The sequence below is a fragment of the Vanessa tameamea genome, chromosome 17 (assembly GCF_037043105.1).
Source record: "Vanessa tameamea isolate UH-Manoa-2023 chromosome 17, ilVanTame1 primary haplotype, whole genome shotgun sequence".
Taxonomy (NCBI): Eukaryota; Metazoa; Arthropoda; class Insecta; order Lepidoptera; family Nymphalidae; genus Vanessa; species Vanessa tameamea.
The window spans coordinates 4,049,838-4,155,764 of record NC_087325.1 but is presented as its reverse complement, the minus strand read 5'-3'; the positions used below and the strand labels follow the sequence as shown (position 1 = coordinate 4,155,764).

Here is a 105,927-nt window from a genome sequence, read left to right as displayed (position 1 = left end):
TTTTAGATTTGCAAATTAATTTTATGCTAGTTAATTATTATTTAATAATATAACTTATTATTATAACTTATATATATTAATTAATAAATTAACAAATCATTCGCCCGCAGTTTCGTTCGTATAGTGGTTGGTCATCAAGATGATTTGCAGAGTTTCTAATGTCCAATATAAACAAACGTACAACTGTATGATATGATATAATATCATACTATATCGAAGTAGGCTTTTTAACAATCACTTTTTAATCGACATTTTACAGAATTAAATTAAATATAAAGTTTCACTGTGGGTACGAAATGAAGATTCTACCTAGGATAAAAGACATTTAACTTGGTAGTCACAATTTTCCATCAGATTTAGACATAGACAATTATACTACTTAATTGATTTATATTCCTCGTGTTTAGTTATAAAGTTATGTCAATCATTGCAATTAAATTTATACATATCGTTAATCAGTGCCTTGTCGGCACAACTAAAAGTCATTAGGAATTGAATTGTATATGTATCCTGCCAAAAGTTATAAGGTATGTAGGTACTAAGCCTGTGCTTTTTAATTTTGTAATGAATGATATCTATGCCTTATTTGTTAATGTTTTTGACAAACGATTTAAATCGAATTAATTCGTTTTTTTTTTTTTGGCTTATATTTGTGCCGACGGGCCACCGATTATTTCGCCAATGTCGAGATTACAGGCATAATTTAATTTTGAAGACATAATAGTAATAGACTCTTTGTTAAGCCATAACCTAAAACAACACAATAATAAATAATAAGATAAACATAAATTATTTTTAAGATATATAAGAACAATCACAAAAATATTTATAACTTAATTTGATTACGTTAATGTATTTACATAAAAATTTACAAAGTGGAGTAAACACAAACATTCAGCATTAGTAGGGCGAGGAAGTTTAGGAGGGACAACGTCATATATGGAATGGAGGAGTTTGCGCTAAGAAAACAGTATATGGGAAAAGGAACCTTCGTCTAGGTCACATTCAGAATTAATTAATGTTTTATGAACGATGTTGGTTAACTTGATAAAAGTTACAAAAAGTAATTTACATTTAATTAATAGAAAATACACTAGGAAAAGTTTTCTCGAAAAGCATTTAATCACAAAATAGAAAAAGGTATTTATTATTTACATTTTAAATACTTTAAATATCACATAGGCACATCACTGGTGAGAACACACGCAAGTGTATAAAAAATAATTACCTTATATATTAAATAAGATGAGTCCTAAAACATTTGTCAATAGCAAATATAACAAAATAAAATAAAAGCTCAGACCTCTATTGGATGTAGGTAGTTCTTTTTAACATAAATTCACGATATGATATTAATAAAATAAACAAGGAAAACAACGTACCTAAATAACAATAAATAATGTAATATATTTGATCCATTACGAAAAAAAGAAATATACAGACGCGGGCGATAACAGCCAATTGCTGACCGAGGGTGCCAGCAATACGTTAAGGTGGATCCACATGCTTGGCAAATAACGACAAACAGCGAAATCGAACATGTAGAATGTAGGTGGGTGTTTGTCTGTTTTCTGTGCAAATTATCATTTTGATACCTATTTTTGTTTGTTTGGCAAGTATTCGGTGTTTACAGCATGATTGCCGCAAACTCCACCTTCAAGCCTATGGAGCCGTATTTGTGTTGGGTATTGTTGTCGGTGTTTGGCATTGTTGGGTGTTTGCGACAAACACATGATAATGTGGAGCCGCCGCAAGGCGAAAGAATCACGGGCTACTTAATTCAAAATATTAAAAACAAAAACCGTTCGTTAATTAATTGGTATCAATATTTATTATTTATATATTTAATTAACACCTATAACTATCACACATCATCACATCTCACATAACACATGAGACCGATATATCAAACACAAATCGTTTCGTATCGATTTCTCAAACTGCAAAACCGATTTCAAAAATCAACTTATCCACCAAAACGATTCTGAATCGGCAAATCCGATGCCAGTAAAAATTTGCTTTTTTATTATAATAAAATAATAATAACGAACAAAGAAAACGCTGCTGATCGCATCGTATAGAAACCTTTAGTTTTTTTGATGTGCCTTTTTAATTTAAATGTTATCAAGAAAATATTATATCTGTTTAATGAAAAAAATATTATATAGAGTTTCATAGGAAATTGAAACTTCTAGTACTAGTTCTCTTATTTTTAGCCAATAAGTAATTATATGCAGTTTTTTAATTTATCATGAAAATAAGATGCTTCAAAATAAACTAATAAATGTAAAAACAGAATTTTTTTTTTAGCATAAATAACATTTACGAGGGCACTAAAACGAGCTCTCATAAGTTGGTGGAGAGAAATCAATTTTTTAATGATGTAGATAATATTAAATGGTGTTGCCTGCTGTATTGTTGACCTGTTACTTGTTAGTTGTTTGGTAGTGACAACACCAGTGCAATCTGACTACGTGATAAGATGGCGTCTATTAAATAGGAATAGCTTACATTCTAAATAATATATCTATAGTGATCGTTAAAGTGTATTTATTTACCTAATAAGTATAGTTTTATATTGTTTTATTGTATAACAACACATTAAACATGTAAGTATTGCGTATTTCTTGTTATTTATGTGCTAGCTGCGTCATTGTTGCAGGTCTCTGAAAACGGCGGGTGACAGCAAACAAATGATATACCTCGATTTAATCGTGATTATTTATTTTCAGTTGAAAGAGCCTCTTAACATATTAGTGAGAAGGCAATGTCCGAAGAGTCGGAACGTCACGGGGAGTCGGCGAGTGACGGCGTCTCCGGCAGCGGCGTCACAAACGTGGCGCGCGTGTTGTTGACCTCGCTCCAGCTCGACACCGCTACCGCGGAGTCACTGCGTGCCTCGTGGAGAACCCAGGACTTGTACATTGATCACCTCGAAACATTGAACAAACAGTTGGAAGGTATTTACGAAAACGTTACATCGGCTTGGTAGTGGTCACGGTCGGCGATCTCCGACCCGCGTGCTGATTACGTGCAAACACTCTTTAGTTACTCTATATCGACAATGCTTTAACTAAAATTAGTGATACTGTTATGATAAAATGTTCAATAAAATGATGCTGTGAAATTGAAATGTTAGTAATAAAATTTGTGGTACGGGGTGTATTTAGGTGTTTAATTATGATGAATAAAGAAGAATGGTGTAATGCTGTGTAAGAGCGGTGCCAGTGGAAGTGATCTGTGGAAGTGCTTACATCATGTCAAGGCAGCAAGTAAAGTGATTCTCCAACTTGTCTTGGAGCTGTGTTAAAGTTCAGTGTAAAAAATATAACTAATAATGACAGAGTCACGAGGTGATGCCAGTACATCGTCATTTTGTCTACATAAAAAAGTAAATATGCCTATTTCTTACTTATGCTGTTATAAACATAAAAAAAAAATTTATACATGCTTTCCTATGTTATGCTTCACTGTGTAGTTGAATGACACATGTGATAAAGTTATGTGAAAGTATGTATTAATAACATTACAGTGGAATCCTTTTATAATGACTCATTATTATAACAACTGTAATCACAAACAATTTTTTTATCACAAACTTTTTGTAAAAGTAACTAATAAACTACAGTTTAAGTATATGATATAAATAAAGCTAATATAAATTTATTTCAAAGAATTGTAACTAATAATGTATCTACCGAACCTCAGTTGTAAATGCATTTGGAATAAAATAAGTGTCTTTTACATTAATCTTAATACAATTTTTTTTGTTATAACAAATATTAAAAAATTATTTGTTAAAAATGTACTTACCTTTTTGCATTTTTCAAATTAAGTGCCATGTATAATTATTTATTGGTTTCGTTTCTTAGATGAAAAACTGAATTATATGCAATAAGCATAATAATTTATAAATACTTTCCGATCAAGCATATTTTATAAAATAAAGAAACATTCCCTAATGTACTCCTGTAAATGGCATTAACTCTGAAATGAAAATTTATAAACAAAGTTTATTTATACTATATGAAGTAATATTTGTGTTTGGATTTTCAAATCAGTATTTCCTATTTACTGCAGTAATATGTTGTTACTAAAAAAAATGTCATTATAAATGAACTCCACTGTATCATAGTACATATATATATATTTTATTAATATCTGCTAATTACTCTAGCCTATCCCAACTACAGGAGTAAAGATAGATAAACAACTGACATTGAATTGAGGCAATACCATTGGTACGGATTTCAAATAATATCACATTAATTATGCAAAAAAAAGTCATTTTTTAATATTGAAGATGTTCCAATTACAAATTTGAAAGTAAAATTGAATTGGATATAAGTATACTCTATTCCATCCATAACAGGAGATAAGTCAAATAAACATTTGACAGCAAATTGATGCAATATCATTGTTTGAGAACCTGATTAATCTATGTTATTCACTATGGATTTGTGACTAGCTTATGGGTTTTCAATTCCGCCTACTACTATTATGCCTTCAAAATTAAATTGAGCCTGTAATATTGACCGCACCGATCAATCTCCATCGTGTCTTCTCCAACGCATGTGACATTGGCGAAAAAATCTGTGCCCTTTTGGCACAAATAAAAGCCAAAAAAATGATTTGTGACAAAATGGCATTTAGAATGTTGACGAAACTGTTATTGGAATTTTGGAAGTAAAATTAAAGTGGAAATAAGTAGTTAAGTGTAATAGTGTTGTATTATAAATAAAGATATATTAATCATAAACTCTTAGTGCACAAAATACCTGAGATATTAGCAAATTCCATATGTAAATCTAAAGTTTGTTTATCTTTTTTACTATTTCCACTGGAATAGGCTATATTTGTATTATAAATAAAGATATATATTTTACAAACTGTTTGTAGTGCAAAATATATCTAAGGTTTGTTTATCTTTACGCCTTCATCGTGGAATAGGGTATAGGTATTAACAGTTGTGTATGAGCAATGTTGAAAAATATTTTTATTTAATTTTATGCTTTTTTTAATCATATTGCATGGTATATCTACAACTAATCATTTAGCTTCACACATGAGTTTATATTATTTATAAATACCAATTTGGCTTATTCTGGCTAGAGAGTTAAAAAAATAGCAAGTAATGTACATTTTCTTAGAGTTCTTTAATATTTTGATATTCAGATAACTTGGCATTTCATGAATGGTATAAACTTCATGTGTCTAGCTATGATATGTTCAGCTGCTAATTGAATACATTGCAAATATTATTATAGCTTTTATTATTTAAAACATTAACTTTTTATTACCATTGCTAGCTGATTTTGTTATTTGTTATAATTTTTTAATCTTTCTTTGCAATAATAAAAACAATGGTAACACAATCTTTATTGTACTAAATATAATATAAATATTTTCCTCAAATGTGTGTTAATGCATTTAACGCTTTAAACAGGAGAAAATGATTTTATAAAAAATATTTTCTAATCGACATATTTCCCTGATTTTTTTTTTATTATGTTACTATTTCTTATGTGTTGGTATAAGAAGGATAGCAATACATGAAATTTAAAAAAATTAGCTTAGAGAACTTTATACTTCAGATTCAGCACATATTTATGATTTATGCAGCACTCTCTGCTGCTTAATTAGTGAACTAACATAAGTTCAAATTGTATACATGATCAATTTTATTCCTATTGACTCCTTAACTCCATGATGCACTAACATATTTGATCCAAACAGTGATAACTGTGGTTGAATGTGTTTGTCATAACACACACAGCCATTATTCTTCAAAATTATTGTATTGATTTGAAAATAACCTTATATTTAATTTTTTTTTTACTAATTTGAACATACATTATATTTTAATGTACCACTGATGTTGAATATTTGCAGTTTGAAGATATTTTACATTTAGAAATATGCAAACTATTGCAAATATGCAAAATATTCATAGTGTCATATGATTGTTTTGTCAAAAATAACAGGCAATAATAGAAGATATTCTATGTAATAATGAATTCAGGACTTCTAGTGATAATAGGGCACTACTCTGAAGCTCCTCATTCTAAGTGTTTATCTGAACTATACTTTGAATAATGTTTGAACACAATACAGAGTATTTTAGAAAACATGCACAACATATATATTTGATGTATCAATTAGGCTTGCAACGAATATTCGGTTACAATTCGGTATTCGGCCTATTCGGCTGCTTTTATTATATTCGGCCGAAAACCGAGTAATTAAGTAATATATTTGGTTTTAGGGAGTTAATTGGTAAAATGATAACAAATAAAAAAGATTCATTACGTATATTCATCTTTTCATTTCTTTTATAATCATTAAGGCAGTCATTGGTACATAATCATCTTCTATATTAGAAAAGTTAAAATAAATTCTAAGTCTGTACAAGTTTTGTCGCTAAAATCCGACCGAATACTTTTGCCTAATATTCGGCTATTCGGTCAGGGGGCTCACCGAATATTCGGTATACTACCGAATATACTATTCGTTGCAAGCTTATTAACAATATTATTGCCTAATTAATAAAAAAATGTTTCCAACTAAATTTAAAGTCTAAATAATTGAATATTTATAAACAACTATACTAGTTATAAAATAAGGGAAATGACTAAAAAATAATTTCAAATAATGTATATTTTATTGTTATTAATTCTTAGTTAAGGTATTGTCGATTAAAACAATTATTGTATATTAGAATATAAGAGAAATACTGTTGATTTTATAGACATTTGTCACAATGATATCATCATAGATTATAATGAAAATCATGGCCAGGATATTTCATTATTCTACAATTATATGAGGTTTGAAACAACATATTTGTACATCATAAAAATAATAATTGTTAATTTATCTGTGTAGGAAGCTTGGAAAAGGCGAAAGAGGTAGAAGATAGGATAAAACAACAGTATGCTGAATCACAACATAGAGAAAAAATTCTTGTCAGAAGGCTTGCAGCTAAAGAACAAGAAATTCAAGACTATGTAGTAAGTTGGATGTTTTGTAATATAAGTAGAGATATTATTGTTTATTAAGAGTGGTTTTAAAATAGATTGTATGATAACAACTGTTATAAGTACTCACAACTATTGAGTTATGTTTACAATTCTGTATGTACTGTAAATTAATTTTAAGATGCATATTAAATTAAACTTTATGCTGTATAATTACTAATATTAACTTGTATTGATTAGTAAAAAAGGTTTACATATTTTTTTATTTGCATTTCAGAGTCAAATTACTGAATTAAAATCATCACATGCAAGTCTCAACGGTAGACCATCACTCTTAGATCCAGCTGTAAATATGCTCATATTGAGATTAAAGCAGGAGTTAACATCAACAAAAGCAAGACTTGAGGAAACACAAAACGAACTGTCAGCGTGGAAGTTCACACCTGACTCAAATACAGGAAAAAAGCTTATGGCAAAATGCAGGTTACTACATCAAGAGAATGAGGACTTAGGACGAATGACATCAAGTGGTCGGATAGCAAAGTTAGAGGGTGATCTAGCATTACAAAAGAGTTTTAGTGAGGAAGTTAAGAAATCACAATCAGGTTTGTTACTTAATATCGACATTCATTAAAGTAATCAAAAAGTATTAGATAAATAAAAATTATGTGTGGTATTAAATTTTTTTCCCAAATGTAACTTAAACAATATTAAATTTTGCTTCCTCCTAACAACTGCATGTATATCTACAGCCTAATTTGAAATTGTTTTAAATGTTAAAACTATAATTTTCCATTCATTTTGGCTTTATTGTAGATTTTACTTTACATTATTAAATGTATAACAAAGTACCTGTATAGGTTACGATTTTTCAATTTTTCAGATCTTGTTACTTTGGGCAGTGAATGAGATGATTTATATCTCATTGCACTACCAATGTCTACAATGGTGGTGACCACATGGTGGTACCATATGCCGCATTTGCTTGTCTGTCTTCCTATATTTAATATTAAAAAAATACTATAGTTTTGGTTATACAAGCTTGTCTTATAGCAGCATTTTAAAACGTTTTTGACTTTCACTCAATAAATTGACGTGTGTGTGTCTGTGTTTTAAATTTATTTTCACTATTTCAAACAACATTACGAAATTTGTTTTTATCATTTCAGAGTTGGACGAGTTCCTACAGGAATTAGATGAAGACGTAGAGGGCATGCAGAGTACAGTGCTATTCTTGCAACAGGAGTTACGTGCGACACACGCCACTGTGAATGGCAATAGGCCGTCGACACCCGCTGACAAACGGACTTATTCGGGCAGTGAGTGTAGCGACACGCCAGTTGGCAAGCGGAGACGGGCCTCGGTCCTGTCCCTGGACTACAACGAGGACGAGGAACCGCTCACAGTGACCAACGGTGAGGCTGAATAGCCCAGGACGCGAGTGTTCTACAGAACACGCTTCTTAAATATGAACTAGTGAAATTTTGTGAACCATTATCGTTATCTGTTTAGCCACTTCGGCCCGTATTTCGTTGACTCGAAATTCTTTTTTAATGAATCCTTATGTGAGTGATTATCGGCAATGTCAATAATATAAAAAAACGCTATTTCGGTGTCACTCATTACGAACATACAGAATGCTTCTGTATTAGGACATATTGAAGTGTATTCTATAAAACCTATGTACTTTGTTAGAAGAAAAAATTATATAGACGAATCTGTGTCATTCCCATTGACAATGAATTGGTGATGATTGTGTCAAAGGTGAAAATGAGATAAAAAACATTTGGGTTTAAAACTATAGTTTGCGTTTTATGCACAAGAGTGGACCATGTGATCAGATTTAATAGTGAATCGTTTTTGACATTGTTTTATACTTATGATGAATATTAAGACAAACACTCAGTTGACAATTTTATAATTTATTTATGTAAAGTGCATTACTTAATTGTGATATATTAGAGAAATCCAATGATATATATATGAGGAATAATATTGTGTTTTGTTGCCAAGTTTCATTGTTTTATGGCATTTGTTTTTTTTATGTGCCACAGTTGATGAAATGACAATGAGTCCATGATGTGTAAGAAATAACGTCAACATCAGCCTAATATATTATTATATGCCACATTTTTATTGAATTTGTGATTTTCTACATAAAATGTTTCTATTTTCAAATTACAATTAATGTATATATAGAGCTATGTTAATAAACATATTACAGGCATCTATTTATTTGTATCATTTGTGAATTCTTGTTGTGAAAAGAAAGAAAACAATCCCGAAAAATATAAAACAAAATTCCAGCTAAATATGGACTGTGTATTGTAATTTAATATTTTTTTTATCATAGGATTCAAACAATAACATTAACAATGTAGAACCTCAGACAAAGATCAAAATAATACTAACAAGAATAAAAAATAATAATTATTGATTTACTACATTATTTGTAAGGATCTTAAGTAGATTTTGTCCAGGCTCAAGAGTACAATTGTAATGGAAGTTCTGATATATGAAATCAAATGCTTATTATATCTTGAAGTGCAGATTTTTTATAGTCATCAGTCAACAAACTGGAACTAAACATTTGAATCAAATTTATTTATCATAAAATTATTTTCTTTAGAAGTGTTTACATGCGTATTCCTAGGCATACATGTATCCTCTAAATAACTGCCAGGCAAGATTCCTCGATTATTTGACGAAACTTAAAGAGTTCATAACAAGAACTACATAATCTACTATAAAGACTGTTACAGCTACTTCTAATGCTAAATTGCCCCGTGTGGGGCAATATTAACTTTGTATATAGCAGTTTAGGTAGGCAATTCGTTTTATTAGATGAAATTATCTTGTATTAATTTAAAATACTTGAGAGTATTGATGAGACGAAAAATATAAATAATAGCTTTATCTATGAAAATTGATCTATAAATTAATTTTCTCAGTATGCCACAACTGTTGATATTTTTTTATTTGGTCTGGAGAATTGAGCTATTTTAATTATCTCTTAATTCTAACTTATTGTCCGACTCAAGAGAATATCTAAATTATTAATTACAAATAAATATTTTCATTTAATCGCAATTTTAGCTAAAAAACATTTTATATACGAGTTCTTATGTTATTATATTCGTTATTTTTTGGCATTAACAACTTTAGTCTGAATCTTCATAATATTTAAATATAGTTGCCTGACTGTGGTAAGTCGTGATTAAATTATTAATAACCAATTCAAACAATCACAACAAATCATATTTTAGGTTTTCTAGGCCCATTAAAAGTACCTGTGTTTCTTAACCCAGAAATTATGTGTGATAAAAATATTCGCGATTTCGTCGAAAGATTTATCAAATTAATTAGTAAATAGTTACCATTCTCAAGAGGCACATGTCAACTAGATAGGAGATACGAATGTGCTCAATTGATTTCGATAATCCAAGTGAACTCTAACTAGAAGAGTTCCGTCAAGTCCAGTCTATACGTGCTCTCCGATGCATATGGATACAAAAACTGCCCTTCAAAAATGAGCTGTAACAGAATTTCTTGACAAATTCTCACATGAGATGAACATCTATCACATTGCAAGCTAGCCACTACACCAAAAAGTCACATATGTTTGCCAATGCCAATCTTATCGCAGTGACGGCAACGCAATAGCAAGTAGAGATAATTTGATAGTTGATAACAATTTTTGTATCAGTCAGCCAGTCCGTCAAGTTCACTCTCACCTGCGGTGATTCAAAAAATGAATAATATAGCAGATGATTCCGCGTCGATTGGTCAGTTTCATACCGATACGTGCAGTAGTTTTCACATGATTGACGCATAAGGAAAAAAGTCATTATTTAAATCTAAAGACCACAAATATAACAACAATTATTCGAATTATGTAAATAATGTAATGGTAGGCAAACTTAAACGAAATGTACAAATTGAATCATGAAAATGTGAATTTCAATACAATTTCCTAATAATGAGCATTATACTATATTAATTAATAAAATACATGTCATTTTGTCTGTATAATATTGTACAGTCAATCTTTTATTTATCATACTAACGGGTTTAATCCATTAACCAAGCGACCGGTTGCCACATGCCCACTGCGGATGATGACCCTTCAAATCTAACCCGCGCAACTGGTATATACTTAACAAAATATATACAATATTGACACATTTGAAGGTAAAATGACTCGAGAGTTTAACCCTTCGAGCAATGACCTCGCTTTAGGCGGATATAATAATTAGCGTTTTATTACCAACAACAAATAAAAAACCTTAATTGCACAAAAAACTTATTTTATTAAGGCTTTGAAGGCACCCAGTTTAGGTTGAAATCGTTGGATCGATTTGACTTATCAAATATATATTTAATATTCACTAAAAATATATGACTAGACACAATAAATTTCTTATAGACATTATTCCTAAACTCCACAAGAGTGAAGTATTAAGAATAAGTATATATTATTTCAAATATTATTACATAACAATCACAGTTTGTATCGAACAACGCTTTAATGTTACGAAATATTTACTAGATATAGCCTTAAGAAGCCTCTGCCCGGTTTCTGAAATATTTTTTTGACGGTTTATCGATTCTGAAACTTAGGAAAGAATGTTTCCAAACAACGCAATGTAAAAACTCAGGAAAATAACAATCTAAAGAAACTTCCATACTTTTTTGCACTTACATTTAGTGTTACCCCAAGGCCCACATCAAGTTTTAATTAAGTCATTTTACAGTATATAAATTATTAATAAAAACATAATTAAAGAAAAACCGAAGAATTATCATATATGAGAAACTCTTTAAAGTAAAATTCGAAAGTATATGTACATATAAACAAAATATGCTTTCGAAATATCCTCGAATGAAGTAATTAAATCGAGATAACTGAGAATATCACTTTTATAACAAAAGTAACACCACTTGCGAAACAAAACTAAGTAATTATTTGAAACGTTTTGTTTTTGTAAATATTTGAGTTAAATATACAATTTGACTATATAGTACCTTTAAAAACAATATTAGTAAACAGATAACGCATTTTTTTCCGAATTAACTTACACAACAAATATTTAAAACTCGATGTCGGAAAATTAACTACATTTCTAATGTTAGGTATATTAATGATCCGGATATCAGTTCCATAGTTATTATAGATAATTATAAATTTAACTGCACCCTTCAGAGACCGGACATAGGCTAACTTTATAACATGTCACACATCTTACACAAGTAGATACATCTAGTCACATCAGACTTAGGCCCGAATACAGAGATGTGCAAAAAAACGGTCGCCGCGAGTTGAGCGGCGTGTCGCCAATTGTCAAGTCTTGAACCATTGATCACCCTAAAAGGTATCTTTAAAATTGCACTTGCACCCGGGCGCTTATTGTGCTAGACTGCACAGACTTCACGCGCAACCAACACAAGAGTTCCGCGCTGCTACTTGCATTTATAATTAATATAAATAATATTTAAATGATAGAATTTCTGCAACGCTTACTGAAAACAGGTTTGTGCAAGAGACTAAGTTTAGTCCCATAGATTTTTAGTTAGTCCGGCTTAGACGAACTAAGTAGTACCTAGTTATACAGATATTGTCATACAATTTCCTACATCTTATCAATTTAGACCTTAACATAAAACACCCTAATGAAGTATACATATCAGTACGCCACATAATTAAGATTGAATAATCAATTAATAAGTAATAATATTCTTAAATAATTACGTGCTTAATAAAATTATTATTAAACATAAAGTGTTCGTCTTACACACTTTAAAAGTATTTCTCAATACCAAGTTTGTATTTATAAATAAAAATTATTACATGATACAAACATTTACCATTATTGTGGATTACATTTGCAATTTTTTTTAAAACATTCAAATAATACTATGAAATCTACGCCGGCAAAACATCGACATGACGAATTACTTTAGAGTATCTAAATACAAAGGATTTTAATCATCTTCACGACACTCGAATCATTTAAAAATGGTAAGTATTGTTCAAAGAAATTAGCCACGTGGTGGTACGTAGCCACCAAAACCCAAAACCCACATGGCCGCTCTAATATATATTTAACGTCCCCTACATCGCCAACTAAAATATTCCTCTGGTGCCTATTACTCTCGACTGACTCAAATTTCAAACCAAAACACAACTATACGAAGTACTATTGCATTACATTTTACATTAACAGCCTGTAAATTTCCCCCTGCTGGGCTAAGGCCTCCTCTTGAAGAGAAGGTTTGGAGCATATTCCACCGCGCTGCTCCAATGCGGGTTGGTGAATAAGTACTATTAAGCGGTAGATAAGTGATGAGCGGTATATACTCAAACATACTTGCACAAAGTCCTAACACCAAGTTATATGTTTAATATAGTACTATAATGCTTTTAAAGTAACTATTTTAATCTTTATATCAAGCACAACCGCTTACAACTTTAACAGATTACACATTGTGATTTGAAGAAGCTTTACTTTTAATCATACTCAGTAGGTAAAAATAACGGTACCTACTGAATAAGGATAACGGGATATATCATACTACATATTACATATATAAATGGCAATTACGGCGACTTAATTCATAACAACTATTGCAAAAGTTATAGTTACCGACATAAAATTGCTCTTAACAGTAATCAATTCCGTTTTATAAACACGTTTGTTAATAAGGCACGTATAACGTTTCGGTTATAATGGTAACAAAATCCATTAATCCTTACGTTTAAGTTTCTTCCACGTCATAAATGGGTACTTCAACGATCATCATGGAATTTTACATACAGGATGTCATAGGTACAGAAAAGGGCAAAGTATAGGATAGGGAAGTATAGGAAAGCCGAACTAACAAGACCCCCCCCACAAACTATACGCAAACCGTGGGTGGAAACTAGATTACAATATAACAATATAAATTCCCAAGGTCATATAAAATTTCTAATATTCCCATGAATCATAACATACTTATAATGCCTATCAGTGGCCAATTTTAGCCACGATATTCATTCTCAATTGAGTTTAGCCAATTTGAACTCAAGCCCGTGATTTGCAGCCTTATGAGTTAGCCATTAAATCATTGAGGCACTTTACAGGCATAATGTAAAAACTATCACGTAGGTCAGTAAGTATTCTTATAATGACATGCATAAAACAGTCGAGGATTATTAGAAACAGATCAATTATATTTATATATCACTAGAAGAAATATCTTCACGCTGACGTTAATATTTATTTATGGCTTTGCCTTATTATTAAAAAAATTAACATTAAAAAAATAACCCAATATTATACTTATTATAAATTGAAATCATTACAAGCACTTTTAATGGGTTAACATCTTCCCATCGATATAAATACATTTTTTATCATACGAAAGGAAATAAAAATATTTATAGCATAGCTCATGAAACTAGTGGTTTAAAAGTGCGAAATTAGACGTCAATTTAAGTTTAGAATAATTTGAATGTATGCGTCAAATATTCAGAAACATTGTTTAAGTATAACAATTAATTTAAAGTGAACTTATGTAAAATATATATTTTACACAAGTTCACTTCACAAGATATAGGTACCGAAATCACATTATTTCTACGTTTTTATGTAAAAATTCTATTGGAGGTACCTGGGTAGCAGGTACTCTATGCCGTGACTGCAAACAGCATGACGCTCACGTATGTCGTCATGCCTCCTCTCATGACGCATATAGCATATACTCTATACATCATTTCTTATATAGCATAAATTATTATAAAAATATATTTTTTAATTAACGAAATACTATTATATTAATTATTCTACCATCAATTTCGATGTTTAGAGGGATCAAAATAAGGCCAGGAGAATCCATCCCACGAGGAGCACATTTTTTATTAAACATAACGCTGTCTCGATATTATTCGCTATAATAATATGCATATGTCACACGAGATATAGGTAAATATCATGTATTACTCATGCTTATAACCATAGGCTAAAATTAATGATAAAACCATTACCAAATATAATATAATATGCCGGTTAATAATAATTACCTAAACAAACCTTACCTCTATGGTAACATATCTAAACCATAAAATAATTAATTACAAAATGAACCGAATTATTCTGGGCGATAATTTATTTATTACTAATGTCGTTATACTTAGTATAAAACTGTCGTCATTCTTATATAGATCTATTAAATCACGAAGGTGCGCTTCCACGTTAAATTTTATTAGCAGCCTGCATTAGTCTGAGTGAGTGACGCTCGCGCTTATTGTACACGAAGTATTACACTGTGTCCATGCTGTGTGTGCGTGCTGAACTTAGAATTATACCATATGTTATTGCCCCAACATTCATTAATAATGCATTAAAATTTTAGCTAAAATATACAATCTCTGCTAACGGTCAACATTCCAGCTAAATGGAAACGTGCTTCAGGTCCGTCTTAACCCAGGGTACATTAAATTGCACCTCGCCGATAATAGTCAAGCCTGAGACCATCAGTAAGGCGACCCAAAAATTCTCTTAAGTTTTTTTTTTTTGGGGGGGGGGGGTCAAATCTCCAGATCAGTGCTTGCACTAAGACGCTTGTCGTGCTTAATACGGAGCAGACGTGCATATAACTAGCTTCATAAATTCGCTAATAATATATTACAAACTATCAGCCTGCATCGGTTTCATGTTTGGGAAAAAAATTTAGAAAGCACGAACCAAAAACAAAATCCATACCGTAAATTTTCACACACAAATCAAAACGATCAACGATTATTACTCTTACTCAGCGGGTTATCTCCACCGGCCTGAGGGTCGCCTCTGTCACTTTGATACCTAAGCACTTTATCTTCAGCGGCCCTCACTCGTTCCTGGAGTATTTCAACAGTTCGATTGAGTAGCTTTATTTCTTCTTGCAACGGATACAATTGCATATTCATCTGCATCAGTTCCTTTTCATGTGCCAATTGGAGAGTATGGAGCTGGGAAATTAAAAATACAGCAGTAAATTCTATTTTCTTAAACGAGTAATGCTATATCATAATAGCAAAATGGCCGGAAAAACAACATAATTAAAGAACATTGGCGAAAGATGCAAACTAATTATTAATAAGAATAACATTTACGTAATTATATAATTATTAGATGTACAACGTACATATACCATAACACGTTGCGAAATAAAACAAAAAACACTGTATATGTGGCACGGACAATAAATTTGAAATTATAAAAAAAAATATCTTTTTTAACGAATCAAAAAACAATTATGATAACTTGGAACTTCGCCTCGAAATGCCTTTTTTTACTATATATACGACCATTTTATACTGAAACACAGTCTGTCGAAAATCACATAAAAATTTCAAAATTTAATTTGGACCTTCATTTTAGTATGAAAAGTATATATATTATATATTCGTAAATCATTGTTTAACAAAAGTTCTATCCCTCAACATCACAACTATCTAAAGGTCTTCCACTGCGAGTACGATGCTGCTTCACTAAACATATTCTTATGTGACCGGAAATCGTCTATAGCCTATTCCAATGGAAGTAGGAAAAAGGATAAACAAACCTTAAAATTACGTATTTCATTCCATTTGATAACTCAACTCAGCTACATTGATGTTATGCAATACAACACTATTATTACTATTTACAGCCCTTAAACACTTATTTTCACTTTTATTTTACTTCCAAAATTCCTATAAGAGTTTCGTCGACGTTCAAAACGCCATATTTTCGCAAATCCATAGTGAATATCATAGATTAATCAAACTCTCGACCAATGGTATCTCGCGTCAATATGCTTTCAAATGTTATTTATTTGGCATTTTTCCTATTATGGTTGGAATAGAGTATAGAGCCATGCAGGTTTCATTATGTTATACGAAAAATTAATAGTGACAAATCACGTAGACACTAGAAAATTTACATTAAGACAACTCTATTTATGAGTTTCTTAGAATTCCGCTCATACAATAATATCAAGTCTGAAGTTATTTTCCAAATTATACCTCTCGCACTTCACTATACGCACTATAAGTACGTAAGTATAGGAATAAAATAAGGTTTATAAATAATGCTAGCAATTATTTATTTTCAATCAATCTTGGTTCCTAAAATGTACTATAATTGAAAATATAATTATATAGTGTTACCAGTAATTAAAAACATTTTTTTTTCTATTCTCAATTTTCTTTTCTTGTATAAATTACCGATATACGAACGAACCAACGAAAACAAAATGTCGAGTATTTTATGTACAACTAGCTTACTAGACATTACGATATTGGTTCATTAATGTTTTTGTAAGCCTAGCCTTATTGTATCTACATTAGTCATACTACGTCTAAATGCTTCACGTAAATTCAAACTACTGAGTTCTAATCGAAATAAAAAAATATTGAACAATAAAATACAACCAAAACCAATCAATGTTTTTTGTACGTTAAATACATGATGAAAACTCACATCTTGAATCCTCTTCTTTTTCAGCAATATCAAATCTTCATTTGTGCGTTTAAGCGATGCAAATAATCCCGCTCTTTCTTGCATTAAGTTTTCTTTCTGCTTCCTAATCTCACCTAATTCCGTTTCCATTTCACTGTTCACTCTTGCCAATATATTTTCTGCTGACTTCGCTGGCTTACAAACTATTTTCTTTTGTGGGTTCAAGTTCATTAAAACTGTAACAAATATATTAACCATAAAATGTAACACAAATTTAATAAAGAAAATTAGAATTTTAATTTCAAATAAATATATCACCTTCTCTTTCCTTTTGTGAATTCCGTAAATTCTTTTTAAGCTCTTCTGTTTCTCGATTAATCTTAGAAATAGTTCGTTGTTTGACAGTCAGTTCAGCTTGAAGGCCCTTTATTGTAGCTACCAAATAACTATCCTCTTTTAATTTATTAAATATTAGTGCAGAATTTTGTGTTAATCGGCTCACTGCTGAAGCAGCTCGATCTGATTTAATGAATGTTTGCGTAGCGACCGTGTGTTGAAATCGAGGTATAGTTTGAATGGCGGCATCAGTTAAATTATTTTTATTTATTTTTATCTTTAAGTCATTATTCACTTTACGATCTTCCATCAGCTGCCGTTCTACATCTATGATGTGACTTTCATATTTTTGCTTCATGTCCCCAAATTTTTCTTGTAAAGTTAATAGAATGCTCTGAAAATGATTCTCCTTGTCTTTAAGTTCCTGTTCTAATCTTGAAATACGTTCTTCCAATAATTTCTTCTTATTATCTTCAATCGACGATGTTTTTGAAGCAACTAAATACATTAATTAAAATTGATTAATAGGTAAGGTCTTTTACAAAGGGCCGAGATGGCCCAGTGGTTAGTACGCGTGCATCGTAACCGATGATATCGGGTTCAAACCCAGGCAAGCACCACTGAATTTTCATGTGCTTAATTTGTGTTTATAGTTCATCCCGTGCTCGGCGGTGAAGGAAAACATCGTAAGGAAACCTGCATGTGTCTAATTTCAAAGAAATTCTGCCACATGTGTATTCCACCAACCCGCATTGGAGCAGCGTGGTAGAATATGCTCCAAAGCGTCTCCTCAAAAGGAGAGGATGCCTTAGCCCAGCAGTGGGAAATTTACAGGCAATGTAATGCTAAGGTAAACATTTCGAAAAGAAAATGAAAAGTGACAAGTTATTTACTCGTATACTGGTTTACCAATTAGCACCAAGAATTTCTTTTACTCTCAATTTACAACTATTAAAATGGGCACAAAATGATAACTCTACCTATCAAAGCCGAGACTGAATCGGGATGTTTTCTTTTCAATATCATTTCCATCTCCTTCACTTGTCTTTGAAGATCTTGAATAGTATGTGCATCTTTATCACGCTGTATTGCTATGTTTTTTCTTTCATTCCTTTCTTTATTTAGTTCACTCATTAAATTTGTCTCATTTCGCTTACAATTCTGAAGTTCTGAATTTCTATTTTCGTATTCTCTTGATAATCGATGAACAAATTTTTCGCATTCAGCAACTTTTAATGAAGCTACATATTTCTCTTCATTCACCTGGTCTAATTTCTTACGTAATATTTTATTGTCATCTGTTAGTTGTACATTAAGTAACTCTAAACTTTTAATTCTTTCATTTGTGTCCTTTAATTCTTCTACTAAGGATTCGTGTTTACAATTCGTGTTTTTTTTCGGTGTATTCGTTGTAAATTTCGCTACTTTCGCCGCCTCTTTTTTCTTTGAATCGATGACGCCAGCAGAGAAAGGCCTCAGCTTAGGCTTACGTCGAATTTCGTTTACCTCCTTATTACCCTGCTTTGTACTTTGGTAATTCTAAAAACGTTTTATTAAGATAAGCACATATTTATTTATAATACCAGGCAATATTTCTAGTTGAACGATTTTCATTTTTATAAATGTCAATGACTTCAGGAAACAAATCGGAATTATCGGACATTAAAGACTTCACAATTAAAGTAACTGTAAATGAAGCTACGTAACTAATCGCTATAAAATGTACTAAGCGAAGAAAACTTGTTTACAGTAAACACAGTTTGTCTTTATTATTAAATAACTGCAACTTAGAGGCAATGACCGGGCATGGCGCCTCTGCTACAAGCAGGTTGTCATACTGGTTCCAAAATAAATATAACTGCCTTGGTGACATTAACTATTCAAATACTGGACAACATTCTCTGACCCTAATCTGTTACTTAATATATTATTATTTTTCAAATCGCAACTCATTTGTTCATATAATTACTTATAAATAGTACTTCGCTCTATTAACAATAGTTGCCAAATATAAACTGAAATAGAAGCTAAATACCACAAATCGACTCAACACAAAATCTTTCGGATAACAACTGGTTTACACAGGTTTTACCTAACATTGACTTATAGGAAAACACTTTAAAAAATTAGACGGCGGAAAGGTGTGATTATATATTATATAATGTGTAGCTAGCAAGGTATTGGCAACGAATAGGCTTTAGGTATTGTTAAATATTTGTCAAATACCTCTTTTCTTAGCCTTGCTTGTTTTTGTATTTTAAATATTTTCGATTTTCTGCATGAAGTTATTGATTTATTTACATTGTGTATATATGAATAAGAGCTTTTAAAAGTGGCTTGGAGTTGCGAGCAGATCGTGTAGTGCATAGATGCGGTTTGTTTTATGCGTGGGTCACTAACGGTCGACATCAGTAACCATGAAGATGTGGTTGTGGACGGTTGTGCTTCTAGCTGTCACCACACTGACGTTCTGCACGCCGCTTATAAATGAACTTGAACCGGGAAAAGGTAATATATTTATTTATAAGTTTATCTAATATCATTGTGATAAATACATCTCTACATATCGTATGATTTAAAAACACTATCTCGCGCTTAAAGATTTTTATATTTGTTGTGATTTTAACTAAGACCATATATATAATAATTATAAACGAATGGTAACATTACAATATATAACTATTAAAAAAATATAATTTTGTATTAAATTATTTTTATATATTGGTGTTAAAATATATTAGTAATTAATGATTATTTGTTAACTTCGAAAACAAATTGTAGAGAACAGTAAAAAGTTAGAACATTACCCTTTATTCGCATTCATAGATCGTATAATAAAAGATACCGGACACAAAGAAAATTTGGATACATGACATATAGTCACCTTCGACACTGCGTGAGCAAAATCATAGATTTAGACTTGCGGAAAAGCGCTAAACAAATCGAGAAACACAATACAATAGCAATCAATAATGTATAAATGTCTATACTCTTCGTCATTAGCAAATTATAAATTTAAGAAATGTTATTTATTGTATAGTATTTGCAGCTGGATTTTGAAGCCTTATTTATTTTTTATTATATATATATTTTTATTATTTATAAAACAAATCAAATTGTTAACCATCATTTAAGTGAGTTATTCTTCCAACAGCAAATATGTAGCAATGAAAACAGGGCTCGAGCAGAGAAAGTAAATTTAAAGTGTCACCGATGTACAGGGACCGCATTCTAATCAACGTATTCCTTTTAAAAATGCGTCATGTGTATTCCTTTTAAAAATGCGTATGGTCGAAACTATAACACCAACCGAGCGAACTTACCGTAGGCTATAAATCAATCAAATGACGACCCAGGGTTTCTTATAATTCTATGCATTCTTCTGATAAGATAGATTTAAAATAATACTACTTTATAACCATGAGACCATAACGTATATAAATTAAAATAATAAATATTTGTTGCTTTTTTTTGCCTTTACACACAATTGTAATTAATTGTGTAAAACATTAGTTAGAACAATAGTTAGATTTCTATCGTTAAAATTTATGTATTCGGAATTCAGAGCGCACGTCCTCTTATACAAATAAACAAAGGACAACGCACCAGTAGGACCATATTATGGTAAATAACAATAATAATGATAATTACTCACGTTTATTACAAGGCTGAACATTACATAGCTAACACACAATCGAATATTATGATAGCACTTATACATAATAAAAATAGGTATTTCTTTAATAAAAAAAAATAACCGAAATAATTTTAGATTGGCCAAAGCGTGGTTCAGTGAAACAGCCACAAGACGAACCGGAAATTACAGAGATCTCAACAGAAGTACCATCAAATACCGATTTTAAAGAAAGAACTCCGGTTGAATTTGGAGATGAAATTGAAGAAGAAATTGCAATACTTGCGAAAGCGGCTGAGGTCGCCGATACTAAAGTAGACTATTCGGGCGCACAGGTGTGGAAAGTTTCTACGGAGAAAACTGGTGTTCGAGCAACTCTAGGAAGACTGCGTCGTAGAAACCGTGAAAATTTTTTTTTGTATTTTATTCTAAAACAATATTAAAGACTTGACAATAAAAAAATTCTTCTTGAACTCAAAAATTATAAAACTTTTAATATTATCACTGAAATGCAGGTGTCAGTGAAATGCAGAGGTCAATAATGACTGAATTTTTTTTTTTATAATTATAGTATTTTGTTCAAAATCCTTAAACTCAAAATCTATCGTTACTGCTTAATGTTTTTTTTTAAACATTAAACATCATCAACACAATCAACAATTTATAATAAATAATGGTTATTATATCTATACATACAGTTATATCTACTTGGGCCGGTAACCAGACCTATTTGGACGTTTTCGTAAAATCAAATGCTTTACAAAATGTAACAAGAATCATGAAAAGAGAAAACATTACATTTCATATAGTAATTGACGATTTACAAAAGAGAATAAACGAAGAAAATCCACCACTCGATGAGAATGAAATCGAGCTTCAGGACAGACGAGGTTTGTTATTTAAAATAAGTATTCATTCAATAGCCTTGCGTATAGAACCCACAACAATATTCCAAGGGTTGATGTCATTTTGTTACAGCAAGAACTTACAATTTTTGGCGTTACAGGGCCAGCCAGCTACGGTTAGGTTTGATAAGTGCCTACATGGGTTACAATTCCGTAAAAATGCCCATGGAGTATTGGCCGTATGCGAATTGGGGTTCGTTGTTGTTTAGGCATTAGATAAATTGCACGTTTATGTTTTAACTTGTGTTGGGTTTACAAAATTTGTTGTCTTCTTAGGGTAAAGGAATCGTCGCATGTTCATTTCAAATTGAACTGTGACTTTGTTGTGTGACTAACGTTTTTATACGTTTTGTTTATGTAATGGTACCAAAAATCCGTGATTCATAAAGCAGTACATTGACCGGATTGTGAATAATACTAAACTAAACCTCAATGTTGAAGGCGTAATGTAATCATGAAAGTAATTTAATACTAAATAATGTCAATTCTTTAAATATTTACTAAACGAGTTTCAAAAATGTCTTAATAAAATGTTTTCCTAATAAAAATGTTCTCATTCCAACTTCTGACTATATATTTTATAACAAATTATTTTTTATCAGGTCATCGTATGACGTGGAAACAATATCATAGGCTCGAAGATATTCATGGTTTTATGGACTACCTAGCTAAAACATACCCAAAAATTATTAGCGTTAATACTATCGGGAAGTCTTATGAAGGAAGAGATCTTAAGGTTTGTGTAACATATCCTGAAACGCACATAGAATAACTAAATATTTCCAGTAGTAAACTTACGCTTATAAGTTATAACAATATATAACTTATGCTTATAAGTTATAATGTTTATAAAAAATATTTTACCTGTCTTTTATTTTAAGGTGTTGCGTATATCTGATGGGAAACCGACTAACAAAGCGGTGTTTATTGATGGAGGGATACACGCGCGTGAATGGATAAGTCCAGCGACCGTCACGTATTTAATTAATCAAATTGCTGAGAACTTTGATGAAGAATCCGATGACATTAAAAACATTGATTGGTAAACTATTAACTTGCAAATACACATAGATATATAAAACCCCCACCTAATACATATATTCCTAACAATTATTGATATTCAGGTATATACTTCCGGTCGTCAACCCAGATGGATATGAATACACGCATGTTAAAGATCGCTTATGGCGGAAAAATAGAAAACCAACTATAGGAACAAGGGCATGTGTCGGTGCTGACCTCAACAGAAACTTCGGGTAAAAAATATATATTGGATTATTCAAAATTAGAATTTTATTAATAACTTAAAACCCAATTGTATGACAGTTATATTTTTTGATATAAAATTCGGATTATATTAGCCATTACAATTTATTTTTTATTTTATTCCTTTTATGAGATGCAAATGACAGGGAGTATAATTTAAGGTGTGGATGTTTTTATAATTATTTGTCAATTTCTAGTTATCGCTGGGGCGGAAAAGGGGCATCTAGTAATCCTTGCAGTGATATTTATCGGGGTGCCAGAGCTTTCTCAGAACCTGAATCCAAAGCTGTCTCAGTAAGTATAAAAAATATATTTAAATATGTAAAAAACTCTTCTCACAAACAAGCACACATTTGGAATAAATTATGAATAATAAACAAACAAAAAAGTGTTATATATATGAATCACTTTGAAAGTATATTTGTTATTTAGAGAAGCGAGAATATTAAAAGAAATACCACATTGTAAATATTAAGAATATTATTCTGAGAACTTACAACAACAATTAATTTACAATAACAAACAACAAATAACAACAGTATTTTTTTAGGAATTCATCAAAAACAGTGCTGCCAATTTCTCAGCTTATTTGACATACCACAGTTATGGACAATATCTACTTTATCCATGGGGCTATGACACTGCTGTCCCCCCAGATCACAAAGACTTAGACATTGTAGGAAAAAGCATAGCCGCAGTAAGTAAATCAATAATGCAAAGTATTATAATGACATACTACTATGTCACTCTTTTAAATGTTATGAAAATAATATGGATTAATTTAAATGTTATTTAAACCCACAAATAACTTTTTTCAGGCTATTGAAAATACAGGAGGGTCAAAATACTCAGTAGGTTCATCAAGTGGACTTCTCTACCCTGCATCGGGGGGCTCTGATGATTGGGCTAAGGCACAAGGAATAAAATATGCATTTACAATTGAACTAAGTGACACAGGACGATACGGTTTCATCTTGCCTACATCCTTCATTGAGCCTGTTGCCAGAGAGTCCCTGGCTGGAGTCAGAGTACTTGCCAGTCAAATTCATAAGCTCTAAATATTACATTTAATCCTATGGATGTATTTATTTTAACATAAGATGTGATATCATGTTTGATAACGTGTTGTAAAACATTAATTTATTATTTAAAAAATGTACTTAAGTATTTTAATATAGATTTTTTGACAATCTTACCTTTTCATTAAATAGTGTTTTATACTCTCCTATGCGAATTTCTTTATCACTGGGCTTAGTAACTTTTATTTGTGGTATGTTACCGGAATCGATATATGGACGAATACCATTCACAACCGTCGCTACGGGGCTACTTTTTAAAATATTTTCAGTCTCATTGGCAATATCCTCCGCTCTTTTTAAAATTAAGTCCACATCATCAACATCCTCGCCTATTTCTGTATCTTTATTTTTAGAAACCGAGAGCTTTTTAATTTCCTTAAATATCATTTTAATCTCTTCGTCACTATCCTTATATGCTTCGCAAGTTTTCTCGTGTAACAAAAACTCTTTTGTACTGTTATCGTTACAAATTAACTCATGAGTATGCATATCTGATTCTGCCATAACACTATCTTAGTAAAGATAATTAGTTGCAGACTATTAATTTTTAATTTATTAACAATTGAGTTCTAAATTATTTCAATTTAATTTAAGTTGTTATTATTCAATCTAAATGATACGTTGCTAAGCAACCATTCCATTATTCAAACTTTATCTACAATCTGTTTCTTCTGTCAGACGCATAGATAATATATATTTAACTATTTACCTAAATTACATATTATATTCTAAGTGCATTTTACATATCTATTTACATATGAGACAAAATACTACACACAGTTATAAAATAAAAGAGACTAAAATCACTACGAATTAGCACGGTATGCTTAATACTTTAAAAAATTATACTTCTTCATACATTTTTCCTGCATTTAATAATTAATTCACAATAATTTTCAAAGCACAAAAAATAAATCAAATCAGATTACTCTTTCTTGTACACCAATAAACATATACATAAATCACATTCAAGAAAGATGCACGAGATATTCGGCTTTATTGCTAAAATAGCAATTTCCTTCAGACAACCTTAAGCATAAAAAAACAACGGTAAGAAATATAGGTGTGTACATAGCATAGTATACATAATGTATAAATACATTAGAATGAAATAATAATGACTAAGATAAATTAATGTACACTAATTAATACAATAAGATACAATTTGTGTATCAAATTTAATTATCTTCTGGTGAAACATACACTAATATAGTGCAAGATAGTATTGTTCTAAAACGACGAAAATTTAAATGAAACATACATCCTGCCTGGAAGTCAATAAGTATTAGCTCCACGCTTTTTTATCTATACTTCTATACTGCTATATAAATATATAGGGTCTGTCTACCTGGCCCGTCGAAAACTTGGCGTTATTAGCTTATCCTTACGTCTCGTGCACATACAATGATTATCATTGATTCTATCAAATGCTCCTTTAATGAGGACGATAAAGAGCGATGAATTTTTTGCTCAAGTTACTTATCGGCAGTTCCCACGATAAGTGTTGATCATAAATGAAAAATGAATTATAAATATTTATCACAATTAACTAGAAAATAAAATAAGTAAATATATCAATGAACCCTTATATATGGAAGTTGATAGTAATGATCGATAAATAATTTGTTTTATCTGTTCATGAAAATGTAGTGAATTTTTACTCTTTATTAAGCATTTAGAAAAGAACAATCTTACTACAATAACACAATTATTATTTATTTTCTAAAATGAATTATATCAAGAAAATTACAGAATTCATATTTATCTTGTACATTTCAATTGTAAAATTTGTAGTTAATATAATTGTATCCAAACGAAAAATCGATAACTTAAATGAAACTTAATTGTTATCATTGATTAAACTAATTTGAGAGGGCAGCATTTTGAAACGTTCTCTGTATATATCAATATTGTCAAATGAGAACTGTCTAATGTCAATATCAATGTATAATGTAGCAAGATTTATTCAATGGATTTATTAGATTCGTTTTATAATATTTATCAACTATAAGTGTATGTGCCTTTGGTGGCTTATTATTATTAAACATAAATAATCATTTTATTTTAGTTAACGTGTACAAAAAGTACATAATATGTCTGTCCCGCCTCAAGCTTTTGTCAACAAAAATAAAAAACATTTCCTAGGGATTCCGGCTCCCTTAGGTTATGTTGCTGGTGTTGGTAGAGGGTATGTTTGATTCTATTTGTATAAATATTTATCGTATAAGAAACCAATAAATAATTGTTAATTTTATATTACAGTGCTACTGGCTTCACAACTCGGTCTGATATTGGTCCAGCGAGAGATGCTAACGATATATCGTAAGTAGCTTTTAATTATCTAAGTAACTATATTTTTATTTTATTTAACAATTACTTAATTAAAAATTTGGTTTTAATATTGTAGTGATGATCGACATGCACCACCAGCTGCTAAACGCAAAAAAACTGAGGAAGAAGATGACGACGAAGACTTAAATGACTCCAATTATGACGAGTTTTCAGGTTACAGTGGCTCATTATTTTCGAAGGTATTTAAAATCAATCATATTTAATATATATTTTTTTTTATTAATAGATAGTAATTTAGTAAATAATTGTATTATTTGTAGGATCCTTATGACAAAGATGATGCAGAGGCTGATGCTATTTATGAATCAATTGACAAAAGGATGGATGAAAAAAGAAAGGAATACAGAGAAAAACGCCTTAAAGAAGATTTAGAGAGATATCGTCAAGAAAGGTAATAAGTTAATAAATTTATTAATAATTTAAAATAGATTTATTTTTATTCATTAAGGGGCAGTCAATATTAATGAATTTTAATAAATTTATTCAACCATAACTACTTTAATTATAATCTTATCATGAAAATATATCAACCATAGTACTTAACAGAAACATTTGATTTTAGTTGCTACAATTGCAACAGAAAATATTGAAAGTATGATTCAGGCTCCTAATATGTCAGCATATTAAATGATGTGTAACAAAAATTGTAAACAAGATGTTATTAGTTAATAATTATTAATAATGTTTTTCTTGGTATGTTCAAGTAACTTTGTTTTATTGCAATTAAGGTCATGTAGAATAAAAAAGTTATGTCAAGTTAACATGATCATGAAAATCTATAATAAGACTCAATGGTGGGGCTTTGTGCAAATCCATTTGGATAAATACTTTTTATTGTTGTGTTCTGGTTTGAATGGTGAGTTTACTAGTGTAACTGAAGGCATAAGAGACATGATATCCTCTCTTTCGAGGTTGGTCGAGCCTTAGTGTGATGTAAATATATAGTATACTATTAATATTTCTTACAGCACCAATATCCACTGCCAAAGGCAGTGGTGAACACTTACCATCAGGTGGCCCATTTGTCAGTCCCACTAATTATAACCCAAAAAAAAAATTACTAAACATAAATATTATATAAATACTTGTAGTTAATGTTATTGTTAGTTTTGACCAATTAATAAAAGTCATTGTATAAATAGTATACTATATATATATATATTACTATATAATATAGGCTTAATCAGTGTAACACTTACTATAAATATTATGAAATAAGATTTTAAAATGTCACAAAAACATTTTGAATAACTTAAATTTCAATGCAGTGTTTATTGTTCTGTAAATATAGACAGTCACAATAATACCATATTATTATTTACTATTAATGTAAGTAGATTTAATTTTAAAGAGCTTAACAATCACATCTTGCAATAAAAGTCCACCACAAAGTTATTGAAATAAACAAACATCAAATCAGGCAAAGAAATATAAGTATTGCTACAGATATTTAAATATGTTTAAATGTAACATACCATATATTTATTCATAGGCCAAAGATTCAGCAGCAATTCTCAGATCTGAAACGTGAATTGAAAATGGTATCCGAAGATGAATGGGCAGCTATACCAGAAGTAGGCGATGCAAGAAATAGAAAGCAACGTAATCCCAGAGCTGAGAGGTTTACACCTCTACCTGATAGTGTATTGTCTCGCAATCTTGGTGGTGAATCCTCATCAACGATTGATCCTAGCTCTGGTTTAGCATCTATGATGCCTGGTGTAATGACACCTGGAATGTTGACTCCTTCAGGTAGTAACAATTAAATTTTTCCCTTTTCATAGATACTGATTATGTATATAATTTAAAAATAAGTATGACACACAGTAAAAATATGAACTATTTACTTTAAAACAGTAGTACCTTTTTTGACGGAGTTTTGTATAGTATGGCTCATAATTCGTTTTAAGATTTGTACAACACAAAAATAATGTGTGTGGAGTCAAAATCTGTGATAGTCATAGTAAAATTACAAGGATTGCTGTACAAGATATTCTAGACGAAAAGTATAAAGTATATTATTAGTACTTATAGTATAATTAATTATTATTTGAATAAGTCGTTCACCTAATTTTTGACTAATAAGACTCATTAATTTATCTTTAAAACTACTTTTTAAATTTATTAATGACAGAATCACTAATGTTGTTCTTTATTTCACAGGTGATTTAGATCTCAGGAAAATAGGTCAAGCTAGGAACACACTTATGACGGTAAAGCTATCCCAAGTATCTGATTCAGTGACGGGCCAAACCGTCGTGGATCCAAAAGGTTATCTTACCGATTTACAATCAATGATCCCGACTTATGGAGGTGACATAAATGATATAAAAAAAGCTAGGCTGCTATTGAAGTCTGTGCGAGAGACAAATCCTAACCACCCTCCTGCATGGATAGCTAGTGCAAGATTAGAAGAAGTCACAGGTAAATAAACTGAGACATTATGCTTTTAAAAGGAGCTAAATTGAGTTATCTTACTATTATTTTGTTTTTAAATTTGTTTCTTTTTAATTTTCTTATAATATCGTGACATACATTAAGAGAGTTGTTGGTCTAGTGGTTAGCATATAAGGTAGCAGAGTCTCCAAAGTACTGGGCTTAAATGCTGGGTCGTGACAAAAAAGTTATTGTGTTTTTATATGGATCAATTCTCAGTAGCAGCCATAAGTCTGGGAATTAGCAGTGTTTAAACTTCTGTGTCTAAGAAAGCATGTAAAGAACCTGGTCCTGGCGTCTGAATTCTTTCCGGTCCGGCAGAATAGAGCATGTACTTGTTTCGTCATTTACACGATTGTGCATTATAATATGGCCCGCGCGGTTGACTATCCTGCCTTAAAAGTAGCTATGACCTAAATCGGTCAGCAAGACATTAGCACATAAAGTTTATAAATAATAAGACGTCCAATAAATTTAAGTTTTTCACGTTCAAATAAAATTTCAGGTAAAATTCAATCGGCACGAAATCTAATCATGAAAGGCTGTGAAGTGAATCCAAGCAGTGAAGAACTTTGGCTCGAGGCGGCGCGCCTGCAGCCGCCGGACACCGCGCGAGCCGTGATCGCGCACGCGGCGAGGAATTTGCCTCACAGCGTTCGTGTTTGGGTGAAAGCAGCTGATTTGGAACAGGAAACAAAGGTAGAGCTGACCTTTAGTAATTCGTTATAAAACTATATCGCAATCTCTGAATTATTTAAATAGAAACTTGAAATAAACTCTGTAGCATTAAAAAAAATACATTAACACACAGCTACATATAATAATTACTGTTCTACATTACATTAATACATTTTATCCTATTAAGTACAGTTTCCGTTTACCAGTCATTTCTTAATAACGTCAAATTGTAATTTATATTTAACTTTTTTATGAAGTATTTTGATTGTACTATATTTTGCTAATGTTCTATGTGTTACATACATAACAAATTATCTTTAGATAAATGACATGAAATATATTATTATTATAATCTCTTGCAATGATTGCTTTTAAAATATTTTGGCTATATCTACATATTTTTTCCATATTATCGAAACCAGGCGAAACGCCGAGTATATCGCAAGGCACTAGAACATATACCCAACTCTGTGCGTCTTTGGAAAGCAGCGGTCGAATTGGAAAATCCGGAAGATGCACGAATATTGCTATCAAGAGCTGTCGAGTGTTGTCCCACCAGTGTTGAACTTTGGCTAGCATTGGCCAGATTGGAGAGTTATGAAAATGCGAGGAAGGTGTTGAATAAAGCTCGTGAAAATATACCCACTGATCGACAGATTTGGGTTACAGCTGCCAAACTGGAAGAAGCTCATGGTAAGTATTTTTTATTTTATTTATGTAATTTAAACCCACTTAAGCATGTTCTGATATTATTATATTTAGAACGAAAACATTTTTTAATGCTACAATTACATTAAAAAAATTGTAAATTCATTCTCAGAAATATTTATTCAAAGTAAAAGAGGTTTAGAATAAAATCAACCAATTTATTTAAAAATAAAACACTTGCTAGTAGAGAGAAAACGTATTTTGACTTGCTTGGTTACTTATCACTATAAGTAAGTATTTAGTAAGTGTACTAAATACAGAATATATAGTTAATCGTAGTAATATGTCGAGTATGTTACCGTACATATACATATGGCCACGTCATAAACAATCCGTGCTACTGTTTTTAATAATACACAAATAAAATGCTGATTCACAATCCTTCACCGTTAATTGGCAGTGGACTCTTTATGATTTGAAAAAGTTTTGTCTGTAACATTTAAATTTGCCTCTCGTAATAATGTAATTACAAGTATTACCTATCTTATAGGCCTACGTCTTTGTGCCTCATTGAAAATACCATTCTCAAAAAAAATATTACAATTACAATTTTATTGCACACAGGCAACACTCACATGGTAGAGAAGATCATAGACCGTGCTATAACTTCTCTTAGCGCGAATGGTGTCGAAATCAACAGGGAGCATTGGTTTAAAGAAGCAATGGAAGCTGAGAAATCGGGGGCAGTTCACACGTGTCAGGTAAAACTAGTAATAAATAGTTTATGTTATTAATCACGTAAAAAATATATTTACTTACGTTTTAATTTATCTTTTTAGGCAATCATTCGCGCGGTGATAGGTACCGGGATCGAAACGGAAGATCAAAAGCATACTTGGATGGAAGATGCTGAAGCGGTAAGTTGAAAAGTTTTTTTTAATGTCCTATAATCTGTAGTAACTTCCATTTATTAATTTATTCCTGTTTTTCAACGACATTTTACATTTTTAAAGTAGTAACAGTTTTATTTAATTACAGTGTGCGAACGACGGCGCATATGAATGCGCACGCGCGGTGTACGGCTACGCACTGTCCGTGTTCCCGTCTAAAAAGTCAATATGGCTAAGAGCTGCATATCTCGAAAAACAGCATGGTACTCGGGCTAGTCTTGAAGCGTTGCTACAACGAGCGGTGGCTCATTGCCCGAAGAGCGAGGTACTTTGGCTCATGGGAGCCAAATCCAAATGGTTAGCAGGTACGAAACAGAGTATATATTTTTTCTTATTTAATAAAAAAAGCGATGTGTTTACTCTAGTTTTGTCATTTCACCGGCAATCTACTGTCATGATGAAAAAAATGTTTTAAAATATTTTAAATTTCATATGGAGAAGTCTATTAATAAACTATATAACTATAAATTCACTATTCGATTTATTAAAACATCTCGTCAAAATATATACTTGTATTTGTGAATGTATACATTTGTTTTGTATTTAAAAAAGAATTAGAAACTTCTGTTAGACTAAGAATATATAATGAGAAATATTTTCAGGCGACGTACCAGCCGCCCGAGGTATTCTTTCACTGGCTTTCCAAGCAAATCCCAACTCTGAGGAGATTTGGCTGGCTGCTGTTAAATTGGAAAGTGAGAACAAAGAGTACGATAGAGCTAGGCGTCTCTTGGCCAAGGCTAGGGCTTCTGCTCCTACTCCACGGGTAATATTATACATTTCATAAAGACTAAACTGTTATATTTCATTTGCTGGACTTATATAGAGGGCCAAGATGACCAAGTAGTAAGAACGAGTGTATCTTAACCGATGATTGCGGGTTCAAACCCAGGCAAGAGCTATAGAATTTCTATGTTCATAATTTGTGTTTATAATTCATCTCATGCTCGGCGATGAAGGAAAAAGTCCTGATAAATCCGGCGTGTGTCTAATTTAAAAAAAAACTGCCATATGTGTTCCACCCAAACCGCGTTGGAGCAGTATGGTGGAATTGCCTCCAATTCTTCTACTCTAAGGGAGAGGCTTTAGTGGGACGTGACAATCTGAAACTTAATCTATTTTTACTTATATAGATCGAAAACAGTTGCATGAAACATATCTAACTTTATTAAACTAACTAATATTATAAATGTGAAAATGAGTTCATTTGTTTATTTCTTTGTTACGCTTTTACGCTTAAACTACTCAACCGATCATGAAACACGTTTCTAAAGCTACACAAAATAGCAAGCGGTACCTAACAACTGACCACGCTGCTTTACCTCATACATATGCGAAGCCGCGATTAGAAATAAGTATATAAAAACATCATCTTCATCCTCCTGCCATTATCCCAATTTTATTTGGCGTCAGCGAAGCATGACTTCTTCCATACATTATCTCCAGCTATACCGTCTTTCACACAATCCATCCATCGTTTCTTTGGTCCCCTTATTCTATATCCATCCACGTCTATGCTCGAGACCTCCAAGATATATATAAAAACATATATAAAAAAAAATAACAATTTACAGGTAATGATAAAATCAGCTAAACTGGAATGGGCATTAAACAACCTCGACGTTGCTTTGAATCTATTGGAAGAAGCAATCAAAGTATTCAGCGATTATGCTAAACTGTACATGATGAAGGGTCAAATAGAAGAACAAATGGCGAAAGACGATGACGCACATAACACCTACTCCCAGGGCGTAAGTACAGTTGTTTCTATTATCTATGATTTAAAACTATTTTAGCAATAGACAACAGACTCATATGATGTTACAAAAAATAATATGGACACACAAATGTCTTTCTAACATTTCTTAAGATTTATATCTACAATTTTATATTATAATTTATGTTCATGTCGTAAGAACATTATTAAAAATATGTTTTTATTTTTTGAAGTGATATCTTCTTATGAGGGTAAACCGCATCGTTACGTGACGCGTTACGGTTCCGTCTGTCTGGCTTCCCTTTCTCTTACGCATACGGCAGCGGTAGGCAGGCTCCTCCTATCTCACTCTAACCCACAGCGCTAGCCGTATTTCGGACAGTTTAAGTTATCACTTATGTCGGTCATCCCGAGACGCACAATTTTGTTTTATATGTTCTGTACGTTTTTAGTTGAAAAAATGCGCAACGTGTGTACCGATGTGGATCTTATTGTCAAGATTAGAAGAGAAATTAAAACACGTCACAAAAGCCAGATCTGTTTTAGAGAAAGCGAGGCTTAGAAATCCTAAGAATCCAGACTTATGGTATGTATTCTACTTATATAATTTTTATCGATGTAATTGTGGCCATATCGTATATCAAGTAAAAGAAATAGAGTAATAAGAAGCATATAGGATATATATATTCAAAATTAAATTATTTTTCTTAAAACTCACCGCAGTTTTGTATCTGAGGAACTCTAACATTGTCTTAAACAGTACATACTCAATTATTATAAAAAATACTTATAAAATTTGTTAGGTACTTAGAAAATTAAAGTATTTAAACCGAATAGCGTTGAATTATAAAAAAATACAATAATAAATATCTGTTTGTAGCGTTTGGCTAGCGAATCGCATGGAATATGAAAATCTAAGATTTGTTTATCTTTAATCCGTCGATTGAAATGGTCTACGATTACCTAATAATAATATCGGTGGGTGCTATAACTTGTAGGATGGGTTAGGGCGGCAGCGTCTAAGTAGTTTAGTTTCGGACGTTGGTGCAATAGTGGTCTGTGCGCAGGCTGGAGAGCGTGCGGCTGGAGCGGCGCGCGGGCTGCGCGGAGGTGGCGGGCTCGCTGCTGGCCAAGGCCCTGCAGGACTGCCCCACCGCCGGCCGCCTGTGGGCCGACGCCATCTTCATGGAGGCGCGTCCGCAGCGCAAGACCAAGAGTGTGAGTACTTGAGAGTTAAGTAGGTTGTGGGGGAAGGTCGTTTCTTGAGATAGGTTATTGAATAGAATCTTTCTACCTTTTTTCTGAAATACTCGCAAAACCTGGAAGATGTGGTTCTGTTTGTATATATTTAGAGCCATAACATATAGACTCGTCAGTGTTTTTTTTACAGCTTTTTTAGCTCTTCTACAGGTTTTTAACTCATACCGTTGTGACAGCGTTCATAAGAAACCGATTCGGTTGATCGTTTATCCACGCCAAAGATTGCCATCCAACGCGCGAAGTACTGCATAATAAATCTAAACTTATATATAAACCTCAAGAGTTTTGGTCTATGGTTTATTTGAACAGCTAAATCTCCGGATCTAGCAGATCAATTACAAATGAACGTTTTGCCTTAGATAGTCCATAATCGAGATAGGTTACAGACTTTAAAACATTCCGTCGTTGTGTTAGGGCGTTGTAGCAAGTGAGTATACTAGTAACGCGTCCGTGTGCAGGTGGACGCGCTGAAGAAGTGCGAGCACGACGCGCACGTGCTGCTGGCCGTGTCGCAGCTGTTCTGGACGGAGAGGAAGCTCAACAAGTGTCGCGAGTGGTTCAACCGCACTGTGAGTGTATTGTCACAAAACTTTTTAATTAAACTATTCTTATCTTATTGGAACGAAGTTCCTATACGCGGTATACAATAGAGTGAACTGGCAAAAAAACGTAGTGACCCCCCTCCCCCCTCCAAGCGCCCTTGCCTCTCTTTCTCTTGTATATTTATTGTTGTTTTAATTTAGACGGAATTTTCATTTCATAATAATTGAAAAGGTACCTATATGTGTTTACATAATCTACGATGAAGCGCGGATAGTTCCCAAGGGCATGTAATAATATTTTTGTTTCCGTGACTTGAGTGATTCATTTTATATCGTTTATAATTTATTAATTACATTCGCGCTGGTTTAATTGCCTATTATAAAGCTTCAAATTTCGAGGGCCTGGGTTCGAAGCCCGGGTCGGTCCGATATCGTTTTATTCTTGTTCTCATAATAATCATAAGCACATCAACATTGTGACGTCATAAATATTCGTGGTACGTTTCGACCATTCAAAAATCCAATTTACAAAGTATAACGTCAGAATATAAACTTTCCACTTCATTTAAAACCATCACAGCATCAGTTTCCATTTAATAAAACTTTCAAATTATCACGAAGATTAATAATACAATTTCTAATATTTTTCTTAATTTATAAATAGGTTAAAATCGACCCTGACTTAGGCGACGCCTGGGCATTCTTCTATAAATTCGAGTTGCTGCACGGCAACGAGCAGCAACAAGAGGACGTCAAGACTCGGTGCAAAGCTGCGGAACCGCACCACGGCGAGCACTGGTGCAAGGTCTCCAAGGATATCGTCAACTGGTGCTTCAGTACTGAACAAATACTTCTGCTAGTTGCGAAAAATCTACCCGTTCCGACATAGATTATTTAAACAGGTATAAGATAATATTTTATCTGTAGCTATCGTGTAAAATACAGCACAGAGTATCTAGATGTTTGATGTACTCACATAAACTCTATAAAATTGGTGTTGTTATTACTACAAAAGAAATCTTACAAGTGTTTAAAAAAAATTGACATTTACAGTTTTATCGTTATTAAGCGTTTTAAATAAAATTGATTGTCACCCAATCCTATCTTTGTTTTTTTAGTTGAAAATAATTGTCACATTTATTACTCTAAAAGAAATTTAGTTTCAGAGTTGTAGATCAAAATACTGTACATATCCTTTAACTATCTATGAGTTTAAAAATAATAATTACTGCATTTATTAAATACCTGTATTAAATACATATATACTAGCAAATAGTTTAACAGTACAAACATTTTACCTTTCATATAATACTTCTAAGTATTTCTCTTTATGTATCATAAAAAATATCTTCTTCATAAGATTTTGCTAATATGTTGTCATGGATACAGAAAATGACATGAGATACCTAACATCTAGCAATCCCCTCCCCCTCCTTACGCAAGCCTATCTAATATGATATGATTGTTAGTAAAAGTTTGTTGATTCCGTGTAGTCGAATAATCGTAGCTTTATCTTTGGAAAATTTTCCAAAACTATCAAATTAAACTTACTACATATTTCCATACCATCAGTTAGTCAGTTTGGTTTCTATTGTCTGTACCTCTAATACGGCAAAGGCAAATAAGCAAATGTATTTTTTTATAAACGTCGTTTTTTTTTAACTTCTATTAGCATTCATTTCGATATTCACATAGGTCCCCAAAATTAAATGATGAAAATATTTTCTAGATAAGTAATTTTTATGATCATTTAAAAGGTAAGATAAGTATTATACGTTAAAAATAGATTTGTTTTCATTGTCATAAACAAATTGCATAAAAAAAGTCTATGTTATCGTTTAAACATTAATTGTAAATTAATGTATTCCATAATACAATATAAACTAGAGTCTAGATTGTGTTTTTCTTTTTTAATTTAGAAGGATAAACAAAACCGTATACATTCTAATAGATATATTACATAAAAATATTCTAGTAAGATTTTTATGTCAACCGTACATATACATTTGCATGAATAAAAGTTTTATCTATTAGTATACTTGCGCGAAGTTCAATAAATGACTTGTATGATTTGTATTTCGATATTACTAAATTAGATTGTCTATTATGTACAGTGTAAGCTGTAAACACGTTTTGCATATAAAAGTTCTATAAATAAAGGTAGGGTTTGTGTGAGTTTGAATTATATAGTGTTGGCGCGCTGCCAACGGCGGGATGCGCGTGCGCTAAATAGCTTCACGAATTTTTCATTTCTTTCTGTTCTGAAAATCGAAAGTCGAAACACTATATTGTAATGCTTTTAATATAATTGAAAAAGTAGTGGGGTTTAATTTAAAAGTGAAAGTGATATTGTAGTTGATAAATAAACAAAGTGAAGTGAAAATGTCGCCGAAGTGTCCTGTTGCGCCGTTGCAAGAAATAACTTTATCATTAGTAGCTAGACAATTAATCCACACTTTGACGCAAGTGACTGCCGATGAAGATGTAGCCCTACCGTTTGCGATGGTGTCATCTTACTACGAGAGTATGGGAGCGACGAGTGATATTTTTCAAGATCTTCTCAATTTAATTCTAGGCTCCGAATATCTGGATCCGTCTATCAGATATTATACGATGAAATTGCTCCTAAAAGAGAATGTAAAGAGCTTAGCCACGGGCATGTTCCCCTGTCACTATTACAGAAAAGTTCTTGAACTGATTGCAGAACAAGGTCGCCACCTGACAACTCTCAATTTAAAAGGTGTCTGGGTAAAAGATGAGCAGCTTTCGCTTTTATACGACATAATAAGAAACCTGGTCAATTTAACTGCTTTAAATATACCCTACATAGCGAACGACGAAGTGCTCAAGTTTATAGGTGAAAATAATAAAGTTTTAAAGTTACTCGATGTATCAGGTGAAACCGATATTACAGAAATCGGTATTGATGCTATGCTGACTGGGAATCCACAGCTGACTCAGAGTTTAACGGTTGTAAATATAGGAATGTACGGAGAGGAAAACATAGATCACACAGACGTTGCTCTTTTAATACGTAAACTACCTAATCTAACGAATCTCGGAAGCTACTCGTTCGTGGGAAAGGCGTTGTATTACTTACACAACAATGAATGTCCGCCGGGATTTAAGACAAAATTACAATACATACACGACTATCAAACCAACACGAGAACAATGAAAGCTATAATTGCATTGTGTCCGATTGTAGAAACAATTTACTTAGAAGAACCCGATCAAGGAGTACTACAAATGGTTAAAGATTTAAGTACTATAAATAAAATTAAATTAAATAAGTTTCAGTGTCATGAACTACACCAATTACTCGATAAGATAGGTTATAAAATTGTGACACTTATGCTGTCCGGTTCCCTCGGTTCGTTTAATTTTACGAGAATAGCGGAAACATGTCAAAATTTACAAAGTCTTGAATTCTACTCGATTCAGACTGCGACGCACGAGGAAGAAGTTCCCTTTAATAAACTTGAACATATTGAGATCATACAGGGTAATTTGTCAGCGTCTTGTTTGAAATATCTTATGACAGGAAGTCCGAAACTTAAAAAATTAATCATTGGAGATGAGATTAAATTAGACGACCAAGATATGGCGCGGTAAGTTTTGCGTCGTTTACTTGTTTTATTTATAGATCTTAGTTAGTATTTATAATAAGGTTTAATAAAATTTGTCGAGATGGACTAATGGCTAACTCTTAACTTACTCGAAGATTGCAGGTAAGGAGAGAAGCATTACTGAATTTTAATGGGTTTTATTTTTATTTGTAATTTATCTCGGGTTCCGCTGTGAAGGAAAACATCGTGGTGTAATAAAAACCTTCTACTAAAAAAGACGAGTGGGTCGTTACATATAGGCTATGACTTGACTTCTACTTTATTATATTTAAAAAAAAAACGTATTTAAATAATGCTTAAGAATTTTGTCCGGAATTAAAAATACAATTTTTTATAGGTATAAATTCTGAGAAGTTCAGCAACATGTCGAAGAGTGTGATTATATTTTAAAGTTAAACCGTTATTAATATTAATTTCAGGATGCTTCGGCGGTATAGGTTCGATAACTTGGAGGCAATTTGGTTCCCTAACGCGCCTCGTTTAACCCAAGACACGGTTGAACTATTGATGGAAACATGTCCAAATTTAAAAAGCCTGGGTCAACTCAGTGGTTGGAGATATACCCCAGATGACATGATGCTGATGAGAGCCATCATCGCCAGCACCAACACGGATTTGATTCTCTTACCCCTTGGCATCTTCCAACAAGGAAATTAATAACCACTCTATTGTTACTCAATTTAAATTATTATTTATACTATAATATTACATTTTTGTAACTTAATATATTTGTTCATTTTTTTATGAAGCTCTTTATTAAAAAACAATTAAATCAAAGAATTTACAAATATTTAATTTTATACTTTTTTCACAGTAACAGGTGTACGTTAGAAATTGAAAACTTAAAATTAGTAAAAATTTACAATTCATTCATCAAGGGTAAACCATAATAATAATGAGTATTAATGGTACAATGGTAGTCAATAAAATTAACTTAACTTATATATTAATATAATACCAAAGAATTGGCAATGTTAAATAATCGTAAAAAAAAATATTACAGGTTAGTTGAAGTAATGTTACTGCTGACGCTAATTATTAAAATATCCTTTGGTCATTCATAAAAACATATCAACTAGATGTTATCCCTTCTTAGATTCTGCTTTGAGTTTTTGTGGTTGTTCCTTGAGTCCCTTTAGTTGAATATTTTTATTTCTTAATCTCATCTTGTACATTTTACACTCATCGGCGCATTTCGTTGTTATTATTCCCCTGAAATATTTATTTGTTCATTGTCTAGTAAGTTTAATCTGTGCTCTCTTGGCACAAATAAAAGCCAAAACAAAAAAAAAATAGTAAGTATGTATTTATGGTATATTAATTGACATATTTAACATTTGTAATTTTGTATGTTTAATTAATAATAATACGATTCAATTGGAGAGATTACATTTTCTTGTAATCTATCCTGTCTTTGAAGTTACGTTTACTGAATATAGACAATTTTTCGTAGATAATCTTACAAAGTTTTTATGTCTCATAGATAAAGAAAAAATTATCACTTACCTGACTAAATTTTCCTTAACTTTGAATTTAGATGTGATTTCAATGATGATGTCCGAAACTATCTTCGGATCGAGACACATTTTTGGTGGTTTATTAAGAAAAGCCGGTGACCGCTTGCCTGTTAAGGAGTGCGTCGCTAATATCCTAGAAGTAAAATATTCGATATTAATATGATCGGAAGAATTATGAAAATATATACAGATTATGAAACTGTTATAAGTGTGTGAGTGCGTGCCTTTACAAATAAATGTTTTTGGGTAATTTTATAGTTCTTCAAATAACCCATAAGGAAAGTGAAGCAATAAAATTGACTGTTGTTCTTTGCAGTTATGAAGAATCTGGATACATACAAAATATGTTTTGTACCAAAGAAAAGAAAAATTACAATGAGTTATAAAAATCTATCTTAAAAAAGTAATCAATGAAGACGTCACACAGCTTTCATTTTATCAATGAATAGACCCAACGCGATTGTAAAAGTTTTTAGAAACCCAGATTCGAAAACTATAGAAATCTTAATGACACCCGTAAAACAAAATACCAAGGAACTCTGACTAACAACAAATCTCTACCTGGACTTCAAACAGGAAAATAGATCCCTACCAAAGGGCTCACTTAAATGGTAATTATATTATTATCAAAAGAAAGTTTAAAAATATCGAAGTAGTAATTTTTTATTTTATTTAACTGCTAGATTTAATAAAATTAACTATATTATATTAATTAGTATAATAATACTGATTATTGCTACAAAATCCTCCGGCATAGAGCCTACCTACTAAGTGTATTATATATACTAAGACGTATTACATCGTAAACATATTATGTAATCAAAGACAGTAGGATTTAGACATAGACAAAATTACTAATATTTACCAATATGATAAATATGTCTAAGAAGTATAAGCTACTTTTGTAAAATGTATCGCACCATTCGATAAAAAAGTTATAATACCACGAGTCTAAAGTCGCGGATCAGACAGTATTACATAATATTATTCCCATTTAAAGTCTAAAAAGAGTCATTACATACCTTCTCGGAAATGTGGCTAGTAACAATGACCGCGTTGCGATTGTGTATGATTTCCAGTTAACTTTTCTGTATTTGTCTTTATGTATTAATGTTTTCCCACTTCCAATTGGTACCTGAAATTATATCCTAATTGAAATACAACTTAAAGGCTGTGAAATATTAACTACTAGTTATCGCTCGCATTACCGTCTTTACCATAGGGCACCTGGGGCACGTGCCCAGGGCCCCCTTTCTGTAAGGGCCCCGAAGAACCAACAATTTCCTTCACGCGTTTGTGCTCACTTTGACTGAGCTATGTATATTTTCGAAAGCGATATATTTGTAAGAAATAACTAACATATTTATCAAAAAAGCCTACTGACGACAGTCGATATTAAAAGTAGAAAGACGTGCTCTTCATGATAGAAATAGATATACTATAAAATAGCCATAAGATTGTACAATCAATTACATTCCTACGAATTTACGAAATTTACCGCACCGTTCATTTGAAACTATACTTAAGGCCTGACTATAAGCAAATTATTTGTACATAATGTTGGTAGTGAATATCTACCAAAAGGGCCCCAAATTCATGAGTGCCCAAGGGCTCCAATATAGCTTGAGACGGCTCTGATCGCTCGCGGCTTCGCTTGCATCAAATCCAAGTAGCCTATTTCCTTTCTTGGAGTTCAAGCTTAATCCTATCAAATTTTATCATTTTCGGTTTTATGGTTTGGCTGTGAATGATCAATTACAGACAGACAGAGTTTTTGAATTTATAATATTAGTATAGATTATAATTAATTACTTACCCATTCACTTTCTTTGTGAGAATCGGTTTTCTGTTGGTTCTCTGGTGACATTCGTGCTTTGTGATATTTATTGGTAATTAAGACGTTATCATCTGAACGATTCGATTCTTCGCTTTGGCTTCTATCGCTATGTTCAACGTAGCTCGCATTACCCACTACTTCGTTTTCATCGAGGATTTTACTTTTACTGACGTGCACCACTTCATCCCTATTATGACTGCCAGTGTAGTTTTGATCTTTCGACTGCGGTTTCATATCATTGAGCATTTGAAATAATTCTTCGAAACTTGCCTTTATCTTAAATATTTCGATCTTATTAATATTTATGGTTTCGCCGGCATCTTTTGGCGGCGATACATTTTTTCGTGTAGAGTCAGGTAGTGATTTGTTATTAGTTAGAATTTCTCGGTATTTCCTCTTACGGGTGTCGCTAAGACTTCTATTGTTTTTGTTAATCTGACGTTCCTGTAAAACTTTTACAACTGCGTTGGGTCGATGCATTGGCGTTGGAACTTTTTTACTGTTTCTTCTTTTAGCGAATTGACGAATGTATTGTTCCATTTTTAAAGTCTTCGATTGTGCCACCTCCTAAATAATAATGTCATTAATATTAACATATAATTGGATACATTAAAGTTAATATTTCCATGGTAACTGAATCACACTTAATATAATGAAATAATATTAATTCTTATTTAAGAAAGAGAAACATTAACGAACATCGTAAAAATAATCTATTAAAAGTCATTTTAATAAATGAAACGTTCATACCATATCTGAATCTTCCGATGACGAACTACCGTCAGTTGGTTCCCAGGATGAAGTACTCGGTGAAAAATCGTCACCGTCTTGGATTTTTTTATTTTCTGTTTCCGAAGCAATTTCATTTGCATTCGAATTTCTATTTTCTGTCCTAACTATAAATATACCAAAAAATTGATTATTTAGTTATTTATATGTAACTGCCTCATATTTAATAAGAATATCGATGTTTATTTTGATTACAATCTGAGACTTCTTATGAAAGCTTCTGAATATTACACTATTAAAATAAGAATCGCTGATTTAATAATAATCGAATCGTGCCTAAACTTAATGTTCTGTGACATGATATTTAGGCGCGTATCGATGTAAATGTACAAATCGCGTCTAAAGAAACTGAAGAGCACAAAAAAACACCGGGTTTACCTTCCGCTTCCACTATTTTTTCTTCGTTCTTCCGGTCAGATTTTGCAATGACTACATCACTAATTTTTAACACTTCATGATTATTGTGCCCAGAGCTCCAGTCCGACAATAACCATTTCTCAATTTTCCCTCTTGAACTCATCAGGAAATTTAACCGTCACACCGAACACCGAGAGTCACCACATGAAACTACGACCCTCGTTGCATTACTCGAATCTCAGGTAAAACTTTCATTGCACCCTTACTGCAGTCATTATTCCAGGCCCCGCCCTATTCCGTCCGGAACAATACAGTATTCGCTAACCGCCTGCACGCCGACAAAAAATGATACCTTTTTGCAACCTATTTCTAAGTAAGGGATATTCTTCTAAATAGAATACCGATGCTTCGATCTTCGTAAGTTTTAAACGTATGAAATAAAACTTATTCGTTATTATTAACGTTAGAAATATTGAAACTCTTGAGTTAGAATCTATTTCTTATCAGTCGTATAAGATATTTGTATAAATCGACAATTTATTGACTATTATATTTTGTAAGGACTGTAAAATATGTACCATGCATAAGTTAGCAATGGACGAGCTTTATGAATATAATTACATGCAAGGCAAAGTAATTGCTTTGTTATCATTATTAAAATACGAAATGCATTTTTCGCACTTATTTTAAATACGAAGTACAAAATATTTACATATTGAGTACATAATACAGTATTTTGCGTTTTAGAAATTCAGAATTGTTTGACGTGATTGCTCTTATCTAGATAAATACTTACGGAAACTTGCACTCATAATGTATCAATTTAATTATGGATTACGGTACAAGTAATACTACAGCCCTATCCAAATAGCGATAATTAGAAGCGTACAAATTAACAAAATTGACAACTCTTTTATGCGAGGTTGTATAATTTTATCTAATTGTAAAATTTCGTCTATAGCCTTCGAGTCATTGTTAATAATAATGCTGATTTTTTAAAAATGTATTTTCCAGTCTATAATACGATATGATTAACTAAATACCTCACGAGTCGGATATTTAAAACACTTATTACATTTTAAGGAAGTGATTGAAATACCAAATAATATGAACTTGTAAATATTACCTTACAAGTATTAGGTACTATTTAAGATTAAAAATTAGTGTTTTGTAGTAATATAGTTTGTCATTACATATTGTTTACCGATATAATACGTATTTATATAAGTCAAAATATAATAATGAGAAAGTGTATGTTTGTACGATATGTGCATTTCAATATCGAAAAAGCGTATAAAAATTATAAACGTACGATATAAGTTATCTATACTTTTAATGGGACAATTAGTCTGTCTGACCGTCTGTCTGTTGCTTTTTCACCGCCAAAGCACTGAACGGAAATTAATGAAATTTGGTATGAAGTAAGATTGAACAGGAAAAGAAAGAGAATAGAGAAAGATTGAAAGGAAGGACATAGAAGATCTGAAGACCAACTGCTAAAACGTAAACGAAGCCGCGGGCAACAACTAGTATAAAACATAGCACTGTCACATATTTACATTTATGTACATAAATTATTTTATCTTTCAAGTTCTTGTTGAATCTGCTGGCTGCTACAAATGAAGAGTATCACCGTATATAATCTTATATTATATTTGTTATGCCAAAACTTAAAGAGAACTTTTTGTGTTTAATTTGTTATACATTATTCTAAAAATTATAAATTATTAATGTGTCATAAGTAAGACTTAAATTTATTTGAAGTGAATTTGAAAATTAAATGTGGGTAGGCTAAAAATTATGAAAGCTAAGTTACTCGCTAATGTATTTTTTTATTTTAATAAAAATATCTATGGTAAATTAGACTTTAAATAATATTTTAAATTCGAAGGTTACTCTAGTCTGTCTGCTTTATCCTCATCTCGACTAAGCCACTGAACCAATCTTTATCAAATTTAACATTTAAACGGTAGCCTAGGATCTTGATTATAACATAGGCATATTAATGACGGGAAGGATGGGAAAAAATGGGCGCGGACAATTGGCCAATTCTAAGTTCTTAGTTAATTAGAGGGTTGGGTTAATAATATCAAAAATAGCAGCTTAAGTCTAGTTAAGAAACTGACTATGATTAAAATTCCTCAAGCGGGAGCCGAAGTTTCATAAAGCTTTCACCATTCGTTACTATTCCATTTTATTATGAGAATGCTCTCGTTATCCCACGCACTGATTTGCGCACATAAATCTAGGTATAACTGTTATGACCGAAACCGATCACAAGGACATCATTGTAATCAAGCTATCTTACTTAATTTGTACATGCAACAAAAGGAAAAACACTGATTTTTATCATTTAATTTTTATATGTATTTTTAATAATGTGTAAAGATGACCCAATTTCACGTGGCAACTAATACGAAGATCAAGGTTTGAATACAGATGTTTTATAGGCAGATACTGTAACTAAGCTGTACGGAAATAGAAAATGTATGAATAATTTTATTGAGTTTTTATAGTAAAATAAAAATGTTAACAATAATATTTATGACATTTCATAATAATTATCTGTTTCAACAATTAAGAAGAGAAAATTTAAATTCAATTCTTAGTTTAATGGCTTTTAGTTGTGTAGAGAAAATGTATCGCAGTTTTTTGATAGATGTCAATGTCTTTTTGACGTTTATAACTTGTGAGAACTGAGATGTGTTTATATTTACCGCTGTCACGTCTGATTTTACATTTTGAGGTTATAGTGTAATATTATTAAACGTTAAATAGGCTTTAATCATTAAAATAAAATGGAAGCAAAGAAATTAAAGACGAAGAAGGGTACAATTAATAAGGGGAAAATCAAAAAGACTTTAAAAAATATTATATGTCGCCCCGATCCTATCTTCTGGTATGAATATTTTATATGGATCTAAATCTAATGTTAATATTTTAATCAATTATTTATAGCATATAACTTTATAGGCCAGCAGTATCAGAAGCTGAAGCAACTTTATTAAGTAATCTCCTTATGGAACATCGTATCTGTATTCCTGATTTTAAAAAACCTCACTGGGCTGAACTAAAATTGATACCAAAAAATAAACGACCAAAACCTACACCGCTTAAGTAAGACTAATAACTATTTTTTTTTCATGCCCTTTAAATGCTTATTATTGTTATTTATAATCTTTATTGTTATTTCTAGAAAAATAGATGGATTTTTGTTTGGAATATCAGTGTGCCGCAGTGCTATTGAAAAAAATGAATGTTCTGCAGTGTTAATAGAGGCATTAGTCGAACCCCAAATGGTCGTCCAGTCAATAATCGAAGCATGTAATTCTTCCAATATCCCAGTAGTTTGCTTGAAAGAATTAAGAATAATAACCAAAAGCTACTTCGGGATACAGACAAGCTGCTTAGGAATAAAAAAGGACAGTTTGCTAAAAATCAGTAACAATGTGAAGGAAATATATCAAAAATATAAATTTCAGAAGAATAATGTTAATGAAATTAAATCAGCAAGTGTTAATCTTGAAAGTAATAAAGTATTAGAAAAAGATTTGCAGATGGATATTGACATGAACCTATCTAGTAATCCATATCTTTTTAGAAATGATAAGAAAACCAGAGTGTTTGTGCCATCCAATAAGCAAACAAATGGAGGAAATCTCGAGTTTGTTGGACAAAACTTTATTAAATTGTCAGTTCAGAAAATTGAAAATAAAACTGATAGTAAGGAATACATGAGACTGATGTTGAAAAAAATAACAAATAACCCTAACAGAAAAAAAAAATTAAATAAGTTTTAAGTAATTTTATTAAATCTATTATTTTTACTGTATCCCAATAAATGTTTTGTATATAAAATGATTTATTTATGTCATATATTACAGGAATTAGTATTAATTGTTAGAATCATAAAAAATTAAAATAAATAGAACAATTTCTAATCAGATACTTTATTCTTAAATGATCTATTCTATAATGTCATTAAAGACACTTTAGCAATTCCTTAATGGAATTACTTAGCAGGACTTGATAATAATTATTGTGAGTTGTTGTTAGTAATTGTACTAGCCTAAGTTTATCATAATATAATTATGTACGTAATATATAATCAAACTTCGTCAGGACCACATAAAGGTTATAAAATAACTGACAAAATTTGAGTATAAAATTATAACTAAGATAATATGTTATACTTCACATAATTATATAAAAAAAAATTATTATATGAAGTATAGACAAGTAGATAAAATTTATCTTACATTTGATGCATTGCATTTAAGGTTTTTTAACAGTTCAATTTAATAAAAATCAAACAACAAATAGTGTAAATATAACTACATATTATGATATCATCTCATATCTGGCCTTATAAAGCACCTTTAACGTACCAACAGGAATGACCCGCTCGTATCAATTAAATAATATTAATCAATTTGGTCATTACTATAACGTCTAGTTCAGATGTTGCTGTAACAGATATATGGAAAATTCGTTGTCCCATTCCGTTTTCATTTAAAATGTAAAAATAGTGTTTACTTAATTCTAAATAAAAAAGCTATATTATTAATAAACTATCAGATATTTAACCTTTTACTTGGTACACAGTACCAAATATAACTATACCATCACAAAATAAACGTTATTGCAATACAAAAAAAACAACCTATCTAATATATTTTCCTAATTAACACTACGTTTAGAATGTACGTTAGTCTCATATCACACTCGATATATTTATAACTTACGAATGAATTCTTTAATTTCAGTTAAATCAGCAATGTGATTTCCACCCAAGCGTATGCTATGCTATGGAGTAAATCGTATATTAAATGTGTCTTATATGTGGAAATGTTTCTTTCACGTCGATAACCAAAACAGGGTAAAACGACGACATATATAAAGGATAATATTTTTAGAGATGATTTTAAAGTTCTATTTCCACAATGCATATAATATTACGAGAATTAAATCAATTTACTCAAATATCATGTTTTTTGTTATTAGTCAAGATGTTGTAAGGGGTAAGACGTATGTAAATATTTTTAGAACCGTTTATTTGTACATCCTTAAATCTAAGCTTAGTCAATAATTAAATAAGGACGTACACTTCGCAGAAGCGCTTGTCCAATAAACTGAATGTACAAAGTTAAATGCCTTATCCGACGTTATTTTTTTTTAATAGAACAAAGCAAAGCTTTTGCAAAAAAAGGTCGCATATTTTTCACCTTATATCAATGAGGTTTACCTCATTTATATGCATTTCAAAGAATATGATTGCATTATTACAATCTAAAGCGTTGATTATGTCTTGAATTTACATTATTAATTTCACAATATTAGAATGTATTATGAGGTTACGATTTAGATTTCCTGCTAATATATATAGTCTTCTTATAAGAAATAGCCGACAACGATACCGATTGAGTTCCTCGTTTACCTCGCCTCCTCGACCTTGTGAATTTAAAATCTCAATTTCAAAAAGAAATCGGGTCTAATTCTTAGATCAGATAAAGATGAAAATAGGATGCAAATTATTTACAAGCAACATTTCTCAAAATTGAACATCAAATGTTGTGTAAGAAGTGTCAATGGTTCGGTCGCGGTAACGTCGCCTCGCTCGGCCTGTATCTGTCTAAAATTATCGCACACATCTTCTGCGGATCCGTCTCCTCCGGGTAAGTGGACATCGCCTCGGCTACTTGTGCCTCGGGGAATATTCCCGCCAAATGGAAGTGCATTCGTCGTCTCGCTTCCCAATGTTGCAGGGCGCCCTCGGACGCGCAAGGAGACAGCGACACCGCCGCCATCTGCGGCGCCAAGGCGGCCGCCGCGCCGACGGGAGCCGACGACACCCGAGCGGCCGACGCGTGAAGTCGCGGGTCACACGCCGGGTTGAGTGTCAGCTGTCGGGCGAGCTTGCGGTGCGGGTTAGGGTCGGGCGGAGGCTGCGAGGGACCGGGTACTTGCGCCCTGTCGAAGTGCGTCACCAGCGAGGAGTCTGCGAGTCTGGGCGTGGCGGAATGCGCCCGCGCCAACGGTTTCTTCGTGTCTGCGGGTCGACCGCTGGGAGGAAGACTTAGCGTATGCAGGTCGCGTGCCTTTCGAGCGGCTCGTTCCGACAGTTTTTCAGCTACCGATTTGTGTGGTCGGCCCGCACGCTCTGGGTGATGAAATTTACATTTATTTCCGTAAGTACATTTCCGGCCGTATGGACATGCCGGAGGCGGATCGGCACGGGACGGTGGCGCACGGAGGAAAGCGTCCAACGTGGGGCCCGACCGACCGAGGGGATCGTCGGGCGGCATAAACCTATCATTAACGAAGGAGAACATCAAGAGTCTTTCCTCGATGACTTTTCGAAACTCCGGACTCTCGGCGGCCAGGTCCCTATAGTTGTCGTTGGAGACGACTATTCCGTCCGTTTCGGCTGCAAGTTTGAGAATGTATCTATCATCGTAGCAGATAAGCCGTTTGCCTCCGAGGAGACGACTGGGCGTGTAGACGAGCACACGACTGCGTTCGAGCCGCTCGAGGGCGTCACGGTCGGCCACGGGGTTGTCTGGCCGTGACGCTTCCTTTCTCCATTTTGGCACAAATACTGTGATTTCTTTGTGACCTCGTGCTCGAAACCAGTCGACACATATTTCTATTCCTCGACACGAGAACACTTCTTTGTTACCATGGCTGTAATGAATCATACATTTAATATTAATATGTGTTTCATATTATACTGAATTATTAATTAATTTTAATAGAATTGATTCTTACCTCATGGCAACGTTGCTTCCGTCTATTACTATCGGTCTTAAAGGTGCGCGTTCAAATGGCGGGTCGGGTTCTGTTGGAGGTGGTGGAGAAGGCATTCGAGGCGGCCTTTTCGAGGCGAGCTTGATAAGTTCCGCCAGCAACTCATTACGAGGCGGGTCTGGTCCTAATCGCTGTAACGCCGTCCGAGCAAGTCTTTCAGAGTAACCCAGCTTTACCGCAAACTCGATCTTAGCCTAAAAGAAAACAGTCTATTTACTCAAATACATAAACAATTTAAAACAAAGAAACTTCAACAATAGGCTACTTCAAGGAGTTTATGTTTACATATTGTAAAATTCGTTATCCAAATTTTCCAATTCTCTTAGGCTATAAACATACTAAAATTCTAATAAAGCGGTCCGAAGCTTCCTATCTATTGATTTCAAGGTCAACATTTAGTGCAACGTTGCTTTAAATAACGTGTGATTAAAATATTTCTGAAACGAAAAGGTTTTACGTCGGTGACGTGAATGACGTAAACGGACTTTATTGTAAAATAACTTGCCTGTAGTAAACAAAATCTGTCGGCATATTTAATACGCAACTGGTCATAAAATAATGATATTATATTATTGTTTAAAGTGGGATTTCATACATCAAGTAACAAATAATTTATCGAATAACTTTGCTGTCAAGCACGATTTCACTTGGTACTGATAAAAAAAAGTTTTTGTATAAATTTCCTCTTAAACAGAAGCTAACAGATAAGATACTTAATGTGTTTAAAACCAAAAGTCGTAATTAGTTGTTCAATAATACTTGTTGACTTCCAGGCAGGATAATATATTACGTAAACATATAATTATATTTAACTAACATGACTTTGAATTTTTGTGAAATGTTGAAAAAGAGTAACTACTGAGTTTCTTCTCGGTAGAATTTGCATTCCGAACCGGTGGCAGCTTCACTTAATATAGTTTGTTAAGTGACGATCCAAAGTGCTCGTAAAAGCCTACTTGAATGAAGTATATTTTGATTTTGAGATAAATTAAAAGTGTGTTGATTGTTATTTAGGTCAGAGTCAAGATAATCATTTGTACTAATTACGTTTCATAATATAAAAAACACACACTAAATGATATGCGCACGTATAGTCTATTCCAATGCAAGTGGGAAAAAAAATAAACAAACCCTAGATTTACGTATTTCATGCGATTCGCTAATAACTCAGCTCTATTGTGCATAACTAAAAGTTTATGATTAATATATATTTGTTTATAACATAACACTATTACACTTAACTACTTAGATCCACTTTAATTTTACTTCCAAAATTTCGATAACAGTTTCGTCGACGTTCAAATCGCCAATTCTTTCGCAAATCAACTGGGAATATAATTATTCAAGCTCTCGACCAATCATATCGCGTCAATTTGCTGTCAAGTGTTGTTTATTTGGCTTTTCTTCTCTTATGCTTGGAATTGAGTATAACTAGGTTTGCTGAGGTCACCGGAATTTCATTTTTCATTCATTCATTCACTCCAAGGACATTAGAAGATATTCAACAAAATTTACGTGAATAAAAACTTCAATTAATTTCAGATAGTTATAAGTTATACCATTTTTTATGAATAAATCATTCAATTACAACGATTAAGTTTATACGTTTAATACCCTCACTAATCACAGATATTGCTAGTTATAAAATTACTTATCAAACATCACGTGTTATGAGCTTAAAGACAATTATGGTGGGACATTTCAAAGATAATAGAGACCGATTTATTACTGAGAATTATAAGACATAAAGATCTTAGCAATAGTAGGTACTTATATGATATAGCTTATATTTAGAATACTTTAGCAGTGCTTATAATGATAAAATATAAATAACGATAATTCAATAAATCTTACTGAAAGCTAAAGTATTTTTTTTAATAAAAGTAATATCCGTTCGAAAACTTGTTGATGTTGTATTCGAAAATATAATTTTTCGAAACCAGATTTTTGCGTAACATTAATAAGTTACCTAAAATGAATATAGTTACTAGCTTATAACGTTGCAACGAAAATATATAGACATCATAAATAAATTCAAAGTTGTTTAATTATAACTTTTTAATTATAGTATCTATATACTAAAATAAACATGAAGTGAAACGTCATAAACGTCTCTCGGGTAAGCGTTACACTTAAATTTGACCTCGAAATTTAAATCTCGTCGCGCCCAAATAGGTTTAAATTAATGAGATCCGGAACACACTGTGTTATGAAATTCATAGTTACCTGATTTGGCGGAGGTGGTGCGTGGGTGACATACTCCGCGAACTCCGCAGCGAGAGTGTCGGAGGGTGTGCGTGAGGCGGTGCGATGTCCTCCGTCATCGTCGCACTCAGAGTCGTAGCTCGAGTCCTCTCCGCGCTCTCCTGCCCATCCCAGTGATGACTCCACATATTTCTACAATAAGAATATAGAGTTAGACGCGGATTGTAATCATCATAATTAAAAGATGAAAATTCCTCTACATTTGTAAGGGTATAACGCACCAAAAAGCATAAAAATGATGGTGGAGAAATGTAATTGGTTTTTATAATGCCGAAACATATTGAAAATCAAGTCCAAACTAATTATTAACCCTCAAATTCAGTATTAAAAGAGTATATACTTCAAAAAATATTTGTGTTCAGACGCGATCCAAAGTAATAAGCACATTATATAATATGAATATATACATGTACCAAAACATGAATATCCATATAAAAATTTAGAGTTTGTTTCTTATAATATGTAAATAATAGATCCTTAGAGGATCCCTTCTCCCCCATCCCCATCCTTAGAGGATCTATTATTTACATATTAGACATATTTAGTGAAAAATTAATGATTATATATATTATCACGCAAACGCATCCTCGTAAGGAAAATAACGTTTAAAACGGGTAAAACTGCTCTTAGCAACCAGCACTAGTACATCATGATATGTTAACAAAACGAAACGAATATACAATTATAATAACATTTGAGCCCCATTTCCACGGAACAAGCTAGAGAGGTTGCCAATAGGGCTGTTACAGTAGGTTAACATTACACGGGTAGATAAATGTTGTTGCGTGTTAGTTGAATTATATAAGACTTTGTCACCAACGTGTGACGTTCCATCGATCAATAATTTTGTGTGTAGCACTAGTAAACTCAACAACACTGTACAATGTACTTAGGTAACAAAAAAAAAACTTTTATTATAAATATAAACATATATTTTTTTAAATAACGTTTCATTAGTTATTATTTTTTTAACGACGAAGTTGTATATGTTATACCTTATACCTTATGTCAAAAATATCCATAACTTTGAATACATCCTAATACTTTTAATATTACAACGAACAACCGCATAATCAAATTGCAAAACAAATTATATATGGTAATATGATATTGTGAATGTTATAAAAATGACATTCATAGTAGATGTTCATCAAAGTCACTGTCACACCGTGTATGTCACACATCATTCATCAGAACTAAACGTCCAAATTCTTAAATTATATGGAAATTAATATTATTTGAAATCATATTGTTCTACACATTAATAATCCATTATTACGCCTCAGCCTTGTAAATTATAAGCGAACACTTTTAAGTTTTAGATCCCGGATCTACTATGAATATGTATTTTCGGTAGATCAAAGAGCAATAATTTGCAATTAAAATCCAACCACATAGTTAATACCTTATTTTTTTCACAAATTTGATATTAAAATTTTCCAGTAGTAAATTTAGATACATATTTACGAAGAGATCAATAATAATAATTAAATAGCAGATTTTTTTTTTAATTTTATCCGGATTTAAGAAAAAACTAATACTAAATACAATTGATATGGAACTTTATATACGCCTGGGAAAAGGAGTTGAAGACAGGGCAGACGTGCAGGTTTGGCTCGATCTGAATAAATTGTATTAAAAAAATTTTTTATGTCTATTATATAAACAAAAATATAATTGGGTTAAACTTTAATTTTGTACGTACAATGTCGGGGTAGGTGGCTAGTTTTCTATCTATTGTTTATGTTGTAAGCACTAAGCACATTTATTGCTGTTAAAGCGGCGCCAGCGCAGCACAGGGTCATGAGGGCGTCGAAGCGGATCTACGGATGATCATTGACCTTTACCGCGTGCGCAAATCCTGAGTATACCGGTTGTAATTCATTATTCACGTGAATATCAAAACGCACCCACTACGAAACGTAAACTAAAAACATTTTACAACTATCAAAATCGATACGTTTCACTTTTCCAACTCCTAGAACTAGAACCAGTTACCGTTTTAACTAAAAGGAAACTAAATTCGTTTCTTAGTCACGGCTACATCCGTGTTGGGGTTGGTTCATTCCACTCGGCTGTCTTTAGGATCTAAATTCTGATCGCAGATTACGTTACTGTAGCCGAGTTAGTGTCCCATGTTGCAACGAATAACTTCTCGACTTTATAAAATATCGACGTACAGCATTCCTTAAGCGTTCGAGAGATATTAGGTATGTAGACCGAACCGGTACACCTCATTATTTACAAATTACAATCTTAATGTTGAAATAATTTAATTATTCATATCATAAATTCAAATCATTCACAAAAACGGGTGTATAATCATAAATACTTCATAGATAAATGATTAAAGCGTTTGATTATAATTATTAATTCAATATCACGCACAAGTACCCTCGATGAGGCCACACTAGAGTATCTACACTAACTACTAAGCTCGTACGATGAAATTCTGCAGAAATAGTGTTAATTTATCATTTGAGGAACATTCGTTGTATCTAGCAGGTTTTTAAACTGGTTACATTTACATAAGTTTACATAAAATCATATTGTTATTACCGTTCATTAGTCCTTTGATATTTACATTCAAGAAGGAAAAATGATATCGTCATCACTAAAGGTAGACCAGGTATCTATTACGAACCCTGCATATATTTAGACTTCACTTTCAATGACTTCAACTTTTAGGCATGTCATGTTCTCATAGTATTTACTTACGACTTCCAGATTACTACACATTGATTACCAATAAAACCATTTACAACACTCGCCAATATTATTACAGAATATATTTAAAAACTCGTAATACGCACGATTTCAATCCGTTTGATATAGTTTTATTACTATTTTATGATTCTCATAAAGTATGAAACGAAATTAGGTGGTTTTTGTGTGGCTTCAAAACATTGTACACGGAAGTCGTCCGCCTAGCGCGAAGCCGGATGCAACTTTCTAAAAAAATATGGTTCGCGAGAAACGCCGCAACGTCTCAAGATAAAGATATCCCGCTATTTATGAAAAAAAAACCAAACGATTTAGTAACCATATCAGTAACAAAAAAAACGAAATATATACTCTTAAAGTTGTAAGATAGAAGTAAGTACCTAGTTTAATAAATAAATCTATCTTAGAAAGACTACATTGAACCTTATCTAGGTACAACGATGTAGATATATATCTTTAACGTTCATACTTTACCGAATAAATGAACACGAAATATAATTCACTTAATAAAACAAAAACAAAATCCTATAAAATTGACCAATCTCTTATAATTACGAGTTGAGGCTCATATAGATAGTTGAAATTTATCGATCGTATTATTGAAGTATTAAAACGAATAATTATTTTATTGGTTTACATTGACATTAACTGCTCTGTGAATTTCGAATGACTATTTGATCAGTTCATATTTCAATATCAAGTATATATATACATATTTATATATAAACGTCTACATAATATGTAGGTACAAAGGCAAAAGGAACGCTAAATGTCTCTATTAAACAAATACAGCTGACAATTTCCTCGTGCTTGATAAATGTTTAGAACAAAATAAAAAACCCAACGGATTCTCCCGCTTTAGCTTCGGTCGTGTACGCTCGACTTATCGTATTTGTTTACGTTTTTTCCTGTTTGGACTTTGCACCTACGTAAGAAACGGGAGCAGGCTACTATTTATGCTGCATGAAATCTTAGAAACAACAAGGTTAGAAATATAATAGCTTCACGGTATCTAATCTAATGAAATAATACCGCTTCCAAGGAATTTATTTTCATCGAAATAAATCGAAAATTGTACCTATGATTGCGGGTTCAAACTCACTCAAGCACCGCTGAAATTACATGTGGTTCATTTGTTTAATTAATGTATTCCTGGGAGGAAGGAAAACATCGTCGATTTATAATCTTTGACATGTAGAGGAGGCCGTTGATCATTAGTAGGGACTCTTGCACGTTGTTTTTTTTCTTTATCAGAATTGTTTATTGAAATTTTCTCTTGCCATATGTATATTTTATCATTTAGGTGCTTATCTAAAGTTTTAGAAATATTCTAAGGTAAATTACCCCACGCTTCGCTTCTAGATGGGTAAATATTATACTTATTGTTTTATGCATTCGCATCTACAATCAAGAATCAAGTAATTTAGAATTTGGACTACACTTCAGACAATTTATACGACATAAAGCAAGACTTAGTCTTGTTCGGTATCTTAATAACATACATTATATTAGTTTATAATCGTTTATAGCGTTAATGAAATAAAAAAAAAACCTTGGTAGCAGTTGACAAAAAACCGCAGTGCCATAACAATTAAGCGCCTTGATTTCTTCGCGACCCAGTTAATTTTCGAGGCCAGACAAATCGTTTAGGATACAAGATGTTGAGTAATGCACATATTAAAAATCACAAGTTTTAACTCTATTGACATTATTTAAATATGACATTTGGAATATCGGTTCAACAATATTTTCTAAGCCCAACACTAACTAGAATTCGTCAGACTGTATTTAAAAAAAAACAGATCGATCATTCATTATACAATGGTAAATTCCAGTAGTGATTCCAGTTGCTACAAAATCGTACGTTATGCTAAGCCGTCACTATTGCCATACACTATCAAAGATATTACTAACAACTATTAGTATCTCCAGTAGGAGTATTCTTCATCTCGTTCTTGCTTATAATCATTGATAGATAAGCGACCATCATTGCAATTGAAGTTATATTTAAAACTAACATCTGAAATATCGGTTAAGCCGGCAGTAATAGATACCTAAAGCATATTAATCACATCTGACCTAAAATTTTTTAATCAAAAAAACATTAAACGTTATTATAAGATTGCATTAAATAGTTTTACACGCGACGAAAACCAATAAAACAATTAAAATTGTAAAACAATCATGGAAAATTGTGTTTATAAAATAGCTATAAAATTATGAATGGATTTTTAAACGACGTTTATACAATTAACACGAATTTCGCTTTTATTGTTCGAAACATAATTAAAAAAAAAAAAAAAGTATCTAATAACAATAACTTACATACAATATATATTTGAATGATTGACAAAATGTTATCACGAGAACGAAGAAAACTTTAATAAAATCCAACTACATATTGTGATAATACTTTAGCTTAGAAACATAGGTTATTCAACACTCGCTTGCATTGCATTGCAGCTCATATCAATGAAAACATTTATTTATGATTATTGAATTTCGTAACTTGTTACTAGCTATAAAATACAGCTTATCTTCATATTATCTCAATTAACAAAAAACCATTAAGTTTAATAAATTGCAAATTATTGAACTGTTCTATTGACATAAATATTTACATGCGTAATCAACCTAATAGAAATAAGAGGTTATCAAAACTACGTCATTTCTATTCTAGTGACGAACTTCTATAATAATTATTATTATCATTTAATTGGCAATAGGTATTTATTTATTATTTCATACCTAAATATAACAAGTATCGTAAGTAACCAAATTTTTTCTTTTTTTTTAAATGAAATTCAATCGCTCTGCATTCGCGTACATATCTTTCGTATTATGTAGATTTATTTCCCATATATATAAAAGTATTAAAAAAATACAATTTACATGCATCGAATGTTTTCTATCAATATATTTATAGATAACATGTTCCGAATATATATATTTTAGTTCCAAAACTTTAATATCGTTATTTGGGATATTTAACACATTTTCGTTGAATATTAAAGTACATCTAGTCTAAAAATAACTATGACTAACTATGTTTATTACTATACATTTAAATAAAGTTTATAGCATATTAATAAGGTAAAACTTTAAAAACTCGACACCGAGTAACAGTGCATTTTAATCGCAATTCCTTTGAGCGCAACATAATACGCGCTGTCTTTGACAAACAAAGTCATAAATCTGTAAATTGATTACATATCGGATACAATTAGTTCCGTTTACTACTGGAGAAATTCTATCGCGCGTTTGTCGAAGAGATAACAGCGGCCAATCGAATAGGAGTACGCGGACGACGTCGGCTCATGCGAGGTGTCGTCACCGCCGAACAGGATGCGAGCACGCGACATACTTTGTACACAACATACGCAAGCCGGCACACATAACCGCAATGTGCTCTTTTGTTTTCATATCTATATTTATTTAATGCTAATGTTAGAAGGTTTAATATTATAATTGATGAGATTAAACGAGATTATTTAAATATTTTTTAACATTTCCTTGAATTAATTATAAGCTAACGTACTAAACTGTCGATAACTGAGTCCCCATTCGTTATGAATTTAGAACATTTGAGTAACTTTTTAATTTCTACCTTTCTAATGGTGTAGTTAAAGGAAGTTTAAAGTTATCTTTATGACGTCTATGATCGTACCTACTACATTTTTGTAACCTTATATCAGCATTATAAAGTCAATGGTTTGGTTAAATATATTTTATTATTGACTTGGTAAGGTAGGGCTTTGTGCAAACTACTTTTATCACTATCACATAATCTACCGCCAAACATCAATAGTCAGTACTGGTGTATTACAGTTTGAAGGAAGGGTGAGCTAATATAACTACAGACAAATCGGACATAACTAAGATGTTATGTAATGTTCCTAAAGACTGGTGGCCCATTGGCGATGTAAGGGATGGTTAATATTTCTGTCAGTGCAGTGGTGACCATTTAACACCAAATTGCACATCTGCCAATCCGCATATCTATATGAAATTTAAAGTAAAATAAGCACCGATATATTAGTCTAGTTGAATGTCGTCCTCGGAGTTTTTAATGTATTGTAGTAAATATATTTGAACTTCAGATAATGCAAGCTTCGTCGGTCTCAGTTAATATAACTAGCGTATAAAAACTACTTATATATCTTAGTAGATCGATTCTTAAACGCGAGGATCAATGATTTATTATCTTTGACCCGTGGATTCATCTATTGAAACAAAATTAACATATAAAAGACAATCCATCATTTTCGTATACCGGATGACATATTTATCAGATTACTTCACGGATACTGATTTTAATCTTGATTTTAAACCTTGTTTTAAATATATTTTCAGGTTTTTTACTCATATTTTGAAATGTACCTTTTTATAACTATGTTCTTCAATGCCATTTATCATTGCAATTATATATTACTATGTCAGTAAATGGGAAACTGAAAAAACTACTAAACCAATACAAATAAAACTTTCAGCAGGTGATGCAGCTTTCGGAGAAGGTTTTAGTATATTATAATTATAAGTACTCGCTTTAAATTAAGAATTAAGGAAATAGACAACGTATCTGTGTGTGCACATGTTTGTGCATTATAATATCACCTGTGCAGTTCGTTACTCTTTGACAGCCGATGTGGCCGAAATTCGGCTAAAAGTACTTCACTCCTGAATATATTTGCATGAAAAAGAATTTACAAGATTATTAGTCGTACAAATTATTCATGTGGCAGAATAAGTTGTGCGGTTTGATATTTATGATACTTTGAAGAAAATTTGAAATAATATTTCGTGAAGGTAGTTTTTAGAAGCCCTACCCCACATCTTATCTATTAACTCATGATGTGTTACTTAATTTTTAAGATTTTCATTTGTTTTGTCTACTCATTAAAATACAGTGTGGTAAATAAATATAGGAGGGCAGTTTCTGGTTTACATTTTATTTCATTAAAGTTCCTTAATATTTAATTCGTATAAACACTGAGAGAGATTTGCGTACATTTTGGAAGACAAATTATTTCATAGTCGCGACAAAATTTCGGAAGCTAAATCCAATCCCTTTTATAGTTTTGATAAACCACATCTGTATAAATATTAGTTACATCAGAGCTCTCGCTCTCCGCGTTTTACAATATCCGATACGATTTGGGTGTCGCGTTCGGATAGACGACATCCAGAAACAATAATATATTCAGACAAAAATACTTTCACATTCAATAATAATCGTTCCAATTTTACAGTATAAATAACATTTGAAAAAACCTTACGACCATAGATTTAAAATATTTTCCTTCGAACGACTGCACGTTTCATGGTTTATCAACTTCATCTCCCTATTGCTTAATCTTGGCCATGAAATTCACAGATTGTATATGTTATCGTGTCGGAACATAATATCGTGTCGTTGATTATGAAAACGCTCTAAAAGTGGTACCGGATACAACTAATACGTTCCAACAAACATTAGAAGGTTGCCGCACCACTATTTATTTAACCAGACATTTATTCTTTTGCCTGTATTCACTTAGTATAAAAAATGCTTTGCCAGTCACGAATAAAAAGATAAAATCTATTTCAAAAACCTATTAATGCATCAGGCAAGCTAAGTAATCAAACGAGTAGTAATTCAGGGCACATTTAATAACTATTAATTACTTGCTTTCGTATTTTAACGATTGAGACTTTAGAATATAAATGTAATGATGTACCATTTCTACAATTACAGTCAGTTTACTGCTGAACTAGCTTCTAAGCTTTAAAATGGATCGTTTACATATTCATAAGTACGTTGTCGATTTGAAATTGCCTATTAGCGAGTGAAAATGACGTATCCGGTTGTATCGGGTCCTCGATTATTCTACCCTACTCTGTTTATATGCAAACTTAATGCAATTACTTTCTAGGGGAAAAGTTCTATTAAGAATTAAGCTGCTTTTTCAATTTTATAATTATTTTTTTTAGTTGATAACTATAATTTAGATTTATAATATAAGCAGGTGTCGTATATAATACACAGAATATAATTTTTGCTGACATCAGGAATCTTTAATGAGCATCTTATTAAAATTCTGTAATCAAGAACAGTCGAAAACTAGACATTCTCGTGTATGACCTATATGGACATAGAGGTAAAACTATGCTAAAGTTATCCACTCGATTTAAATCCGTAGTCGGATGTCGTGGATAACGAGTGAATATAAATTACTAGAGCTCACTGGTCAAGTGAAAGTCTGCAATAATATACAAGTTCCGTCCAACTGTCGCAGGTACGAGATCGAGATAGATTTATATATATATATAAAAAAAAACATCTACAAAAACATATGGTATCGAGATAAATATAATATAAGGGGTATTCAATAAATTCAAGAATTCTAAATCCTTAAGACACTTTTAAAATCTTTAAATAATAGCTTAAATTGTAATTTGGTTATACATCCGGCTTTCATTTCGGAAAGTGGATAACATTTAATACTCTTGTGTAACTTAATGCTTGGATTCAGTTAAAAAAAGATTAATTCATGGTTGAATCACAATGACACGTTAATTATATTGTTTTGCGAACCATTTCTGTTTTGAAGGGTAAAAATAAATATATAACTTTTCACTGATATTCTAGAGACGTACAAGTTGTAATTTAATTTGGAAAATAACTATTAAAATGTATGTTTGATGATAAAAATCGTTTAATTGATCCGGAACGTAAATATAAAAAGAAATGTATTATTATGAATAGTGGGACACCTTTTGCGAGAGAATGACATAACGTTATCTCGCAATCGTATTACGTGATGAACTATTTAGGCTGACATGGGAACTTTTGTATCGATATGATTTTTACACTCTTTAGTAAAAATTATATTGTTTAAAATTTTTAAATACTTGAAACACTATTTTTTGCTGCACTGAACTGTATCTTACGTTCTAAATATCAACACGCTTACGAAAACATGTGTCCAGTTTTATATAATGTAATATGTAAATGTACAATAATGAACACCTTACGAGCTTATCAATATTTAAACAATGTCGATGTTAATTAGCATACCTAGATGACGTTAACGAACCGGCTCTATTTCCGGGATCGTTATTCGTGCGATCGTGAATGAACATCATTACAGAACGAAGTTGCGTACATCGGTTTGTGAAACTCGCGCTACACAGAATATCAGTGACGAGAAAATTGTTAAGTACAGGCGCTTAGGAGGGATAAGACGATAGACGTCGCTAGACTACGCGCTCACCTGGGAGTTGTCAATCGCGTACATAATAAATACGAGTTAGTGTGCGCGCACGTCGCATGGCATGACGCGCGAGTGCGAGCGCGGCGTGTTTCGCGGCAAGACTAGCGAGTGTAGAGACTAGCGAGTATCGAGCGGTGGCGGGCGCATACGCACACCTCCACGCATGGGCCCGCTGAGTGAAGGGGAAGCGGGGCACACGAGATCCGGGTTGCGACTCGCGGCTTGCGCGCCCACTGCAGCGGGCGGCCCCCAAACAAACCGCGCACTGTTGACCTCTGTCACTCACGCAAATACAGCTGTCGCTCATCCAACTTCAATCATGTCAAATCCGGAAATAACGAATACCACGAAATTTTAAGACTCATCAATCAATTGGGCTCAAGTCCGACATATCAGCTGTTTTGTCATTGTTTAATTCAAATATTTATGCTGTTAAAATTTATTTTAAATAATGTACATAACTTTTACATATAAGATAGGAAAATGTTTAATGGTTATGAGCAGTAACGTTTCTTATTACTATTGACGTATTATTAAATTAAACGACAAACTTAGACCCATAATGTTATAAAAGATCACTGTCTATAATATATTTTAGAAAAGTTTGGTGAAAATTTATACCTTTGTTTTGAAAATAATTTAATTATGTAGTCTTTCTTTTAAAGATAATAATCCTGACATAAAATGCGGTGAATTTTTTTAAGTGTTCATGACTAAATTCGAAACAATAATGAATATTAGGAGCTTAAATGCTCAGGGATCGCCTTGCCAGGAATCGAACCCTTAATTTGAAAATACATTGCCTGTCTAATTGCACCAACTAATAATGACACTAATGAGAATCAAATTGTAGAACAGAAAAATAAAATGAAAAAGTTCTAATTTTTTCCATAATCGAAAAGTAAGACGGGAGATTCTCAATATGTTCGATGCATTTGTTTTTTTCAAATAATTTTATAGTTATTTAATAATGCAGTAGAATAAATTTATAGATATTTGGGTGAAATCATGTTTTTTTAATCAAAATCAAAATTAGTTCAGTAGCTTTTTAGTTATATCATATTGTAACTTAAATTAACTGTCGTTACCCGCTTCCAGATAGACATATTTTTACTCTACAGGTATTAAATAGGTACTTTTGATATATTCTATATATGTATGGCATATTGTAATAGCAGATGCTTGTTTGCTTAAAACTTATTGTTTTTAATATGGTAATCCTAAAATTATACAGATTTGTGTGTAAATTGTATAATCTGTAGGATTAGCAATTAAATATATTTATTTTATAATTAGGACAATTTTTTTGTGTTATTACAGGCTAATTTAATAAATTTAGGTATATGTTAATCTTTACTGATACAAATGGATAATCTACTCCATGATTATTTCTAAGAAGTTTATTTTGTTTGAATTATAAATTGCAATGCTGTTGTGTGATATTTTCTGTCCACTAAGAACAGCATACACTTGCCTAAAATTACACTGAGCTAATAAGTTAATATAAATGTTTTAATATTTCTGTAGGTACAAAAGTCCTAATTATTCTGTAGGTACAATGGACATTATCCACACACAATATGCATTTCCCTACATTAAATATATAGCATTCTGAGTTCAAAAATAGAAAATGCATTAAAATTAAAAAATAACTCAATTGTGTTTTTAATAAAAGGTTTTATATATAATTCACACAAAAAAACAGTTTGAAGTATTTGCCAAGCTCTCGAAGAAGCTGTATTACATACAATAACATACTAGGTTGACCCGCTGCTCACAATCTATTATTGTTATTATTTAATTATATTCTGTCTGTTCATTATTAATACTATCACTATGTAAAACATAGTAGAAATAGAAGTTGTACATCCCTGGGTCTGAATGCAGTATTCAGCAATTTGCAAATATTTCACAATATCTAAAAGGCAATTTATGACCAGAATAGTTTGGTAAGGTTGAATTTATTCTGAAGTAGAAAAAGCAAAAGCTTTCTCTAAAAATTTATTATATTGTTTCCTACTTAGTAGTATAAATGTAGTATATAAATAGAAAATTATTAAAACAAAATTGTTTTTATTATATTAAATATATCTCAATATTTCTATACTTTTTCATTTATTACAATTTAAAAATACACATCACATTACATGTATATTTTTTATTTTTAATAATTTTTTTTAAATTGACTTTAGTATGGTGGAGTATGATGGATACGTGGAGTATGTTATTTTTTTTAATTAATTAATTGACGCAAATAAATATCATAGTAATTTTTACTTATTTTTACACTGTACCTGTATTCTGTCGACAAGTTCTCTCGGATTGAAGTTACCATCCACAGGGCTTAAATTAAATATAATTTTAAAACTCACAAATTCTGGTTTCACTTTTGTACTTCCCGATTTCTTTTCAGAAAGCGTAACATAGTAAAAAGTTTCCACTAAATTAAGATATTTGCTATAAAATTCGTTTAAACATGACCGAGGAACTGATATAAACAGATCTGTTTCGTTTGACATTATTTGATAAACGATGCGATCGAAATCACGCACTATAATCGTAGTATAATTGCATAATTCATATCAAAACAATTTCGTAGTTCTTAATTGTAACATAACACAATCCTCAGATTTCACGTTTGACGTTTATTAGTTCTGAAGTCTGAACATAGAGTATTGTGGTCTGTGATAAAACTTATGACTTATTCTGACTTATGCTGTGAACAACCTATCAACAACATACTTTTTTAATCTGTACCTATATGTTAATCATTAATACTTAAAATCAAATACTTTTTGGCGGGAATAAATGAATGTTTAATTTTCTCTGAATATAATAAATCAGATTTTTCAAAATAAAAACAATTTTAATAAGTGCTGGACTTCGATAGTGTTCTACTTATTTCATTTATAACGACTGATATTTAACTCCCGACTAGTTATATCTAAAGTGCATCGCTTAATCCTGGAACACTGTTGTATACTTACCTTACGAAACATATGTCATACAAACAATACATGACTGTCAGATTATATTAGAATGCGATCAGCCTTGAGTCTAGGATCAGTTCGAGTAGGGATTTAAATCATTATTTGGTTACGTAGATAATATATAGTATTTCATTAAATGAATAAATATATGCAGATATATATATTGTCTAATGACTATCATTGAGAGACGTCACAATTTTTGAACAAGTGTCAGCACTTAAATGATTATAGCGAATTTTACTGTATATCAGTTAAAGAATTACAGTTGGTTTGTTGAATTTTATATGTTTCGTAAATATTATTGTCAATATAAAATAAAACGACAGTATTCATGATTATAATTTATTGCAAGACTTAAATAGGATGATGAAAAAATATTAAATTATATCACACGTTCAAATTATTGCATGCAGCCAACTCTCCTCCTTGTTCCAGGCTTGAGACTGGCACTGGGAGTACCTACCCAGCGGCGGAGTTACGTGGCGTCCAGACGTCCACGATCCACGTTTTGCGGATACTGCATTTTATGCATTTTATCTGAAACATTAGATAGCATACTCTGTATTCTAAATTGAAATTAAGAACAAATCAATGAGAAACAGAAGGTTTGGTTTTTAACGTAAAACTTGAATTTTTTTATCTAAATTATTGAAAAGTGCAACACTTATTAGAATGCTTAAAATTACCTACATAAAAGTTTGATAATATAATAATCTTACATAACTTACCTGGAACTTGTGCCCCGATTCCTGTGACCCCAAAATACTATTTCTAATGTTTCGTCTACAATTAACTTGATGAATACGAGCAATCTGAATCATAAGGAGAAATATTTTCTTTTTTAACTATTTTGCGCTTCTTCTTGTTTTGTTCGCGTGTTCTAAACATTTTGCTTTCGTCGGCACATTTTGTAGTAATACTTGTTCTAAAATCATAAGAAAATTGATTACATACTAAAATAAACAAAATATCACTTTGCATTCATGAAACATTAGTTGCATATTCTAATTACCTAACTACATTCTCTGGTACAGAACAATTTTCTACCACAGTTTGAACAATATCATTTACTAAAGCTGCGTCTAGTTTCTTTTTAGCGGGTTTGTCGGGAAATGCTGGTGAAGGTTTTCCTGTTAGTGAATGAGTTGCCAATACCCTGAAAAAAACATTTATTAATTATAAAATTCGAATTTATAAGTATGATCATTATGTCCAAAAATCACTTAAACCTACTTTCTTGAAAAAACAGCTGTCAAAAGTTTTCGAGTGGCATTCGTATAAGATGTCCAGTCCATGTTCTTAAGAAGTCTAGCTGGAACTGATGCATTTCCGTCTCCAATTAAAACCTAAAAAAATATGTTTATATTAATTATAAGTTAGACATGCGAAGCCAAATAAATTAAGAAGGCAGAAATCCATACCATTTCGTTATTCGATTTATTCGTATTCTTTGGTTTTAATGTTCTTTTCATTTCCTTTGGAGCTCTCATATCACTGTTTGTAAAATCATCGCGGTCTTTAGCAAATGTAGTATCACAGTCTCCAACAGAACTCTAAAATAATAGTAACACAATTTAATAATATAATATTGAATATTAATATAGATTATTAAACAAGTGATGTTTACTAACAAAGTCAGTAGTAGTAGTCAGATTTCTTTTACGTTTGTAGGACTTTCTACGATAAGTCTTTTCCGAATATTCGTCACTTGAAATGTCCGAAACTTGCTCATATGAATCGGTAATAGACGATGTCTCCGGCTTTTTTGTTTTCAATTTTGACTCAAGACATTCTATTTTAGCACATAGCTCTTTAATTATATTTTCCATTTTTTCTATTTCAGGTAAATACAATTCAAATTCAGTTTGAGTTCCCTTCTCACACATCACTTTATTTTTAACATATTTTGATTGATTCTTCTTCGAGTTTTCATTCCAACGTTTGGGCGAATACACTCGCTTTTTTGGGGTGCTTGTATGGGGAAGTGGCGTTGGCTGTAAATTGAATGAATATTCAGATTAAGTGACAAGTATTTAGGTAATTTTAAACATTTTTATAATTTCAGATATTACTTACTGTAGAGCTAATAAGGCTGCTTAAAATTCTTGCTATAGTCTTAGTTCCGTCTATACTTTCAACGCCGATAGACCTTGTATCGACTGGTAATTGAAAACATGATTTATTAAAATAAAACCATATTCACTTGATTTATATGGTAATAAACGAACAAAAAATAATTAACTAAAAACTTACAATTATTTTCATGGTGACGTCCGCGGTGATCACTGTGAAGGTCCAGTAAAGCTTGCGCAGCATCCATTTCAGATTTTATAGCCAAAGTCGTCATTTTAGCTATAAGTTATCTGAAATTTAAAAATAAATACTTCTTAGTAAAAGCTTACTAAGAAACAGTAATCGACTATCGACAAAGGAAGGTTAAGTTCAAATAAGCTTCCGATAGCATTTGACAGCAGTCATTTAAAATACCATGCTTTTCAATTGTCCGTTCCAGGTATAAAATATAAGGTACATGTTTTCGGGTAAACTCAGTCGCTAAGCATTACTTTGTGTAACAAGGAAACCTCAATAAACCTATTGTTTATTCTCCTAATCCTATTGGATCCGCTTTTCTAGATCTGATGTTTCTACCTGCATCTTGTAATCTAGTATTTTGACAATTTGTACTTAAATTTTACTAAATAATATAATAAAATAAGTTCAGATAGGTACAATTTAAGTCGTTACCTGTAGTATTTCTTAGCCCTTTTACAAAATAAGTTATTTAGTAATAATACATTGCCTTCGCAGTTACGCACTATGTCTTTTAACAATTACTTGGGCTCTCAAAGATCTACGATTTTTTTTTTATAATTTAAAAATTCAGTATTAAATTTTTTTCCATCAGAGAATGGCTAATTTCAATGAAAATATCCTAGATACCTGAGCAATGTTTATTAATATACAAAACGGGGTTTAATTGTTTTGATGATCTTATAAATTCGTTGAACTAAATTAAGGCTATACACGAAACGGCTTAATTTCAGTTACATTGATCGGTAATTATAACAGGAAAAAATTACAAAAAATTTTTTTTTTCAGCCGTTTAACGTAATCGTATTGACAAAGATAATATAGCCTTAGTCCGTTCCGCTAGAAATCTCATTTAATTTTGTATTGCATTTTAAATCATAAAATTATTACAAGTTTGACATGGTGTACCACTTTTTTTTTAAAACTCCGTACATATTTAAGATTTTAATTAACTTGGTTTTTTTTTATTACTACAAGTATTTAAAACGGGATTTTTACCATGTCTTTTTTTATTTTTATTTGGTGGGGCTCGTGGACAAGACATTCGTAGATAATGTCGAAATATCGAGCTCGACCAGAAAAAAAATATGGTAAATATCCCGTTTTAAATATCTGTACATATTTTTAAAAGGTCGATCTATTGAATTTTACAATATCTAGTTTAAACAAGTCCGAGTCGGTGTCGCGTACAAAAGGTTCCGTACCGTTAGCTATAAAAACGGCAAAAAATCATGTCTGTTTTAAAGAATAATTAAATATTTTTTTTATATTAATTTAATGGTACATTTTTAAAATGAATATTACTAATAAAAATAAATAGCCGATAACGGCAACAGGTAGTAATATTCAATATTTTTCTTGATATTTATAAAAATATCAAGAAAAAATCACGTTTGTTGTAAGGGAGCCCCCTTAAATTTTTTTTTATTCTCTTTTTAGTATTTGTTGTTATAGGGGCAACAGAAATACATGATCTGTCGAAAATTCCAACTATCTAACTATCACGGGTTTTGAGATACAGCCTGGTGACAACGGACAGCCGGACGAGAAGAAGCCTTAGTAATAGTTTCCCTATTTTCCCTTTTGAAACATGTAAGGTTAACTAACTTAACTATTTAAAAAAACAAAAATTCATCTGGCATTAAGCAAGACCTTTTTTTCTTTCATGTCTACCGAACTTCAAAATTCACATCAACTTTAGTTCAGCATTTTTTTTAGAAAATTGTCATTGGTATTGAATTGCTTTTTCATAAGATAGTAAAAGCTAAAAAATAAAGTCTAAAAACATAAATATAATAGTGCATATCCTAAAACTGAGGGCCTCATTTTGTAGAAACCGTCAAATATATATATACAGGTTTATTGGTAATTCGACGTATTCCCGTTAGGAGGTGATAGGGGTGATTATCACCTCTAATTTTAACTAATTTTAACCCCCATATGCATGATGCAAAAGTGAACCATTTTCGAGTTATCGCGTTTTTTCGATTTTTTCAAAATAAGTCAAAAATATATGTATATTTAAATAATACTTATATAAATAAATACTCACCGATATCTTCAAACTAGTACAACAGTTCTTGAAATTGCTAATGATATGTTCACCTACAATCGCTCAAGGTAGACTGACGAAAATTTGCAACCCGATTGAAAAAATCAACTTGTTAGAGGGGATGTTTCTTAACCACCATACGACTTCCATTGTTTCGTTATCAGGTAAATAAGCTGGCTGTATTTTCGGCTCCTTTCTGTTATCTCCTTTTGTTTAATATTGACTAAAATTTTGTTTTACAGCGGATTAAGGTACCAAGAACTATATATATTATAAAATAATGTTTATTATCCTACGCGTAATTAGCTTACTTTCTTTGTCTAGTATTCCTATAGGGATCATAAAAATAATGGTAAGTTATTGATTTTATTAGAAAAAAATGTTTAAGCGTTTTAGGTACCGCTGTATTATTTTTACGCTTAGTATAAGTATAAATCTTATACATTTTCTGCTTAATTAGAAATAAAAGAGTAGTTTTTTAAGAACCCTAATAACATATGAACGAAGTTATTATTACGTTTGTACGTACTAAGTTGATAAATATTCATATTTTTGTTTTTTAAATATATATTTTTATCTTCAATCGATTTAAGTAATTTTAAATATTAGTAGTCAAACCACAAAAGGAATGAAACTGTGACGTGTAATAAATAATATTCAAATAAAGGGGTTATTTAAATATTTAAGGTTTACACATTACACAAAATTAAAAATATGATTTAAAAAAAGAAAATGTTATTTTAATTTAGAAAAGATTTATTTCTTACCAATCGGATACCCATTGGTACACTTATTACATTTTTAATCTCTTTAAAAAATATTAAGCCTAATCTTCATATACTTTTAAGTATCTAGGTATGAACAAGTTATTTTTCTCAAATTTAAACACAATAAATATTTATTAAAATACTTATTTGAACCAAGCACATCGATCTCACTTCGATAACACGTACGAATAATAGACTGCAGTTTTTTATACTAATATTTATTAAACCAGCTGATCAAGTTGTTTTTAAAGAGGGTAGTTGCATTTTCTTTGAAGTCGGTATTTATTAGTGTATGTAAGTACTAAGTATATTTAGACTTCAATATTGATAACAATTCATTTTAAATTTCACTGTAAATACAATTTATATTATATTTATAATAATAATTATTATTAAATATACAAGTACGTTATTGATATTTATCACTAATACAATTATCTATTAATTAAATAAAGTATGTAATCATAGTGTACGTTAGCATCGAAATAATTAGAGAAATATAACATAACATTTCACAGATATCTTTAAGTTGAATAAATCCTAGTCTTTTATTTCAAATTTAATAAATATTTAAAAGAATATCTTTCGCCAAAAAGATTCATAACAAAGAGGAACGAGACGTGAAACTTAATCAAAGACTGCGGTCGCGGATTAAAATTCGGGTTAATCTGCTTGATTTGTTCTAATAATTAACCTCGTATCGTGGTTGTGAAGAAAAAAGTCATAACGAAATCTATCATGCGTGCGCTGGACATCAGTGGAATGTTCACTTGCAGTAGGTTTGATTGATACTCGTTAAATGTTCGAAGTTTCCGGTATGCTCAAATTATTATTTTAGTAGAATGGCTAATTTTGGGTATTTCTCGAGTACACTTAAAACTACAAACATATAGGTAGTTTTAAATGTAATTAAACCATCATGTAAATTGTATTTATGTAAAAGTAAATTAAAGTGATAACCTGTAAATGTCCCATTGCTGTGGTTCTCCTTTTCTACCGCACTGCTTCAATGCCTTGCAATACAAAACCAAAATTAGGTCATAACCCGAATTTGAACCTGCGGTCTTTGGTTAACTTTCACGTGTTTAACCAATGCGCCACCTAGGGTTTTTTATTTAGGATATTTTAGAACATCTTTCAATTTACATCGATGCCGATTAAACGTGAATGTTTTATATGGCTGCTATTTAAATGGTCGGCTAAGTACATAGTTTATAATGAAAGATATAAATATTAACGCTGTCGGGATCCTGAATGTTCTTTGATGATATAGTGAAGTGTATCATAATATACTAGTATAATAAGATGTTATACAATACACCTCCCAGTATAATATTTTTAAAATACCGTAATTTATGGTTACCGTTTATAACGCAGTTTAAGATTTAAAAAGAGTTGCGTAAAACTAAATTTAATGTGCTCTTTTATTACACTTTTCAAAAAATTGATCCCCCTATTATTGTTTTATTTTCATAATAATATTTTATTATATTTCAGTAATAATGTAAGTATTCATATTAAAAATATAAGATTAAAAATTTTTAAGAAATGCATTCGGTGCGTATTGTCTCATGTGTAACGAAATCTTTTGTTTGATATTTATTGGGGGACAAATGTCGGGTACTTGGGTATCCGTAGTTCAATAGAAACCATTGTAGTTTGTATCTTTACCTGCGTAAGAAACGCACCGCGTCTTACATGTGCTGATCAGTTAATTTTTGTGCAGCAACGTGTTAGGAAGAAAATACATGTTATAGTGTAATATACGTATTACATACATATTCACTACGTTCTGCATATTAAAAATTAATTGATCATGGATCAAAAGTTATGGCTTCTTGTGGAATGGGTAGACGAACAAAATATATTTTCCAATTATGGTGTGGTTAATAGTCACTGTTTGATAAAACACGAGACCGATCTTCATACTGGGAAAGTGGTTTTCCTTCGTGACAAGCGTAACAATGGTGCACGCAAGGCGCAAATTCTTAGAGTTTCTGGTGAGTCACTTTCGTTATTTAAATATACGTTTTCACTTGAAAATAGTAACAGTTAATGTACATCAAAATCAATATAAACTAAGTAATCGTTGTTTTTTATTTACTAAGCCTAATTACAATACAATTTTGAATACCTCTTATAGGAGGAAAAGCCGCATTCTAGCAGTAGATTATGCTTTAGATACGTCAACGCTACCATTTTACTTGTTATTATTTAGAAATTAGAGTATTTGGAACAACCGTTACGGCACAGAAGTATTTTTTATTATATTGTTAAGAAAGGGAAGTTTAACGTCATATTAAATAAAGGGTACAAATCTTGGAGGGTAAACTTATAAAATTTATCGAACGAACTTTTATGTACATTATATCGTTCATAATAACTTGTTCTGAAATTGATAATTAAAATTTTCAGATAACAAGCGTTATGTCAAAGAGTTGAAAGTGATGTTGGAAAGACAGGACCATCAAGTCAAGAATGTTCTATCGCTATGTATGAATACTATCAAAGAGATGAAAACGGGTCCAATGGTAAGTGATGGGATAAATCGTTTTATATATATAATAATTATATAGGCACTTGTTATACGTAAATGTGTCTATATTTTTATTAATACTATTCATAATCTTTTATCATGTAATGTCTCTGAATTATCTTTCTTGTTGATCAAGTACATCCATTTGTACAATTTATATTGTTTGAAGAAAATAGATTCTTTATACTTTTAATTATATATAAATCGAACGAAGCTCAGCTACTAGAAAAATCTACAATTGTTGTAGTATGGTACTATTGGTATATATACGGTAGGGCTTTGGGCAAGCCTGTATGGGAAGGTAGCTTAAAAAAATTCTTAATCTACCTACATACTAATTATACAATTTCGTTCTTCGCCTGTTAGAATGTAATAGCTAGATATTATTTAGGCAACTGTTTATTTATATTTCAAATATATCCATGATGGTCAAAATGGTTTATTGTATACATATTTTTAAATCAACGGTCGCCCGTTAAATTTTCAATGAAACAAAATTACTTCCCTTACATTGAATGTAAGAGAAGGAATTCTAAACCGCAATGGAATAGTTTATGAAATAGGCTCGAAATCGTGAAGGAAATCTTTATCAATATTTAAAACATTTTCCATGGAAATATTACACATTATAGGAATAAATAAATGTTAACTAAAGACAAAGTGATCTTGATATAAGATTATTAAGAATACAATATTAACGATTAAACAATTATGCAATTAGTTATTGATGTGTCGGCGCATAAAATAACTCGATTACATTATCAGCTATCTTATCTGCATGAGTAATCTGAAAGGGAATGAGATCATGTTCAAGGAACTTGTCCAATTTAAAAAAAATAATGTGAAATAATTGATACAATCATAGTTGTTCTCTACAATTTATTCACTCTAAAAAATAGTTATATCAAAACTGCTCATATTATTATTTTTATATAATCTTATTATTTAATGTGTTACTTATTCGCTTAAGTCTTAACAATAAATCAAAAATAGGGAAAACGCAATAACAATAATCTATTACTATTATATGTACCAAATATTGCTTTATTCAGCCAGTCGTCGTGAATGTAAATTTTATTTGCTTTAAAAATTAAACAACGGAGGCGGTCAATCATGAAACACTCTTTTTAATTCTTGAATATACCTATAATGTTATTCTGCCAAATAATATACTTACTTTATACCTGTGTTCAAAATATATCAACGACATAAATATATAAGTTTAAATTAACAAAAACCAAATAAGATCCTATAAAAAAAATTACACATTGCTTTTAATAGAAATTAACAACCCATCCAGGCTTCGGACGGGTGCAATTTTTTAGTAATATATTTTCTGAATTGGTGCATTGCTGATACTAAATATACTACAGAATGTCTCACAACATTTACAGCTTTTTTGTTATTAGACAATGCAAACCGCTACGTTCCTGCATTTTAAATCTGTAATATCTTCGAAAATATTCATTTCAATTACATGCTGTAAAGGGCCATATTGATCTATATTAAATGCACAATTTATGTATTTTTAAAGGTACTTAATTTGATAAAGATTAGTGCTGTATTGCTTAAAACTGCTTCGAAAATAAGCCATTATTTCTCGTAAAAAGTAAAGGATAAAAAATTGTTATTGCGGGTTATCCCTAAGAGATAGACATATACCAACGCGGACTTGAAAACCTTTTTAAGGTGTACAATAGTGTAGTATATTATTTTAATCTATCTCGTAGGGTTCAGCCAGCGTTTGCAATTACTTTGTTCAAAAAATGTGTTTATTTACGACATCACTTTAGAAACCTCTAAAATTATCAGAATTTCTCTACTATATTGTGCATGTATTATACATATAAACCTTCCTCTTGAATCAATCTATCTATTTAAAAAAACGGCATCAAAATCCGTTGTGTACATTTAAAGATCTAACATTACATAGGGACAGAGAACGGTAAGCGACTTTGTATTACTATGTAACGAAGAAAATATTATCATATAAACATAATTTATACCCTAAAATATTTAGAATTAGTTCCAGAAAAAACTCTACATTACCCTTATTTTATTATAAAAAAACGCCTGGTTTTATTCTACAAGTGAAATGAAATAAACTTCTCTATTAGTTTATAGGTGCAAATCAATCATTACCCATGCCGTGCCAGAGCACACCAAGTATTCACATTGATGACGACATTAACTCCAGTGACAGCGATAGCGATCAGGAGGTAAGCACGATCAGAATTGCACTTTATTTAACTTATTCTAACCTGCAAATATTTATATATAATAATAGTAATAATGTCGTCGATAATCTATTCATAAAAGGATATTTTTATTCGATTAATTCTTATTTTCTCTAAAGCAATTCTAGATGCAATTATAAATTGTAATTAGGTACCTACGTCAATTTTTCTCAGGTGAACCTCAATCTCACTAAGTCCACGATCAAATATAATAACCAAAACAAACGCGCCGAATCAATAATCAATGGACAAATAAGTCGATTATTGAACGACAAGACCATAATACGTAACCGTAGATCACTCATGAGCAGCACGCCACTACCAGATAGGAATGTACCGAATCTTAAGCTGACATTCGATCAAGGATCACAGACCGATCCTGTTCTCGACCAACCTCCTTTGGAGAAAATAGAAGAACTCGAATCGGTATTAAAACGGCTATACGGACAGTTCCTCTCCTTACTATCTGATGCTCAAATTAATGAAAGTCGATCAATAATGGACAGGACATCTGAAGATCGGAGACTTGATGAGAATGTAGAGATTTTAGCATTAGAAGAACCGTCCAACGTCCGTCAAAATACTTCAAGTGTTGAGCTCGAAATGGATAAGATGGCTGGTGGCTTAAAGATAAGAAGAGCATCGGCGCAGACCACTAACGCAAGTCTTCCATTGTCGGTTAACAATGTTGATATGGTTTGTAGATTTTAGATTATTTTATTTACTAATTATTTAGTATTTGATATATTATTAATACAGGAATATAATATATATTTGTAAGCAATATTTTAATAGATATAAATAATTTATTATAGTATGTGGCCGGAGGATTCTGCAGTAATAATTAGTCATTAGTATATCTACTAATGACTATATTAAAAATAATTATATTTAAAAATAATTTAATAAGACTCAATAACTCAATAGTGGTAATTATACAATAGTTGTCCTATGTTAAATATAATAAGTACCTAATTAGTTAACCAAAATAACATAGATCTGCCACGCCTGCCACGTCTTTACAAAAAATATAATTTCAAAAATATTCAATGTCGAATCATTTTTATATAATAATTATTGTATAATACCCGATCATTTATAGACAGTGAATTGATGGAAATCATTAAAGCAATTTAACTTCGCAGGTTTCAATTGGAAGTGGCAATGTCACCGTGCCTGCCAGACTATTGGCAGAAATCGATTGGACTTCCCACACTTCAGCGACGAGACAATTGCTACAAGCCGTCTTTCCGAGAAGGTAATTACTAATTCCGGTTAACATTTAAACAGAATTTAATCAACTGCATTCTTTCTTATATTTTCCTTGTATTATACTCAGTTCTAATTATTCTTAGATAAATCAATTTGATGTGTAATAATATCAAAAGATCCCGCTTTTAAATACGTAGGATTTTGTAAATAACTATAACGTACTACATATTTACGTATTATAATACTGATATTCTAAAACAAGTTTCTATAGTGATTAAATTCTTATAATTAAAAATGCGATACTAAAGGTAAACTAACTGCTTCGATTGTCAAGTGGTCCTTGGGTAGACAATAACTGACACTCTCGCAATATACAGTTTATGAAAAAGAAGCCGTTACTAAATGCGAATTTAATAAATTATATCCGTAATTTAAAACGATTTGTGATTACATACAGAATAAATAAATTTAGATATTAATAATCAAAATCAAAATATACTTTATTCAAGTAGGCATTTATAAGCAGTTTTGAATAGTTATTAAACAAACTATATTACATAAGTGAAGCTACCACCGGTGCGGAATGTAGATTCTTTTTCAACATTTAAAAATACAGTCATGTTAGTTAAATAATAATAATTATATATGTATGTATAATATACCCTGCCTGGAAGTCAACAAGTATTAACCCCACGCTTTTTTATCATCTGTATATCAAATGGATTTTTTAAAAATGTCTGCGGAATTTTATTATAAAAACGGATACCTTGAACCAAGAAGGATATATTAACTGCGTTGCGGAGTCGGAAACATGGCGTTTTAAGCTTATCCTTACTTCTTGTACACATACAATGATTATAATGATGATTTTATTAAAGTTATCAATGCTACATACTGTGAATATACATCATTTTGTTGTAAATACATTGTGACGCAACAGTGAGTATTCCTACTTTGTTAAAAACATCCGGAAGACAGTCTCTAGCTCAAAGATTATAAATAGAACGGATTGCTCTCTTTTGTAAAATAAAAACAGATTCAATAACATTAATAGCCATCTATAGTAAATTAATATTTATTAAAAACGTTGCTAATAAACGAATCTGTTTAAATTTATAAAAGTGATTAAATATTTTAAAATGTATATCTTTTTTAGAATTCTTGCCACTCATTCTTTAACTGGAAAGCAGTCACCGGCATTTGCAAACAAACCACCGAAAAAGCAACTGGACCCTAAATTAGTTGACGATATTGTTAACACAGTCGCTGAAAGGTGTGATGTTCCTAAAAGGATTGTTAGGTATGTATCACTAATGTTTAAATTGTCTCGCAGCTTTAATGTTACCTCATTAAAAAATAAATTGAACAGAATAAATATGAATTCTACAATCCAACAAAAAAAAAAAAAAATGAAACGAATTCTTAAAAGCATATTAACAATATAAAATATTTTTTTGTGATAAATATATAGACCGGAGAAATTATTTTAAGTATTAAAAAAATTACAGGAGCTCCATAACGACAAAATGTACGGACGAAGCAAAGCTATATAGAAATCGTCAACGGTTCAGAAAAATGCACGAACAACAAAACCAAGAGAACGTCCCGCCATCTTCTGCGTCATCAAACGAATCGACCACTGTTCGAGATTAAATAATCAATCAATTTAAGATAATCACTATAAAGTGTATCCAATAGCATTTTGTGACAAAGTAATAAATCAAATTAAATCTTAAATGTCAAGACTACATAAGAAATAATTAACTGTATCGATTTATGAAAATATATCATAACAGTTTTTATTTGCTTTTATTTATAACGTCACCAATATAGCCCACACATGCAAAATAAAGAGTAGCAACGACGTCATCACTTTTAATGAAACCACTATTAATATCCAGTAATATAAAGATGATCAAACTGACTAAAAATAAAAAAATAAAAAATTCGAACAAAATAATTTATTGACCGATTAATATAGGACTTCTTTTTGCAATTTATTAATTTACATCATTCTACAACAATATACTTTTGCGGCGTGATTTTGCTGGAATGGATGTATGACAGCATAGTTCTCGTCACGGTAGCATGCGAAAGTGATCCCGTTGCGCCCGCCGAAGCGACGGAGAGGGTACCGCTCATTTTTTAGTTGGTATTCAGGTGTCCTAAGGCGCACTATACATCTAGGCATCGGCGAATACCACATACGTTACGCCCTGACAGTTGATCCGCCTATGCAGGCTTACACTTCCTAGGAGGTATTCCCGGGGTGTCAACGACGGAACTTGTCTTAAATATATGTTTTATCTTAGCTCTGCGGTGAAGGATAACAAAAGAAAAACCTGTATATGTGAACAGCTGATATTCTTTTACATAATATGTCGTAGATGTTTAGCTTAAGTAGCCTATATCGTAAAACCTACTTTTTGTATTATTATAACCGTTAAGTTATTGGTTTAAATTGTTAACAGTTAGTTAATTATATTCTTATTATTAAACATAAAATACATAATTCTAGGGACTAATAATAGTGGATGCTTTACATTATTTCCGAGGCAGGAGAGAACACAATTCGAACTCCAGATTCTGAGCTGTTACTGAGAATCCACATCAAAACTCAATTACTATTTAACCTAGAACATCAGGGTCTGGCCTTATAGCTGGCCACTAGACCAATGAGGCAGCCAAATACAACTAATCAAAGACAAAGAGATTAAGAAAAAGTCAATTTTTAAATTTTTTTATGATTTGATATATTCGTAACAACTTTTTAAAAAGTGGCGCCATTTAATCTGTCCTCACGAAGATAAAAATTCGAGTTCAAGTCCTTCTGCCTGCTTATTATTTGAAAAAAAGTAACAGATTATAAATATCCCACTGCTAGAATGGGATTGAGAGTGAGCAGGTTTGATATCCCAATACGCTGCTGCATTGCTGATTAGTAGATACACATGTTGCAGACTTTCACCCGACACATGCCAGGCTCTCACGATGTTTTCCTTCACTACTCAAATTATGATACGATCCTATACCGATCCAGCTTTGGTCATAAATAGGTAAACAGCGTTTCGATTCGATTGCAATGAAGTGACAATTTGTTATTCCTGGACATTTTGCTACTTAGACGTATTGGTCATAAGTCAGTACATAGGGGACATCATATTCCGTAGCATAAGTGGCGCATTGACCATATAAAGGATGGTTATTATTTCTTAGTGTTAGTATTTTTGGGCTGTGGTGACCACATACCATCATATGGGCCATTTATCTGTTCGGCTACCAATATTAGTAAATATATATATATATATTTAGTTTTGGCTTTTATTTGTGCCAAGAGAGCACAGATTATTTCGCCAATGTCACTTGCGATGGAGAAGACACGACGGAGATTGATCGATGCGGTCGAGATTACAGGCTTAATTTAATTTGAAGGCATAATAGTAGTGGGCTCTCTGTTAACCCATAACCTAAAACAACACAATAGTAAATAATTAGATAAACATAAATTATTATTAAGATAACATACATGAACAAACACAAAAATATTTACAACTTAATTTTATTACGCTCAATATATTTATTAAAATTTAAAATTATTTGCCGCTTGTGCTGATGAAAATTGTATTTCTATTTTATTGCGACCAACATTTTTAACGCCATCATTAACAATTGAGCCAATCTTGTGATTGTGTAAGAACTGTCCGAATTTAATAGCTCGTATCGAAATATTAGGAGCTGGATCAGCAGCTTCCCGAGAGACGTGAACTATGAAGGGACCTTTATCGTCAACTGTATAACTTTTAGGGCTATCGATGAAGGATGGATTTACATACACTGTTTGAATAGAAGGACTGGCGGTAGTAGGGTGAACTACTGTTTTCTTAGAGGAGGAAACAAGAGAACATGAAGAATTATCCCCGGAACGTTTGCGAGAGGAGGATGATGAGAGGTCAATTTGTAATTGTAAACCCCCGGGGTCGGGAGGTTCAGGAGGAGGATCGACATCCATTATAAACTAACTACTGTAACTAAACTAATATACTTTATCTATAATAAAAAATTGAAAAATAACACTTACCGTAACCGAATTATGTTAGTAAAATTAATGAAACTGAAAATTAATGAAAGAATTACACAAAGTTATTGTAAAAACACAGATATCTCACTAACACGTGTGTCAACCAAAGCTAACGCAAGCGAAAAACCTAAATATATTTATAAAAACGATGAAGACAGAGTAAGACATTCAATTTATTTTTAATAAAATAAAAAATCGACTGGCTTTGTAATAAAAATAGTGTTACACTTAATTACAGCTTCAACGAAAGCATCTGAGGTTTATACTTCACGTTGAAGTACTACTTAAAACAATAATTTAAAAAAAAATAGTGAACTTGAAATGCATCGAAATATTACTACTTGTTGATCCAGTAACAAATTTGAACCAAGTTTAAACCTTCATCTTTGTGTTTTATCTCTTCATTACACCCCAAATTTCACAAGATCTGTGGAGGCCCTTGCCACCCATAATAATGAAAATAAACACAATATTTTAGAGAAATACGAGTCAAATTATTACCACTTCTATATCAAATTTATTTTGAGTTAATATATCAAACTAGCACTAACGATATCGGTAACGAAATAGACGAGCAGGAATTGAACTCGACGTTACAGACAGTCGAAGTATACAGATTTCAACGATGAAATGCAAATACCTTCATAGATGAAAAATTGTCAATAATTAGAAAACAATTTATTTCAAAAAACATGAAATAAACTTTAATTATCAAAAATAACCCAATTACAAAAATTCAAAACAAAAGTTTTACTTTTATGTAGTGCTGCGGAAATGCAGTAGTCGAAAGCGACCCTACTTACTACTTTTAATTTTCTACCATTTTATCATTTACATATTTATTTATATTTTGAACGAAGATATTGTGTGTTACGGTAGAAACCGGCACGTAAGGAAAAAGCGTAATGCGCCCGAGGCGCTCTTTCCTCTCTCTTTCTCTTTCTATTGTATACGGTCTAATATAATATTATATAAACTTATTTTTTATTATTGCTTTAATTCAAGCGAGATTTTCATTAACAAAATTAAATAAATATATATTAATTTAATTTATTTTATCGTGTTAAACTTATTTAATAAATAATTTGTGAAAGCAGCTTCGTTTTGACAGTGTCCCCCCTATCATTTTTTTATATGGCATCTTCACTATTTGTCTTTTGAAGGATTGTGTATTAAGGAGGGAAACACCGAATATAAGTTCTCAATTTTAGTTGACATTTGAAGTTTCTGCCAAGTGAAGTTAAGGTTATACAAAACTCGAAACTCGAAAGCATTGCAACGAGTTAGAGGTTAAGAAACGTATCGTATCATAATATTCCATAAAATATTGTTTATACTATATATTAACAATAACTAAAGCAATGAAGGACGACGAAGATTTTGACTTTGTCGCATCGGAACATGATCGAATGGTTAGTGCAATTACAAAATTAGACAAAACCCAACATATAACTGAACCCACAAGAAGTGAACCTACGAGTTTGAATTCTGAGTTTAATTTAATTAAAAAACCTAATGTATTGAAACTAAAAAATGTTGTTAAAGTGTTGGAGGATACTGCTCACAATGTACAAATTAGTAAAAAACTCAAAGAGAGTCAGAAAGTCTCTCGAGTGCTACCAAAGCCGTTGGAGAAGCCTCAAGCTGAGCGTATTAAGAGAGCAACTGGGTATGAACAAACGAAAAATAAAGTGGCAAGATGGGACCCTGTTGTTGCTAGAAATCGGACTGTTGATTTTGTCTCATACCCTTTAAAGACTTTCTCGAGTAAAATGCAGCCAACGGGAGATTTCTTATCAAAGCTTAAGCTTAAGTCATCACTAGAAAAAGAATTGGAAGAAATAGATCCTGCCCCTGAGCCTGAAGTCATTGAAGAAGAAAAACAAACATATCCTATGTCGTATCAAGAGATGCTCGAACATAGACAACACTTAGCTAAAATACGAGCCCAGCAATCTTACAATGCAGCAAAAGCTAAAAGACAGAGTAAAATAAAAAGTAAAAAATACCATCGGTGAGTTAATTAATTTAACTTTGTAGATATAATATTACATTTTAAAATGAATACCCCTCAATTTTTAATAAATTATCTAGTTTTGTGAAAACTGTAAAAAATTCATAAGCATCAATAATTTTGTTTTACTTTTAGTATACTCAAAAAAGAAAAACTGAAACAGCAAATAAAAGAATTTGAAGAACTACAAACTAAAAATCCAGAAGAAGCACTCAAAAAACTAGAGGAGCTAGAAAAGGTTCGGGCCTTAGAAAGACACACATTAAGACATAAGAATACTGGAAAATGGGCTAAGAGCAAATTAGTACGAGCAAAGTATGATAAAGAAGTGAGTTGAAAATTAATGTTATTTTTGATTTGTGTAAAATGTTTTAGTTTTATGTAAGATTGTCAATGGGTGGTCAGGCAAAACTCCCTTAAAAAAGGCTGTTGTGCTTGAAGTGGGTCAGGAGGACAAAGTTCACATCAATTAAGAATCTGAAATAATGATAATACACATCATATTATTATTTTATATCTAAATGTAATACTTGTGTCACTGTTTCTGTTGGGTATTAATTGATATCAATTATATTTATATTACAGGTAAGGCAGCAATTATCTGAACAATTATCAGTTAGCAAAAGTTTAACAAAAAAAGTTCAAAATACTGAAAGTACTGATGATGAGGCTGATGAAACAGAAAATATACCAGATATAACATTAGCCCAGGATGAAAAGAATCCATGGATGATGAAGAGATCTGATAAAACAAATATTGATGCAGAGTTTAACTTTGGGTACAAAAAGTATTTAAAAGACAAAATGTACAAAAGAAAAGAAGAAAGTGATTCTGATTCTGATGAAGAAAATTCTAAACATGATAAATTAAGTCTTTCACTTCGTGTACTTAAAGAAGGTCTAAAAAAATTAGGAAATTCAGACAATTCAGTTAATACTGATATGGTAACAGAAAAGCAAGAGGATGATAATAATAGTAACCTAGTTAAAAACCAAAATATATCATTTAATAAAACAAAAAGCTCTGTGGAAACTATAACAAAACAAAGGAAAAATAAGTCTAATAAAACTATTGCTACCTCTCCTTGGCATGTTGATACTATTGATGCTACAACAGTTAATAAACAAGATAAAATAGTTTCAGAAAATGAAACAGTTTCTGAAGCTTTTGATAATTTAGATAAAAAAATAGCAATACGAGTAGGAAAAAAACTGATGAAATTAAAAAAAGAAATGAAAAAACTTGAAAGAGCTCCTATCAGTGGAGACAGTAACAGCAATAAAGAATCAGATGAGATAGACAATTTAGAGTACTTAAAATTAAGAAAGCAAAATCCAAAACCTTTTATTGATGAAGAACTCATAGAAACTCATGGAAACAAAAAAATAATGGATAAAGAAACTACCAATATTCCTTTAAATATATTGTCAAAAACAGATAAACCTTTAGAAGAACACACTAATGCAGATATTGACCCAAGTAGATTTATTGAAGTTAAGCCCAAGTATCTCAGCACTTCTAAATCAAATGAAGATAATGATTTTGATGATTTAGATGATGATGAACAAGTTGTTCCAAAAGTTGACATAGAAGAAGTATTTGAAGAGGACGATGTGGTAGCTAGTTTCAGGCAAGAAAAAGAAGACGAAATCAATAATGATACACCAAAAAATGTTGATTTGACACTTCCTGGATGGGGTCAATGGGGAGGGAAAGGAGTTAAAACAAAACCCAGTAAGCGGAAAAATAATAGATTTATCAAAGCTCCACCCAAAGTGCCTAGACGTGATGAAAACAAGGGTGATATTATAATAAATGAAATAAAAATTCCAAAACTTGTTTCACATAAAGTTGCTGATATACCATTTCCATTTACTAGTGTTAAAGAGTATGAAGCCTCTATAAGAACTCCCATGGGTAACACATTTATACCAGAAACAGCACATAAGAAACTCATTCGTCCTAATGTGATTACTAAAGTAGGTTCCGTGATAGAACCTATGGATGAAGATGAATTACTTGTTAAAAGAAATCAGACTTTTAAGAATGAATCAGTTATTAAATTATTAGGGAAGCAATAAAACAATGTTATTTTCTTATTATAAGTTTTATTTACCTAAATCTATCTATATACCCACACGCACAGGTGGAGATACTAATATTACTCCATCACCTCTTACGAATAACATTGGGATATTCCTTTTTGTTGTTCTATAAACCTCTTCATATGTTTCTTCATCAATCTCAACTGTTGTTATTGTTTCCTCAGCGTCACCCAAGACCATATTTAAATGTTGGTCATAAGCCTTGAAAGTTATTATAAAGTTAATATGAAAGGTATTCGAGGGCAATTATTATAAAAAAGTCATTAAGTTTTTTGATAGTGAAAATATATCCTTATTATAAAACAATACCCGAATAAGTATTATTAGGTTTATATATAACTTGAAAACATTACACTTACGTGAAGTTTCCCGCGTAACTCCCGTTCGTTGCGCATTTTTACATAAATTCTTTCATCTAAACTTAGTCTTATCAAATCAAGCGGTTCTTTGACCGTCATTACAGCTACCTGAAAATATTTATATTATTAATTAACTTGAAGAATGAGATGTATTCATGTTTCATGAAAAAATCACAACTAACATTGTCACCGTCATCAGCCATTTTAATTTTACAAATGAAGACGCTAAAAGTAATAAAATGCAAAAGATAATTTTTAAGACAGCGGTAAACAAATACAAAATATAGGTACTTTAAATACACTGATCAATTTTATTTTTAGGTTACTTTTCGGCAGTTTATGTATTATGTATTTGTTGACTGGAATTGTCATATGTCAAAAACCAAAAATTAAAAAAAAAAAAAATTCGCAGCTACACATACAAAGCTGATGGATTTATGGAATCGCACGAATATTGCTATCAATTCAAAGAGGCAGAGAATTTAGGCATAATATTTTAAATATATCATAATAAATATATTCTATGATTAGCATGTATTATTTGTACGTTAGCGACGACGATCTAAAATTGTTGACATTGTGTATGGAGTTTTTTTTAATTAAATAGGTTTTTTTTTGTGTAGATTGTTGTGATATACGTTTATACGTTTTTATTGCGTAAATGTAAATTATAAATTTTCCAGACGATTCAATTTTGCGTACAATCTGGCCCGAATTATACAAGCTGGTCATGAAGTGGTTAGGATCGCCTAACTTGATCAAATTATGCGCAATCAGATCGTATGGATTTCATTTGCAAATTTACTAATGTTATCCATGTGTTTATTCATTTGCATACAATTTTTTAAATCGTCACGGTCCAGCTCTTTCATACGATTTAACTGAAAGTAGTTTTCTTGATTAAATTCTGTAATTAAGTTACAGCTAAACCTACAAAAACAGGTGGTATTTTTACAAACGTTTGTTTTGAGTTGAAATCAAAATCAGGTAATAATTATCAATTTTCGTGTTAATGGATGAATAAAATTGGTGACTATCTAATATATTCGTAAATCTGACCGAATGCGAAATTGTACCGTGTGGAAGAAAATTATTACATACTTTTTAATTATCTGTGGTGCTCAAGCTTATGACATTACATGTGTATTGTATTTTATGAGTTGCTTGTTTTAATATTTCCATGCAAATGACCTCAAATTCAATGAAATTAAGTCATGTTACAAACTTTTCAGTATACATTTAACAATTGTATATTTATTTTACTTTGAAATCGTTTCAAAATAGTACTAAATTATGGTTAGAAGTGGGTAAGTTTGGAGTATACTGTTACATATATATTATACTAAATGCTTTTAAGTCGTTAAACTTAAATATTTATTTAATTATTTTTGCAGGAGAGATAGAGATCGTGACCGTAGGCGTTCGCATAGCCGATCGGCCACTCCAGATAGAAAGCGACGACGTTCTCGATCTAGAAGTAGAGACAGAAGTTCTAAATCTTCAAAAAGGAAGCGTAGTCGTAGCAGGGAACGTGACTCGAAGCGAGACCGTAGCAGAGACAGAGATAGAGATAGGGATCGCAAAAGGTTAGATGAAGTCTAGAGTTCTCATTTTTTTTTTCTTGAGATTAGCTGCTGTGACTAGAATTGTTGCCAGGACAATATTTCTATTAAAAAAAATCACGGTTATGTTAAATTTTATTATTTAAAGATTCATTCATTGTTAAAACTCAATATTTATTTGATAACTATTATTTGTCAGAAAAGAAATGAATCAATAATAGATTTAAATATTGATGCTATTTTTGTTAAATTTTTTAATTTTGTAGTGATAAAAGAGATGACAAAAGAAATGGCTCTAGTAGCAAATCTAGGAAAAAGTCACCGGATAGAGAAAAAGAGAGGGAGAGATCTAAATCAAAAGATAAAACCGTAAAATCAGAATCTTCTGAATATAATCCTGGAACTGTTGATAAGGTAAGATTTTTAGTAGTTGAATATTTTAATTTAATGTCATAAAATACTATTCACTTTGAGGTTAAATTCATATGTTAAAGTATTCTTACTCTTGTTATTTTTATAAGTTTAGAAGACCTATGCATGAAGAGTAGTCTGTATAAATAGTACCAGTCTCCAAGAACAGTCACTGTTCATGCTATGTATAAAAAGAATGCTTTATACCTTTCAAAAAGGTAATATCAGCTGACATTGTATAGTCAATAGCACTTTGAGAAATAAAATTTATTCAAATGTAATATTAAGCTATACAATTAGCATAGTTAGCTGAAAAATATGATTTTTGCTGTAAACTCTGATATTATTTTAATTCTAAAGTATTTTCTATTAAAGTATTAATTTTAATTTTTTGTATAAAATAAATTATTTTAATATAAGGAAGAAGAACAGAGTCGTTTAGAAGCTGAAATGCAAAAACGGCGAGATCGCATTGAACGCTGGAGGGCAGAACGTAAACGCAAGGAAATAGAATCTGCTAAAAAAGAAGTGCAGAAAGGAAGTATAGTCACTAATATTCAAGTGCCTGCAGCGAAAAAGTGGTCCCTAGAAGATGATTCGGGCGATGAAGGTAATAAATATATTTAATCTAATATATAAATAAGTAATCTATCTATTTATGAAATACTCTTAATTAATCTATGTGCTAAAACAAATTTAATTCAAATAATCAGCAAGTCCTGAAATTTGTTGATATATTATCATTTTTTTAAAATAGTATAGAGAATTATTCATAATAAAATAAGTTTATATTCTTATAAAACATGGAGACAAATAGAAGACTATACTGAATAATAAATGATGCTTATTAAATATATAGAAAGAAAATATTTTATATCAATAGATGAAAAAAATAATAATTGTGTAACCAATCTATAAAATAAATAATATGTAATAAAATAAATATAAATATTGTAAAATCAATTCTCACAATATAAGTTTTATTCTTTTAATAAACAATTAACTATGCTCCTGCATTGTTCTTTAGGTGAAGATGGTGAATCAAAAGAGAAGCCAGTTGTGGAAGAGAAAAAGGAAGAAGATGAAATTGATCCATTAGATGCGTATATGCAGGAAGTGCAACAGGTATGTGACTACACTTATACCTTGTTATAGTAATCTTTTGATTTTAGTTTACTATTTTCGCCCATATGTGAGAGGGTGGGGGTGAGGTGTAATGTAATTTCTTTGACAATGAGTATGAGTAGTTAAGATGTGAATAAGCAATGAACAAACAAACACATAATAACATTTATAATATTATTTAGGATTACTTGAATAATTTATTTATTAACCATCAAAAGAAGAATGCTAAAATATTTCGATTTTTATCGCAGGAGGTGCGCAAAGTAAATCAGATGGACCAATCTCGTGGTATAATAAGTGTACCAACAGCTGGAGGTACTGGTGTTATGATTTTAACTGGTACCGCTAAGAAAAAGGTATCGGAACAAAAGAATAAAGGTAATATTGGTTAACTTTTTCTTTAATATATTATTATACAAATGTCAATAGATTTTACGCAAGAAGTAATTAATTTTCATTTTAATGTATTTCTTTTCAAAATATGACGATATATTTCAATGGTAAAAATAATAACTAATTAATTAACTGAGTTTTTCTGTTTCTTCTCAGTAAAACCTACTTTTTAGAATGGTGGTAGCCTTACATTCAATTTAATCCTTTGACTGAATATTTAAAAGTACTTTTAGAGTTTACAAGCACACTTGAATTAAGAATATTTAAATTCTGAATAATGGTAGTTTGTGATGAGTTAATGTTTAGTGTCAGATGTGTCAGATTTCTAAACTATGTGAATGTACACTAGCTTTATCTTTATCAAACAAATTGAAATGGGCTATTTATTGTCTTAAGAAAGTTTTTAATCAGGTCTGTTTGTACATCCTGAAAACCATATTAGCGCCATTTTGGCAAAATAAATTTAAATGAAGAGAATTTTATATATAAAAAAAAAAATTGTAGGTGAACTTATTGAACAAAATCAAGATGGGCTGGAATATTCATCAGAAGAAGAGACGGAGGACATCAAAGATGCTGCTGCGAACCTTGCATCTAAACAACGAAAAGAGCTTGCCAAAGTTGATCATTCTAGCTTAGATTATATGACATTTAGAAAAGCATTTTATACAGAGGTAATATTCATTTTATATAAATAATTAAGTATAGAGTAAAATAGGCTAGGTTGGTTGAGAGGTCTTTTTTAAATTCATTGTAAACAATGATTAGATATGATTTTTTCCTTACCAATTGAACACTGATTAATAGTAAATATATAACAAGACCATTACATAGTTTCAACAAAGTCGATTTTTTACACAAACAAAGAAGTATACTCTTATAAGTTTATCTATTAAATAAGGACTGCATTAATTGATGTGTTTTGTCTGCAAAATTCTAATAGTATATTGTATATCAGTTAAATTTTAATTTAAGCATAATTTTTCAATATCTTTGTTATTTACATAAATAATGTTATGATAATATAATAGAATTAAGTAAACCAATGTCTATAGATTCTAAATAGTTTATGTTTTAGGTAAGTGAATTAGCAAGAATGACTTCGGAAGAAGTTGAGGCATACCGAACAGAACTCGAAGGGATTAGAGTGAAGGGCAAAGGGTGTCCCAAACCAATTAGAACATGGGCCCATTGTGGTATCAGTAAGAAAGAGATGGATATATTAAAGAAATTAGGCTTTGAGAAACCAACTCCAATTCAGGCGCAGGCTATCCCTGCTATAATGTCTGGAAGGTAATACTTATTTTGTAATTATAAAGCTCACACGATAAAGTATAGATTTTTATGTAATCAAGATATTTTTAAAATGTTGATTGTTTTTACCATATGTAATATGACTATTTAATTACAGAGACTTAATTGGTATTGCAAAGACTGGTTCTGGTAAGACACTTGCGTTTATTTTACCAATGTTCCGGCATGTTCTTGACCAACCCCCCTTAGAGGACACCGATGGACCAATATCTCTTATAATGACACCTACCAGGGAGCTGTGTATGCAAATCGGAAAGGACATTAAGAAGTTTGCAAAGTCCCTGGGATTAAGAGTCGTTTGTGTATATGGGGGCACTGGAATATCAGAACAAGTAATTAGATTTATTTACTTAGTTATTTTAAAGATAATTAATTAATTAATTCTATTTTTAAATTAAATACCACACAAAATACAACATGCCACACCAAACTGTCAATTTCCCTTTTCCAACTATTTTATAAAATATCTTTTTGTAATAGATTGCGGAATTAAAACGTGGTGCAGAAATGATAGTATGCACTCCGGGTCGTATGATTGACATGTTGGCCGCCAACTCCGGGCGAGTCACCAACCTGCGGAGAGTCACGTACATCGTGCTGGACGAAGCCGACAGGATGTTCGACATGGGCTTCGAGCCGCAGGTATAAACAGTATAAACTGTTTTTTTTTTTTAATTGTTTTAACGTGATTTTCAAAAGTGTACTAGGATAATAATATTTTTTAGAACATGATGTATTATTTTCCGTAAATTCAGTTTAATTTTGATCCTTACTTGTTAGTTAAAAATGATTTGTATTTTTTTTTTAAATGTGTAATATTGAATCTGGTCATACTTATTTCGAATTATCAATTTCTAACTCTTCAAGTAACTTGTGGTTATCCTCTTCCATCATCTATTCGGTCATCCGCTGTCACCACATATTCGGCACAGCCGTTTTATTAATATCATCTTTTACACAACTCTCTTTTTATCTCAATTCCCGTCTATAGGAATATTGAATATTTAAACAAAATTATTTAAAATGTGCAGGTGATGAAGATAATCGACAACGTGCGACCCGACCGGCAGACGGTGATGTTCAGCGCGACCTTCCCGCGACAGATGGAGGCGCTCGCTCGGCGTATCTTGCAGAAACCTATTGAAGTTCAGGTACTTAAGACATTAGGAAATTAATAATACCTCTATACATATTAATATTTTGTATATATTTTTCAATGAATATAATTCCAAACTGTTGTATCTTATTAGCTAAAACAAAATCATTGAATGGCTAATAATCATGTTTTTTAGACAAGTTAACTATTGTATGTAAATATGGTTAGTTACAGAAATGGATTTAATTCATAATATTATCATATAAGTATCTGTGCTTCCCAGTTTCACCTGCTTTAAATTTAGGCTATTGATGTGACGAGTGTGATTTCCATATTCTTCAATACGTCCGAATGTCAATATGTACGAATCCCGATCGTATAGTTAGTACTAGATCACAATTATGCCAACAATTATTTAGGCATTTGACAAGTACTTTTTGATATATTTAAATGGCCATGTATGTAATGACTAATGTATAACACTCAAATTCTCAATCAAGAGGTGGATATAGGTTTGTCGTTGACCTTGAAAATCTGACACCCCCTGTTTGTGCGGAGAAAAATCCCTTGGGCCTGTGTCATAGCTCAAAGGATTGCATTGCGATTTATGAGCATGAAAATTATATAGCAAAAATAAGCTAAAGGTTTTATTATTTTATTCAATATGCTGATGTCAATAAAAAAATGTGTAACAAATAGAAGGCTGCTTTTTTATAGCATGTAAATTAGCAAACATTATTTTTTTAATTTTTTTAACTCCAATAAGGCCATTCTAGGTATATTCACACCCAAATGGAGTGAATCTTGTAAAGTAGTATGGTTACAAAAATCCATAAATTACAATTAATATTGATCAAGCCCTGTGCATTAGAGCCAGTCCTCAAAGAATTCTGGTTCTAAGGAGTGAATCGTAAGGCGCCCTTGTAAATTGTACCATGAATCAGATTTCAACAGATTTTGTAGATTTTTACTTAGACTTATCAGATAATAAGATATATATGTATATAACATAGGCAATTATTATAAATACATGTATAATTTTATCAAAGGTGGGTGGACGCAGTGTTGTATGCAAAGAAGTAGAACAGCATGTGGCCATACTGGAAGACGAAGCTAAGTTTTTCAAACTACTGGAACTACTGGGACTCTACAGTCAGATGGGCAGTATCATTGTATTTGTGGACAAGCAAGAGAATGCCGACAGTCTTCTAAAGGATCTCATGAAAGCGTCTTATTCTTGCATGAGCTTGCACGGAGGTGAGTTATACTTTTCACTTACATACAAATATTGTTAGTTTTTATTGTTAAAATAAAACAAGTATTGTAGAGAATCCTTATAGTGTGACATGATAACAATTATTTATGCATTTGATTATATACTACTTCCTGATATATTTATATGGCCATATAAAGGTTTTTAGATGATGTTTTGTTAAATAAAGTTCTCTCTTTCCGTGTTCATTGATTTGATATTCGAAAGAAGAAGACAGAACTGTTTGACTGAGTATATAAACAATATTTATATCTAAAGTCGATAATGTAATCTCGTGAAAATAATTATTGTGTTTAATAACCGCTATCAGAGTATATATCAGTTCAAATCTCAGTTAGGCGAATCATAATTATAGTTTAAATCACTTTCGAAATTAAATATAAACTAAAAATGACAAATTCCATATTTTATATAAGTTTAAGTAGTTTTCAAATATAATGTAAAATGGTTTACTTACGTAGATAACTAAATATCAATGATAATAAAAATCAATTTTCCAAAAAAATTATCATTACAAAAACCTATGTAGTTATAGATCTATTCAGTCAAGAAGGCGCGCGCCACCACTTTAAATTAAATCGGAGTATCTGTGCCTGGCTGGCGTAACCAAAAACTATTAAACTAAGAATTGATTTGATTTGAATATCGGCGTGTATTAGTCCTCCGTGGTCGAGTTGTGTATACACCGGTTTTCATGGGTACGCCACTCCGAGGTCCCGGGTTCGCCACAGGTTTCCGGGTTCGTCCAGGATTCCCGGCCGAGTCTATGTAGAAAAAGTTCATTAGTTTTCTATGTTGTCTTGGGTCTGGGTTTATGTGGTACCGACGTTACTTCTAATTTTCAATAACACAAGTGCTTTAACAACTTACATTGGGATCAGAGTAATGTATGTGATGTTGTTGTAGTACGAGTGAGTGAAACTCGTGCTTACAAAATGTCTTAGTGTGAGTGAGACGACTGAGTAAGGATAGCAAAAAATATCAATAATTATTTTTAGGTTTTTTTATTATAGTTAGGTTTATTTTATTAAAAAATAATTAGGTATTATAGTCAGTTCAGTTCTTTCACAGCGTTGGCTTAATAAATGAGTTTTTCTATCATATCATCTTAGTAGATAATTTTCCATTGCCGTTGAAATATTGGTTCTGCTCTTTATTTCATTCGATTCGTGTCTGAAGCGCTGTCACATAGGAGTCTTTTCTGACACACTCATTAAGTTGGCTAGTTCTTAGTAGCTCTTGAGAACGAAGTATATTAATATAAATTAATAATAGGTCTTTATTGTGTAATTCATTAACAGTTAGTGGGCTCGTCATGCTTTGTTTATATTTAATAATGAAAGTAAATGTTCTAGAGATAATATTATATACTCTATGTGATATAGTTACATATTCCATATAAGAATATTATTACTTTTAAATAATAAATAAATTAGTGAACTCTTAAGTGTTTCGAATGGCGTTACAATAATAAAACGATAATAATAAACATACATAAATATTACAATATTTTTATTTGTTTATTCGACGGTGAATCATGATAAGATAAACATGGTTTATATATAAAAAAATTGACAAATATAATTTATTATTTATTTAAAATAGGAAGGCAGCCTGGCAATTAGGCCACCTGATGGATAGCGGGCACCACTGCCCATAGACATTGGCACTGTAATAAATATTATTTATCACATAATTCGTCAATTCCTCACCATCAATGGGAACTAAGATGTTATCTCTCTTGTGCCTGTACATTAACTCACTCACCTTCCAAACCGGAACACAATACTAAAAATTGCTGTTTAGCGGTATAATATATACTGAGTGGGGTCACTTACTCAGATGGGCTTGTACAACCAATGCTCTACCAACAAGAAAGTTTCATACGAATTGCGTTTAAATGATATATTTATCAATAGATTTATTAAGGTATTAGTTTTTTTTTAATATCTTTGATTTAATATTTAACTATTTATCAGGAGAAAATTAAAATTTTGTATTTTTATTTCAGCATCTGTTCCTGTTAAACAGTCTTGAGGAAGTCGTTTAAAGGACTTTAATTTTTTGACGAGTTTTTGCGTACTGTTATTTTGTAATGATTTAAAAGTTAGATTCTATTTTTAAATTTTACAACTAACCAAAGATTTTGTCTTAAGATTGATATTTAATTTAGTTCTGCCTAAAACAGAAAATTTTGAATCAAATGGAGTAATATTGATGGTCACAGGGTCTGTACCTAAATCATCACAGATTTTAAGCTGCTAGAAAACCGACTCGTATTTTGACCTGCAATTTATCCCAATATAATGGTACCATCGTTAGTCGGTATTCAACATTCACAGAGTCTATGATTTGGTAAACTCGTTTCTCATCGATTAGCCTCACAGTACGCCGAAACTCGCAACGTGAAAGTTTGAAAGTGACATATATATTAATGATGGCTTGTTACAGGTATTGATCAATTCGACAGGGACTCGACGATCGTGGACTTCAAGTCGGGCAAGGTGAAGCTGCTGGTGGCCACCAGCGTGGCGGCGCGCGGGCTCGACGTCAAGCAGCTCGTGCTCGTCGTCAACTACGACTGCCCCAACCACTACGAGGACTACGTGCATCGGTGAGTCACACTCCGTCTCCCGCCTGTCATGTGAATACTGCCTCGTCGGGAGGGATTTGTCTATTGCTTAACATTAATTCTTTTTCTAGTGAGCAAAAGTTCAGTTCTTAAGTTCTAAAAATTATCCGCGGTCTGAGATCTATATCAAGAGCGATTATGACACGTATATTAAAGGGTACCCTTCCCGCCGTAGATGCGGCCGGACGGGCCGCGCCGGCAACAAGGGCTACGCGTGGACGTTCCTGACGCCGGAGCAGGGCCGGTACGCGGGCGACGTGCTGCGCGCCTTCGAGCTGGCCGGCACCGCCGCGCCGCCCGAGCTGCGCCAGCTGTGGGACACGTACAAGGAGGCGCAGGAGAAGGAGGGGAAGAAGGTGCACAGCGGCGGGGGCTTCAGCGGGAAAGGTTAGCTGTGCTTGGAACATTCGAGTATTGATATGAGATTTGTTTGCTAGAACTAAAAATAAAGACCTAACCTAAATTTTTTTCAGTATAGTATTCAACTTCGTTATTACGAAGTAATTTTTTAACCTGTACTATAACTAAACAGTTATAGTATAGGTTAAACAATTTCAGAGAGTGAAGTTTTATATGGAATTCTTATTGTTCCACCATTATTTCAAATTTAATACTGTTAATACATAAAACTGTTTTATATAGATTTCACTAGTGAATGTATATCATTCTTTAATAAAAAAATAGAAGATTCCGTTGTCTTGATGTTGTTTAATGCATAAGTTTTGTTCTAAGGTTTTAAATTCGACGAATCGGAAGCCCAAGCTGCTACAGAGAGGAAGAAATATCAGAAAGCGGCCCTCGGTCTCCAAGATTCTGATGATGAGGATGTGGAAGGCGACCTCGACCAGCAGATCGAAACGATGCTCGCTGCGAAGAAAATTATCAAGGAGATAAAGGTTTGTTATTATAATGTAAATGGGAATAACATTTATAATATGTTTATGATAAATATATAGATTCTAATATTTTTAGTAAACAGATTTTGAAAATATAAATCAACATTTTTTTTAAGTTGTTGTTTGTTCAAATTATTAAAAAAAAAAGGATTACGAGTTGAGGAGTTGTATCTCATCAACAAATATTTGCCTCATCATTTATTTTAATTTAAATTTTAGTTTCTGTAAGGAACATCAGTGATGTATTTGATACTTTAATCTGTCGATTATTGAAAAGATACAATAACGAATCTTACAATAATGGTTAACGGCTGTCGTACGCGGTGCGGCAGAGTGCGGCGTGCTCAGCGTGCTCAGTGTGTGTGTGTGTCGGCAGCCGGGCGCGGGGCCGGCGGGCGCGCCGGCGGCGGCGGACGGCAAGCTGGAGCTGGCGCGGCGGCTGGCGTCGCGCATCAACCTGGCCAAGGGGCTGGGCGTGGAGCACAAGGGCGCCACGCAGCAGGCCGCCGAGGCCATCCTCAAGGGCGCGCCCTCCGCGCACACGCTCATCACCGTCAGTACATTCCTTATATTTCCAATGAACTTGTGTGTATGATAATCGAATAGGGAATGAAGTCTACTGTAGTGACGTACAAACTCTCGGGCCAAATGACTATAAAACACATACCCCTACCCCATTTTCCACCATGATAGTGCCAGAGATGACTTCGTGATGTACTGATGATATGTTGGTCATATGTATATTTTATTCGGCATATGAAGGTTTTTCTTCACGTAACGCATATATACACATGAAAATACATTGGCGCTTGTCGGGCTTTGAACCCCTCAATATCTAGTTAAGATGCACTTGTTTACCGACGGATGATCTCGGCTCGTGAGTTGTAAGAAATTGATTTTTTTTGTGTGAATTATATAAATTAAAAAAGTACCTGCGTGTGTACATAAAAAGTAAATTAGCAGCCCTTTAATGTCCCCTTACTGGGAATTGGATTGAAACTAATTCCACCGCGTTGCTCCAACGCATGTTGGTGGATACACGTGATTGAATTTCATAGATATTAACAAGATGCAATTTTCCACCGAGCACGACATGAATTACAAACACAAATTAAGCACAAGGAAATTTAATAGTGCTAGCCTGGATTTGAACCTTCAGTCATCGGTTAAGATGCACGCTTTCTAACAACTGGATTATCTCGGAGCATGTATACGTGCCTAATCTAATATAAAGATTTTCTATATAACGGATTGTGAAAACATTTGTTCATTTAACGAAAATAATTAAATACGTACCTCTTCACAGTTTAGTACTTCTTTAAATGCACTACAGTTGGATTATGATAACGTAACTTAGTCACTTGCTAAGTATTTTAGCATAGCGATTATCAAATATGAAATAACATTATAATTTAAAACCCAGTCAAGTGCGATACGCGACTAAAAAGAGTAGATCTAGACTTTTTTATGCGCAAACGACTGTCCATTGTATTATTGTGCCAGTAGTATTTTCAAGAAAAGTTTATAGGTTGCCTATATTTTTAATAGAGATCTTTTTTATATAGGTAATTTATTTCTTGTTTTATTTTAAAGTATTCACATAAATTACAATAATATATCAGAACATTAATATTCATTTTATTTCTAACATACGACATCGATAAAATTACACGCACTTAAACCGAATTATTAATAATAAATATAAAACTAAATATAACAATACATTTAAAAATATTAACAAAAACACATCAAATCGGCACCAAGTAACTATATTAGATACATCTATCTGTAAAGTGTGTCATTTCAGAACGGTTCGTTTAGACCTAGTCAAGGCTATGACCTCGATCCTAATTTTTAGTATCCCCATAAGATTTCGAGTTGTGATTGACGAAACGTTCAGCACAAGCTCTATATTAGGGTTTTATAAATCGAAGCGGAACCCTAAAACACTTATCTCTTCACGCGATCAAGTTATTTGTCAAATTAATTATATCCTTAAAAATCATATGACAAAAATTTTGTACGCTAAAGAGTTTATGTTTGATCGATAATCTTTTCCTTAAAAAAAAAATAGCATCACACGCGTAACGTGCGCGAGTCACGAGTGCGGTCAGTCATATGACGGAACTGTGTTTCCACAATTTAACATTGAAATCGTGAAAATTATTACGCCGACTCGAATGAGACGAGTAAATATACAATGACTTGTTGCTGTATGGTTGCATTAACGTATTTATTATTAATATTATATGTATAATATGTTGTCAAATATGCTTATTCACTTGTGATATCAATTACGTGATAATTCACTTTTATTTATGAAAGACTATCGTTGTCTACTTAGTTTTACCAGGTATCATGACCCGCGGCTTCAACCGCATCTGAAGTCGGAGGAGGTCAGGTGCTTGGGTACAATGTCATTATGACCGGTTAACTTCGCATTTTTAATATCAATTAGAATGAGATGCACTGCTAAAATATTATAACACAAGAATATTGTGATTATACGATATAAGTATTGAATAATTGCGTCAGTTTTAATAATTATCAAATGGAAAATTCCTCATCAATTTTTGTTGGTATTATTCTGGGTTGCACCCACTCATCAGATATTCTACCGCTAAACAGCTGTACTCAGTATTTTTTCCGGTTTGAAGGGTGAGTGAGCCAGTGTAACTACAGACACAAGGGACATAACATCTTAGTTCCCGAGGTTGATGGCGCATTGGCGAAGGAATGGTTAATATTTCTTGCGGAGCCATTATCTATGGGCGATGGTGACCACTTACCATCAGATGGCCCATTTGCTCGTTCGCTTACCCATATGTTAAAAAATATAAATATTTATAGTTCAAAATTGTTTTAAACCTTTATGTAGTATTCTATTCGGCTTTAAAATGACAATTATCAAATTTGTTTATCAAGTTACGATCGCACTAATATACGTCACACGTAACATTCGAAATCTCTTATTGATTGTAAAAGTATTTATGGAAATGTCTCATACATTTCCTTGGGAGTTTATTTCCTAATTGATTCTCCTTTTATGTTTTCCAAAGGCCAAAACTGTAGCGGAGCAACTTGCCGCGAAACTAAACACGCGATTGAACTATCAGCCGCGTGATGAAAGCTCGTCGGAGCCGGCCGAAGAGGTGTTCCGAAAATATGAGACCGAATTGGAGATCAACGATTTCCCGCAGCAGGCACGTTGGCGGGTCACGAGCAAGGTAAGGAGTTATAATCACATGATTTTTACTTAAATATATAAATTATCCTTGTAGACAAATGAAGAGAAGCGAGCAGACAAGCTAACTTGGTAGTAGGCCTTTGTCTAGATAAGTACCACCCACATCAGCTATTCTACCGCCAAACAGCAGTACTCAGTACTGTTGTGTTCCGGTTTGAAGGGTAAGTGAGCCAGTGTAACTACAGGCGCAAGGGACATAACATCTTAGTTCCCAAGGTTGATGGCGCATTGGCGATGTGAGGAATGGTAATATTTCTTAAAGCGCCATTGTCTATGGGCGGTGGTGACCATTTACTATCAGATGGTTCATTTGCTCGTCCGACAATCTATACCATAAAAATACAGGCGTAATTTTATGCTAGACTAAGACTACTCAAATTTTAAAAATCTTGAGTCTAGAACGGTCTTGCAAGCACTTCGAATCCTCAGTTTTCCAGGGTAATTCCGAATGTAAATTCGACCGATAATAACTGGCAAGAAATTGTCTTGTCTTTGTGTTCACGTGTATTTTGAATATATGAATTATTATCACTTGAATGATGTGTATAATTGTTATCTCAATATGTAACCTAATTCAATGGTAAAATAATTCCACTAGTTAATATTGGTAGGCTGCGTTACTAGTCCAAACAGTTTTGCGAGATAAACGAAAGGACTGATACCGCCTCTATAATAAACTCTATAATAAGTTTGTTTTGCATAGCGTTTGTTTTTATTAGAATAATAGCTGAGTTGTTTATTTGTCTTAACTACTGTAAAGATTATCTTGAAGGATGAATTGCACATACGTTGTCAGGGGTAGAAAAAAGGACATAAAGGTATCGAACCCACACGCAGTCGAAGCCGCGGGCGTTAACTAGTGATGCTATCCTCATATAAGTGCGGTTAAACAAATGAACCCTCCTGCTTTATAATATTACATAGTATAGATAGATTAACGTAGTATAAACTTTACAGTCGACTTAAAAGTAAACCAAATATCACATTATACTAGAGCGATGTAATCGTAAGTATGTTTTAAGAAACGATAATGATTTGTTTACATAATGACAACGTTACATAGAAAAAAGTATTAATTAATCATATATTCAAACAATCACGAGACCCAAGTAACGAACGTGGAAGACAATATTGCGTAGTTTTTGTTTTAACGTGCTTAGGAGATAATGGCTACTTTGACAGGCAGTTTCAAAAACGTAATTGATTTATTAGAAACAATAAAAACGTCCTATCAGGGGTTGAAGCTACACAAAAGCCACGTTAGACTTAAGTAAAACTGCATTAGTTATACAAGTTATATATTATGAGAAAATAAAACAATCCTATACGAACTACATATTAGACAACAATTTTAAATTTTAGAAGAGATTTTTCGTATTTAGGGACCGATGAAGATATGATTAAAGAATCACACTCGGAAGGCGTGTTTTGATAAAAAAAATGTACGTAATTCATTACGTCCGTTAAAGTATCTACAGATCAATTGATAATGTTTGATCAATTAAATAAGTTGCCATGTGAATTTTCCGTCGTAAACAGGCTCGTCTTTGACATAAGCAGTGACGTCACACGCGGTTGCAGTAAACATTGTTTAAGATTGATAAGCAATCAGAGATCGTGTTTAGGATTTCCGTTCTGTGTAAGCGGTCTATTTTGGTGATGTAGATAAACATATGCGACTATTTTCGTATATATTTTAAATTTATCTAGAGTTTTATAGAACACAAGTATTGTCGTGTCATTGAGATAATAACTGATAAAAGTATTGGTTAAAAATAAATTTAATATATACTTTTTGAAATTCTTTAGTTGCGATGAGAGTGTATTTCAAGGTCAGATTTGAGCGAAACGTACTTGATACTAATATAATTCCACTACCCGTACTGATTTGCACTCATTCTGATTTTTTGATTGAGTTGTATTTTAAATTATAAAATATTACATTGATCTCGTCTTATGAGTTTGCGTTTTTTGTAACGTTATTTTGTTAGGAACAGGAAATTATGTTTATTATTCAAGGCATTTTTATGACTTCTAGACGAGTTTTGCGATGTCACATATATTTATAGAATACTATTACCTTTTGCGGATTCGTCCCCTTATAAATGGGGGAGATGTGTCCTGACAACGTGTATGCAAAATTTCATCATAATTGGATGAATAGTTCAGACGTAAAAGCATAACCATACAAACAAACAAATCATTATCGTATTTATAGTATTATTTAGGATAGATATTCCAAATAGACATTTAGTATATGCAACTAAGTACGTTGTATGAATAAGACAAAAGGCCGATTACAGACTACTTATTGTTAAATCTAGTAATGTACTCAGAAGATATCCGTCAAGAATAAATCTTATAACTTTGGTAATATCATGAACAATATTCCAATTTCTATTCCTAACGATTACATTGAATAGTTTTAATATGTACTGTTCGTACAATGTAAATTATTTTGATAAGCTTACGAGTGACGTTAACGTCACACAACACATATCATGTTGGGTCCAGTTCGTTCGAAACAACATGAAGTGTTTTTAATGCTATCGCTTTGTTTGAATCGTCACCTTATTTACAGGCAATCACGTCTCACTTTATTGCATTTCACAAGTGCACAACCTCATTCTCTACGTTTATTATTAATTCGCTTGAGGTCACTCAACGTTTACGATAACCTTTGCAATATTTATGCATCTATGAAAATTTCATCGACTCAGTATATTTCCCATCTTTGAACCGATCAGTCAATATGTTACTCAAGTTAGCTCTCATTGGGGCGTTCATATTTTTCTGTGTGAAACTTATGAACAGACGAAGGTGCTTCTATTGTAATTAGTTGAGTCTGAATAAGGTAATGTTTAGTAATGTCGTTTTAGGTTATATTGATTTCAAATTATTTTTTTATTATTGGCCTATTGTTTTCCGAATTCTTTAAAAATTTTTTTGATAAATTGTGTTCTGTTTTTCAGTTTTTTTTTTATATAATAGTTAAACTTCGGTACTACGAACACTTGAACAATTTTCGTATAAATTAATATATTTTTTTTCGTTTTGTCTTCCAGGAGGCGTTAGCGTTAATCAGTGAATATTCAGAAGCGGGTATCACGGTCCGTGGTACTTACGTACCGCCCGGGAAAGCACCACCAGAAGGCGAGAGAAAATTATATTTGGCCATCGAGAGTTCCCAGGAGTTAGCCGTCGCCAAAGCAAAGTCTGAAATCACTCGTCTCATTAAGGAAGAACTACTCAAACTGCAGACTTCAGCCCATCATATGATTAACAAAGCTAGATATAAGGTCCTTTAACGGATTGTATGCAAATATAGTTTGACGTATCTTTCTAAAAATTGTCTTTTTATTTAATCACATAAGTAGTTTTTTAACTAAAATGTGTATGAATGAGTAATAATATGGTTTTTATACTAAAATTACTCTTGTTTTTTTGTAACCCTTCTAAACTCACATAATAAATTTGCTATGAATAACGAAGAACAGTAAACCTATGAATAGATTAACTGAAAGTATTTATGTTGAGCTGACGCGTGAATATTAATCGATGATTGCGGGTTCAAACCCGGGCAAGCACCACTGAATTTTCATATTTTTAATTTGTGTTTATAACACATCTCATGCTAGGCGGTGAAGAAAACAGCGCGGGGAAACCTGTATGTGCCTAATTTCAATGAAATACTGCCCCGTGTGTATCCATCAAACCGCATTGGGGCAGCGTGGTGGAATTAGGTCCAAACCTTTTTCTCAAAGGGTGACGAACCGAGCAGTATTACGTGCCCCACTGCTACACACTGGTACATAATTTACGTTACTATACTTTTAATTTTTTTAATGTATTAACAAAGTAAAAAAAAATTAACAAAGTATTAACAAAGAAAACGATAAAAATATTTTTATAAAACAATTGCAATCGTTTTAAATACTATTAATTTGCTGTTTAAAGTGCAACTTAATCAGTTCTATCGAGGATGTTTGAATGATCACAAACATTTGAAACATTTAAGCAATACGAGAGGCTGAAATTTGCTTTGCACGACATTATGTTATTTGTTTATATATACATATTAATATTAATGTACTCGTAAGAAATCTTGGCGGGTATTTAGTGGAATTATTGGCATAAGTGAGAGGAAGTACGTGGTTAAAAAACTGCTATTGCGAAAGAAATTGGCGCGTGACAACTGAGTTACGTAGCGTTATTTGATGTATTTTATCTCCGTTGGAAATAAAACAGTTACCGTTATCGTTTTGAAGGGTCCTAAATCCACCTGTCTCGTATGTAAGGATTGATAATAAAGCTGTTTTAAATATTCGCATGAAGTAAGATTCCATTTTTAAATATTAAAAAAAAAATCTTATTTCATACATCATAAAATAATTTACCCTCTACAATTCAAGACATGCACATTTTCATGAGAAGAAAGATAAGCTTAATAATAAAGTGGGTACAATAATGACTACATAGCTACAATTGCACTATCTATTTATAGATTAAAAATATATACAGGTGACAGGAGGTTAAAGAATGGCATTAGTCGGTCAGGAAGGCATTATGATGAATAAAGACTTTGTATACCCATTTACAACTAATAATGATTAGGTACATACATACAAGAATCTAGTACTATAAATCTGGTAGTCTTCTAGCCCGGTGTTGGGGACCAGACCGATAATAGAAGTCGTATAACTGTGAACTTTGTCGCACTGTTGGGGAGACGGAGACCTTCGTTCATCAGAAGCGGGGCGTAGCTACCACCGTGTCAGCCGTATCCCCGGGGTACGGGGGGCCCCAAGCAAAAATTTATAAAAACTTTTCCCATTTTCTTTTTATTTCACAAATGACAAAAGTAAAAAATGCAATTTTATCTTAAAAGTGCCCAAAATTTTGGAAAAATTGACACATAATTATGATGAATAAGTTTTTTTTTTCTTTTGCAAGATATCTTTACCCTTCCTAAGGGCCCCAAAACAATTTTTATACGGGGCCCCGCCAAGGCATGTTACGCTTCTGATCAGCAGACTAATTATTTGAATAATAAAAAAATATATGTATTGTTATTCTAATTAACAAGGTCCTATCTATTTACAGTAGAAATATCAATACCTGCAGTGTACGTTACTATAACCCTTTGTCTCACAAACAAGGCCTCCCAGTGGAAATTTAACGACTTACATTTGATAAGCAGCAGAAACTATTTGACGCAACAATCAAAGCTGACGCAAGACAAGTTCATCGTTAGTAATTAGGGTTCTACTGAACGATTGATTAAGTTGATCTTATATAAATTATAGGGATCTAGTTTTTTATATAATCTATGGTATATACAACTCATATACATACATATGTACATATTACGAAAACATTTTATTAGCACAAAATATATTCTGTATCTTTAAATAGAATAATGAGAATCAATAATAATACTTATTATTATGACAATAAACATAATTCTTATCTTTCATAGCGGATCACGTTAAAAATAAATATACATTGCTATTAAAAATATGCCAGGCGCTTTCTCCGCATTTTCACGTTCTCTTACGTAGTGGAATGGTACACAACGTGCATATAAATAATGTTTATGGCAATTAAGGTCTGAATGGAGAATTCCAAGGAGATAAGTATACTCGGCACGTGTTCTGACATCCCAAGATAGCCTGTATCAATAATAATTGTATCATCCAGATTATAAATAGCTCAGAGCGTCTCGTGCGGGCGCCGTCACTGATAGCGAGGTTATCTCTGCCGCGGGAAGATTCCACCGCAAACAAAGTGCGTTTGAAGTCAACTTACATATTAGTTGGTAACGACCCTAGATCGAGGGAGGCGAATATATACTTGTTTGAAACTGTTGTAAAGCAAAACATCGATCGATAAATTAAATATACATAATGTACTTGCTTTTAGTCATGGGTCAGTTACGATGATTTATAATGATGTAATGTAGCAATTTTTTACATTTTTTAATCAAAGTTATTCCTATACTGTTCACATTTACATTTTAAAGAGTTGGTGTTTTTTTCAAACATTTTCTCAATGATCAAGATACGTCCATATAAAACTGCATCTTTATCAGTTTGTGGTTACGCCGTGACAGCGTAACAAAGAGTTGATTTGTTTAAATCTTCTGTCGTCAGTATGAACTAAAGGTTATTGGTTGCTATAAACAATTAGTAACATAACTATTGTACACATTTTGATTGAAATATTTATAATATACTTCAGAATATATTAAACGAAGATATTAATGCTAAATACATATTATCCACATAACAATATGTTAAAATAAGTAAGTATGAGTACGTCATCGTCATACATGATTTGTTTAGTTTTAAGGCATTATATAATATGATATCTCAGTTATCATGTTTATGTAAATCTTAAAAAAATTATGTATTTATATTCATTAATGCGCACATACGTCATTTGTATTCTTTAAAAATATAATGAAATACGTAATAAATAAATACCTTCCAACAACATTAATTAGACAAAAATATTATAAAAACCAAGCCTAGGATATTGAAGCGGGAACTGAATAACAGTTGCTGTGTTGCCTATTACAAAAATCAATCCTTTATCTAAAAGCATTATATTTTGTCTTTTGACAAACTTGATTAATAAAACCATATAATTAAAACAGTTGAAAACTTCGTCATGCTGAGATTAAAAACTTGTATCAAAGTCACCAAGACTGTTGTTATGTCACCTATTGGCCTCATATCAGCTGAATTATAGCAATTTTCCTCTATCATTGTCCAACTAATGGTTTATTATGAATATAAAATGCCAAATTTAAAACAAACGTGTTTTGACTTATGACCTATTGGCACTAACGTTTCTATTTGTTATTTTTATTATAATTATCAAGTACTAAATG

At 31.8% G+C, this 105,927-nt stretch overlaps 13 protein-coding genes across 14 annotated transcripts; 8 read left to right on the top strand and 5 right to left on the bottom strand.

Moving 5' to 3' along the window:
• The first annotated feature begins 2,449 nt into the window (after positions 1-2,449).
• LOC113400346 (pre-mRNA-splicing regulator female-lethal(2)D) lies at positions 2,450-9,208 on the top strand. The gene is made up of 5 exons (XM_026639880.2): positions 2,450-2,609; positions 2,733-2,960; positions 6,886-7,010; positions 7,255-7,582; positions 8,147-9,208. The coding sequence occupies exons 2-5, from the start codon at positions 2,768-2,770 to the stop codon at positions 8,404-8,406; spliced, it is 906 nt and encodes a 301-aa protein (XP_026495665.1). The 5' UTR covers positions 2,450-2,609; positions 2,733-2,767; the 3' UTR covers positions 8,407-9,208.
• Positions 9,209-15,599: 6,391 nt separating this feature from the next.
• On the bottom strand, positions 15,600-25,303 carry LOC113400483 (uncharacterized protein). The gene is made up of 5 exons (XM_026640059.2): positions 24,778-25,303; positions 18,757-19,315; positions 17,759-18,274; positions 17,462-17,676; positions 15,600-15,966 (listed from the first exon to the last, which is right to left on the bottom strand). Exons 1-5 carry the CDS (start codon positions 25,162-25,164, stop codon positions 15,751-15,753), a joined length of 1,893 nt encoding a protein of 630 aa, XP_026495844.2. The 5' UTR covers positions 25,165-25,303; the 3' UTR covers positions 15,600-15,750.
• LOC113400484 (carboxypeptidase B-like) lies at positions 20,099-24,771 on the top strand. The gene is made up of 9 exons (XM_026640060.2): positions 20,099-20,284; positions 21,549-21,812; positions 22,109-22,300; positions 22,918-23,051; positions 23,197-23,357; positions 23,440-23,571; positions 23,779-23,875; positions 24,132-24,278; positions 24,400-24,771. Exons 1-9 carry the CDS (start codon positions 20,194-20,196, stop codon positions 24,637-24,639), a joined length of 1,458 nt encoding a protein of 485 aa, XP_026495845.2. The 5' UTR covers positions 20,099-20,193; the 3' UTR covers positions 24,640-24,771.
• Positions 25,304-26,594: 1,291 nt separating the features above from the next.
• LOC113400581 (pre-mRNA-processing factor 6) lies at positions 26,595-36,339 on the top strand. The gene is made up of 17 exons (XM_026640217.2): positions 26,595-26,848; positions 26,923-26,982; positions 27,068-27,191; positions 27,273-27,403; positions 28,505-28,764; positions 29,176-29,436; positions 29,954-30,147; positions 30,549-30,819; positions 31,399-31,535; positions 31,614-31,691; positions 31,813-32,029; positions 32,327-32,490; positions 33,299-33,475; positions 33,894-34,027; positions 34,509-34,659; positions 35,160-35,270; positions 35,908-36,339. Exons 1-17 carry the CDS (start codon positions 26,754-26,756, stop codon positions 36,130-36,132), a joined length of 2,790 nt encoding a protein of 929 aa, XP_026496002.1. The 5' UTR covers positions 26,595-26,753; the 3' UTR covers positions 36,133-36,339.
• A 1,109-nt stretch (positions 36,340-37,448) lies between these two features.
• Positions 37,449-39,616, top strand: LOC113400583 (uncharacterized). The gene is made up of 2 exons (XM_026640222.2): positions 37,449-38,854; positions 39,292-39,616. The coding sequence occupies exons 1-2, from the start codon at positions 37,626-37,628 to the stop codon at positions 39,527-39,529; spliced, it is 1,467 nt and encodes a 488-aa protein (XP_026496007.2). The 5' UTR covers positions 37,449-37,625; the 3' UTR covers positions 39,530-39,616.
• Positions 39,617-39,697: 81 nt separating this feature from the next.
• Positions 39,698-45,136, bottom strand: LOC113400420 (early boundary activity protein 1-like). Its single transcript, XM_026639977.2, has 7 exons — positions 45,006-45,136; positions 43,394-43,700; positions 42,977-43,122; positions 42,206-42,793; positions 41,412-41,524; positions 40,379-40,522; positions 39,698-40,084 (listed from the first exon to the last, which is right to left on the bottom strand). The coding sequence occupies exons 2-7, from the start codon at positions 43,533-43,535 to the stop codon at positions 39,955-39,957; spliced, it is 1,263 nt and encodes a 420-aa protein (XP_026495762.2). The 5' UTR covers positions 43,536-43,700; positions 45,006-45,136; the 3' UTR covers positions 39,698-39,954.
• Positions 45,137-46,082: 946 nt separating this feature from the next.
• LOC113400585 (uncharacterized) lies at positions 46,083-47,176 on the top strand. Its single transcript, XM_026640226.2, has 3 exons — positions 46,083-46,271; positions 46,346-46,489; positions 46,569-47,176. Exons 1-3 carry the CDS (start codon positions 46,171-46,173, stop codon positions 47,170-47,172), a joined length of 849 nt encoding a protein of 282 aa, XP_026496011.2. The 5' UTR covers positions 46,083-46,170; the 3' UTR covers positions 47,173-47,176.
• Positions 47,177-47,370: 194 nt separating this feature from the next.
• LOC113400582 (probable ribonuclease ZC3H12B) lies at positions 47,371-65,095 on the bottom strand. Of its 2 annotated transcripts, none has more exons than XM_026640218.2 (4): positions 64,716-65,095; positions 52,406-52,576; positions 50,141-50,373; positions 47,371-50,056 (listed from the first exon to the last, which is right to left on the bottom strand). In XM_026640218.2, the coding sequence occupies exons 1-4, from the start codon at positions 64,938-64,940 to the stop codon at positions 48,958-48,960; spliced, it is 1,728 nt and encodes a 575-aa protein (XP_026496003.1). In that variant the 5' UTR covers positions 64,941-65,095; the 3' UTR covers positions 47,371-48,957. The 2 variants fall into 2 exon arrangements, with proteins under 2 accessions (XP_026496003.1, XP_026496004.1); XM_026640219.2 differs by lacking the exon at positions 64,716-65,095 and adding an exon at positions 62,422-62,635.
• A 762-nt stretch (positions 65,096-65,857) lies between these two features.
• LOC113400419 (early boundary activity protein 2-like) lies at positions 65,858-70,766 on the bottom strand. The gene is made up of 10 exons (XM_064217546.1): positions 70,542-70,766; positions 69,775-70,103; positions 67,665-67,774; positions 67,488-67,570; positions 67,043-67,405; positions 66,833-66,964; positions 66,645-66,757; positions 66,424-66,567; positions 66,140-66,336; positions 65,858-65,948 (listed from the first exon to the last, which is right to left on the bottom strand). Exons 3-9 carry the CDS (start codon positions 67,756-67,758, stop codon positions 66,201-66,203), a joined length of 1,065 nt encoding a protein of 354 aa, XP_064073616.1. The 5' UTR covers positions 67,759-67,774; positions 69,775-70,103; positions 70,542-70,766; the 3' UTR covers positions 65,858-65,948; positions 66,140-66,200.
• Positions 70,767-72,169: 1,403 nt separating this feature from the next.
• On the top strand, positions 72,170-78,183 carry LOC113400584 (uncharacterized). The gene is made up of 7 exons (XM_026640223.2): positions 72,170-72,541; positions 72,957-73,072; positions 75,195-75,296; positions 75,489-76,010; positions 76,460-76,572; positions 77,683-77,826; positions 78,035-78,183. Exons 1-7 carry the CDS (start codon positions 72,358-72,360, stop codon positions 78,177-78,179), a joined length of 1,326 nt encoding a protein of 441 aa, XP_026496008.2. The 5' UTR covers positions 72,170-72,357; the 3' UTR covers positions 78,180-78,183.
• Positions 78,184-81,833: 3,650 nt separating this feature from the next.
• On the top strand, positions 81,834-84,718 carry LOC113400601 (U3 small nucleolar RNA-associated protein 14 homolog A). Its single transcript, XM_026640245.2, has 3 exons — positions 81,834-82,618; positions 82,754-82,946; positions 83,204-84,718. The coding sequence occupies exons 1-3, from the start codon at positions 81,966-81,968 to the stop codon at positions 84,698-84,700; spliced, it is 2,343 nt and encodes a 780-aa protein (XP_026496030.1). The 5' UTR covers positions 81,834-81,965; the 3' UTR covers positions 84,701-84,718.
• Positions 84,714-85,452, bottom strand: LOC113400602 (U6 snRNA-associated Sm-like protein LSm3). Its single transcript, XM_026640246.1, has 3 exons — positions 85,266-85,452; positions 85,084-85,191; positions 84,714-84,925 (listed from the first exon to the last, which is right to left on the bottom strand). The coding sequence occupies exons 1-3, from the start codon at positions 85,284-85,286 to the stop codon at positions 84,746-84,748; spliced, it is 309 nt and encodes a 102-aa protein (XP_026496031.1). The 5' UTR covers positions 85,287-85,452; the 3' UTR covers positions 84,714-84,745.
• A 752-nt stretch (positions 85,453-86,204) lies between these two features.
• LOC113400600 (probable ATP-dependent RNA helicase DDX46) lies at positions 86,205-102,381 on the top strand. The gene is made up of 18 exons (XM_064217430.1): positions 86,205-86,390; positions 86,478-86,669; positions 86,912-87,059; positions 87,477-87,666; positions 88,084-88,181; positions 88,433-88,559; positions 89,079-89,248; positions 89,653-89,867; positions 89,986-90,220; positions 90,369-90,530; positions 90,920-91,039; positions 92,034-92,241; positions 94,709-94,871; positions 95,065-95,276; positions 95,622-95,785; positions 96,162-96,338; positions 98,845-99,012; positions 102,098-102,381. The coding sequence occupies exons 1-18, from the start codon at positions 86,377-86,379 to the stop codon at positions 102,338-102,340; spliced, it is 3,006 nt and encodes a 1,001-aa protein (XP_064073500.1). The 5' UTR covers positions 86,205-86,376; the 3' UTR covers positions 102,341-102,381.
• The last annotated feature ends 3,546 nt before the right edge of the window (positions 102,382-105,927 follow it).

Excerpts from the sequence above, each read along its gene's own strand:
- LOC113400346 (XM_026639880.2), top strand. The coding sequence starts at position 2,768 with ATGTCCGAAGAGTCGGAACGTCACGGGGAGTCGGCGAGTGACGGCGTC. Across the intron at positions 2,961-6,885 it reads ATTGAACAAACAGTTGGAAG|GAAGCTTGGAAAAGGCGAAA; the intron begins GTATTTACGAAA and ends TTATCTGTGTAG. Across the intron at positions 7,011-7,254 it reads AAGAAATTCAAGACTATGTA|AGTCAAATTACTGAATTAAA; the intron begins GTAAGTTGGATG and ends TTTGCATTTCAG.
- LOC113400484 (XM_026640060.2), top strand. The coding sequence starts at position 20,194 with ATGAAGATGTGGTTGTGGACGGTTGTGCTTCTAGCTGTCACCACACTG. Across the intron at positions 20,285-21,548 it reads TGAACTTGAACCGGGAAAAG|ATTGGCCAAAGCGTGGTTCA; the intron begins GTAATATATTTA and ends AAATAATTTTAG. Across the intron at positions 23,572-23,778 it reads GACCTCAACAGAAACTTCGG|TTATCGCTGGGGCGGAAAAG; the intron begins GTAAAAAATATA and ends GTCAATTTCTAG.
- LOC113400483 (XM_026640059.2), bottom strand. The coding sequence starts at position 25,164 with ATGGCAGAATCAGATATGCATACTCATGAGTTAATTTGTAACGATAAC. Across the intron at positions 19,316-24,777 it reads AAACACTATTTAATGAAAAG|AATTACCAAAGTACAAAGCA; the intron begins GTAAGATTGTCA and ends AAACGTTTTTAG. Across the intron at positions 18,275-18,756 it reads TTCAGTCTCGGCTTTGATAG|TTGCTTCAAAAACATCGTCG; the intron begins GTAGAGTTATCA and ends TAATGTATTTAG.
- LOC113400581 (XM_026640217.2), top strand. The coding sequence starts at position 26,754 with ATGTCTGTCCCGCCTCAAGCTTTTGTCAACAAAAATAAAAAACATTTC. Across the intron at positions 34,028-34,508 it reads CCTAAGAATCCAGACTTATG|GCTGGAGAGCGTGCGGCTGG; the intron begins GTATGTATTCTA and ends GTCTGTGCGCAG. Across the intron at positions 34,660-35,159 it reads CGCAGCGCAAGACCAAGAGT|GTGGACGCGCTGAAGAAGTG; the intron begins GTGAGTACTTGA and ends GTCCGTGTGCAG.
- LOC113400583 (XM_026640222.2), top strand. The coding sequence starts at position 37,626 with ATGTCGCCGAAGTGTCCTGTTGCGCCGTTGCAAGAAATAACTTTATCA. Across the intron at positions 38,855-39,291 it reads GACGACCAAGATATGGCGCG|GATGCTTCGGCGGTATAGGT; the intron begins GTAAGTTTTGCG and ends TATTAATTTCAG.
- LOC113400420 (XM_026639977.2), bottom strand. The coding sequence starts at position 43,535 with ATGAGTTCAAGAGGGAAAATTGAGAAATGGTTATTGTCGGACTGGAGC. Across the intron at positions 42,794-42,976 it reads CATCGGAAGATTCAGATATG|GAGGTGGCACAATCGAAGAC; the intron begins GTATGAACGTTT and ends ATTATTATTTAG. Across the intron at positions 41,525-42,205 it reads CTCACAAAGAAAGTGAATGG|GTACCAATTGGAAGTGGGAA; the intron begins GTAAGTAATTAA and ends ATATAATTTCAG.
- LOC113400585 (XM_026640226.2), top strand. The coding sequence starts at position 46,171 with ATGGAAGCAAAGAAATTAAAGACGAAGAAGGGTACAATTAATAAGGGG. Across the intron at positions 46,272-46,345 it reads CGCCCCGATCCTATCTTCTG|GCCAGCAGTATCAGAAGCTG; the intron begins GTATGAATATTT and ends ATAACTTTATAG. Across the intron at positions 46,490-46,568 it reads CCAAAACCTACACCGCTTAA|AAAAATAGATGGATTTTTGT; the intron begins GTAAGACTAATA and ends TGTTATTTCTAG.
- LOC113400582 (XM_026640218.2), bottom strand. The coding sequence starts at position 64,940 with ATGTCAAACGAAACAGATCTGTTTATATCAGTTCCTCGGTCATGTTTA. Across the intron at positions 52,577-64,715 it reads AACTTGTCGACAGAATACAG|AAATATGTGGAGTCATCACT; the intron begins GTACAGTGTAAA and ends TTCTTATTGTAG. Across the intron at positions 50,057-50,140 it reads GGAAGCAACGTTGCCATGAG|CCATGGTAACAAAGAAGTGT; the intron begins GTAAGAATCAAT and ends GATTCATTACAG.
- LOC113400419 (XM_064217546.1), bottom strand. The coding sequence starts at position 67,758 with ATGACGACTTTGGCTATAAAATCTGAAATGGATGCTGCGCAAGCTTTA. Across the intron at positions 66,965-67,042 it reads TGACTACTACTACTGACTTT|AGTTCTGTTGGAGACTGTGA; the intron begins GTTAGTAAACAT and ends CTATTATTTTAG. Across the intron at positions 66,568-66,644 it reads ACAGCTGTTTTTTCAAGAAA|GGTATTGGCAACTCATTCAC; the intron begins GTAGGTTTAAGT and ends TGTTTTTTTCAG.
- LOC113400584 (XM_026640223.2), top strand. The coding sequence starts at position 72,358 with ATGGATCAAAAGTTATGGCTTCTTGTGGAATGGGTAGACGAACAAAAT. Across the intron at positions 75,297-75,488 it reads ACAGCGATAGCGATCAGGAG|GTGAACCTCAATCTCACTAA; the intron begins GTAAGCACGATC and ends AATTTTTCTCAG. Across the intron at positions 77,827-78,034 it reads GTTCCTAAAAGGATTGTTAG|GAGCTCCATAACGACAAAAT; the intron begins GTATGTATCACT and ends AAAAAATTACAG.
- LOC113400601 (XM_026640245.2), top strand. The coding sequence starts at position 81,966 with ATGAAGGACGACGAAGATTTTGACTTTGTCGCATCGGAACATGATCGA. Across the intron at positions 82,619-82,753 it reads AAAAGTAAAAAATACCATCG|TATACTCAAAAAAGAAAAAC; the intron begins GTGAGTTAATTA and ends TTTTACTTTTAG. Across the intron at positions 82,947-83,203 it reads GAGCAAAGTATGATAAAGAA|GTAAGGCAGCAATTATCTGA; the intron begins GTGAGTTGAAAA and ends TTTATATTACAG.
- LOC113400602 (XM_026640246.1), bottom strand. The coding sequence starts at position 85,286 with ATGGCTGATGACGGTGACAAT. Across the intron at positions 85,192-85,265 it reads TGGCTGATGACGGTGACAAT|GTAGCTGTAATGACGGTCAA; the intron begins GTTAGTTGTGAT and ends AAATATTTTCAG. Across the intron at positions 84,926-85,083 it reads AGTTACGCGGGAAACTTCAC|GCTTATGACCAACATTTAAA; the intron begins GTAAGTGTAATG and ends ATAACTTTCAAG.
- LOC113400600 (XM_064217430.1), top strand. Across the intron at positions 88,182-88,432 it reads ATATGCAGGAAGTGCAACAG|GAGGTGCGCAAAGTAAATCA; the intron begins GTATGTGACTAC and ends TTTTTATCGCAG. Across the intron at positions 92,242-94,708 it reads TTGCATGAGCTTGCACGGAG|GTATTGATCAATTCGACAGG; the intron begins GTGAGTTATACT and ends GGCTTGTTACAG.